The following is a 123,095-nucleotide window of genomic DNA, read 5'->3' on the forward strand; positions in this document are numbered from 1 at the left end:
TGATTTCATCTAGGAGAGGATTCAGGGTCTACTTTTCCACCGGTGATCGTTTTTTTATGTCTCTTCTTTTTCATCCCTAGTAATAATAAATAATGAAGGGTTATATTATTAATTTTAATTAGCAGGATAGTTGAATAACTTTCAAAATTGCTACAATGAATTTTTGTACTTTTTACCAGCCTACAGTACCACAAACGTCACAACCTACATATAAACTACCTACATACAAAATCTGCTGTATCTGCTAAAATGATTATGCCTTAGGCCGTGGGCACATCACAGAAGTTAAACTCCTTAAGTAAGTCAGGATTTTTTTTCCTAGTATCAGTTCATATAAGACAGCAAAGACTTTAAGACTTTAAGAATCAACTTTATCAACAAATTCAAGTAAGTGTGCACATTAATAATTGTATTTTATTTTTTTAAAAAGAAAGAAACAAAGTAAAAAAAATGCTACAAAATGCAGTAATATAATCAAAATATACAATAAAGCAAAAATACATATACACAAACAGTACATCAATATACAAACAATGCAGGATATAAAAGGTTACGAATTTGACCTCTTTTTATTAAAAAAAAAAAAACCTAAGTAAGACAGCAACAACTGTAAAATTTAGGACAGCAGTCTTTAAGAATTAGTAGAAGGAAGGAGTGAAAACGTAGTTCCTAAAAATGTAACTACCACAAAAGCCTAGTAATCTAATCAAAATATATCTACGATATAGAGAAAAATATATATGTATGGCGCCAGAGTTACATCAATGTGAAAGGAATATAGAATATAACTGGTCATGAAATGTAACTGGTTTTATTCCATAACGGCAAAAATGCAAGAATTCAAAAGTAACGTGTCAGCTTGTTACTTAGGACATTTTAACATCTACATGCACAAACGACCTCACGTATGAGTCAGAGATGATAAAAGTTTCCATTTAGACTAGGGTGGAGTTGTCTGACAGTGTGAAGACTGAAAAAGGTGACCCTACAAGAAGTGGAAATAATATAGCTAAAATAAACCCAAAGAAAAACACCCTCTATGTTCTGTCAGATAAACAACATAGTTAATACTTAGCTGATTTAATAGCTGTGTTTGTAGCAAGAAGTAGTAGCACACAAGAAAATGAAAAACAAGAGTGATCTGATCCCCATCTACATATACCGGATGACCAGAAAATTATTTCCATGCTGATGAAAATTCTCTGTATGACTACACAGTCACAGCAAATCGAAAAAGCTCTATGATACCACATGTACTGTATCAGCGATCAAGAGGATTCACTTCATGTAAAAAGAAGAAAAAAACAATTAAAAAATGCTGGAATTTGAAGCATGTTGCCTTTCTTTTTAAATATGAACGAGGCACTGGCACACTGACCTTCACCCAGGATTTTACTGGACCATTCAGTGAACACAGAGGTATCAGCAGCATGCCGTACTCTTCTATTAAATTTAATGTTTCAAATCTCTTTACTTTGTGTCATACTGAACTGAAAAATGTAATAAAAGCAACCAGCAGCTTTTCAGCTGACCAAACTAAAGGCAGGGGGACTTCACAACAAGCAAGTGGCACATGTTACTGCACTAAGGTTTCGTTATTAGGGTAGATACAAGGCTTCAGGCTCTCAGGGATGACACAGCATGGCATTGTATATAAAATTATTTTTTTCTGAACCCCTAAACTTTCCAGGCAATTTTGCTAATACTGACGTAAACTTCTTAAACTGAAAACTCAGAAAAATAACTGAAGAAGAAGAAAAAAACAAAACAAAAAGAATTACGTGGAGCAGACCAAAATTGTCTGACAACTTCTGTTTTTTTTTCTTACCCTCCGAGTTATATTTTTGGGTAGCCAAAAAGCATGATTTTGACATCAACAGGAAGTCACTTATCAAAGGGAAGCAGTGTATGCACGCATGCATAGACACATGCACAGTCTGTGCTTCTTATCGTTAAAGCCCAAAACATAAGCTCTTGTTGTTTTTTTCGCTCCTTTTTTGGGATATGTGTGCAATACTGCTGACTGAAGCAACAATAGTTCACAGATGAAGAAATTGCTATTTTTTGGAAGAACTAGTTCCTTGTCCCATGTGTGCCAACTCATAGTCAGCTGAATTTCTGTCTATACATGAAATAAACATGGTCTAATATTAGATCCAAGAAAAAGGAGAACGGCAGTTATTCATTTAAATACCCCTCTTTTTTCAAGGTCCCAGCCCAAGACGAAATTAGGAAAGGATGAATCAAACTCTGGCTGGTTAAGGTATGTGATGTATGAGTTTATACTAGGACATTTCTTTCACCGTTTTTGCCTTTTGTTTCAGCTTTCACAATTGGTCACACTTAGAATACCCACAAGAGAAGGATAAGCCGAGCTATCGTTGCTCATCTGCCCTATCTGAACTTATATGGGACAGCTAATATCAAGATTTCTCATTGCAAGATGTATTTGTGAACCACAAACTCCGCATACGGCTTGGAGACCTTAACCGCATACAAGCAGAATGATTGCACCATTTGTTTTCAGTTAATGTGTGCAATGTGCAAACTGGAGATGGAGTCAGTAATAACACCTGCACCCACATTAATGCTGCATGTAGGCAAGCATGCATAGCATGAGTCTTATACAGCAAAATGTTCTTACACCAGCAAATATGAGACCACAGCAAGACTAACATTTGTCCTACTCAGCAGAAATCATTTCTCTCATCAAATCTTTCGAAATACTGATTAAACTAAGCTGAACTAAGCAGAAATACATAGAATGCTTCATTTATGTCACAAGAAAGGATAAATGTGAGTGTACCATACAAAGTACCAGTAAGCTCGTGATGAATCATCACCTGTGATTACGAACGTGGAGACGAACGTTGAAAGAATTTCATAACGTTGCTCTATTTTTTATGTGTGTGTTCACGCACACTGCTTTACTACATACTACTTTAGAGAGCACAGCTATGTGTCTGGCAAGAGAGGAAATGGGTGTCTTGACTTATCAAACGTCATCCTGTGTGGGAGAAAAAGGCAAGATGTCTCAGTGGAAAGCGGTTTGGAGAGAGGGGATGAGAAAGAAGAAGGGAGGGATTTGTTAGTCACACGATGTATATATTACTGTGTCACAAAAGACTTCAGGTTTGTCTGAAGTCTTTGTTGGAGGACATGCTTCACTTAAATCCAGAGCTTGTTGGGAATAGTAAGGAAATGAAATGGCAAGATAACGGAGGAGAAAGAAAATGCATCTTGGTTTGATGTTACTTTAGAGAGTCTAGCACTGACGGTTTATGTCAGGCCATACTTGAGGTTTTACGGTGTGAGCAGCAAGTTTACAGAGGAGCACTCGAAGACACGCAACGATGAGAGAGACTATGTGGATTTATGTCGTGATCCTGTTCTTGTCTGAAACACAGAGCGTGGAATCAGGTTTGACATGTTAACTCATTTTTCTTGCATTTGTTTTTCAGCTTTCACTACTTACATTTTCTTAAGAGTGAGCAACCTTCACAAATGTAATACATAATGACAAACTCCATGCGGATTCATGTGGTTTACGACACAAGTGAGACATTTTTAAACCTTGAAAATGTTGTTTTTTTTTTACCTTTTTTGTGTCATTATACTCTGCGAATGTATTTTAGTGTCAAATATGTGTAGCATGCATAATAACAGAGGTAATTAGTGTTAGATTTGTGGCTCATTTCTATGAAGTGGGTGAGTTGTAAACTGTAAGTGGTTGTGGGCCTCCTGAGATTTCAGTGAAATGGTTGTATTCTGATTCACAGCGTAGACAGTGTGTGGAAAGACTATGCATGACAGTGGGCCAGAGCAGAAACTGGCAGGGGGAAAAGGTGTTCCATAACAGAAGTCAGCCCCGTCTTTTCTGAATGATCAAACTGCCTGGTACTACCCTGGAAATCTTGATTTCACATCTGGGTAAAACTATGATGCAGCTCTTTCTGCATTGTAAGGGGGTCTCTGTTTTAGAGTTGTGGTTTTGTTCACTCACTTTCTGCGTGGTCTTGGTTTTACACCTGTCAGATGTAAACAACTCACTGAACACATCCACCTTGAATTTTCCGTTTCACTTATATGAAATACCGACTGTGTCTCTGGCTTCTGGGTAACGTGGAAGATTGTGATTAACCTTTGTCGGCTTTATAAGGAGCTGAACTTTAACTGTGACATTTTATCGCCCCACATTCGGTGACTGTCATGTTTGTTTGTTTTTTTCAAAAGCTTAAAAAAGTGCAGTTTGTCTCACAGCTCTTTGTTGTTTAACTCTCCTGCATGGCCATTCAATTCATGTTACATCTTAACCGATTAAACTTCAACTAACAGACGACCATCGCTGCTGCTCTGCTGACTGAGCACTTCAAAATGAATATTTTGTTGCTACTTTAATTACTGAAACATTCTACTAACTTTTTCCTTAATTCACCTTCGTCTCTCTCAGGAACTACTGAAAGGGCCCCTGTGAACACCACTTTTCCTCCTATCACTGGTAACAGTCTTTCCCCGTGTTTCTATACTGCTACTGTTCACTATGAGTAAAATATGAAGTGAGAAAGTGTGACTAGCAAAATGTGAAAATGTCAGTACATTATGTTTAATTCCTTTTCTACTGCTTATTGTGTTTCAACCATTGCACAACCTTCTTTACTTAAAATGTATTAAAGCGAAAGAAAAAGTGCTTTAAAGCACTTCAATACTTGTTGAATAAGAAAGGTGCTATTTATTAGTCTCTGTCTGATTCATTACCGCTTTTCGTTCTTTTTCCCCTCTTCCTTTTTTATTTTCCTTTTTTTAAAAAAATTTTTTTTTGTAATATATAAAACATTTTTTTGTAGTGCTAATTAGACAAATCTTAAAAATGATTACAAAAAAATAAACAATGTTATGATTTATTTTCTATCTGTGTTTGATGCTGCAGCTTTATTCTTTAAGTAAATATATTTAACATATGCATAACATAAACAAATACTTTCTATTTTTTCTTTGCTTGTCTGCCTTTTTTGTATATACTAGCAAATCTATTATTCACACTTCCTTTTTTTTTTCCAGAACGCAGAAATGAACTTTTCAGTAATGGGAGTGATGCTAATCTGACATGCACCGATAAGATGTGGAATGAGACATTTTATGTTATCTGGAAAATTAAATTGATTAACAAAACCCGTTGTGAGATCAACTTTGACAGTTATGGTCGAAACTCAGACACCTGCAATGATGGAAAGTCACTCCGAAACACATCCAATTCTCAGCCATATCTACACATCCCAAAGTTCTCAGAAGATGATGTGGGAATCTACACGTGTGAGTTTGCTTACAGAGGAGGAGCTACCAATTGTGAAATCCACGTGAATATCACAGGTAGGACTTCTGTTATAACATTAGTCACACACCTTGGTACCTCTATTGATATATAAGAATACAGATAGTTGAAATATCAGCCTTCTACCATTCAGCTTATACCTCATAAAGGAGTAAAATGGATATGCATTTATGTTGCTCTGCAAAGTCTTTTCGGTGGCACATTTTTAAAAAGTGATCTTCAGTTTGCCTTTTTTGGACACAAACACATTGTCCTCTAGAGCTGGGATGTGGAACTCATTTAACATCGCGGGCCACATGCAGCACTTTGATCTGAAGTCCTCTGAATCAGGAAAATGCCTCTCTCTGTGAGCGTAAAGAATTTTAACTGCACATTTAATCTAAGAAACAGAAGTGCGGTTTCAGCAGCATGTCATGAAACATTCAAATGCTGCTGCAGCAGATAAAAGACATCTGAAATTTATATAATAGATCGTGAAAAACAGGCTTTTCCTCCAATTTAATTGTTATTGTTTACCTGTTACTTAATTATGTTGGTGTAGTATGAAATACAATAGGGGAGGTCCCTTATCACTTGGAAAAAATCTAAACCTTGAATGAATATACACTTATTTTCATTCAATTATCCAATGGGAGCGATTGGCCAATTCTGGCTCCCGGGCCTCATTTTTGACAACTCTGCTCTCAATGGATCACTGACTTCATTGTTAACATTCTTCATTTAGCACATTTAGATATTTGATCTGAAAATGAAAAACAAAGAAAAATGAAAATAGAGCACACCATGCCATGCAAATCCTATTTTGTGGTGTGGTTAAACTTCTAATATAGGAAGCTTAAACGATTTGTTTTTGTCGTTGTTTCTTTTTTTTGTCTGTTTTGATTTAGTGACTCCTGAAATAAAAGCCTGGATAGAGTACAAAGACAACACAATGGTAGCAGTATGTAGAGCTGAAAATGGAAATCCTGCAGCCAACATCAGCTGGAATCATGCACGAAATTCTTCTGTGCAACAACTGCCTGGGATAAATGGACTTTTTACAGTAGAAAGTCGTTTGGAGCTTCCTGAAGGCATAGATCCAGAAAACCTGAGCTGCACCATCAGTCACCAGAACCTGAACAAGATTGTATTTTTGGAATATCAAAAAGTTAAAGGTCAGGCTTCTACAAACGGAGGCACAAAAGTTACACAACCATGTGCATTTAAGGTATTAACAAACATTTCATTTGTCTCCCTACAGTTTATTCTCTCTGGCTGTATGCACTCATAGCTGGGATAATAATTGCATTTTTAGCGGGACTCTTATTTTTTTTGGTCATGAAGCTGAGGTAACAGGTTTAATTTAACAGAAATTGAATCAAAATAATAACTTGTGTTCTGAGAGTGTCCAGGTTACTGAACATGTTTGTGTAACTTTTGCCAGGCAACACCAACAGTCAGATACCTCCTCCTCCAAATCCCCACCGGTAGGTAAAACTGCCTGTATTTTATAGTTCTGGTTGTTGACTGCACTTTGTCATGTTTTGTTAAAGACACCTCCCTCTGTTCTATCTCTTTTGTCTTCTCTTTTTTTTCTTTTTTTTGTAGATAGAGGATGTGGAGGAAGTGGAGCCCTATGCTAGCTATGTTCAACGTGTGAACTCTATCTATAACTGATCTGCAGATATGTTCACAATGACAAAAGAAAAAGAAAAAAGAGCGTGCACATGCATCACAGCCTAAATGCAACAAGTCTTTGTGAGAAACTGAGGGCTGTGAAACTGAGAAAGGGTGAAATAGTAAAGAGAGGGAAGGATCAAAGATTTTCTCTGAAAGAGGAAAGTTTCTCGCTTTAAATGTATCCTAATAAACACTTAACTAATGGAACGGGGGATGTACCTGATGTCTGCCCACCACTTTGTGTGGGTCTCAAGGAGAACATTAACTAAAAAATGCACTGAACTGCTGAAATGAGGAGGCTCTTGAGCCACATGCAGCATGTAAGACTACAGAACTACAGACTTTTGATAATGCTGATGAAATATATTAGCTACAATTATGTACAAATACACTTATTTAAACATTAACAGTTAAATAGATGATCATTTCTTACATAGAATCATGCTGGAGTGGCTACAGTAAAAGCACCAAGCAACGAAAACATGCATTTTAATCACATAGCTGTCTCAAGGTAATGTGGACAATGCCATGTGAAGTATTTATGTTATGTATGAATGTGAGATGATATGATTCTTTGTATTAAAGTGCATGTATAAATGCTGACTTCATTTTAGCTACATTCTTCAGACTTAGGAACAACATTAGTAACGCTGCATCAGAGCAACTCAGCAAGATACACCAAAAAGAGTCAAAACAGTTGTTCTCAACATTTTAACAGTGATATCTGCCAAGGTGACTTTTTCATTGTTTGAGGGCATGCACTAAAAATACAATCAATACTAATTGTCACTTTTTTCATAGTGAATGTGTAAAGACTCACCTCAGTACAGTAACAGTGACTAATGCAGTTCCGAGAAAAGAAACTAGAAAAAGGAACTATTCTGCCCTCTACTGGTGAATAATAGAATTTATGTTGCTACAGGATTAAATGATGCAAGGCGTCTGAATAATTTCACTGATAGAAGTCAATCTATTCCTCCGAGTTTGAAAGCCATTATTTGGTCTTTGGGAATAGTTCTCCGGACTTCTTGAAGGACATTGAAAGCCCTTATTTGGATGTTGGCTGCCTGTTCTCTTTCAAGATGATCCCACACTGTATCAATATTGTTGAGGTCCAGGCTCTGGCGAGGCCAAGCCACGACTGTTTTCCATTGGCAGTGTGTTTGGGATCATTGTCATTCTGAAAAATGAAGCTGTTCCAGCTTCAGCTTCATTCCAAATGCTTTTGCATGGCGGTTGAAAAGCTGATGGCACATTTCTGCATTCATTCATCAATTCTGACATGATCACCAACACTATACTCATTAACAATGATCTAAACCAAAAGTCAAAGTCTCTCTCTCTCCATATACATAAATATATATATACACACATGTATGTCAGTGGCTTCACACTTGTTCTTTTCAGTAGCTTTAGTAAGTGATAGAGGGTAGATCAGAGGCAAGAGCTGCAGTGACTATAATTGTATTTCCATTATAATGAGAGAACTAAAAATTTGCCTCACAAATATATCCCTATTTTCACAGCCTGACTATTTGAACTCTTACAGTGACTTAGCACATTAACATGATTTCCTCTTAAAAGCAGAAGCAAATAGCAAAACTGGTTTTCGTCTTAAATTGAAAAGATTTTTTTCTTCTTCTTTCAGTTTTTCAGACATGCAGTTTATTCATACAGCAGAATAAGAACAGATGGGGTAAATAACAGTACTCTGCCATGAAGTTAAATGTATAAATAATTCTGTTGATTAGACAGATTCAAACTAAAAGGCACAAAAAACCATCTCTCAAAGAAAAAACAAACAAACAACTTCTCAACCTTTCAGTGTGTTTGTAGTATATTGGGGCCTGTGGAGTGCTTCTTACATGCTGTGAAATGCTTCTGACTATGTGTGGTCTGGACTATCGTTTTATAATGTGGCAATAGATCAAATTACACAAACTGTTTTCGTATTTGGTTGCACATTTGGATTGCATTTTAGGTTTGGGCAGTATTAAGTTTGAAAACGCTTTCTGAGGGAACTCAATATGGGGCGTTGTGAAACTGATTAATGGTGGAGCAAAGAGTTGGCATTGTTTCAGCACCAACCACCAGCAACAGACTCTAGATAATGATCAAACCTTCCTGAGCAGCACCTTACAGCAGATGCATTCATATCAACAAATTTGTCTCTCAAAAACCCCCAAACAGTTCTGCCATTATTGTTGCACATGCACGCTATGAAACCACAAAATACCAGTTCTAGACTTTCCTATGCAAACAAAATGTTAGGTATGTCTGAGAATGTGGTGGACATTCTCAGACTTTCAGTTGTGGTGTGGCAACAGTCTCAAAAAGGTCAAACAGGTCAAAAAGTCTGAGTTTCTTCAGGGAAACTTCTCTTTAAAGAGGAGCAAGTTTTGAATTTGTGCTGTGATGTTTTAGGAACTTGGGGCCAAAACATAAATCACATAACCTAACCTAAAGCTAAAGAAACACAACAAAATATAACTTCTATTTCGAACATTTTCAAATTCACATTAAAATGTCACACATGGTGGCTTTAAGACTTCATCGATTCACTTGTAAGTAGTAATTGCATGCCACAAACTTCTGTATTTCCTGATTTGGATGCATTGCCCTTCTCAGAGAGGTCCAGAATTGATGAAAGCTTGTTGGCTTTCTTCTGATTTTTCAAATCTTTTAGTAAAGTCCCGATGTCTCGAGAATCGTGTCATCTCTCGCAGGTTCGTCTGCAATGCGAGTTAGTCTTCTTGAGGAAGGAACACCACCACCATGTTCTGGTTAAAACGTTTCTTCAATTGTGGAGAGAAACTTCTTTCTGGTTACTGTACATACTTCCGCAATCAGCTGCTGTTGGCTGTTAATCTTCTCATTTTGGCAGTTTCTTTGATAATCAAGATCTGCTCTTGATTAAGCTAAGAATATAAAAAATAAAGTGACAATTCAAGTGCAAACAAGTTCTTGCATGCCTTTACCTGGCATCAGATATTTTCTGCAACTCACTTGACCGAACAAATGCTTCCACTTCCGTTTGTTTACCCCATAAGTACATAATCATCTGGACATTCGTCTTTAGATGAGCACTCAGATTCAGACTGAGGCTGAAGTGCTGCAGGAATATTAACTGTAGCATAGTCGCAGTCGTCGTCGGTGATCTGGTTTGTTGGTGGTCTGTTATGTCTTGCTCCTTTGGCTTTGTCGTGGTTAATAGAAGCATACGTTACATCTTCGTTGGGTTGCTGGAAGAGAGAGAGTGAGATGGGTGATCATCTACCCGTATTGTGCCCATCAAATAATTTATTCTACTTTTTACACTGTGTTTCTGCAGCTGGCATATTTTGAAATGTGTCTACATGCCGCGGGTTCCTGTGTAGGTTGTTTTACGGCAGAAGCCTCATGTTAATCTTCTCCAAGTATGTAAATCCAAAGTGGAACACACCCATGTCTTATGAAAATCATGAGCTGATAACGGTGAAGATTTATGGTCAACAGAAATAGAACCAAAATTAATGCGGGGATGTCTACCTTGTCATTCGCGGTCTTATCATCTGGTTCAGAATCCCCTGAAAGAGGAAATATGGAAAAATCATAAAATTATAATAGTTTTTTCTTTTGTTTATGATATTTATCACATTTATACTGGGGAAAGTAACACAAAAGCAATAAGAAATTAGTAATACAAAATAGCTTTTACCTTTCTCTTTCTTCTTTCTGAAAATAAAGCAAATTGAAACGATAAGCTACCAAGGACCACAATGTTAGCACACACAGAAGAATAACGCCTTTGGATAATACTGCTTATTGAGTCATATGTCTTTCACCTCAATAAATCATATAAAATATTATCTGTGGCAGCAGGTGTGGGCTTTAGCCAACAGCAGTGTTTCCTTGACAGCTTTAACAATTAAGCGCTTGTGCTGCAACAGGAAACACTTTACATAGACCTACAATCAACACCTGTTTATAACCAACTGAAAATGGCAGTGAATAACCAACGAGGGCATCACGCTTTGCATATTTCTAGACTTGCCATTTTAGACGGTAATATATTGAATATGTAACGCAACAGCAAAATATGTTCTTTGTATTTGACTTAGTTCTTGTAAGAAGACAACCAGAACCCAGGGCTATTTTTATCTCGTAACCACGGTTTCCTTGCTAGAGGAAATGTAGAAACTTCTTGTAAAAAACTGCACAATCATTTCATTTAAACTTTTTTTTTTTTTTATAAATATTTTCGCTGTAGTTAATTCACAAATACCTTAAATATATTTTCTGCATTTACAGCAGTTAAAGGAGTGTTTTAGAATACATCACATTCTGATGAATAACTTTGTAATATATGAAAGTCCCCACTTATAGGAATGTGTGAATGAATGTATGAGCGTGTATGATGACTTACCCTGAAGCACAGTTTCCCATGACGATCCCACAGAGTGCCCGGTTGCTGGAGAAGGGCCCCTCGGCCTGACGCTGTAGTAGATATGAGCTGATCGCTTCCTTGCATCAAACTGCATATAGGCCACAGTAGTGAGGAAGTGGTAGAAAAGAGAGGCAGAGTGAGAATGAGGGAGAGAGAGAGAGAGAGAGCAAGTGAGAGAGAGAGAAGCAAATGTGCTATCACACCAATAGGAAAATAACAGTACTGATGTAGAGGAAAACGGTCAGTACTAACAAACAGCATACAAAATATAATGTGACACATTGATATTAATACGGAAATGCTGTAACACTTTGCTGACACAAAATACTAAATTTTTTGAGCGCTCTATTCATATAAAATTGTGTATATCTATATGGATGTACTTGTATGTATGTGGATATATTGGTTTGTTGGGGGGGTTTTTTATGTCAGAAATAAAAGGTCATCATCATCGTCACCTACTGTATTTGCTGTAGTTTAAAATATTTGCCATTGAGCAAACATGAAATATCTGCATCGTGAGATAACACAGAAGTGAGTAGTTACTGTAATGTATTTTGTTGTCAGTGTATGGTGTCATTTGCATGTCTGTGTAAATATTTTTGATGTGCAACAACAGGAAGTCAGTGATCTTTGCTACATGGAAAGTCCAGGTTTGGTTCACAAACTATTTATTGTCAGCAGGAAAAAGAACCACACCTTCATATTCATTCAGAGAAATGTCTGGATATGCACCACCTAGTAACACTCTGTACAGGAAAGGCTCAAAGAATGAGCTCAGAGTGGACAAACTGAAGACTTATCACATCATTTTCTTTTCTCTAATGATGAAATAAATGATCAGATAATCACACCAGATAATCATCTTTACTGATATGTTTTCAAATATAATAAAAACATTGCAAATTTTGTGTTTGATTGACTTTACTTTTGCTCGAAATATATTTAGTGACAGTACAATAGTTAGAACTGTTGTTATACACTGAAAAGATCCTGGGTTTGAATCCAGTCTGGGGCCTGGATGATGTTTGCATGTTCTGTCTGTGCCTGCATGGATCCACTGCTTCAGCTTTTTCCCACAGTTCAAATATATTTATGGGTTTATCAGGGGTGTCAAACTCAAATACACAGTGGGCCAAAATTCAAAATGGAACAAAGTCGCAGGCTAACATTAATATTTATTGAAAAAAAAATCTTCCTCCAGATATAAGAATGAATCTTTTCTTATGGACTCAAACAAGTTTAGCTAAAAAACTGAATATGGAACAACAAAGCTTAATACTAAACAATATATATATTAGCTGTATAATACCAGTAGGCCAGCTCTAATAGTAATTTGGTATGGCTTCGCGGGCCAAATGTAACTAGGCTGCGGGCCAAATCTGGCCCGCGGGCCAGAGTTTGACACCTATGGTTTAGATTAATTGATTATTCTAAACTGACTTTAACTGTGAATCTGAGTGTGAATGCTCTATGTGTCAGCCTTATAATACACTGGCAACCAGTCCAGGCTGTACCCTTTTGCCCTGTGACAGCTGGAACAGGCTCTAGCCCCCCTCCGTAGATTGTAAACAAGGATAAGAAATCCTTCTTCGTGGCTCAAGAGTTGGGAGTTCACCTTATAATCCGAAGGTTTCTGGTTCGAGTCCTGGCTTGGACAGTCTTGGTTGTTGTGTCCTTGAGCAAGACCCAGTTGCCTACTGGTGGTGGCCAGAGGGCCTGGTGGTGCCAGTGTCCGGCAGCCAGTGTCAGTGCGCCCCAGGGTGGCTGTGGCTACAATTTAGCTTGCCATCACCAGTGTGTGAATGGGTGGATGACTGGATGTGTAAAGCGCTTTGGGGTCCTTAGGGACTAGTAAAGCGCTGTACAAATACAGGCCATTTACCATGCTTATATTAAGAAAATCTCTGGTATACTGACGCATCAATATGTTCTTTTTAGGAACAAATCCTATAGTGAGTATTCTTTATCTTTTGTGGTATGATAATGTATTCAGAATTATTATTGAATTACACAATACTGTTTGCTTAAAAGGGGTCATATACCTTATCCATGGGTCGCACTGAACACTAGTTTCCATCAGGTGTGAGGTGGTTTCTCCCTGAACAGACACAGAGAGAGACAGACAACCATTCACAGCCACACCTAAAACCAATTTAGCAGAAACAGTGAACCTAACATGTCGTTGGGATGAAGCAGGAGTAGCCGGACAGAATCCATACTGATGGGTTTGAACATTAACTTCTTAGTTTGCAACAACGGTACACTTCACAATGCCAGCCTTATGAACGTTTGTGTATTTAACAAAATACAAGCTAGCTAGCTATTGTTAGCGAGATAGCTAGCTTGATAGCTAGCCAACTACATAGATAGGCAAGGTCAAGACACCCTGTTGAATTTCAAACTAACATCAGACTGAGGAAGATGGTGATTTAAACAACTTTGAACGTGGCCTGAGCATTTTAAAAACTGTCTGCCTCCCCCATATTCATCTCCAGGGTTTGCTGAGAATGAACCGAAAAAGGGAAAACAGCCAGTGAGCAGCAGTTCTCTGGTTGAAAATGTCTTGCTAATTCCAGAAGTCAGAAGAGAATGTTCAGTCTTCTTATGATAATAGTAAAAAAACAAATAGTTCAAAAAACCAATTGTTTGCACCAGTGTATGCTGAAGAGCATCTCTGAATGCACAACACATTGAACCTTGAAGCAGATGGGCTACAGCAACAGAAGAGCACACTGGGTGCCACTCCTGTCATCTCGGAACAAAAAACAGAATCTACAGTTCACATTAGGACACTGGAAAATGTTTCCCGGTCTCAACTTCTGCTGCAAGATTCAAATGGCAAATTCAGAATACAGTGTAAACAAAATAAAAGCAAGGCTCCATCCTACTTTGTATCAGTGATTCACACTACTTCTGTCCGTTGAATGGTGTAGGATATATTTTCATGGCACACTTTGGGTCCTTTAGTAGCATATTTTAAATATCACAGCCTACCTGAATTATGTTGCTGACCATGTCCATCCCATTATGATGACATTTTGAAGGCCATTTTGAACACGATAAGAAAATGTTACAAATCTAAAAAGGATCTGCAGCCAGTTTTTGACCATGACAGTGAGTTTGCTGTACTCAAATGGCCTCCACAGCAGATCTCAACCCAGTAGAGGAGCTTTAGGATGTGGTGGAACATGAGATTTGTATCATGGGTAGTGATGGGCAGATGAAGCTTCAAGAAGCACTGAAGCTTTTCATCCAATTGGTTCACCCCAGTGCAAAGCATCTTGAAGCTTCATTTGCTCTAGTAGGACATCTACTGGACGTAAAAATATTAGTTGGCATGAATTTGAAGAATGTGGCCTTTTGCACACAGCCTGTAAATGTCAACAACAAAAGGAGTGTGTAAAACATGTATATTGTAGTGATGGCAGTATACTGTGTATATTTATACTGGCAGTATGGAAAATGATTATTTGGAAATGCTTAAAATGGAAATGATCATTTACTGTGAGGTGAGGTGTGGTTGGGGTATGGACAGTGGTTGTGCTTTTTTAACGTTGAGGTATGGACAGCTACAGACTGAGGCCTCAGTCCTGCCTGTTCACATTTTATTCAGTAAAAACTAAATTTTCACTGCTTTTATGGCCTTTTTAGTGGGGAGAACATAGCTAGGATTTAATGATTTAACAAATCTTTTAAATCCTTTATCCTCCACAATGCTAAATGGCTGGGAGTCCTCAATCACTATGCTAACCAGGTCTTCATCTATTTGAGATTGTTCTCCTGAGGAAAGACAATAAAGACAAAGCACAAATATAAATATCACACACGTAACTTATTGCAGTTGTATAATATTGTTATATCATTTAGTAACATTACAGCAGTGCCTAGATGAGGTGTTGTTGTTATATCCCAGCTCCCTGGCACATAGCAAACACTTCACCTTGTACAAAAGTAAAGACAGCTTAACATAAATTGTATTGCACCATCAGTATTATGAAAATACATCTTCTGTAGAAATTAACATACCTTGTTGGGAGGAATAAGATCAAATTATTTTTTTTTTTAGTTTATAATAGGGTTTATTCGCTCGGTCAGCAGGTGGCGGTATCCTCGTACACTGGGGAGTACACTGCCATTAAATGAACAGAAGAAGAAGAAAACATCTGCACATGCGGGTAGACCCGGCTGCAGCTTTTTTTTAAAATTTTTATTATTAACAATTGAAACAATACAGTCACAAACAACATAACACATTCATTACACATTATAGTGCAAATGAACTGGAATAAGATCAAAATGTTCCCACACAGGGGAGGACATCCTCCTCTTCTTAGCTGGCTCCATTCTCTCCTGACTTTCTCTCCTCACTCTCATAAACCTCCAAACGGTCTCCAAACTCTCACTAACCGCAACTCTCCATCAAACACCCACATTTTGAATAAAGTCTGAGGGGTTTATATCGCTGTCATAGCTCGCGGCGAAGTTCAAACCACTTCCTGAACCAGTCACGTGGTACAGCCGGTCAGCGAGGCTTCGGACGTCATCATTTTCAGCTCCTCCCATAAATGAAGCACGCCTCGTTACGCGCATCGCGGAAACGCCCCCTCCATTACTCGAAGCCTCGATACAGAACGTCACATCACTAATCATGGGTGTGCAACTGACATATCTGGAAGCTGTGTGATACTCTCATGTCACTGTGGTCCAAAATGTTTATCTATAGATAACTACCAAAAGCTAAAAGAGAAATAAATGATTATATTAATTTTGTACAGAGACACACATAATGGCATATCCACATGAAGTAACACACAATTTTCCACCAGATGATGCTGTTGGAAAAGTATGCTCTGATTCACATGACCCTGAAAAGCATTGTCTACAAACTACATAGAAAGGTGAATGTGAACTTACACCACCTGCTGGCTGCACAGACAGAGCAAAAAAGAGTAAAAACAAAAGTCATTCTTGCTGTATACTTCAGATTTCTAACGCACATGTATGTACACAGGTTGCAGCATAATGAAGGCTGAAGCATGATCGGTATTATAAGTTGTTCATATAAGTATACTGGTAACCCGAGTGTGAAGAAAAGATTATTTTTTTGTGTAATAATTGATCCAATTTTCCTGTTTAAGTCTGAAGAAAACTATCAGAAATTCCTCATTTTCTGGGGCAAAGCTAAAGTGTTCTTTTTTAGATAGTGAATTTGTGCATGTTAACACTTTGACCCTCAGTTAATAAAACAAAATAAAACAAAATAACAGCATGTTTAAGTTTTGTTTAAAAAAAACCCTGCTGCATCTTCATTTAAAAAAAAAAAATGCAATGCTCTAGGACTGTATTGTGGAATGTTCTTACAAATTTAATACTACTTTTTAGATCTTTTGGTTTGTTTTTACATACCCATAAAGGAAAACAAATTTTAACATAACTTATTTTCCAAACTGACAAATGACAAAACTACCAAACAAGAAATTAATTAGCAAACAAAAAAAGAATTACACAGAAGTGCTGCTTGCCACGAGGCGTAACAGGCCGCAGGCAAGTGGAGTGCCCTGTGGGCTGAAAAACGTTGAAACTCTTAATCAATGCTTAAAGCTTACCATAATAGTAGAAGACACCTGACCTCCCTAAGGGGGCCCAGCCTTCCTCCTCTAACTCCTGTTTAAACAAAGCTATGGACAACAATGAAAGCTACTTCATGAATATAAAAAGGAGCTATTCTCACATTAAATATAATTCACAGTTAATATAATCTTAACTGTGGAGGAGAGACGCCTAATACAAGTATACCAGTCAGACAAGCAGTTGTTTGACTGGTTCCAGATTAATTATGAGATAATGGTGAAGAACGCTGGTTAGAGGGGCCCCGTTGAATTTCTGCACAGGGCCCTAACAGTCTCTACTCTGCACTGGAAAGCTAGCTTTAGTTAAGTGTACAATTTCAAGCAGGTCCAATAGCCACCTTTAGAAACTCAGGGTCCATATAAAGGTGAATGAAACAACTTCTGTAAAATAACTAAACAACTGTGGATAATGCTTCCAGCACTAAGGATCACGATGGGGGTTTTAAAAATAGGGGTTTAATTATAGTTGAGAAGCAATGACAAAACATTTCCTAGTCCCCTAAAGCCCCGCTGATAAATCTCCAGTCATAAACCAAACAAATTCAAATTCAAATTCAAATTTTATTTGTCACACACACACAACCATACACAGTATGACATGGGGGTGAAATGCTTGTAGCTGTACAATGCCCGACCATTAAATGACAGAAGAAAAGTTTTACAATATTTACAATTTACTACAAAAATTTACAAATTAACTTAGGAGAGCATCCAGCACGGCAGCCGACCTCACCAAGCCAAAAAGTTAATGGAACTACTTGAGTCGAAGTACCGAACTACCAGCGAGATACTGGAAAAGTACTTCTTTGATTACATAAAGTCCACTCCTCCTTAACATTGCTGGAAACTTTGTTAAGTAACAGCATACTGAATTACACAAAATGTGCCGAATGGTCGTGGCATGCGTGTGGGATGTCAGGAAGTGGTGAGCCTGTCACATGTGAAAAAAAGCCCCTGACGTACACTCAAAAAAATAAAACATTAGATTTACTTAAAAAAGTTATGTCAAGTGGTTCCACACAACTGCTTTAAGTAACTTTTAAGAAATGTTGTTACTTAGTTTGAACTCAATACTGTTAAGTTAGATTTACGTAAGTGTATTGGCTAAATGTAACTTAATTGCAATGCTTAGCTGATACTTATCTTTGTTGCTTTAAGCCTACATAACTTGTTTAGGCAATATCTTTGTAATACTGTTACTTAGCTGGTACATAACTTTTCTGCTTTAGAAGGACATAACCTGGTTAGGTAGTATCTTTGTAAAACTGTTATGTAGCTGCTACATAACTTTGTTACTTTTGAATTATATAAAATTGTTAAGTAATTTCTATTCAATACAATTACAAATAAATCATTTACACTGGTTACTTCCATACAAAATAGCAAAGTTTCTTAAAAGTTACTTAAAGCAGTTATGTGGAACCACTTGACATAACATTTTTAAGTAAATCTTAGGGAGATCTTTTAGGAAGAAATGAAGACAGCACCCAAATTATCAAACACAATCCTGCCTTTAATAAGCACATTCAGTGCATATAAAATACTTTTTTCCAAGCACAACAGCTTAACACAAAGTGCAATCAATGCAACTTGTTACAAATTCCAAGTGAATATTTTGTGCAGAAAATGTAGATCAGTATAAAGTGCTAACCAACTTGTCGTCAAACTAAAATGATTAAAAAAAATGATCCAACAAAGTCCTGTCTTTACTAAGCACATTCAGTGCATATTAAATACTTGTTGACAGACCGAAAAGACTGTAGAGCCGTAGCTTAACACAAAGTGCAATCAATGCAGACAACTTGTTACAACTTTAACTAAATACTTTGTGCATAAAACAATATTTTACTTCAAAGATCAGTGAAGTGCTAACCAACTTGTCTTTCAACTGGTCCAGAAAGCATCCAAATTATCAAAAAAAATCCTACATTTTACAGGACGTTTCAGGAATTATTTTCAAACACTGATAAGCATGAAAGAGCAAACTAAACTCATTTAAAACAGTGAAAATTGGCTGTTTTGTTCAAAAACTGTACTGTAAAACAGTGCTACTCAGTTTTTCAAGTTATGGTTACATCCCAAGTTGCAGACAGCTGCCAAATGTCACATTCTTTGAAATATCAAATCACAGCGGCCTAACCGCTAGAACTTTTTAAAATGTCTGTCATTTTCTGTATGTTGTCAAGTAGCAGTAGAAGAAGTGCAACACCAATTTTTTAAGTAACAGTATTTTGCTAAAATGCAAATGAACATTATTGTTCTCTAAAACTGGTGAATGTTCCCAAGAAACAGTACTGACAATGAAAAAAAGTGTTTATGAACAACTTAACTATACCTGAACGTAAAGCATTCAAACTAAGTTAAGCAATAAGGGCCTCCCGCTTCCTCCTCTTTATTCAAGGAGTTTGTTTCTGAGCACTTGAACTTTGTTTGATAGCTTCTTAGCATCAAGTCCCATCAGTACTTTCTGAAAAAACTCAAAAGTGTACCTGAGGTTGGATGGGTAGCTCATGTTTAAAGTGTAGATCAGGCCGAACAACAACACAACAGCAGTGGCAACATCAGGAAGATCTCTGAGCACAGCGACACCCTCAATTATGATACCAATGTCTTCTGCCGGGTCAAGGTCACGCTCTCCTTCTGGTTTGATGACGTAGATGCCAATGAGCGTCTTCTCCATTTCACTTTCGGCCTCATGGAAGTCCACATCCTAAAAAAATTAATAAGTAAATAAACATAATAATACAAGTTGCAGGGTTTCATATCAATTAAAGGGATATTCCACCCAAAGTGGAAATTTGTCTATTACCATAAATTGCCAAGAGTTAGATAAGTGAGAAAAAAGCATTTTGTAACCAGCACAGTACATTTCTGATCTTATACCCATTGTTCCTGGTGAGCTCAATAATCATGTCGACTGCAAATGAAAAGTAAAAAGTAACACGACGGATTTGCAGGAGGAGGCGATTTAGACTTGGGCCTACATTACGGTTACGCCAAAGCACCCTGTAACCCGCCATGGCATAGCACTTGGATACAACAACAGTGGTTGAAAAAGCCTCTGGTTTCCATAAATAAACACATATTCGAATATCCATGCACCATGCAGCGGCGGCTTACAGTGTTGTATGTGGTAACCATAATGTATTCCCAAGTCTAAATCTACTCCTCCAAATCCTTCAAGTTACTTATTACTTTTCATTTAAAGTCGACATGATTATTGAGCTCACCAGGAATAATTCGTACCATTAAAGAGTCATTTGCAACCAAAATGCTTATAGTTCCCATTCACTCCATTTTTTAAATGCTAGGCAAAAGCAAATAGACTGCTGCCGGATCAGGAGAATTATTGCACTGGTTACAAAATTATTTTTTCTCACTTATCTTACTCTGGGTAATATGGTAATAGACCAATTTTCACTTTGGGGTGGAATATCCCTTTAAGCTGCAAAACAGTAGACAGCTCAGAGCGAGATGAGAGGTGTTGGTCCATCATCTGAGTACACGGCAGAACAACAAAGCAGAAAGACAGTACACTCAGCCCACATTACACCCCAACTGTAATGGCAAGGGTCACTCCCGCATAAGCTTGTGCTTTTATATCTCCAATAATGTTCTAATTTTAACTTTTTGTTATAATCTAATGAATGTGTGTGAGGAAAAATTACCGTCAGTTAAATTTTTATTACTGGAAATTGTTTCTATTTGATTACTTGCCTGATATTCTTTGATCAAGCTGTTCGGATCTTCATTGAGGTAGACTGCAAGTCCTTTCAGCGTACACACTCTTCTCATTGCAACTGTGTCGTTCTGTAAAACATAAAAGCAAATTTTACTTAGCTAAACTTTAAAGACATTTTCAGTTAACTTCAGCAAAATAAATGTATATAATGCTTTGAGAAAAAAAGTCCATGACACACTACAGAAGAACAACAAAATTTAAAATAAAAAAAATTAAGGAAAGAAGGAACATTATCATTTGAAAAAATGTGACGAGCAAAAAAAGGTAACCACAGGATCCCAAAAAAAACAGAAACCCGACCAAAAACAGCAGCATGAAGAATCCAGTGAGGAAGAGGATGAACAAGAGGTCACACCAAAGCCAGCCTGAACAGAGGATTTTTTTTTTAAAGTAAACCACTGAGTCCACTGATCTAAGGCTTAGGAGGAGAGTTCCAGAGTTTGGGGGCCACAGCAGCAATGATCTGTCACTTTTGGTCTTTAGACTGTTGTGCACTACCAGGCTTTGATCACTGGACCTCAGGGACCTGCTGGGGGTGTTGGGACTGAGAAGATCTCCATTGTATGATGGTGCTTGTCCATGTAAGGCCCTAAGGACCAGAACCAGGATCTTGAAATGAACCTTGAAGTTGACCAGCAGCCAGTGACGCTGGAAGAGAAGCAGGGTGACGTGGGTGTGTTTGGAGGACTTGAACAGGAGGTTTTGCAAGGACAAATGAAAAAACAGTTGTAGTACTAAGCTCAGAGACCTCCCTTTATCCCGTCTTGGTTTGAAAGGTGCCTGATGGCAGTTTATTCTAGCTTCAGCTTTTCTACTGTAAATGCCAAAATTCTCCCCAGGGAGCCGCGGCAAATCCCGTTTTGGAAACGCTACTGTCCTGTAAAAACAGCTTTTAATTCTGGCAATTTTTTTTATAAAGTATCCAAATCAACTTAAAACTTTATTACTGTGACAACACTATCATGAAAAGGACAAAGAATAAACAATCCCATAATACCAACATTAAACTTTACCTTACAATAGAAGGAGACAACAAAATCATATGTATTAAAAGAGGGAATGAAGCATTGAAAAAAATTAATTCCAAACCTCATCAATTGCAGCCATGATTTCTGTGATCTTGCGTCCAGATGTTCCTCCCTTGTTTCTGAAGACTTTGGTCAGTTTGGTTGTGTTGTTGTCCAGCTGTGCCATAAATGTGGATGTTAGCGGGATCGTAGTGATGCGCTGGAATTCAGCATTTATCTGTAAAATAAACAAATGTTTAGCGTGATGGGTTTAAAATATTGCATGTGGAGTGCATTTGCAGATCAACTGATTCAGTTACCTCACGTGGAGAAAAAAAAAGAGCTGGCCATCGGCTTTTAAAGTCAGCTACGAAGGGCATGTCCTGAAGAATTTCTTGCCTCCGGTGAGGAAAGGTTTGGGCCATTTTTGCTTTGATGGTTTCATTGTTGTTCTTCTTCTTGAACTCTGAAAGCAGCACCAACCTTTCTTCTTCCTGACTCTCTCGGGTTTCTCCAGCTGGATAATCAGGGCAGAAATTCACCTCTGCTCTCCTGGGTTTCTTGACTTGGTTGGGATGCACATTACTGTTCCCTCTTCTTTTGAGAGAATTGATGACCAACTCACTACACCCTAAGTTCTTCAGTTTTCCACGATAGTTTGACATTTTATACTTCAAACTGATCTTCCATGCAGAAAATCCAGTTTCTGAACCCTTCTCTTTCAAGCATGGATGCTTTACAACCAAAGCTTGGCAAACATCACTAAGATTGCTGTCTGAAGGGTAAGCTTTGTACTTCATAATTTCTGAAGACAAGCTCTCTAAAATGTCAGACTTGAGCTTTGGTTTTAGGGTTAAAAGTGTTCCATTGGCTTGGAATTCCTGGTTGCCTTTTGTCAATTGCAGCTCTACATCGAAGCTAAACTCAGGTATGCGAAAGTCCAGTGGCCAGGCTTCTGATCGCAGCGTGGAGTTTGCTGAGCTCGAGGAGCTTGATGACCTGGATTCTGGCGATGACAGTATATCTGTGTCATAATCAGGGTTGTGGCCAGAGCAGGGGCTACCCAAGTTAAATGAGGACACACTGCTTTCATTACTACCAGTGGATGTTTCTGGAACACCTGTTTTAATCACTTTTATTTTGTCCATGTCTTTTAGATCAAATGTGGATGTCATGTTAAGGAACTGATTAAAATCTGTGTCCATGTACTGCAATCTGAACTGTTCAGAAACTCCGCACTGATTTTCAATCTCCGCTTTGAGCTCGTTAACATTCTTTGGTATCCCCAAAGGAAGGGTTAACTTGAGTGCGTTGTTCTCCCCCAGGATTATCAGAAGCTTTGTTGGGGCTGTCATTTCTGATGTCCCAATCTCCAACTGTTACTCTAAAAAATAAGTGCAAGAACATGAGCAGGTGGTTTCCAAACTTCAGTACATGTTACATTTTTTTAGTGGTATTCAGAATTTTGCAGCACAATTTTTTTTCCAGTATTTTTACAAGGCTTGAAACATATCCAAGTAGATTTAAGTTCTGGTCCAACTATTTTTAAGAACCAAACTTTGAGAAGTACTGCTATACAGCACAAAAATTAAATCGGCAACATGGACATTAAAATTACCTGAACAGTGTATGTATCTCTTTAATGTAACCATGCGAGAAGCTCCGACTTGGTAGTCACAAAGTGGATAACAATCCACCAGATCCTCATGTGCAACAAGAGAAATTTCCTTTGGAGATGGGTCAATTTTGAAGGATCCATAGTGTTCAGTGTACCACGAGCTCAGTTTTTTTACTATAAACACCAACGAATCTGCCAAAATACACATCTGCAGGATTTCAGCAAACTCTGGCAGACCCCCCAGTGATCCATGTACTATTAACATGCCCTTCCTGTAGTAGATGCCTGCAACAGACACACTCTGGGCAAGGCTAACTACAGCTGTGTCAGGGTACTTTTCAGCAAGACAATGTGCAATTTCACGTTTGAGAAGTTCTACTGGGACTGCCGAGACTCGTGAAACCTCAAAAGTGGCTTTGCTACAGCCTGATGAATGCATGTAATGGCCAATCATGAGCTGGTGTTTGGTTGACAAAGACAGGGTTATGTTTTTGAAGCAGTTTGTGTGTCTAGCAACTTTTTAAAAAAAATGTGTGCTTTGCCTCGAATCTGATTGTCCATAATAAGGCAAGTGGACCAAAATGGCGAATTATTGAGGGATAATGAGCCAGAAAGTGATGTTTTGGCAATGGTCTTCTATCTGGGCATACTTCTTTGTACCTTTGATGGTGGTCTAAAATCTTACTCTCCAGGTATGCAACTGAGTCACTGTTATGAACAGGACACACAACAAGCTCAACAATATCCTTCAAATCTAGTAGAAGTTCCCAAGCTGGTTCGTTTTCAGGTATGTGTTGTCCAATAATAAGTGGCAGAAGTCTTAGTAAACACCAATTTTCATGTGCATTGCCACCAACAGTTTTTTTACTAAGAAAATTGTGAGGCAATTTCTGAGGGCGATTAGTCTGATCCCCTCCTTTGTAGGGAAATGACTGAACAAGTCTATTTAGATTTTCAAAAGTGATGTACTTCTTGCCTATTAGTATTCGAAGGCACTCAGCTATCTCAAAAGGCACAATACCTTCAAAAAGGTCATGTGCAAGATCAGGGGGGAATCCTGTAGTGACCTTGAAGAAAGACAGACTGTCTGCTAAGACACACGAGCTTTTCACACCACAACAAGCTACCCCTGTCTCACGTGCAGTTGCTATGTGTACACGATGGAGCTCCTCAGTTCTCAGAGAAAAGTCACTATTTGTAGCTTTTGATTCAATTTCTGAGCGTGTAGCAGTACAAAACCTGCAAAAGTAATCTCCAGAAAAACTTTCCACAAAACCGGCCAATCCATGAGCTCCGAGGCTGTCTGCCACTACATATTGGACAGTGCCTTTAAAGTTGACCCCTAAATTGTCAATGAACACTCCCTGCTGCTCTAAAATGACAAGGTCTTGCAAAAGTGGCTCAAATATTTTTGAATAGCCAAAGGTCCTAAGGTCCTCACTTTTGCACAAGAGAGCCAAATAAATAGAAGAGAGGGATGAATGACTACCTGGTGGCAAGTTACCTAAAATCCAGTAAACTGAGCAAAGTTTATGCTTTTTCCGTGATGTCCCCAATGGATTGCAAATTTCGAAATCATCAACATAAAGACAAATAGAGATTCTTAGTTCACCGCCTGAGAAAAACTCATTATTTTGAAAATGTAGACCATCTTTATATGATGTATACTTTTCCTTATTTACAAAAGGATTCTGATTGTGGCTAGTGACAAATTTGTTCAGTATGTTTTCTTGTTTAAATATCTGCTGTAATGATTTTAGAATAGGAATATACTGAAAGGTCCTCTTGCTTTGGGAGTCGAGAATGTATTCAATTGGATCAATTACTTCAAAATGTTTTCTGTAATACTGTCTGCGTTTGAAGGCAGTGGCAAGTGTGCCGTCCTTTTCTATGGCTTTTAACAAAGGGTTAAAAGAAACTGCCTTTGTCAGTTCTTCAATAACAGGCTGGTCTAGACAAAGGTTATGATTCTTGAGTATGTCTACAATTACTTGATTTGTCAAAGGCACTGATGCACAGCTTATCAGGTAGTGCAATTCTGAAAGCAACTCGTCAATTGCTATGCTGGGAACATGAAAATAGTTTTCCAACTTAAGTAAAAGAGATGCAAAATTAAGTTCTATTACATTTGCCAAATCTTCAGTCTCACTTGTAGTTGTATCGTGATCAATATTTGCACTTATGTCCTCTTCTACAATAGTGTCTGTACTGTCATCAGCTGATGTTTGGCCTACAATAGTGTTAGCAATACCGATTTTGAAGTCTTTTAAGGTATAAGGATTGTGTTTCCTATTTCGATGAGACTTGAATGTACCATAGATATTTGTTTTGAAAGAACAACCCTCAAACATGCAATGCACAGTCTCGTTACATTTTAGATGGTTGTTAATGTGAGAAAAATACTCCTGCTCCGAAGCTATGTTGCAGCAGGAACACAAATGGCAGTTAAATGTTGCCAAACTCACAGACTTGTCTAGAGTTCTTTGGGTATGTGATCTGCTTAAGTGGCTATGTAGAGCATTCCATGTTTTGAAAACACAGACACAATCAGAATAGGCACATGGATACTGCTGTCTACTATGAACTAACCTGTAGTGTTTTAATAACAGAGCTCGTGATGACACCACTTTTTTGCACAATTTGCACTGCCACATCAACGTATCTGGGGGAGAAGCACAAAAGACATTTTCATTACACTGTCCCTGAAAAAACTAAATAATTTGCACATTGTTAATGTTTCATATTAATCAGTTTTATTTTTAATATTGTATGCTACAACAATGAATTTATTGATCTACATCATCACCACTGCATATTGTGTAAATGTGTGTGTAATCTGACATTAAAAGTCGAGTGAGAAATCCCATGGACATTGTACAACATTAATGCAGTTCATCTTACACCAGCTTACTAAATGCTTTCTGCAAGCTACATCAAAACGTAAGCTGAAATATTAGACAGAAAATACACCCTAACCTGTCTGCTAGCGAGGAGCGCTTCTCCACTGTTGTTGGCTAAAGTGCAACGCAGTCAGGCGTCCGAGTATAAACTTGGCGCGAAAGTGCGTGCCGGACCGAATGCGCTGCCTGTACCGACGCGTACCGACGCTAGCGCTACACTACATTTGGGCTGAAAACAGAGCTTTGCTATTGCAATGGAGTCCCCTCCAAAATCATTTGGAAACTCACGTGCAGCAAGTCCACGTTAGCAAACCTTTACCGGGCAAAACCCTGCCTGTACTCTTTTCTTAGTAGCACTTGCGACATTAACTGACGTGTGAACATATATATGTAGACGGGCTTTACAAGAAAAATGACTTCTTACCTGATTTTTGGACAAAAATGCGGCTGAACCAGTCCACATGGCGAAGAAATAGCAAGCTTGAGAAAGAGGGTGGTGCGCATGCGCATTGGCCCTTATTTAGGCGGGCTCTGCACGCAGCAGTATGTGCAGAGGGACAAACCTGTGAATTTACTCAACAATGTTACGTTGACACAGTTCAATGACTTTGTGTAACAACAAAAAGTAACAACATTTCATTAAATTTGCACAAACACTTTAAGGATTTTTGCAAAATCGAGTTTATTAAGAACAAACAACAAAATCTACTTTAGTAAAAGCAGAGATAGGCTGAGTTCATTTTTTTGAGTGTACCTACAGTCAACTATTTGAAAACTTTCAGGCTGTGAGCATGTTGAGCCTAAAGGATAAACTGAATTATCTGATAATATTTTGCTGCTGTGTGTTTGTCTCTGTCCATGGAAGCGGCAAAGGTAAACATAGATATTATTTTATTGATGGACTAGCTGTTATAGATGTGCCATGGTTGTTTGAGGGTAGGAACACTTTAGAGCACACTGCTAGAACATAGACTAGAGAGATATAGAGTAATCATTACTGAGGAACAAAGATAGAAGTTTAAAACTATTTATTTAATATTTAACATAATGAGTGTGAAAAAAACACGACAGAGATTAAAATGCTTAATTCAACTTTCTTTAAAGTTGTACCAAAAACAAACAATGTAGCACACTTTATTGTTATTGTTGTATACATGGCGTTGTTGCTGGACTAAATAAAAAGAGTATGTACAGCCATTTAACAATACATACATTTTATAATAGTGACGTACTTCTGGGGCACGCTATGGAGTTAAAAAAAAATAGAGAGATGATATTTTATGTAACGTCAAATCATAAAGGCACACCTAATTAACCAAATAATCAGATGTTGTTCTTGGAAAAATGTGCTGATATGAATTATTTGAACATGGCATGACAAATTTGGGCATATTTATGTGTTACAGCCACTATGATGGAAATTACATGTCAATATTATAGATGATGAGGGAAAATCGTAGAAAATATGTGAATATTTTTATTACCTTTTATTACCAGGGCATATGGGCACTACCTCGAAGTATTATTGGCTTCTTGTCTATCTGTAGATTTGTTACACCTCTCATCATTAATATTAGGTTTCTGAGGTGTCTATTATTTGACTGAGCACTGAATTATGTGTGAGTAAGACTAAAGGGCTTTTGCTTCAGATCAGGAGGTGCATTCTCTCAGTGTAAACCAGAGTAAAGGTAAAATCTGCAACTAGATTTCCCTCTGTGGCATGCAGCCTCACGGCACTAAATCTCAACCATGCCACACAAAAGCCACACAATACAATACAGTTCCTTTATACAATGCATATTATCATAAAGTTTATTGTAAAAACATTAATTAAACATTAATTAAATCATGTAAACATTACATCTGTAGCAGATAAGATAAAACTTAAAACAAATCTTTACAAACATGAATCTTAATCTTATCTTGCGCAAGTAAATGGCCAGTAAGTCCTCCAGTTACTGAGGAAACAATACTGATAGAATGAAATACAAACTGTATAAAATAAATTGTCTTATGTATAAATATACATGTGAATATGAAACATGTTGTTTTTAAATACACAGCATCTAATTACCATTATGTCTATATTCTCTCTGTCTTTGAAATGTTAGCACTCCAGAGAGCTCTGGGACATAATTAGACTAATAAAATGACAGATAGATAAATAATTAAGATGGACGACATGTGTGGGATGGGACAATTTATATAGTATTAAGATAAAAAATGTATTTCATTGTTGTGATCACAAAAGAAGAAAATATGCTTTACGTAAACAGGCGTTAATTCTTTTCTGGTAAGAATTACGCATTAATTAAAAAAAAAAAATATTGCAGGTCTACATGCTTCGTGTGATGTTGCGATTATGGTCCGAAGAAACAGCACTTGGAAGACTCCTCCACGACAAAGTCTGACAGTCAGCTGTCCGGTTATACACTGTGGAGAAACGCTGGAGGTCACCTGGTGTAAACTCTTTGACTCAGTCAACTGTGAACGGATTCATGAAACAAAAAATGTGAAGATAACACAGAATCCTGATAAGGATAAGCTGATCTCATATTTAAATTTCAAGGAGATTTCCATTCATGACGATGGCATGTACAGATGTGGTTTACTAGGATATAATGGCAGCGTAATCAGCCATTCCATCATCATCTCAGTATCAGGTATGCTTTCAGGTATATTTTATTCTTCTTCGGCATTAAAATATAAAATAATAAAATATGAAGTGTTAATTCTGTCTACTATGTATCATTCCCTGAAGACATGTACCAGGGAGTTGAAACCCCCGATAATAATGATAAAAATGCAGGTGAGAAGCTTTATTTGTCAGAAAATCACTGCCAACATTTTCGTGGATGCAGTTTAGCACGACTGATCTGGTGATTCTGCTTTTGTAGGAACAACACTGAGCCCTGATCACAATGAAAACTGGAGACCATACTTCTACATTTGTTTTGGCATAGTGCTTCTTATTCTCATACTGACTGCCCTCATCTTCTTGAGTTCTTGTGACTGGAAACGTAAGAGCACAAATTTTTATTTTGGATGGTTGAAACTGATTTCATTGAATTTACCATCTAAAAATGGGTAATTTATTTATTGGCTTTTCTACAGGAGTGCTGACCTTAAACTACGTAAAGGGAGAGGTAATGTTGGTCATATCAAAATATATTTTTGGGATATTTGGGGGGACAAAAAGTATTATTTATGCACTGTTATTTTGTTGTGAAGCACTTTGTTATCCTTGTCTTGAAAGGTGCTATATAAGTAAAATTTTACTTACTCACTTTTGGAGCCAGCGTCTAATGGCACCTTGAAGTAGTATAATTTTTGACTTTTTTTTCAGGGTACTTTTGGTCTAACAACAGGCTTGAAAATAGGAGAACCCGTAGTTTCACTCACTGATGAACAATTTCTTTCTTTTTGTTTCAGTTTGAATGTTTTTATAGGCCATAAAATAAACAAGTAATACAGTATATAACATTTTGTGAGCCTCTGACAACCTGGCAGGCTGATTTTACTTGTTTTCTAAGCTAATTATCTTCCACCTTGCTTAAGATTTATTGTCATGGGAGTGTCGAGAATTTTTTTTTACTAATATATTCTAATATATGTTTAATATATTCTCATTTTGGTGTTTTGTGCCATAGGAAATGCCGACTCTTATGATACCAGACCTCCCTAAATGGAGCCCTCCTTCCACTCCTGTCCCACTGACCAACTTGTCTGTTTTAAATGACATCTATTCATCATACACTCCAGAAAGATCAGTATCACCAGCTTCCCAGCCCGGTTCGAACCAGATTTCAGCTTCAAATCCAGCACTTAAATATCAAGACTGTGAAGTATATGGTATCATCAAACATAGACACGCTACCAAACAGGGTGGAAAATATCACACCATGACTAACCAAGTTAAAAACCCAGAGTCTTCTTTCACTGCTGAAAGACCAGGATCACCAGCTCACGAGCCGCATGAGTACCAGATTTCAGCTTCAAATCCAGCAGTCAGGAATGAAGACTATGCAACGTATGCTGTCATCAACCACGGCAAACCTGCTGGAAAACGGCACACCGAGACTAACCAAGTTAAAAACCCAGAGTATGCTGTCATCAAATTTTCCTGAGTGTTGTTGATTTTAAATGGACACTTGCAGATGAAAAAACTAAAAAATGTTTTGCAAAATGTGGTGGAGTCATGTGATGAAACGTACAGCTGTACAGCCATACTGCTGAACAGATGAATGGAGGAAGCTTGTGGTTCTGAACTGCATGTCTTCTAGAGTTATCGTGACTAAACCGGAAGCAGCAGTGACTTCATTCTCTAGCCCTCAGGTTTGTTCCCAGCAGCAGCACTTCTTTTTCAACTAATAATTTATTGTACTTTGTATTGTGCTTCTGATGTCATCTGATTCCAGTCCTTGTATTGACTTGACTGCAGTAACTGTCGTACTTTCATAAAAAGGTCATAAACAGATTTCTTCTTGACAGACAAATAACACTTAAATGCAGTTTTCTGACTGATTTGTTATAGAAAGATGGCAGTCATTAAAAAAAGACATGTTAATCAGCACTAGAGAGATTTAAGAGATATGAACAGTTTCTCATACCTGTGCCTCATACAGCGCTTGTTGTTTTTGTCACCACTACTGTCAGAGACAACACCTTGCCTATTGACCACAGAAGTGTGGTTTAGCTCAAATGTGCAGGAAGTTAAAGATGGAAACATTTCTGACAATGACATTTTGTGAACAGGGGACGCTCAGCTTCAACCACATGTACGCATTGTTAATATTGCACTTTGGGCAATGGCCTTATTATTGGTCCTGTTTTTCACATATTCTATACTTAAACTAAAAGAAAAACAAGAAAGAGTAGTATTGGTTAGCTTTTAAAAGGTACCAGAAACTACAAGCAACAGAGAATGGGGGGATTAGAGGAAATATTAAATAAAGACAACACAGTAGTTGTCATAGTAGACTCTATGTTTGTTAACCATTTGAGGTTGGAAACCTTAAAGAAATCTCCCCTTGTAAAATGTTATGGCCTTTTTGTGGACATACACTGTGTGCAATTCTGTTTAAGGGGGATTTTCACCCTTAAAATTTCTCGGAATCATTTTATAAGTGAGTCTGAAGTTAGAGCATTTTCCTGGAAAAAAGAGGCGTTTATCAAAAATATTAAAACAATTATGGTAAAGCTGCAATTTAACTGTTTAGTATAATTTAAAATGTCAGTATAAATGGGTATTTAATCCTGGCTCTCTAATACTTACACTCAGTTTATCTACATTAGTATATATGTATTTGTATATATACATGTTTGATTTTTTGTTTTGTTTTTTAAAATAAAAACATAGACAATAGACTACAGACTCTATAGGTATGATTTTTTTTTTATGTTGCATTCAGTATAAGTTCAAACCATTGATTCTGCCCATTTGTTTTTACTGAGGCATATATGGTGGGGGGACCAGGGAAAGTTTTTTCATATCTATACGACCAAACATTTTTTCTTTTTGAAATCACAGAAGTTGCCCCTCGTTCTTAGAAAGAATTCAGATTTAAGGTACTTGTGAACTGCCTTCGCTTTTAATAATTTCGAGCTGTGGCCATCTTTTACTGTATGTGCAGTGTGTGATATCAGCTAACAGGTCAATAAAGCAGTAATGCATGATCATAATTTTCTTGTCAAGTCTCAAAAACAGAAATTGACAGAAAATAACACTCATTTACTACATTATGCTTGTGGAAAGGTTTGCTGTGATTTATAAGCTGGTGAGCAGTGTGCCCAGGCTCATACCATGGAATAATGAGTGCTTTTAATATGTTTATTATTTAATATTTCAAGTTTTTTTTTAACCTTCATTACTTCTGAAATACAATAGCCACATGAAATCTTAAACACAGAAAAACACATTTAAGCTCTTATAAAAACGGCCAATCAAATCTAATTTTCACCTACTCCAGCCAAGATTCTTTCTTTATTTACAATATGCTTTTTTCCCATAACTTTGAGCATCAATATAATGGGATATACATGTCTTTTAGATAGCTATATGCTGCCTATCTGTGTCTGTTACGACTGTGATCGTAATCATGTGTGAATTTGAGTGTCCAGGTGCTCCTCCGGGATTGGTGGATGGCTCACACCAGTTGGCTGAGGACTGCGAGACAGCGGATAAGAAGAGACCGCCTGGGACTGCCAATTCATTCATCCTCGGCCCAACCCAACCGGCAGACCGTTCACTGTGTCACTATATTATGTTAATGTAAGAGCATGTAGGGGTGGACCGCCTTTTTGTTTGATCAGTTTTCTCCTGTTTTTGTTAGGCAGGGAGGAAAGTGATTGCCGTTTGGTTTAGTTCTTTTGAGCAGGTAAGTTGTGTTTATTCCTGAGATAGGTTACTTTTTGTTTGTTGTTTTGGCCTTGGGTTCACCCTGAAGTTATGATATGCTCCCTTCCTTCGTTTAACTGCACTTATTGTAAATAAATCACTGTCACAAAATATTAAGTGTGTGACGTGCTGCTTGGGGTTGGACGGGGATGGATCACCCTTTATGTTGTGGTCTGGCCGCGCCTAGACGGGCCATAACAGTGTCTATGGAGGTTTTCAGAGGTAAGAAGAGGTGTATTATGTCTGTTTCTTGGGCCTCTTGAATAGACCTGAAACAACCTGGTGCTAGGGTCCCTGGGTCGTTGACCCAGTGTTTTGTGTTTTTGGTTCTTTGATTTTGTTATTTCATTATATTCTAGCTTTGCTTTATGGGTTTTAGGATTATTCTTAGTTTAGGTTCTCTGGGTGGGGTTTGGTTAAAGTTTTAGTGTTCTGGTTTTCTGTCTGTGTTCCATGTTGCTGTCTCCCCTGTCTGCTGTATCCCCACGTCCAGTCAGTGTCTGTGTCTGCCCTGGTCCCACGTCTCTGTTCCCTTTGTTATAGTGCCTGCCTGTGAGTCTGTGTAATGTTTCCTGTTTTACTTTGAAAGTCCATGTCTGATGTTATTGTGTCTGGTTTTGCTTCCCCTTGTCTCGTTAGGCCTGATTTGCCCCAGCTGTGTTTCCCTCCTGTTACCCATTCCCTGATTGCTCCCTCTGTGTATTTAAGCCCTGTGTTTCTTTGTGTCTGTGTTCTGATCTACTCTCATTTAGGCTGTGTGTTCTGTCTGCCTGGTCATGTAAGTTTATTTGGATTTTTGTTACGTTTTGCCATCCAGCAATAAAAGCTGAGTTTTGAGTTATTTTCCGCCTCCGAGTGTCTGCACTTTGGGTCCTTCTACTTCCACTTCTGCCTGCACACAGCCTTAACCTGACACCTGGCTCCTTTCAGTTTGAAAGAGTGACTCTGCTGTGAGCCCATTTCATGTTCCTCACCATATCTCTAAGGGAGAAATCAGACAACCTTTGGATCAAGCACATTTCCAACACCTGCTTGTCTAATTTCAGTCTTTCAGACATTCTCTGCAGATGCTGCACAGCTCCATGTGTCAGTTTCTTGCTTAGTATGTCCCTCAAGCATGAGCAAAGGGCAGCAGCTCATCCCCAACCTGAAATGGGTACTTTTAACTTTTGCGACTGAGAATCATGGTCATAGACTTGGTGCTAATTGTTGTCCATAGTTGTTTCACACTTGGCCAGTACAACCTGGAGATTATCACTCTGATCACCTTAAACTTACACTACATTATGTAAAAAAAATCAGAAATGAGATGGTAAGGCCCACAAATCAACTGATTTTGACCTTACACCACCCACCCATCCATAAAAGTTCTGAACAGAAGCTCAGTACTGGTGGAGTCCAGTCCACTTACAATGTGAACCAATCTCTTTCTATAGTTTTACTGGGACTAAATGGCCTGTAACCTTTGGCCTAATACACCATATTCCTGAGGCAAACCTCCAAAGGACACATCAAGGAAAGCAATGAATGACTCCTTTGTGACTACAGAACATGCTGATTTGTAGGACAGGACAAAAACTATATAGAGCTGGGACAAAGCTTCCCAGAGAGTCCCCTTTTCAAAAACTTACTGAGGACTTTCACCCCAGTTTGCCAATTCAAAATTACTGTTCACTTCCACATGATATTGCAGGTCAACCAAGAAAACCCAGAAGTATCCAGACTTGGAGCAATTCCCATGCCCAAGTGGCCTGGCCATTGGAGAGCATAATTTAAGCTGTTCTAAAAGAGAAGGTTGTGTGAGATTGGACAAAAACTCACACAATCTTTATTATTCTTGAGGCAATAAAGAGTTGATCCACCTGAACCACAACTAGAATGAAAGCTACACTGTTCCTCTTCAATCTGAGGTTTGACTAAAGGGTGGACTGATGACACTAACCTTCCCAGAGAGCTCCCTTGTTAAAGAGGGAAAACACTATCCCAGTTTAATGAACAATAAAGACATGGGGACTTTTCATCCACCTCCCAAGGGTGGAACTTTTTTAACCCTGTGACCTTAGCTACAGTAGTGGATGAATTGTCCTACTTCTTCCCTGATGCTGCTCTTTTATTTATTTGTTTTTAAAGACAGATTTATGGCATTTTACCTTTATTAGATAGTGGAGCAGTAAAGACAGACAGGAAAGTGGAATATGCTCCACGTGGACTCAGTGTCCACAGTGAAGATATCCCAGACAGGGCCCTCCACCAGACATTCCAGCCCAACCTCACTACATGTGGTGATCTATTAACGGTTCAACATCTCTGTTCACCCGAGTGTCCAAGACATAGAGCCATAGGTCTGATGGCCTTATTAGAAAATCAATCCTAGACTTGGCACTTAAGGAGTCCTGGCGCCTAGTGCGCTCATGAACACCCCTATATTTGAACTAGGTGTCCGTTACATAAGCCTTTCAGAGTTCACTGTCATTGTTCACATGTTGCCCAGCAGGAAGAATGGAGTCTCTGAATAGGGCACTATCTAGCATCCCAGCATGGACTCCACGAAGGACAGGGACTCTCACTCTGGAGCAAGTCTACTGGTTCATTCATGGTTTAAAAGTAAATTTTCCAATACCTTATTAATAATGTTAAGTTGTCTTTACTAATGTGTAAAGTGAAAACCGAAAGGAAAATAAACCCAGCTGAACAAAATGAAGATGAAGACAGACAGGAAATAAAAGCAGAGGCATGACACAAGAGAGACATGACAGTAAAACAAAGTAAAACAAGAAATCACAAAAACAGAGATAAGACCCTAACACTATATAACCTAACACAGAGGCACACAGGTAAAGGCTAAGGAAAATAACACAAGGAACTAAACTCTTTAAACCCTAACCAGACTGCTAATGGAAATAAAAAGGAAGTGGAAATAGCTGCAAAAGGCCCTTGATGCTAAGAAGGAATATAAAAATCAAATATAAACAACAAACAAACCGAGGAGGAAATGGAGTAACTTCATTCTTCCTTAATACTGAAACTAAAAAACATGTTACAACATGAAATGCACATGTGTGTGCAGCACACATGCAGGGAGTAAGGAAGTGGTGAGTTTTTCACAAGTACAAGAAGCCTCTGCAGTACCTTCAACAGATAATTTGAAAATTTAAGGTCGTGAGTATGATGAGCCTGATGGACAGATTTAACTCTCTGATGATTTTTTGCTGCTTTGTGTTTGTCTCTGTAGATGGACACGGTAAAGGTAAACCTTTATTAATGCTTTTTCTGAAAGCTCTTCTATTAATGATAAGTTATTTAATATAAACTAATTGTAAAAATGGAAGGATGGATGGAAGAACAACTTAAACAAATGAGATATTTGTTTGCTGAGACTGAAAAGTAAAGACTGAGAGCACAAGACTGGAATGTAGAACATAAGAGACATAGATATAATAATTGGGTACACTGAAACATGACACCGTGTCATGATAGTAAAAGTATTGCAATATATTTTAAAAAGCGAAAGCTCTTAAATAATTTGATTCTTAAGTTTAATCTTTGTATTCCTTCCAAGGAGTGCACAAAATGAGCACTGCCATAGAATGAGTGCTTTCCCATTCCATTTTGGTTCCTATCTTGTTTTGATCTTTATTTTTTCTTTTATTCTATTGTTTTTTCATGTGTGTTGCTGAATCCTGAACTTAAACATAGCATGTAGAATTGATACAAATTTGATGTGTGATACTGATATTAAATCACAAAATGATATTTTAACCACATAAATTAAGATTTAATCTTCAACATACAAAAGTTGACAATTTTAGTATGAAAATGACAATTTGTGTAATTCCAAAAAAGTTGGGATGCTTAGTAAAATGTAAATGAAAACACAATGCAAGAAATCTGCATATATTATAAAATCATATTTTATTCGCAGTAGAACAAAGAAAACATGTAAAATGCTTGAAATTAATAATATAATTTATAAATGGTATTAGCTTATTTTCAATTTGATGCCCATAATATATGTTTTGCTATTAGTAGTTACAACAGTAGTGTAAGACAGGAATAACACTTTGATGCTTAAGCTTGTAAAACAAGCACCATAGTCAAGCTAAGAACTATGAGTAATGTCAAAAAATGCAATAGTTCCTACATACAGTGACTGTTTTAATCAACTCAATAATTTAATTATACAACAATCAGATATAAATAAGATAATGTTCAAAACAATTTAAAAAACAAAGAAAAACAGTTTTAAACTATTATCACCTCTAAATCTCTCTTCTTTACTTATTTTTAGGTTTACATGCATCATGTGAAGTTACGATTATGGTCCGAAGAAACAGCACTTGGAAGACTCCTCCACGACAAAGTCTGACAGTCAGCTGTCCGGTTATACACTGTGGAGAAACGCTGGAGGTCACCTGGTGTAAACTCTTTGACTCAGTCAACTGTGAACGGATTCATGAAACAAAAAATGTGAAGATAACACAGAATCCTGATAAGGATAAGCTGATCTCATATTTAAATTTCAAGGAGATTTCCATTCATGACGATGGCATGTACAGATGTGGTTTACTAGGATATAATGGCAGCATAATCAGCCATTCCATCATCATCTCAGTATCAGGTATGCTTTCAGATATATTTTATTCTTCATCAGCATTAAAATATAAAATAATAAAATATGAAGTGTTAATTCTGTCTACTATGTATCATTCCCTGAAGACATGTACCAGGGGATTGAAACCCCCGATAATAATGATAAAAATGCAGGTGAGAAGCTTTATTTGTCAGAAAATCACTGCCAACATTTTCGTGGATGCAGTTTAGCACGACTGATCTGGTGATTCTGCTTTTGTAGGAACAACACCGAGCCCTGATCACAATGAGGATAAGAACTGGAGGCCATACTTCTACATTTATTTTGGCATAGTGCTTCTGATTCTCATACTGACTGCCCTCATCTTCCAGAGTTTTTATGACTGGAAACGTAAGAGCATTATTTATTTTTTGGGGGATAGTTGAAACTAAATTTATTGAATTTACCATCTAAAAATGGGTAATTTAATTATTGACTTTTTCTACAGGAGCACTGACCTCCCCAGCAGCCCAGCCCTGTTCAAACCAGATTTCAGCTTCAAATCCAGCACTTAAATATCAACAATGTGCACTATATGTTATCATCAAACATAGACACGCTACCAAACAGGGTGGAAAATATCACAACATGAGTAACCAAGTTAAAAACCCAGAGTCTTCTTTCACTGCTGAAAGACCAGGATCACCAACTTGTCAGCCCCATGAGCATCAGATTTCAGCTTCAAATCCAGCACTTAAATATCAACAATGTGCAGTATATGGTATCATCAACCACAGACATACTACTAAACAAGGTTTAGTAGAACAGCACACCATGGCACAATCAAGTTAAAAATCCAGAATATGCTGTCATCAACATTCCCTCACTTTTTTTCATTTGAAATGGCTACTTGTGGATGAAATTGTGTAAAAGTGTAAATCAGTACAGTCATGTAAAGAAAAAAGTTTGACTATATAATTCTGTGAAAAACTAAGTAAATCTAAGTAGATCTTCACCAAGTTGGCTGATCTAAGATAAGATAAGATAACCTTTATTAGTCCCACGCGTGGGAAATTTGTTTTGTTACAGCAGTGGACAGTGCAAAGTTGCATAGAAAAATTAAAGAAAAACACTGGAATAAGATAACAATAAGATACAGTACACAATAGAATAGAATAAAATAAAATACTATATACAATTGAATAAAATAGAATAAAATAGAGTACAAATGCATACAATATGAGTATAATACAATGATGCCAGAGAGAGTATTGCACTTAGTGTTATTGCAATTTCAATCTAGAGCAACAAAACACCATATATTCACTCCAAGGTCTGACAGTGCAATGCTCAGAGGCTAGATTAGGTTATATAGGCCTGTTAAAGTTTGTGACAGAACAATTAAAAAAACATTAGACATTATGGCTTGTTTGGAAGAGTTACCAGGACAAAGACTCCAGGAGAAAAAACCAACAAACAAAGTGTTCTACCATAGTTTAGGTTTGCAAAGTTGCATCTGAAAAAAAACAACAACAAAACTTCTGCAATAATATATTTTAGACAGATGAGATCAAAGTTGAAATGTTCGCAAAAACCAAACAAAGTGTATCAGCACAAACAGCTCAAACCAACTTTCAGTCAAGGTGGTGGAAGGGGGATGCTTTTTGGTTTGTGATGCAGCTGGGGACCTTACAATCATTGAGTCGACCACAAATTCCTCAGTATACCAAAGTATTCTCGAGGTAAAATGTGAGGCCATCTGTCCAATAGCTAAAACTTGGCCAAAACTGGGGCATGCAACACTACAATGATCCCAAGCACAGGTACGATAGCAAATGTATGACAGAATGGCTGAAAGAGAAAAGAATCAGGGTGTTTCCACAACCTAGTCGAAGTACACACTTCAACCCAGATTTGATAAATGCTGAATCTCAAGACAGTTTACAAAAACAAATGCTTCAAAACTCAAAGGACTGAAAAATTATTGCTACTAGATATGATTCCACAGTCTGATGAATTGATGGGTGTGTGTGAAAACTTTATCTTTCACATGACTGTATGAAGTGGCATAATGTGATGAGAAAGACTGCAAACGAGGTGAATGGAGGAAGCTTGTGGTTGTGTAGATGCACTGTGTGTCCTATTAAGCTATCATGAACAGACCAAAAGCAGCAGCAACTTTATTCTCTCACGCTCAGGTTTAATCCAGACAATGCTTTTATTTTATTTTGAATTTCTTTTTATTTTCTGATATGACTTTGTTCCCCCGTTCAAATCCATGTAATTGAGTTGGAATTAAAAAAATATATATATATATATATATATATTCAACTCTGATGGCCAAAACTTTGACAATGTCATAAAATTCATTAATGGAATAGATTTGTTCTGTACAGACTTACTGATATTTCTAATGCAGTCTTCTGATTTGTTACAGGATGCCAAACGTGAAAAAAACATTTTTTAATGTAATCTAATAAGTGACTCATGTACAACTTTTGAAAGATGATTTTGTTTGAAATGTTAATGAATGTACTTACTGAATTACAGATTTTTATTTTTCTCTTGAGCTCGTTATTGTTCATATATTAAGGAGCTTAAACAGATATATAATGATCATGTCCACTCATGGCATGTTGCAAAATACAGTAACAACACCAGAGATGCTTGAAGATATGAACAAATATTTGTAAAAGCCCATGATTTCATCTCATACCTTTTTCTGTCCTACAAACAGGCCTCTGTTTTTTTGTCACCACTAGTGTCAGAAATACAACGCCTTGTCTGTTGACCACAGCAGTGGGGTTTAACTTAAATGTGCAGGAAATTAAAGATGGACAGATTTAAGGTTTCAATGAGATCATGTGGCAAGTGGTGCTCCACCTCAACCACATGTTTATATACTTAGTGTTGCAGTTTGGGTGATGACCTTACTGTTGGTGCCACTTTTCAAGTAAGGGTAGCAATGATTAGCTATTTAAAGGTACCAGAAACTACAAGCAAATGAGAATGGAAGAATTAGAGAACGCCAGCTTATGATACAAACAAATACCATTATTTGCCAGCGTAAACTCCATGTTTTATAACTGCTGGAGGTTGAAGTCCTTAACATCATGGACTTCTTTCCCTTGCATCTCAGATTTCTCTGAGTCATTGTATGTGTGGGTCTGAAGCTGAAGGCATTCACAAAGAAGCAAACAAAGCAAAACAAAGACATTATTTAACCCAATTTTCAGAACAGATACAAGTTAAATTTTTTTAATGGTGCCACATGAAACTTTAAGCAGTGAAAAACACATTTAAGTTCTGTAAACAATTGCAAACAATTGTGTGAAAGTGTCACCCACAGATTAGCCATAATTCAGAGTAGGAACACAGACTGACCAATATCCACCTGCTCTACCAAACAGATGCAGATGCTGCCACTAATCCATCAGCCGCTCTCCTGCTCCACCTTCCCTCACCTTTGAAAAAGAGTTTGAGATAGACAAAAGTATTGGGCCACACCTTTTAATTTTTGAATTCAGGTGTTTTTAGTTCCATTATAGGTCTACAAAATCAAGTACCAACAATGTAGCCTTTAAATAAACATTTATGAAAGAATGGGGCGCTCTAAAGAGCTCACTATAAGCGAAGTCTGTGAAATTTCTTCCCTCCTATTCTCCACAATCAGATATTCCACAGTATTAATGCAAAGTGAAAATGCTTAGAAGCCCCAGCAGTTCAGTCATGAAGTGATAGACCTACCTTTCTATACAGGCAGGAAGTCTGCCTGCATAGAAAGGCAGACAGGAAGTCTGCCTGTCTATACCCTCACTTGAAGTCAGCAGTGCCCCATCCCCAACATATATATTGTGGGCAGGGAAATGCTATCCTCGACTGAGTCTCATGAAAGCTGAACAGAATCCCCTTGAAGCTTCAGCCACAGCCAAAACTGCAATCTGTTTGGCCTGTTGGCCAGTGGTATATCACAAAAACATGATTAATTCCCTTTTCTAAAATACAGGGTGGGTCATTTATATGGATACACTGTAATAAAATGGGAATGGTTGGTGATATTAAAGTCCTGTTTGTGGCACATTAGTATATGTGAGGGGGCAAACTCCTCAAGATGGGTGGTGACCATGGTGGCCATTTAGAAGTCAGTCATCTTGGATACAACTTTTGTTTTTTCAATAGGAAGAGGGCCATGTGACACATCAAACTTATTGATAACTCCCAACCCTTGAGCCACGATCGCCCCAATGAAAACAATACGTTTAAAAATGGCATTTTTCTCAGTATTATACATGTTGTTGTACCTGGAAAACTTACAATGAGATGTAAAGGCTACTAAAAAACCGTACATCTGTTATGAAAGATTGTAAAATATCAGGGCACAGCACATAGTAAAGGAATCTACTGTTAGAAAATGCCTAATGTGAGGATGTGATTATGGTCTGGAGAGGCAAGTCATTGAAAACCACCCAGGCACTATTGAGAATCACTAGATGCCATCTGGTCTAAAATCTTCGACTCAAACAACTGTGAACAGATTAGTAAAACAGAAAATGTGGGTGTGCATTGTGGGTTATTTCAGGCACAAAACAAGGATTCTTAAATATCAAAGAACTCCAAAGCAAAAATTGCCTCTATTGTCACCTGATGCAACCATATTTGGAGGAGAGAGCTCTCAGCCAACATTGGCACTGGATACCAGCTTGGCAATGGCAATCTGTAATTCACTCTGATCATAAATGAGTTGCCAAGTTTTACTAGCAAAAACAAAGAGTATCTTCCCAAGATCACAAAGACACACACAAAAAATTAAATTAAATATTTTAAAATAATTAAGTGGAAAAGAAAAACCCCGGAACGTGCTTTTGTCTCAGAGGTAGAAGAAGCCAGAGAACAAAATCCCATTTGTTGTGTCTGGTTGTATTTATGCTGTAAATCTGGGTATTTTAACACAGGAGCCTGTAGCAGCCATTAAAGAAAGGGAAGCATTTTGCACTTCCATACTGGCTTTATTTTTAGTTGGGTAACAAATATCGTTTAGTATAGAAAAAAGAATTGGAAGGAACTGCATAATCACCAAAGCCACAAGCTTTCCTGCCCTGTGGTAACCAGCCTTCTGCTCCAAACTGAAAAAGAAAGAAACAAACAAAAAAAAAAATCAAGACTGCTGTGAATGACTTCATCAACCATCAAGACTGCAGTAAACCTCCTGGAAAACAGCAGGTTCATTAACCAAGTTAAAAACCCAGCATATGCTGTCAAAATAACATTTCCTAAATGTTTTTAATTTAAAACGCACAAGTTAAATGAAAAAAAGTGCACTGGCGTGTGGCTGTGTTGTGCTGTTGAGCAGATGATAAGCGATCAACCATGCTGCAGAAGAGGTGAACAGAGGAAGCTTGTGGTTGTGTAGGTGTGCTTTCGGACATCTGAAGTTATTCTGAGTAGACCAGAAGCAGCAACTCTCATGCTCAGATTCGTTCCAATGTTGCTTTTTATTATGTTTTAATATTACTTTCTTTATATTCTTCATTTGCAGTGAGCAATACGGAAAACAAACTAAAAACAATGATTTCGCAGAAAATCCAGTGCGTAAATAGATTTGTTCTGCACAGACTCAGTGAAAATGTGTTGTTCAGTCATTGGGTTGATTTGTCAAGGCTAGCAATCATGTGAAAAAGAGAAATCAGCTTTTCACTGTAATCACTGGCTCATCTGTGACTTTGGAACCATTATGTTGTTTGCAACATTAATCAATGCAGTGATTTTATTGCACATTTTTGCATTCCTCTTACTTGAGCTTATCATTTGACTTACTTACCTGTCCATTCATTACTTGTTGTGAAACAGAACTACCAGACAGACATGGTGTGAGTGTGAAGAGAGATATGAGCAAGCACCTTTACCAGGTCATCTCACATCTGTCCCACACACAGGGCTCATTCTTTTTGTCACTGCCACCGTCAGAAACGGGGCACTTTGTCTGCCAACCGCATCAGTGCGGTTTAGTTTAAGTGTGCAGGAAGTCAAAGATAGAAAGATTTCTGACAATGACACCTCGTGGTAAGAGTTGCTCCACCTCAATATTACATTGTTTACGTAATACAGCAGTTTGGGCATTTGCCTTATAAATTGTGAAATAAAAGTTAGCTATTTAGAGCCTCAAAGAGTTCAAAAATTAGAGGAAACCAACTTAAGATTTAAAGAATGTCAATTATATGTAATAGTAGACTCATCTATTGTGACTCATCTCCTCTTGTCACAGGTTTGGCTTTTCTTAAGACATTAACCGGGAGTAATTCCACATAAGAGGGGTTTTGCCACTTGGGATCATTTTATGAGGGTGTGTGAGGTTGAAGCATTTTACTAAAAAAGGAAAATTCTTAAATAAACCCAAAAAACTATATATCAATTTTTACAGAAATATTAAAAAAAAAAAAGCCTGCAATAAAATAGTTTCTTTTTTTCTTTCACAGAGGCCTTGCCTTCATATTTTTATTTTCTTAAGCCTGGTTAGAAGTGTGATATATGAAGCTGTTTTCTTCTATAATTAAAACGTAGGCTATTAACGTGCTAATAAACAAGTCTGCTAAAATTGGTGACATGTGCAGAGACTTCTTCAAAACAAAAACCTACATTTTGGAACACTGATCAAAGTGTGTAACGACACTGTCATTGCTGTCACATTTTACATGGAAAAACAGGTTCTGACCAACAAATCAAGAAGAAAATCCCAATTTGTAGAGCAAGTTTCTCTAAGGTCACCACTTTTCAGTTGAAGGACTGGAAACAGGAAACTGCTTCCCCACCCTTTAAAGCGAATTCACTGCTGTTGCAAAGTGATAACTGTGAAACCTTAAATTACTGATCACTCATGATCTTGCTCAACACACACACATGTCACACGAGAAAAACTCCCAAATTTATGGATTATTATGTTCCTTCTGTTGTAAATCCTGATGCTCTAATCCACCGTTCACTAAAAAATCTCTATTGAAAAATGTGCCCCATTTTTCTTCCATTATTCTCAGTGGAATAACTTGGGGGAGGACCCAGAGAAGTTGAAATATAGCCTACATGTTCTATGCAACTCTTAATCAATATGTGAGATGAGTCAGGAAACTACTTTCTGTCTGTGAATGGAATTTTTCTCTTCTCACCATCGGTGTCTGGCTGTCACAGCCCACACAGGCGCTCTGTGCATGCTCTTTCTCTCTCTCCGTGTATCTCTCTCTCTCTCTCACACACACACACATTGGTAATTGTATTTTCCCTCGGTTAGACAAAGCCCTGATTCACGAAGCCCCTGCAAAATGACAGCGCACACGGAGGCAGTGCGAAGGCAGCGCTTGCAACAAGCCAGATTAGAAGGTGCCTCTGAGGTCACAAAGCGAGTTTGTGGACGCTTCTGCATCAAAGCAGCTTTTAAAAAAACCTCCCACAATGTGTGCAGAAACGCAGAGCGTGTGTCATCTTCCTCCAAAGTGATGAGAGTAACATCTGTGACGTCCGAGCATAACATTTTCTAATACATAATGAATATTAGTGAAGTGAAGAAACACAAGAAGCTTTTACATTATGTTTAAACTTGGAAACTGATCTGGAAAAATGACAAGTGAGACGGGGATTTTCAATTAAAAAAAAAAAAAAAGTATTCTTGAGAGGAATATCACGGCCTTCCCGAGAGGGGGGAGGATACAATAAGTATTTGTTTAATTTTTTTTCAGCAGTATGTGCAGATTTATAATCCTAACCCACTCCATCACCCCACCGTACCACTTCACTACAGCACAACGCGCGTATCACATACTTTACACATACAAACATGCACCTAGACTGCTTAGATTTCACATAAACGAATGACCTGAGAAACACCTTATAAACATTCACATGCAGATTCAAACACATTCTCTCCCACCAAATGCAAATAGACAACTACAGGTTTAGAAACTGTGCGATTTTAATCATTGTCTGGCAGAAGTCTGCAGCTGTGCAACAAACCTTTTGACAGGGTAAAAAAAATGCTAAGAATTGCTAAGGCATGTGGTTTTGCTAAAAATACAGATGTCTCCAAGGGGATTATACGGGAGCAGGGATCAATTAGGAGTGCAAAACTATTACATTTGAATGATTTCACTCTGGTGTTAAGCATTTTTATTCATTATAGCAAAAGAAATAACATAATCTTTTAGCTTGGTTCTATTTTGATATCTGCTTAATTAAAGCACTGTTTTAGTTACACTTCTCACATAAATCCAGATGCAGTCGGATCTGAATTTATGCTGTCTTTATACAGGTGCTGGGTTAAATACACAAACGTATATCTAATAGAAAGCATAAATAGTAAATGTTATCTTTCAGTTGACATGGCTAGCAGACTCCCTGAGTAAAAGTGTGCACAATATGTGTGTGATTATTTGCTTGGCAATGTCCACCACAACTTGGCTTGGGATTAAAAAAAAAAGCATCTGGCCACCAGGTTTGGCACAGCTGAAAGGAATGTGATGCTTTTCTAAAAATAGTCGGAAATGCACAAAGTTGAGATAAAAGGCTGAAAGGATGACAGTGAGAGTCTGAATGCATTTTTAAACACTTTTATTATTCTGTTTGTTGCATTTATTACATTAACTTTACATATGTAAATAGTCATTCGTGCATCCTTTGATTTTTTTTCCTGTTGGACGCTACCTTGCATTCCTATTAAAAAAATCTGAACCCACTTTCAGAATTATGATGTGTTTCTGATCACTGTGTATGCTCAAACTCCACATACAGGTAAGTACTACTTAAATGCTTTTGTAGCTTTTGAATGAAGTGCTGATCTTAAACTCTAATAACTTTCATGCTGCTCATCTGTTTACAAAGAAAATAACTGAGAGATGCAAGTCATATGCTTTGAAATGAAATATTATTTCAACAGAGAAATAACATTTTAAAAGCACCGCTTTGCACATACAAACACAGTAATACCCAGAAGCGCCATTGTAATTCATTGCTGATCATATAAGCACGCAGGTACCACTTTGATCCAGAGCAAAAATATTTAGAGGAGTGGAGTCTCTCTTTGGGTGTTTAACGTGAAGTTCTCAAGCAATTTTTCAAACCACTAACCATGACTGTAGGATGGAGGCATCGAACAAGACACGCATTCCTTTCTGGGGCACCAAAAAAGGTTTTACTGTTGCTCCCTCAGGCAATTGATTCAAGCCATCTGACCGTGGAATTCAACCTCTAACGAACACACATGGACACACACACACATGCACACACACATCAAACACAAACAGACTTTGAAACGTGTAGAAAAGTTTGTAATAGATATTACATAAACAAGGAATCAGTATGCAGCCCTTTTAGTTCATCTAATACTACCGATGGCCCCACCCAACTATCACAATACACTGAAGCGACAGGGTCTTCAGCTGAGGTACCAGAGGAAGAATAAGTATCAGCTCATAGTGACAGTTAGCTGGTTATTTAAGGGATGGCATTTTCTTTCCTACTGTCCAAAAATCACCCAAAATGTTAGTACATCTCTGCAGTGCAGGCGTGGCTGAGCAGCGAAATCTTGGAATATTTAATATAATTTCACTGTTTTAAAATAAAATTATATATATACGTTTTTCAAAACATAAAGCGTTTACTGCCTTTAATTTCAGCATGGATACATACAAATACACATTTGGTTTCTGCTAATGCTGAATATGAAAAATATAAAATAGCAGTGCACTCTTTCTTTAAAGACCAGGTAAAAGACTCAGAGTCTAAAAGAGGAAAGTGTTTTGAGGACAGGCGATGTGCTATCAAACAAGTACTTTAATTTGCCGCACAGAGACGCTGCTGTTGGTTCAGGAATGCATGGGCATCGATTCATTCAATTACAGAGTCACACAGAGAACGACAGCGAGATCTGCTTAAGAGTTTCTCACTGACACCATGTGAGGACAGTCTGGCAGATTATATCAGAAGCAGCAGAGCAGAGTTAAGTGTTGTCCATTTGGTGCTCATAAATAGGATTGTACTGAACATCCTACAGAGGTGTGTCAGAATATCTTCCCTTTGTACCGAGATGATGATGATGATGATGATGATGATGATGATGAAGACGAAGATAATGCAGGGAAATAATTCTGCAAGGCTGGCTCCCAGCATTTCTTCTTGTCAGCCTCTGGTCTCATTTGTTTACGATCAATCAGCTGAAAACAAAAGTACGAGGAGAGAGTAAAGAATATCTAAAAATGCATTATAAAGTATAAAAATAAAGGTTTTTCTAATATTTAACATTTACATTTCAGAAAAAAGTCTGAAACAGTTTAACTGTGGAAAGGTACTACATGCTAAAAAACACAGAGGCACAAAGTCAAAAGACAAAACGTGATTGATCATGCAGGTTTTAAAAAACATGAAATGACTATCACACTGATTTTTTACAGTATATGTAATAATATCTGGATTACAAATTATTAAATTAAATAATATAGTTTTATTGCAATCAGAGTTTTTAAAATCAAGTTCCAGGAAAATTCGTTACCATAAATCATTCCTGTCATAATAAGATGAGGTAAGTGGGAAAACTGCAGAACCTAGTCTCTGTCCAACTCTTCACTTTGTTCAGTGTATGAACTGGTTCCATCAGATCTTTCTTTGTAAAAGTCTTGTCTGTAAAGTTTTCTTTGACTTCTTTGGCTTTGGCTGATTTCCTTATTCAGTCAGAACTGCTATACTCGGACTTCCTTCTTGCACAGACGGAAAACAGCTCTTAAATTTGTCAGTAAAGTGCAGATGGAGTGCAGGTACAGGACAATGAAGCAGGAATATCATACCATCGATGTTCAGTCCTAACTGTAAATATTAACTAAACTTGGAGGATGTTATGAAACCCATTTCCAGATGGAATCAATATAGAAACTTATAAAAAGTGAAATAATACAAAAAACTGAGAGAACCAGAGACTTTTAGAAGTTTCTAGTCTTGAAATTAAAAAAGTCTTTCACTCTCAGTCTTTATAGTGCATGTCATTCATTTTTGTCTACACTCTCATACTCTTTTGTTGGTTTTGTGCTTTGTGCTGCTCCTTTCACTCTTTTTGCCTCTCCACTGATCGACTGAGGCAGATACCTTCTTCTCTCTGAGCCTGGTCCTGCCAGAAGGCACTTCCAGCTACAGGGGAGTTTTTCCTCTCCACCATCACAAAGTGAATCTGCAGTTACCCCTAGGCCATGCGGTTAATGATAATATTAAATACAACTGGAATCTCAAATACTGAGTGCAGCAGCTTCAGCACCCATTTTCCCATTCATATATTCAATATTGTAAATGTAGCATTTATGTCACAAGTTGACTAAAGACAAGTGAGATACTGTTTAGAAGCAAAAGCTAGTTTCAGAGTTTACAGATTAAAAACTAACTGACAAGACAGATCAGGTAATTTTATAGATATGAATAAAACCAGTTTACAACAACATATAATATAAATTCCTGCTCCTCCAGGCTTCTAAATATTAATGTAAGTTGGTGATAACTGAGAGCCTATCGATGGGGATGTTATTATAATTAAAATGCACATGTTTACAACGCATTACAACCTATGGGTGCATAATAAGATTTGCAAAATGTGCAAGAGAATATCGTAAAAAGTCACTTTGACTTGTGAATGTGTGCAGTAATGTGGAGCTGTGTGCGTAGTAATTTTGCAAATGTGTACACATATCTCCAAATCTGTATTCAGACTGAAAGAGATGATTTTTTTTTATTTTCAAAACATTTACTAATATAATTATACACACAGAAACTCAATACATATTTGCAGATTATAACACACTGACAAATCTTATTGGAATCTCACAATTAAGGTAATTACACAACTCTGGGCACAAATTTGGAACTAAATCAGTAAATATACTTGACAGTGTATGCCACAATATGGACGTTAGTGGATACTGGGAGTCATTTCACAATATCTGACCTGTGGGAAATGACTTTCTGACCATTATTTCAATATTATAACACTATTATTGAAGAACACCACATCTGGCAACTGCTTCTTCATTGTTTTTGAAGCACCCAGGCAGTTTGCCTAAACCCACAATAAGAGAAGGAGCCCCAAATATTAGATTTCCTTGACCTTCAAATGATCTCTTGGCTTTAAGAGAATTACGATGGAGTGAGTGGAGAAAGTGTAATAACTTTAAAACAATTCAAGCCAAGAGACTGTCAGTATCAAGAGCACAGTATATTAGTGCACAAGCAGTTCTTTAACGTTGAAATAAAAAAATACTGTTTTACTTCCAATATTAATTTAGTTTGTTCACTGTTTGAGTCACATGTTTACAAAGGGCGGGAACCATGTGTAGCTCTGCATGTTTTATTTGGCAGACACGGAGCCCAGTTCTGACAAAGGCATTTACAGTGGGGCAAAAAAGTATTTAGTCAGCCACCGATTGTGCAAGTTCCCCCACTTAAAATGATGACAGAGGTCAGTAATTTGCACCAGAGGTACACTTCAACTGTGAGAGACAGAATGTGAAAAAAAAATCCGTGAATTCACATGGTAGGATTTGTAAAGAATTTATTCGTAAATCAGGGTGGAAAATAAGTATTTGGTCACCTCAAACAAGGAAAATCTCTGGCTCTCACAGACCTGTAACGTCTTCTGTAAGAAGCTTTTCTGTCCCCCACTCGTTACCTGTATGAATGGCACCTGTTTGAACCCATCATCTGTATAAAAGACACCTGTCCACAGCCTCAAACGGTCAGACTCCAAACTCCGCCATGGCCAAGACCAAAGAGCTTTCGAAGGACACCAGGAAAAGTATTGTAGACCTGCACCAGACTGGGAAGAGTGAATCTACAATAGGCAAGCAGCTTGGTGTGAAAAAATCAACTGTGGGAGCAATCATCAGAAAATGGAAGACATACAAGACCACTGATAATCTCCCTCGATCTGGGGCTCCACGCAAGATCTCATCCCGTGGGGTCAAAATGATCATGAGAACGGTGAGCAAAGATCCCAGAACCACACGGGGGGACCTGGTGAATGACGTGCAGAGAGCTGGGACCAAAGTAACAAAGGTCACCATCAGTAACACACTACAACAGCAGGGAATCAAATCCCGCAGTGCCAGACGTGTTCTGCTGCTGAAGCCAGTGCATGTCCAGGCCCGTCTGAAGTTTGCCAGAGAGCACATGGATGATACAGCAGAGGATTGGGAGAATGTCATGTGGTCAGATGAAACCAAAGTAGAACTTTTTGGTATAAACTCAACTCGTCGTGTTTGGAGGAAGAAGAATACTGAGTTGCATCCCAAGAACACCATACCTACTGTGAAGCATGGGGGTGGAAACATCATGCTATGGGGCTGTTTTTCTGCCAAGGGGACAGGACGACTGATCCGTGTTAAGGACAGAATGAATGGGGCCATGTATCGTGAGATTTTGAGCCAAAACCTCCTTCCATCAGTGAGAACTTTGAAGATGAAACGAGGCTGGGTCTTCCAACATGACAATGATCCAAAACACACCGCCCGGGCAACAAAGGAGTGGCTCCGTAAGAAGCATTTGAAAGTCCTGGAGTGGCCTAGCCAGTCTCCAGACCTCAACCCCATAGAAAATCTGTGGCGGGAGTTGAAAGTCCGTGTTGCTCGGCGACAGCCCCAAAACATCACTGCTCTCGAGAAGATCTGCATGGAGGAATGGGCCAAAATACCAGCTACTGTGTGTGCAAACCTGGTAAAGACCTATAGTAAACGTTTGACCTCTGTTATTGCCAACAAAGGTTATGTTACAAAGTATTGAGTTGTATTTTTGTTATTGACCAAATACTTATTTTCCACCCTGATTTACGAATAAATTCTTTACAAATCCTACCATGTGGATTCATGGATTTTTTTTTCACATTCTGTCTCTCACAGTTGAAGTGTACCTCTGGTGCAAATTACTGACCTCTGTCATCATTTTAAGTGGGGGAACTTGCACAATCGGTGGCTGACTAAATACTTTTTTGCCCCACTGTATGTCTCCTCCCAGAATCAGAAATCAGGGCAAATGTTTTAACAAAAAGTATTTTGAAGCTTTCATTTCTTAATGATACTGCATGTTTTGTAGCATTTATGAACATAAAGCAATCTAGTTAACTTGAGGTGACCAGCTCACACCACTAGTTACATAAAACCTGTGGACAGGTGGCTAAAACGACAGGAGTGTGGACATCAACACGAGATTTTTCATATGTATTCCTGATACAACCCTCAAATAATGACAGTGAGACATTTTTGGAGTTATACAGTGGGCATACTCACCTTCTTTACGCAAAAAACACTTCCAAAGGCAGAAGCAGAGAGACAGAACTAACAGAGCTGCTACTGTAGTGACTGAGATCAGGATGGTGAGCGCCGTCCCGACTGGAAGGGAAAAATACAGAAATCTGATCAGCTGTTTTAATATCTCTATAAATAGATAAACATATAATTCTTCAATTTAATTTTGCTGTTAGTATTTCTGTGACTGTTTGTACCGAAGGGCTGTGCTAAACTGAAAAGTGCCTCTCTGCAGCTATAGACCTGCCCTGATTAAATCTCAGATTTAATTTAGTTACTGTCTGATTCCACTCTTGACCCATTAAACCAAGATAAACCACAGGTCATCAGAAAATGAAATACCTGACAATAGCACACAGTTTACATATGCCAAAGCTTCCAGACCATTAAAAAACACAACAGAGATTTTTTAACCATACTGGTGAAGAATGGGAAAACACTAATTCACTCAGCAACTTTGCTGATTCACTTAAACTGGTGATCACTCCCACTCTCATCCTTATCAGTTAACATGAGGTGCTGAGTAAACTAAGAGGCTCCCTTGACAGCCTGTTAGCTTAGCATAAACACTTGAATAAGGGAGAGTTGCATTGCTGGCATCAACAAATCATCTATGAGCATCTGTAACTTTCTATTTAAGATGCTCTGTCTTCAGTCTGCATGAAAACAGACATGTAGGTAGAGCAAATTATCATTTTATAGGTTGCTTGTGCAATATTGTCTTTAAAAAAAGGCAAAAATCATACCTTAATCCAGCACTTGAAACAGATGGCATGCATTGTGGAGTTTTTGGGGGGTTTGGGGGCTTATACAGCCATTGTTCTACAGTACCCCTGCTCATCATATCTGAGCTTTCACTTCCAAATTTCTTCCTTTGATTGAGACTTTTAAATAGAGAGACAGTAAGGCCATTATGATAATTCTGAACATTTAGTGAATCCTAGATAGGAAGTAAGTTACTGTTTAATGTTATGTATATTTAAATATTTATAGTATCATAATTCAGGCTTCTCTGGAGAAAAATCTATCTCATACTTTACCTCCTTATTTTATGCTTTTCCCTAAATTTAAACCCCCCAACACAGCAGAAGAGATTCAGTAGTCACTGCAAATTTGCACATGGTCAGAACAGGGTGAACAATCCAACCACAGTCCTGGAGGGCTAACAGCACTCCACAATGAGCTATATTTGAATGCATTTTTAATTTTTATGGGCACCTCATATTCATGGCTCTGCTTTAATGAGTTGCAAGGCATCGTGCAGAGACTCCTGTGGTTACTGGAAGCCATGAGAAGGAGACGGTGCTGGCGAGTGGATCAGGAAGCAGGCCAGCTGTGTTATCAATCGTGGTCAAGCGAGAAAGGGCAGTGGTCTGTATGACTATCTACTAACAAGTTCCACCGCATCAGCCAAGGACACTGCCTCTGTGCTCAGCAGAGCATAATATTAATGCACAGGGTCCATGGGTTGAAAATTGAAACACTGCTCAGAAGATCCATGAGGAAGCTTAAAAAAACAATTTTGATTTGACCCTTGAGGTTTCATCTTTTAATGCAGTATCGAATTCTTGGATTTTGTGCTAAAGTATGGTATCCAGCTGACTGTAGTTTCATTTTCATGAAGGTAAGAGTGGTATTGAAATGTTCATTTCACCATGTTATGAAGTGAAGATTGCCTTTATGCAAAAAATTGAAAAGGCTAACAGACCTACATAAGATGAGGATGGGTCTGCAAGTATGGGAACTAGTGCAATGCAGTTTATGGGTGTCTTTTAGAGAACATTTAAAAACTATTTCTACTATCTTTTTCATCCTGGGTTGTAGTATTGCCTGCAGAAAGACATTTTAAGTTTGTAACATAACGTAGCTCAGGGCAAAAAAAGCTCAGCCGCTGAGATCTTCAAAGAAGAAGGATTAGTAACACTAACTTACTCTTAGTGTTCATTGATACAGCAATTGGTGACTCAAGCCCTTTGTGGTGCACCAAGCATTTGACCGACACGTCTTTAAGCAACCCAGACTGGACAGTCAGCGTACTGATCACTAGAGTGGTCCCATCATCTTGCGGTAGCTGCTTTGTCACAGGTGGGTGCATGGTGCGGTTGTCTCTCTCCACATTCCACACAATCTCTGCCGGCGGCCTTGAAACAGAGGTGCAGTTTGCCTCGATCACCCCTGGAGAAGTGGTTTTGTAGCTCACCTGAGGTTTTGGCAGCACTGCGAATAATAAATTTACACAAATCCAAGTTTATTGCAATAAACCTTTCTGTTGCTTCAATAAAAATAAAAGCAGTCAGTGAAATATGAAAAGCATGCTGTGGTAAATCAATCATGTGTCAGATTACTTTAATCTATAAATTGGTCCATTGTTTTAGTTTCCATCATCTAAGTGTGCTAATTTAAATTTCTAAAATCATATCTAATAAAACCCTTAAAGCCTTTCGGTTCGTTCAGCTAAGATATGCGAATTCCTGCACTCCTTAGATCCATAAGTAAATATCTGGCTGTTTTCAATTCTCTGTTCTCTGGGCTGAGAAAGGAATGTGATACACTGGAACTCAGAACATTTCTGTTGGCAAGAAAACATTTAGCCACAAATATCTGGCATTCAGAGTTTCAGCAATTTCTGCAAATTCTACGTGATAAACTTCACCCATCAACAGCCTTAGAGGGTGGTTCAAATCTGAGATCAATCTGACAACAATCCAAACCATAATAATGCCTTCGTGTTGCATAGCTTGGAATGACTGTGGCTTTTATTTAAAATGTAATGCTCGTGTGTCCTAAACAGCAAATGTATTACGAGGAAGTACATTTTTGTCCCCGTTCATTACTATGTAGTTACCTATTACAATGGCACAAATATATATACGTAAAAACAATCAAAGTATTGTAATTGCTTTTTCCCTCATGGTGGCGATTACTTTTGAGATTTGTAGTAAGTTAAGACATTTATATATTACCTAATGTATACTGTGCCAAGCCTGGTGTTACAACTTAAATAAACCACAAACTGTGACATATAAAAGCTGAAAATGTATAATTTCATGCAGAAATTTAATGCAGCCGTGAAGATGTGAACTCAGTGACCGCTTCACTTGTAGTATGAAAAATCTTCTTTAGAGCTTTTAAATCACGTTACACATTTCTCCATTCCATGTTTTTCACACTCTAGTTTAACTAACCCTGCTGGTCTGCTTTCAGGAGGATAACGCACAAAGATTAAATCATTTTTTTAACATGGCAGTGAGTTCGCTGTACTAAAAAGGCCTCCACAGTCACCAGATTTCAATCCAAAAAAGCAGCACTGAGATTTGGTGGAACAGGAGATTCACATCATGGATGTTCAAATGACGAATCTGCAGCAACTGTGTGATACCGCCATGTCAATATGGACCTTAATCTTAGAGAAATGATTACAGCACCTTGTTAAATATATACCAGGAAGAATTACCATGAAGTCAGATCTAAAGGCAAAGGGAGTCTGGCCTAGTACCATGTTTTTTATTAATGTAATTAAGAATACTTGTAATAGCAAAGATAATGTAAATGTGTCTGCATGGGCTATAATTGCTGTTGAACAGTATTTCTGAAAGTGGGAGAAAAGAAGGCCATATTATGTCACACCCAAAGTGGAATGAAGTTAGAAGCCTGTTGGCAACAATAAGCATTAAGAATAAAACATTAATGCTAATCATGCTTCAGCACCCAGAGCGCCTACTGTCCTGTACAGTTCAGTTTCAGACAAAAGCACGTGTGTTTCTTGAGATAATTGTGAGAGCAAGGGAATGGGAGAAAAGTGGAAAAGCAAATGAGCATAAAGAGAGAGAGAGAAACAAAGCACAGAGGGAATCACTGTCTGCCGCAAACACTGACAGAGTCATGCATCAGGACCTCGTTCCCTGCCTCCATCGTTCTTCCGAATGGTCCATTCTTTGCACGGACACACTCCTGTTCTGTTCTGAGTTTGTGTGTTAACAACAGTCTACTCTTGTGATATCATAAAATTGTGCATAGGGCAAAATCTGGGAGAAAAGATGCACATTCCTATCTGAATCCCAGGGGGTACCTGTCTATCCTGCCAAAAATGTCCAAGTTAAATCGTCTCCTAGTTGCACTAAAGCCTGCCTGCTTTATTTTTCTCTCGGCTTTTAGCTCCAACTATTTTCTTCATTCCATGCGAAAGTGACACTATTTTACAAAAACACAGCCTCAAAAAACTGAAGACTTTTGAAGTATCAGCCGCACTAACAACAAATAAAATCATAGCTCTGTGGGAGGTAGGGAACCTTGATTAGGTCCGCTAGCCCAGAGCAAACTATGTCAATTTGATGTACTGCTTTGGAAATTTGGCGTGAAATTCTGGGCGTAATTTGGTTCAGCGTGCCTCGATTAAGACTCCTAATGACTTTATTGGTCGCCTGACATTTCAACTAGTGCCACCAACAAGCCAAATCTTCCACTTGTCCAGGGCTTAATTTAATCTCAGAACAGCTCAATCACTTCCAGTTAAATTCTAGGGCCAAAGGGTAGGTTTAAGCATTTTACAAAGCAAATATGAGACTGTAATAGTCTGAATTAACTAAATCAAGTGAGTATCTTACCAATCACAGTTAAATGATACTTTAGCGGAGCTGTGATGTACAGTGCCGTGCCTGGAGAGAACCAAACACAGCAAAACAGCACAGACGCCTAATGTAACTGCAGAGCACGGTGGTGCAGGGGTGATGATTTGGGCTGAGCACCTTGTAGTCATTAAGTTGACCACAAACTACTCTGTATGCCAAAGTAATCTTCAATCAAATGTGAGACCATCTGTCTAAAAACTAACGCTTGGTAAGGCTGGACAATGATGTGAGAATCTGATAAATTCATATTATTGCTCGTAAAGATGGCGCTACGAGTTCTTATCAATTAGTTTTGCACAGAATCATGTGAAAATTTTCTTTCTTGCATGACAAAACAATAATGCAAATTCACCAGCAGTGTTTATTACCTTTGTGCAGAAACAGGCTAGATGTTTCTGTTTACATTTTATCTGGTGAGCTAGCTACAAAATTAGCATTTAACTAATTTTGTAAGATAACTTTGCAAATATTACACAGACTTGCTTATTTTTTGCATATTGTTAAAAAATTATGTTTTCAACAGTACAGAGACTGTTCTTTTACTCCCTCTGATTTGTGCTAACTAGGCACTTGGTGTGAGCAGATTACACAATTAATGACTATAGCAATTAGCAATTTTATTTTATTTTCAAAACTTTATTTTAAGAAACTTTTAAACTGTGCTTCATTTCTGATTTATGGTAAGTTTATTGTACATAAGATGTCTCAGGGTTTGTACAAATACTGAGTTCTTGTGTGGATTATCCTTTTACAATACTGAACCACAACAGCATCACCAGTAATAGCCCACTGTGAAAACAGGTGTTTACCGTAGGTGGAGAGACAAACTGTGGAGGTCTTCGGCCCATCAGAACGTGTTTCATAGATGCAAGTGTAACAGCCTTCGTCCTGGATGGCAACAGGCTGGATGGTAAGCTGACTGTCAGACAGGGAGGAAGTGAGCCAGACTCTCCCCTGGTAGGGTGGCTCGATCATGGGGTCGCTCCGTTTTGCAAAGGAGGCTACATCCGTGGATTCTCCTTGAGCAGAAATGTGCCTCCACATTATCTGTTGAACTTTTTCTGGCAAACCATAGGAGCATAAAAGGGAAACCTTTTTGCCGCTAACTGCTGTTTTGTTACCATCAACGGTGACTTGAGCTGGAGATTTAAAAAGAGAAAAAAACACTAGTCAGTGAAAGAATGATGGATGAGAAGATAAGATAAAGAAAAGAAAAAGGCAGATAAAGGGTGCAAACAGGACAATGTTAATATTCAGAAATATGAGACGCCCAAACAGAAACCAGTCACTGGAATCCACACCAGCTGTTTTTGGTTAGAGCCCTCCTCCCACTGCTCCACGGCTCTTTATTAACATGACTGGCTGAGTTTCAACATACTCATCAACTCTTGTTCAGAGGTGAGCAGTGGTTAGGGACATCAGTATTCACATATTTTCAGTGTTAACGGTCGGGTGCAAAGGGCAGGCATCCAAAATCAGTTAAGAAATGGTGCACCACTGAGGACAGAAATGATGGAAACTCCATTCAGCTGACTGGCTTTTATGATTCTCGTGTGGCGTCTCAATTTCAATCTTTGTTATTTCTCAAATATACCAGCAGCTATTGTAGCACATCTCACATTTTCTCATTCAAAAACAGACGACACTGATGATACTAATGGTGTATCAACCAGTTGACAGGCCATTTTACTTCCGCTTCAGAACAATTGAGCTCTTCAGTTTGACCCTGTGAATGACATCTGCCTCCTTCCTTGTGTCAAGGGGATCATTACTCAAACTGGCTTCTAGAGCAGGTCTTCCCAACTAGTTCGCAGCCATTCTTACTATGCCATAGAAGATTTTCACTGTGGTTTAAATACAAGAGACCTGCATGTTTAGTGTGCTTTTGTTTGAAAAAAAAAAAAAAGACATTTTGAACTTTCACCCATGCAAAGCCTGTAGGTCAGCTTGCATTACAATTCATTCATTTTTTGTTCAGTTATGGCTGTGCAGACTGATACTCACTTTACATTCAGTGCAATAACAGCATCATATAAACTTTTATTTTTAGCCATTTTATGGAGCAGAAGACATTACGTTGATTACAGGAATCTGAGAAGAATGCACTGAAGTCCACCAGAGGTCTCTGAACTGAGCCAGAAACACTGCTGTAAAGGATCAGTACCTTAATCCATACAGGCAAGCTACTCATTCTGTCCTGTAACAGATTGGTACAGCTTCAGAAATGTGTACAAGCACACAGGATTTACCTAAACTATAACATACTGCTGTTGCACCAAGATCATTAATGTTAATCTGTTATCATTAATGGGCTTACTCACAAGTCACTGTGAGACACGTCGATCCCTGCTTTGAACCAGTAGGGTGCAGGTCAAATATGCAAGTGTAGCAGCCTTCATCACGGAAGCCCACCCTGCGAATGATGATAGACGAGGTGTCCTTCGCAGACGACGGGGCGAGTTCCACATGCTGCTGTCCGCTCACACTCTCCCTGTTGCCAGGCTGGTAGGTCAGCAGGGTCTTGTTCTGGACATCTAGCCAACGCACCTGTCTCAGGGATTCACCTCGCTCCTTTGAAAGACTGCAGGTCAGAGTGAAAGGCTTCTCCACCGGTGCTTCCAGATGCTGGGTTGCTGTTACTCTAGCTGGAACAACCACCAGAGAAAATCATAAGCTGATGTACAGAACATCCTCACTTTAGCTTTTTCCTTATGCTATAAGCGTGGTTTGGCACACTCACCTTGTAGGCGTCCTGCCATAAGCAAGAGTGAACACAGCTGCAGACAGGAGGCCTGGATCATCATCTTCTTCACTGCTCATTCAACAGAGAGAAAACGAGAGTTACTGAGATTTAACAAATGATTATAGTCTGCTCCTGTGTGAATATACCCTCTCTTATAATTAAAAAAAGAAAGAAGATGATCCAGTGATGCAGAATGAAGGCTGAAAAGGCAAACTCACTTTATCTTACTCAGAAAGCCAGTTAAACTGCTGTATTCAACAATGTACATTTTTTTACAGAGATTTTACTCCATAAAGCATTTAGTGCAGTTCAAAATATTTCTATACATCTATAAATTAAGTGCGCAAAGACTTTCAGATGATACCCTGAGTAAGTCGCAAAGTTATCACAGTAGAGATGATTAAACCGATTCAGGGTTGGATTTAAGCCTAACGGCTCAAACTCCAAATTAAATACAACTGTAGATAATTGCACGTCAAAGAAATTAGTGATTATAAGTGTTGTACTACTTTGCTGAAATCAGATCACCTGTTGTTAACCAAGTGAATGAAACAAAATTCCTTTAAAAGATTAATAAATCAAAAGCCCTATCATATACAAATTATAGACCCATGAGACTAAATCACTCACCTTTGTATGCCAAAAAGCCAAGCAGTTTAAAATCTTCTACCTCTGCAACATCTCGCTCATCCTTATGATTTGTCAGTCTCGGGAAACTTCACTCTAGAAAAGGATAGAGACCGTTTTTACTCATCCAACTCTTTTCCACTGTGCGCACATCAAACTCCGCCGTGAACACCAGCCGGCCAACAACGGACTGCGGTGAGGCGCCCACAACAGGCTGAACCACATAGCTCATGTTTTGCGCTCACAACGCCCTCTGGAGGGACTTTGTGTGCATTTCTGGTTTCACAAAGCCTGCAATCAACCATGGACTGCAGGACGCAGCTGACAAGTGTTTCATTTTGATGTCAAGTACACATTATAATAAATTAGAAGTTTGAGTAAAACATATTAATTTAAGGCTTTCATTGGAACTTTGGGTAAAACCTCATAGGATGACATCAGAAAACATAACAATTTTTCAAACTACTCCAAGGCTGAGACGAGTGAATGTAATACAAATACTAAATACATAAATCTTATTCATTAAACTGCTTCCTTTAGGGGCCTCCAGTGTCCTCCATCTCACCCTATCCCGAAGATCCTCCTGTGTCGCATCCCTCTGCATGTCCTCCTTCAAAACTTCTATTGACTTCGCTGAGATCTTCTTCTTCGTCTCCTGCCTGTCAACTCCATCTACAGTTAGCATACTTTTCCCAGTATTTCCACTATCCCTCCACTGCACACGTCCAACCCAAAACCATCCCAGTCTTGCCTCTCTAAATTTGTCCCCAGGTATTAAAAAGTGAATGAATGATTAAATAAATGATATTTATAAATAATTCGCAATTTATTTAAAAACAATGAAAACAATTTAACGCTATGGTTGAGTACATTTTTTATTAACTTTATTGAAGTAAAGAAAAGTAAGAAGTGCGTTTTTGTTGCGCTTATTTTTTTACGTCTACGTTTTTACATATGGAAAAAACAACAATTGTAAAATAAATTACATTTCTGATAAATGTAAATAATATAGCCACGTTCACGGTTTGCTACAAAATGAAAACCATACTTTCTGGCGAAATTTATTTTTTGTTTTTGACGTCATAACTGTGAGACGGAAGTGTATTTGCAGGAGTCATCTCGGTGACGTCCCTTCGCGGGCAGTTGCTTTAAGATAACAGTTTAATAACAGTTGCTCCAAATATGCGCTTCTTAACGACATAACGAATAATTTGCATTCAGATCGGAGAGTTTCTATCATGTCAGCGTGAACGGAAGCTGTGCTCGACCCAGTTACACATGCTCAGTTAGTTTTCGACGCACTAAACTGTCATCATGTCGTTTCTAGTGGACTCAGTCATTATGTTCACCTCACAGGTAATGCTGAGCTGGAAGAGTCGACTGGTAGTAACTCGTGTTTAACTTCGTACACCCGGACATGCAGTGACAGGTCTAAGCTTTGACTCTCAAGTGTATCCTCCCAATATCACACCGAAAACGCATTTTGAAGACTGTTAGCTTGGTGCTAGTTTACAGATGGTACAGACCTTGCTAAATATCGAGTTGTGGTTGTAAATAACTTCATTTAACAGAAGAATAACAACAACTTACAAGTTGTTGTCCTACCTAAGCAAAAGCGCCTTTACTAAAATGTAAGCTTTGAGAGTACAATTTGAGAGAATGTTTACATCCCTTGAGTACTTTAATGTGTACTTTAATACATGGTGATTTTAACAAAAGAACATTCAGGCTGTTTCCTAGTGAATTGCGAGGATAGAAATACAGTAGGTTTGCTGTGCAGGAGAACTTGTGGATTATGTAGTTTCACACTCTACAAGTAGGTTTAGCTGAGTTTCGTCAGCTTCACACTTGTGAATGTTGGATTTGCTTGTTGCAGAATGAATGCTTGTTTTGTAAGGTGGGTGGAAATCCATGACCGATGTTGTGCCAAAAACTGATTTCCAATGTTTCCATGTGTTTTTTAAGTGTAATGTCTTTACTTATATTTGTAAATTGACTTTAGTGAACAGGATTTGTAAAGGGTTTATATAGAAACTTTAAAAATTACCAGTTTTTCAAGTATCTTCATAACTCTGTGTTATTGTACCTACATTATAACCAAGCCAGTCCCTTTTGGACACTTGAAATATGTTTCCTGAACTATTGTTATATATGTTGTAATTTCTGCTGTCCTCTTGGTCAGATTACTCTTTTTTTTAAGTGTTTTTTTTTCTTACTTGATAAATAAAGGATTTATAAAAGTCACTGCCAAAACCTGATTTTGGCTTGTGACAGGAATGTTGAGGCTCAGGATGACTTGGCATATAAAAACAGTTTTTGGCAGACGATCACTTTTTGGCACAACACCTGATTGCAAATAGGTGATAAGCATTTTTGGTGTAGGGCTGCAAATTGGGAAAGAGAACTTGAACTGCCATTGATCCCAGTGATCCTACAGCTTACTGGACATTTTCATAGCCAGTAAGCTGTGATAATGTGAGAATTAGCTAGTGAACGGGCACCTATACCAGAAACCTGAAGCTGAAGACATGCTTTCGTATTTAACTTAAGCACATATTTATTCGAACAAATCCATCAAACTATCTCTAGCTCTGATAAGCTGAAATTTGATGGTATGCACATACCTCCCACTTTATTCCACACAGGTTCTGTTCTTTGGTTTCGGCTGGTTGTTCTTTATGCGGCAGCTGTTCAAAGACTATGAGGTACAGTGTCTTTACTTACAAATTATCACCAGGATGGATAATAATAAATCTAATAAGAAAAATGTAAGCGTTTAGGTTGCGTTGTAATTAATTAAATGTGTTTTTGTTTGTGTGCAGGTGCGGCACTATGTTGTCCAGGTGGTTTTCTCTGTCACCTTTGCTTTTTCATGCACGATGTTTGAGCTCATTATCTTTGAGATTCTGGGTGCCTTAAGCAGCAGGTTGGTGTATTTTCTGTGAGATTTTAGTGTGTTTTGTTGCTTACAGTCAATGAAAGACGTGAGCCTTTATGTGTTTGCAACAGTTCCAGGTATTTCCACTGGAAGCTGAATCTCTACGTGATTCTGCTGGTTCTAATCTTTGTGGTGCCTTTCTACATTGGTTATTTTGTTGTCAGCAACATCCGCCTATGTAAGTTCGCCACTTTTGCCCACTAAAAAAAATCAGATTTTATCACTTAAAGTTTTTTAAACTGTTTGACATCTCTCGGAGCAGTGCAGAGACAGCGGCTTCTTTTTGCCTGTATGGTGTGGTTTACCTTCATGTATTTCTTCTGGAAGTTGGGAGATCCATTCCCCATCTTGAGCCCGAAACATGGTGAGTGCACATAGCTCACTTTATTAACCACCAGTCACTTTTATGTTCTCACACTGCATAGAGTATTTCAAACATTATAATTTTTTTTTTAAAATACAGAGGTCCCATCTCTAATATTGTACTTTGGAAAGAGTGTTGAAGGGCAAGCGAAGAGTTGTGATGCTTCAGTCTGATGCTTTGTGGGGGGGGGTTGTGTTAGGGATTTTATCCATTGAGCAGCTAATCAGTCGTGTTGGTGTGATCGGAGTCACTCTCATGGCTCTGCTGTCTGGGTTTGGTGCCGTCAACTGTCCCTACACCTACATGTCCTACTTCCTCAGGTAAGCTCCACTGTGAGTGTATTCTGACAACACTTTCAGCTATGCTATGTGAAACAGAAAGTATATTTTTAGCAGGGCTTAAAATGAGGTAAATACAACTTCTGTTAAACAACAGCATATGATGCATTACACAGTGTCATGATTTATTTAACAAAGATGGATGAATCCAGAAGCAGCGTTTGAAAAACTAAGCCCACCCTTACTTCTTCCATAGGAATTAAGAGGGAAAGTAACAGCCAGGTGCTGATAATCAAATGCATTTGATTAAGCGATCATTAGCAGATCAGTTTGCCGGTCTGGAGCATTCGGGTGTGTATTAAAACAGTGCCAAGGAGGAAAGATATCTGCAGTGATCTTACAGTAACAATGGTCACTGCCTGTCAATCTGGGAAGGCTTGTATAGCTGTCATTTACAGCAAGAAACATTACTCATAAACGGAAGACATTTAAGACAGCTGCCAATCGTTCCAGAAGTAAACATCCCAACAAAGTCACCTCAAGGTCAGACTGTGCGACGCTCAGAGAAACTAAAAACACCAAGAGCTATATCTCAGATTCTACTGAAGAATTGTGGTTGGTTTGGAGGGTTTTCAGAAAGCCACTTTGCTCTAAAAGGAACGTGGCAGCATGAGTTTGGTTTGTATGTGAAGAAACCACAAGACATCTTTGGAGTGGAGATGTTTGGTCATATTGAACAGTGTCATGTGTAGCAGAAACTAAACAGAGCATATTAGCACAAACGCCTCATACTCATACTCAGCATAGGAGACCCACTCCCCGTCTATCAGTCTCACAAACGTGTGGGATTGATAAACTGGGAAACGGTTAACTGAGGTTATTGCTGTTAAAATGGTTTCACAAGCTGTTGCATCATGGTGTATACTTAGTTTTTCACACTGCTTCTATGTTTTTGTCTTAGTTTTGTGAAATAGTGACACAGTGTAACATGTCACATCATGGTTTGTTCTTAAATAATTTTAGAGCCTGCTAGCCAGATGGCTTTATTATTATAATATCCTGATAATTGAAATAGGCTGTACATTCTTTTTACCATGACTGTAATCATGCATTATATTAATCTGAGTCTCACTGATTATCATACTGACTTTTATCTTTTTTTCATGGCAGAACTCAAACAAAGGATGACACTGCCTTTATGCTTTGTGCTTTTGTTGCGTTCATAGAAATGTAACAGACAGTGACATCCTTGCTCTGGAGAGACGGCTGCTTCAGACTATGGACATGATTGTCAGCAAAAAGAAACGGTAAGAAAAGACTTTTTGTTTTTTCTTAAACTACAAAAACATATTTGTGTCGCATTTCATAGATTTTTTTTTTTTAAACTATTTTTAAAGAATTGCTATGACCCGGAGGCAGATGTACCAGCGTGGGGAAGACCAGAACAAACAGACAGGATTCTGGGGCATGATCAAGAGTGTCACCTCGACACAAACGGGCAGTGAAAGTATCCTTTATGCCTATAATGAATAAAACTTGACACACGGGGTTGCCACAGCAGTTTTACGTGGTGCAACATGACGGGATTTGTAACTTATTTGAAGCCTAATTTCTGTGATTTTTCAGCTGTTACTGAATATCTCCATTTTAAGTGGGCTTAAATATTTGTAGTCATCCTTGACTTCTTTCTCCAGACCTCTCTCTGGTCCAGCAGGAGGTTGACGCTCTTGAGGAGTTGAGTCGGCAGCTTTTTCTTGAGACCGTAGACCTCCAAGCCACTAAGGTAACAAGAGTGCATGTGTGATCACATGCACACTTTGCTGTGGACTTTGGAGACCTTCTCTAATTTATTTTATATATTTTTAAAATTCCTCATCTATAACAAGTTGAACATCCCATCTCAGTTGTGATTTCTGTTCTTTTGATTAGAACCCAACCGATTTATCAGTGGGCCACTAGTATGATCTGATACTAGCTATTTGCTGGTGTATCTGTATTGGCACTTGCAACAGCTGATTGACTGACTATACAAGAGAGGAGAAACACCCTTCAATCTTGCTACAACTGTTGATGCTGCATAGTTTGCCCACCAGAGGGCACTCTCCAACCACTCTGGTGGGAGCATGCATATTGGGAATTGATCTGGGCAGAGTTGGGCAAAACTTGAGCAAGTAAATTAATAACTACCCATAACAAATGGAGTCAGTGAGTCTGCCAATGTATTGGAATATCTTATTTTTTACATCAGCAAATATCTGTCTGAAATATTAGCTGGACTCTTGCTGAAACCAGGTCCAGTATTCAGGTCCCTTTTCACTCTTGCTTATTCTTCAGTAAGTATCAAGTAAAGAATTCAGGTCATGTTATGACTTAATAGCTGTTCAGCTTTCATCATCATTACTCTGTTAAGCTTAGTTATTGATCTGTAACATATCAGGGTCCTTATAACATATGCACTAGCATGAGTCCCTAGCATGATGTGAACCATTTACATTGCCTGTCCACCATATAGAGGATTACACCACTACTCCTTGTAAAATGCTGATTCTAAAATGTTAATAACGTGGCAAGTGTGGTTGTTATTTTTGTGATTTAAGCAGGTAAGGTTTAGTCTGAAGCACAAAGCGACATGCATGCCTGTGTTTTCCATAGAAACCATTGTTTAATTGAATGTTTTGATTAAATCCAAGAGGACTCTGACACCATAACAGCACATCCTGCCTTTATAGACACATTTATTTATACACACTACGCCCTTTTCTTGTATGTAGGGTAAATGATTTGCAAATTTTTTAACACCACCTTTCTTTATCTGCAGGAGCGAATTGAGTACTCAAAGACATTCCAGGGAAAATACTTTAACTTCCTTGGCTACTTCTTTTCCATCTACTGTGTGTGGAAAATCTTCATGGTGAGAATATTCACATAATGTACTCTGGCTTTGTTTTTGTTTTTTCCCATTCATAATGACATACATAGTTTTGGTTACATAGTAAGTGTCACTGTGTATCTTTATTGCACTAGATGTAATAAAATGTTATTCTTCTTGTAATCATAGGCCACTATAAACATAGTGTTTGATAGAGTGGGAAAGACGGATCCAGTGACGAGGGGCATTGAAATTACGGTGAACTACCTGGGCATTCAGTTTGATGTGAGACACACACCCATGCACTCACAAACACAAAGCTGTGTTTCGATTAGTTCATAAGACTCGACCCAAACATAAACAATACTTGTCTTACCTTAATGTTTAAAAATGAATTTTTTTTACTGAAATTTCATGTTATGGGGCCTTTTTTTGTTCTCCAGACACGTCTCCATAATTTAGCTGTGTAAATATGTCCCCATAACATGAGTAATACACAAGACCTGCAGCAATGTCATATGTCATGTAGACTTGTTTTCTGCAAGAACTCTGATCATGCTCATTATTTTTTTGAGTTCTCACAGTTCACAATTAAAGATCCTTGGAGTCACTTTTGAATTTAAATGAATAAATGGCTACAAAATAAAATCTTTTATTGGTTTTTGCCTGCACTATTTCTCACGCCACTGTTTTTCTTATTGATTTTTTGTCTTTCTCACTTTTCAGGTCAAGTTTTGGTCCCAACACATTTCTTTCATCTTGGTGGGAATAATCATCGTCACGTCGATACGTGGCTTACTCATCACCCTCACCAAGGTAAAGCTGTCACTTCATAAGGTCTTTTTAGGCAGTTCATCTTGATCCTCATGATCAGTTTAATGAAACATTTTCTGCTGCTTATTTTTAGTTTTTCTACGCAATATCAAGCAGCAAGTCTTCCAATGTCATTGTGCTTGTCCTCGCTCAGATCATGGTGAGTGTGTCTGCCTTACGCCTATGTTTTTAAGAAAACCTGCAGCCTACAAATGACCGTGAATCTGAATCTTTGTTGTCATCGTAGCAATGAAACTGAGGCGCAATTCTCTCTGTGCAAAAAAGAAAAAAATCCACACAGTTCCTCAATAAAATGTAAAAATTAAATTAAAAATATATAGAAAAATATGTCTATAAACATCAAACACAATTGTTTCCATGTTGCACTAGCCTCCACTTGCCGGTGTTGATTTAAATACCAGCAATAACCTGTGGTTGTAAACATGAGACTGAGTTGTAAGATTGTAAACATTGCATAACAAGTTATACTGAATCAAATTGTCTGTAACTGTAATTTGGCAATCAGACGTTTCTGTGTATCTCAATCCAATAGGGGATGTATTTCGTGTCATCTGTGCTGCTGATGCGTATGAGCATGCCATTGGAGTATCGCTCCATTGTGACAGAGGTTCTGGGAGAGCTGCAGTTCAACTTCTATCACCGCTGGTTTGATGTCATCTTCCTGGTCAGCGCTTTGTCCAGCATCCTCTTCCTTTATCTGGCCCACAAGCAGGCACCAGAAAAACACATGGCACTCTGATCTCCTGAAGTACATCACCTCTCTTTGGACTTGTGATGCATGGGCTAACTTTTAAATTTGGAATTTAGAGATATCCAAAATTACATTATTTTATATGTATATGTTGGACATATTTACCTGGACTGCCTTTTCCTGAATCAGGAATGGTGGATTTTGAGGAATAAGTTTTGGGGACCTTTTGGGGCTAAGAGAACAACTTTGAACTTGGACCCTCTTGAAATTAAAGTATTTACAGAACATTATTATTAGGTTTTTTTGATTTTCTATTTGAAAATACAAATACTGTTTCATTTGTTTACTACATTCTTTTCTTTCTTCATTGTCATGATTGGAGCTGACCTGGGGCCTGTTCACCATATGTCAGTCAACGTTTCAGCTGGATGAAATTGTAAATGGTTTGGTTTAAGGCCACATTTTTCACCATCTTGGATTATTTGCCACAGCAGCATACTAAGACCACACCTACTCCTTTTACTTTATTGTAAATTACCATCCATCGATTATGCATATACCATATTCAGGGTCGCTGCAGGCTATGCCAGCTGTCTTAGGTGAGAGGCAGAGTACATGCTGGACAGGCGGCCAGTCTATCACAGGGCTAACGCATAGTGGCAAACAGCCATTTAGAACTATCAGTTAGCTGTCAGTACCTGGAGAAACCCACGCAACCAGGGAAATCATGCACACTCCACTCAGAAAGGCCTCGGCGACCTGGTGGATTTGACCTCGCTGTAAGGGAAAAGTGCTTACCGTTGCACCACCATGCTTTCTGTTAATTATAAATGACATAAAGATTAAATTTCAAACTGCAGATCACTGCACAACCCTGGCTGCATGGTACACTGATGATACCAGGAGCATTTAAAGTGGGGAGAATGATGCGTGATTGTCACGATCCTCGAGTGTACTGTGAGTCGTTGCTGTTAGGGAGATACCACTTTAGTTGGGAGGGAATAATAAATATAATGTATTACTACCACATATTTGCAAACCAAGGTGTGATTTCTTCTCCTTGCTTTTAAATAATTATGAAGAAAATATTTTTGAATATGCAATAACAAGAATATCCAGTGAGTTAACTTTACCTTTTAAAAATAAAAAACACTGATAGAACGTGCCAGTTTTTCAAAGAAGGAGAAGGCCACCTGCTATACTCTTGAAAATCAGCTGATAAATATTTTGGTGGACAGGCTGACTTTTCCAGCTGGGTTCAAGTCAGACCCAGCTGATCTTCTCTCGGTTGAATATATATATTTTATTAATTTCCCCCTTTTCACATTTGCTTTGAAAGTAGGTTAGCATTTACCCATTTGAATTTATTGTATTTTCCTTTTTTTGTTTCAGCTCCTTGGTGTGCAGCTTGCTTGATCAGAATATTTGAAAAGCTCATTAATCGGACAATGGACACATATATATTTGACATTTAAATATCTTTACCTTTTGGGTTTCTTTTTTCCTCATGTTTTAGTATGAAAGCATATTTGAAGGATTTTTTCATGACATATAATTTTAGATCCCTCACTTGTTTTTGCTGCTTTTATGCTCATCTACCAGAACCTCTTGCTCCAGTGGGGTCAGACTTTGTGGTCTCTCACTCCTCTAAACAGAGTGTGCACAAATCATTTTCTTTTATCGGTATACATCCACATTTAATAATCATGCGAGGCCAAAAGCTTCTCGGATGACACAAGCAGCCTCCGTCCTTGGATCTTTCTTTTTTTCTTCCAATGAAAGATCAAAATGCCGCTTGTGATCCACATCCTGAAGTGGCTGTAAGTTTTGACAAATATGCTGTTTTTAGCTGCCAACAAAAAGATATTCATGAAGTTGATCTTTTTTCAGATCACACCTTTGTTTATTCGTGTTTCAAAAACTTTTCATTTATTTATAAATCAGACAGCAAATTAAATTTTAAATATTTCGAACATTTATTAAAAGCAGGAGAAAAAAAGAATACATTAAAGGTCGCAGTGTTTACTGGCAGTATTAATATTGTGTTCATTCTCGGTGCTGTGCTAGTCATAGTAGGAAGGATATTACTCATCTCCGCAAACACACTCATCAAAAGGCAGTTCAAAGGATCGTTGGGCAAACGTTCCTGAAATTTCTCGATATTCACAAAGATGTTTTTCTCAGCCATGTCATACAGTTGAAGCAGCTACTCTGCGATGATTCAGATTTTGACAGTAAGTTTGAAGTCTTCACTTCATGTCCTATTGTTTCTGTCAACTTACAAAAATCTTTTGATATTAAGTCTTTGTGAGAAGCCAAGCTGACTGGTTAAAATAAACAGAAGAAAAAGAAACAGATCAACATCAAATGAGGCCAAATCAGGAGAGGGGTCCTTCAGGTCGCTCCTCACAATCTCTCATCAATGCTTTCTGTAGACGAAGATGATGACACGGATGAGTTCTAAATAAGAGAAAACACAGACGTTATTAAGGACAATGAGCTTTTTTCCTGTATGTTTTTAGTTCAGAGATGATTGAGAAAAGGTGATGAGAGGTATTTTATCAAGCAAATGAAAATACTATAACCAAGGCCAAAATTCTGCAGTACAAGCAGATTTAATGTTTACTATGCTCCTGATCCTAGTTTGGTGTGTTAGCATGCAAACAGCAGCCACAGAGTACAGCTGACGATGATGGGAATGACGTTTTTTAAAGGCATTTGGTCATCATCAGTGTCAGATAAATGTTACAGTTCATTCTTTGTCTTGTCTTCCTTACAGCAGATGGCTGCCATTCTCCGAGCCTGGTTCTGCTAGATGTTTCTTCCTGTTAAAAGGAAGTTCTTTTTTCTTCACATCTTTGCCAAATGCTTGCTCATAGGGGTTTGTTTGATTGTTGGGCTTTTCTCTGCATTGTAGAGTCTTTACCTTACAGTGCCTCGAGGCAACTGTTGTTTAGTGCTATATAAATAAAACTGAATTGAATTCTGAGGAAAAGATGGATGTCTGAACAAGTTTCCTCTCATCCAGTCATCGAATTATTTACACCAAACCTTGTAAACCTCACCGTGGCACTAAAAGGAAACCCAGGGGCTACTCAGAGCCAGTATTTATTCTCTGGGGACTATGAATGTTTTCGAAACAATTAGAAACTACTTCTCACCCTCTGTCTTTCTGGTTCAGTCGGGGTTGTAGGTCTTGCTTCCTCTTCCTCCAGTCTCTCCTTCCTGCTGGCTTCTGGAGTTTTTGCACTGTGGACTTGAGCGTAAGATGTTTCCCCGAGGAGCTGGCGTGTGATAGGCACTCCTTGAGCTTTGAGCTTTTCATAGACGCTCTTTTTAGCCACCAACATTTCCAGATAATTCCCACTGCCTTGGATAATCTTCACCACGTCATCATGATGGCTCTGCTCTACATTCACCCCGTTCACCTCAACCACAATGTCATCATCCTCCATGCCTACCTTGTCAGCTACTCCACCCTTCACCACCTGGAACACAGTGTGTCTTATCACTTATCAGTTGTGCTTAAAGTGTCAATGGTCAAATTGTGGACATTATTTTAAGCCTTACATTTTGAAGGTAATGGCCGCACACTCCCTGGATGCTATTTAGATGAAAGCCAAAGCCATCTGAGGTCTTCTCCAGTTTACACAGTTTAGGCCTGAGTTCCTCTTTCCTCTCTGCAGCAGGCGTGCTTGATCTTGTAGGAATGGGTAAGTTAACAGTTTCTGTGTAACTGGGTGGTGAGTTGGAATCATTCATCTCCTCCAAGAAAAGCAGAGGAGGAACTTTCCCCTGTGAATGATACAACATGATATAATTTAGACCACCTACAGGGATTACTTAACAGACAAGATGTTGGCGCCCTGGCTCACCAGCTTATACACTTGGTCTGTGTCTTTGTCCACTACTAGGAGGCAACATTTGTTGCCACTCTGCTTGATCCTGTCTACCACCTCCTCATGGCGGCAGCTCTCCACATCTCTGCCATCCACAGCCACCAGCCTGTCCATTTCCTTCAGGCGCGCTTTTTCTGCTGAACTGCCTCTCTCTATGTCCCTGATGAAGTGTCCTGCATGGAGTCATGGAGCACATTATTAAAATGCAGCCTTCTTTGGACAGTATAATCTACAAAACATAGTCATTATAATCATGCCTGCTTGATTGGGCTCCTCTCTAAGGGTGAAGCCGTATCCATCAGATCCTTTGGTTATGTTGATGATGCGTGGTTCTTGAGGGAGGTACTTTGTTGTGGCTAACCACGAGCCAATCTTTGCATGAGTCTTCTGATAGAACTTGTCTGTTTCCTCGTCGACCAGTAGGAACATGATATGGCTGCCTGCCCGTTTAATTTTGTCCACTGCTCCTTCGTGTGTGATGTTTTCTACGTTTTCCCCGTTGATCTCCACCAGACGGTCACTGAGTTTGACCCCTGCCCTTTCAGCTGTGCCTCCTGGGGTCACTTCTGTCATGAAAAGTCCACGCTCACCTGGACATGATGATAAAAAAAGGAATTTTTTTTAAACATAATTGAACAGTTTTCTTGATAGCTCTCTACAGACTAAAAAGAAAAAAGTCATCCCTTTTGAAGTTTAACCAAAATCCTAATTTTAATTTGTGATAGTATTTTTTTTGTATCTATTACTACTGAAATACCTTTCAAAGATAAGTGCACAGAAAACACTGCAACAAGTTAGATATAAAGTCCAGGTCTGAAAAGTGAAATCGTTGCAAAGGTCTTTAAATCTTCATGTGGAAGGTGACTCCCAAAGAAAATCACATAAAAGTCTATAATGAATGAGCATGGTTGTCTAACTATTTCTGTGACTGGACTATAACAGACTGTTGTCCGTACCAGGGTGAATCCTCTTGCCTGAGGACAGCAAGGATAGGGTCATGCACAGCCTGAACTGGATAAGTGGAATAAAATAGATAGCTGGACAGAAGTCTGTAATGATACTTAAGCTCCCTTCAACACTATCATGATTAGTTCTGGTTTTAGCCACTGTTTTCAAGCCTTATTGACTACTATACATATGAGGCATTAGGAAATGCTCTATTAGCAAATAAATACGCTTTTAGATGGAACCACTGTAAGTGTCATATAAATGGGTACTTCCAAAGTTAAGTCATTTGAGTTTAGCAAATCTAAACTTCCACTGTCCAGCGTCAAATGGCTTTTATTACTATAAATTGTCCTCCTATGGCCTTTTTTATTCTAACACTTACTCAGAATTGGGAGTCCCTGCATCCTCTCCTTACCTTCAACTGAGCGAATAGAAAACCCAAAGCTTGAGCTGGACTTAACCAAGTAGCAGAGTTTGGGTTTTAGACGATGTTTTTCCACTCCATTGGCAACTGGCTTGCTTCCAGGGTTGGAAAGGTTTACTCCCTGGGCTTTTGCTTGCTTGTAGGAGGATTCATCGAGAATGTGAAATGTGACAGATGTTCCACTGTTTTTCACCAGGTCCACCACCTGTCCAGGAAAAAAAGATGCTTGTCACAGCAGAACTGGTCTAAGAGTTGTTATTGATTTGATTAATGCACTGCAGTATTTCTGCATCCTGCTCACTTCAGAATGCGAACATTCATCGACAAATGTTCCATTGACCCGGAGGATGCGGTCTCCGTCTTTGATGCCAGCCAGCTCAGCTGGACCTCCCATTTCCAAGCAGCGGATCAGGTGACCCTCCTCGCCATTTTCCACCCTCAGATAGAAGCCAAATGTCTGTTTTGGTTTCTTGGATAGGGTAAACACCCGTGGCTTGTACCCAGCCATGTCCTAACAAAAAAGGTGAAAAGCACACACATGACAATCACAGTGGTAAAGTCATGACATTAAATACACCTGTCACTACTAATGCTTGACTTACAGGCATATCTTCTTTTTTTAACACCTCCCGCCACCCTTTGTATTGTTACTGCCTCTGGTCTTTTAAATATATAAGTAGAGTAGAAACTATTACTGGACCTTAAGGACCAGTAGGAGGGTTGCTTCAGATCAATAATCTTACAGTTAACCTTTCATGCTGGGTTTGCAACAGAGGTTAATGGTTAATAGCAAACATAGCTGACAGTGGTGATGACTCTATAAAAAAGCAGCTTGGACTTTGAATGAACAATAAGAACTTCTGCTGCAATTCTTGCTGGATTGTTATTCCCATACAGGAAGGTCTGTGTGTGCACATGTACTGGCTTATTTATTCAGCCAATAATGTAGCTTAATAAACAAATAATGGCAAAAAAAAACAACGACTTTATTTAAGCAGGCAGGTTAAAATAATTTTTTTGTTTGTATTCCTTATACCTTTACATTTAGTTTTTACCTGTTCTAGATTTAAGTGTGTAGAATTTATGTTTGCACTGAATGCAATCTTAAAGTGTCATCTTAAAGATCACATTGTTTATAGATCCGGTATCTAATTAATAAGAGCCCTGAGATTACAAATTTATGTCTATAATCTCAGTAATATCTTGTGTCAGTTTACTATAACACAAGCAACACAGCTCACCCTCAAGAAACACTCATCAGACAACATTTTCCATTATTCTTAAAATGAATTTATAAGATAGCATAGATCTAGTTTTGAATGTGACATTGAAAAATTTTAACTAACTACACGATCTCTGAAAAATTACATACAGCGTAGTTGAGTGTTTATAATATACTCACCAGCCTGTCTCTCCTGGCGTCTGAATCTCAAAGGAGAGCTCACCTGTTACTGTTTAGCTGTTATATATGTATCTTTAACCTGTCTACCTCCTCCTTCCTGCCCCTTTTCCTTCCCCCTTCAGGGACTTTGACAGGCCAAAGGTTAGCCTAAATGCTGAGTTATTTAACAGTTTCTAGGCTCACAAATATCTGCAGATGCGTTACAAGGTGGGCAGTCAGCTGTTTAGTGGTCAAAGGTACAAAATGCAGGTGGCAAAAAAACAATGTACAATCATTGCAGCACACACAGTTATTACAGCATTGTGGAATTTTAGTTATAATCACTAACACAGTATTGTGAAATGACTACAAAAATGCATAATTTAATTTTTACTTGAAAGAAAAAAAAGGATGGGTTCTTATTAAAACTTGACAAAGAATTACCTAAATTGTGTTATAGCAAAAAGGTCAATAAATTTGCATGAAATAGTACTTAAAAAGCCATTTCATGTAATGTAAATATAATCACTAGAGATGAGGATCAAGAGCTGGTTCTTTTGGAGAACCTGTTCCCAGTTGTTCAGTTACTTTGAGTTTTGAGTTCGCCTGCCTATCGAGCCCACTTATCTGTTTCATTTGCACTTGTGCTAATAAGCTAATTTCAGTTTGTGTCCTGGAGGTAGGGTTGCCAACCGTCCCTTAAAAAACGGAATCGTCCCGTATTTAGAAACAAAAGTACACGTCCCGTATTGAGCTAATAAGGGATGCACTTTGTCCCGTAATACAGTGAGAATCAAAAGTAGTCTATAAATGTTTATGGAATTAACACTTTGTTTGAAAACATAATTCCCAGCCCCTCTCCTGCTTTGTGACCAATGAGCTGACAGCACACTTATGACAATTCGAGTATAACAATTCAGATTACCGCTCATCTCATTGGTCGAGGAAAGGTCGCTTACAGAGAAAATACCGGAAGACAACAGATGACCACAACAAGAAGCATGGCCAACAGGGGAACAAACGCCGACACTGCGGTGCAAGTCTCGGATGACAGTACACCTAAAGCTGGGCAGACACTGTGCGATTTTTTCAGTCGCGTTATTCAGCTCCTGCTCAAACTGCACGATTGACTCGCAGGGTTAGAAGTTGGTAGGTCACGATGCAGGTCTCACACTATACCCGATGCTCTGATGCGACCTGAGTGCGCACACTGTGCGTCCATAAAATGAAGGTTATAACAGAAAATCTGTCGCTCGCTCTCTCTGTCTTTCACTCACACAGACACACCACCACCATCAACTTTGCTAAATTGCTAATGAAAAACATTGATCAGGCAGCTGTGACTGAGCAGCAGTGTCGATCCAACTATTTTCACGGTTGTTGTGGTCGTGATAATTTTGTGATGCCACATCGAAAAGGCTCGGATGAGCTTTTCAAAGTTCTATAAGTTGTGCCTCCATCGCTTGTGTCCAGATCACACGCTGCACAGCCGTGCTGCTCCGTCTTTTTCACCGGCGTTTACGTGTTTGCGCGTGAGCAGTGTGAGCCCCTGTGGTGACACCCTCACGAGCGATTGATGATCGGGAGCTGGTCGTGAGGTGTTAATCACTTCTCGTTACCCCACGTATACTACACGACGCACGATGAAGGCCAAAATCGGTCCGATCACTCAAAAATCGGCTCAAAATGGGCCTGAAACCGCACAGTGTGAGCCCAGCGTTAGAGCAGCAATGTTTGTTCCCCTCAGAGAAAGGGAAGAATGGGAAAAGGAAAACACCTGGCTGGAAAAAGTTAATATGGGCATGTGCAGTGAATATCAGCGCTATGTGGCCAGAAGTGTGATAATATAATTTATTTTGTGTAATAAACAACTGCAAGGATAGATGATTACAACAAATTGATGACTAATACATAAAAGTAATACATAGATGAATAATGATGATGAGTTAAGATGCGTAATCATGTGAACAAGCGGGTTTACAAACAGGAGCAGCTGATTAGCATTAGAAAAGCTGAAATAATACCTCAACTGAAGCCAATTGTACTAAATGCACTAAATGTGCACTGTTACAAGAATATTTTTCTTTCTATTGTTTTCTATTATTTTAAGTTAAGCAGGACAGAGTGCTTTTAAAGAAAGATTTACTTATATTCTCAAAAGTTAAGCATGACAGGCTTCTGTTTAAGAAGGAGACCTGTTTTATTGTGTTAATGTTGTCATTTTGAGCTAAAAATAAATGGCTAAATGATCATTTGTTTCACATGTGTTCATATCACAAAGAATACACATCTACTTAAATCAAATTCAAGTCAAATGGTTAAAAAAATAATTTCACACACAAAAAAAGAGCTAGAAAATTCACCACACTGGGAAGGGTGAAGACAACTGGGTCGCCCGGCCCTGGCCACGAGGTGTCCCTTATTTATTTTTCAGGGAGTTGGCAACCCTACCTGGAGGAGGAAATTTATTTTTACAGTTTCTACAATGTGGATATTAACATTTTGCTTATAGTTTGGACAAAAGGAGGAGAGCCCAGTGTTTAAGTGCAAACTGCATCCAGGACAGAACACAACTTCTGCTCTTTACAAGCACCTGCACAAACAGTATGCTAATGCTAAGTTAGCCAAGAATCCAGAGTGATGTTAAAGCTGAGTTGAGTAACCGGCCCCATTGCAGCAGCTTGACCTTGAAGTTCAACAGGTAACAAAGCCAGTGATGAGCAATCAGGCTGCAGCTTCCCTTGCTGTTCATGTTTCTAACATAGAATCACTATGATGATCGCTTTAAAGTCTTTTTGTTCTGATTTTGATCTTTGCTTTATGCTGTCAGCATTGTGTTCATACCTAAATAAAAGAGAAAGAGAAAGATCACACGTGTGTCCTCATTAGGATAGGTTAGTGTGTGGAAATGCAGCCTACAGGATTATTTTGTTAAATAGTATTTATGAAACAAGGAGTTTCAGGTCATTTTAATGAGTAACATGAAAGTTACTTAATAGTGTAACAAATTACTTTCCCCTGTGAGTAATTAAGTAGCGCACTGCATTACTTTTAATTATTGTGTTCTGTGTAATTTGTGCAATACATTACTTTTTATGAGTAATGCTCCCAGAACTGATCACAACAAATAGGGGAAATGCCTACAACAGACACAAACACTTGTATGCAATTAATTTGCATAAATGTAATGTCTTTGATATGGTGCTTAGGGATGGCAGTGACTCTCAAAGTGGAGCCAATAAGAAGCCAATGAGAATCAATAAAAGACCTGATAAGGAACCGAATCTATAAATATGGACAATGAAATCGGAATCGCTAAGTTCTTATCAATACACGTCCCTGATAATTACCCATGTGGGTGTTTCTCTTACATTTACACAACTCAAAGCTGCAATGTTTGCATTATGGCACATTCAATCCAGTCTCATTCAACAAATGTGTCATAAACTCCACCCTCAAGGTCATAATGTTCAAATCTAATTCTAATGGTTTTATTGTGATGATATGGTGTCTCTTGAGACGTGCAGTACTACACAAATGTCTTGAGCAACACTTCCTTTTTTCTAGGAAAATGTAGACTATATCTAGTAATTTAATGAAATAAAAAAGAAAATGCAGTATATAATGCTAAACAGACAGGGTTTTTCTATCTAGGTATGCTTATACTGCAATGTTAGTGTGTTTGGGGTCATTGTCATACTGAAAAATGTGGCTTTTGTTATGCAAATGGTATTGCATGGTGAATCAAAATCTGAGCGTATTTTTCTGTGTTTGTAATTCCATCAATTTTGACAACATCCCCAACACTATGGGCCTCCAATGTGTTTTACAGATGCTGCAGTCACTCGCCTTTGTTCCTTTCTCCTGACCTCTTCTGTAAATACTGATGGTGATTGAAAAATCAAGAATTTAAAATTTGGAGTCATCACTCCATTAAACCTTATTCCACCTGTTTTTAGTTCATTTCCTATGTAATTTGGCGTACCTGAGCTTTTTCCTCAATAATTCCTTCTTGACAGCCACTGAGATAATTTATGGTGAAGCTTCACTGAACAGTATGTGGATCAACTGAAGGTCCAGAGTCATGTCTCAAGTCCTTTGTTAGGTCTTTGCTTTGATGGTTTTCTGTTTCATAGCCACATGACTTTCAAATATTGTTATCTGCTGCAGATAGTTTTTTAGCCCAGTGTCCAGTTTCCTCAATTTTTTTAAGGACACACTGCACACCATGCTGAAATATACCAAGTTTTTAGGTAATAGCTCTATGGAAATTACCTTGTTGGTGCAAAAATAGTATTTTATGCCTATCAAACAGCTTTCTTTTTCATAGATTCAACGAAAGAAATGGAAAGCAGCCTTCGTCCAAAGAAAAACTTGGACAACTGTTGATCAAGACACTTTAAAATCTTTTTAATACATCCGGCTCACTGGAAGCAAAATATTAAGAAATTGTGGGCCAAGACTGTTGCACAGTACCATAATGAAGAGACAGACCAACACCGGACTAGCTATCCATTCTGTCAACGGTACAGTTGGTCTAACTTAGATACTTGTATAAAGAAATGTGTCCAGGAAGTTTGCTCCCACTGGCATTCATTGGTTACTTAAAAGTCTAAGACCCAGAGGTTAATTGGTCTTGTTTTCCAAGAAACAGCTTCACAAATTCCACCTTAGTGTCACCACTGGTTAAGAATTCCCCTCTATACCGCTTTCCCACGTCAATACTTAAAATGGTAAGGATAAAATGTTGACTTGGCTAGTCTTCTAACAGGTGGATTAAAGGGGGTCATTTATTTTTTTTAGTAAAGATCTTTGTGGTGTAAAAAAATTCAAGATAGGGTTGGTCGCAGTTAAGTTTTAATGTTTGTTGTTAACCTGGTCGTAACTCTGGATGTAAAAAGCAGTTATACGATGGCACAAAGGTGACAACCAAGGCAAAATCTGCAAAAGAAAAGTTTTATTCATTACCGAACTGGTGTTGTTGTCAATATCTTTTTAAACGTTTTATTGTATGCTACTCAGAATTTGGTTCTGGTAGTGTCCTCTCTTTCTCAAGGCCTCTGGGGAGGCCACAAAGTAGATTTGAATTCCTCTCTGTGCCTTTGAACAGAAATTATTTCAGCACTGAGTAGACGGTCAAAATGAATATAAGTGCTGTGGACTGCCAATGATGAGACTGCGTAATATAACAAAGGAACTTTTATAGCTGCGCTTTATGCAAATGATGTCCTGACATGTTCAGATTTTAAGTTATACTTAACAATATATTTATTTTATTTGACTTATTAACTATGTATAATTTTGTTTCTATTTTATTACTATGTGCATACACACTGAGAGTTACCTTGTGTATGTCATGCTGAAAGGAAATAATTACTTTAGAATCCCAAAATTACATTAATTTGTATTTCATCTTCTAAAAAAACCTCTAGATATATTTATTTAATTTGCATAAATGCAGAAAGAAATCCTGAGTCACACTTGGATGGTGATATTAAAACTTCCACGCATGTATAAGATCCAAATATCTCGCCAGGTAATATCCATAAAGGTGTGTATCCCTTAAAAAAAGAAAATACAAGGTCTCATTTCCAGCTTACATCTTTACTATAACATAACCTATGTATCCGACATCTAACAAGCACATCTGGTCGAAAACCCTTTTCGGCAATGCTTTGTACTGGCATCAGTCTCCCTCCCCCCAATATAATTTTCCTCCTTTTTTTGGCACACTGCTACCTGTAATAGCGCATTACCACCAACAACAGTAATGTATATTGACTGATGTGCAGACCTGCTGGTGGAAAGATGTATGGATATCCATTACCATCCTTCACAGTCCACAGAAATGTGAATCACATCACTCCACGCTTTTACTGTATGGATATAATTGTTGGTGCAATGCTAGAGCACTTACCTTTAACAATAAACTGAATTATGTGTATTCAATACCTTCCACCTCTTGTACAGTAAATGGTAACAAAGTAGACACTGCTGCTGTTTTGTTTTCATCTATTGTTGAAAGCTCATTTTACTGGGAATAAACTATTCCAAAGATTCCCCTCATGGCACTAACATTGTTTTAGCTGGTTTGGTCCTAACATCACTCGGGATCAATGTCTCACTGCACCCGTGAGAAGCAAATGAAGGATCATATTAGTGTCATATTAGTGAGGTTTGCATTACTGATCTAATGCTTCTCGTTTGTATGTCTACAATATTTGTGATTTAAGCAAGTTATTTTGAAGAAGCCTCGGTTACACGAGGTCATTGTCCCTGGGGGTTCCTGGAACCAATTTTGAGAGCCAGCACTTTAGTAAATACTATACTGATGTAAAAAGTATGACGAGGTCTGTTTGTGACAACCTGGTGCGACCGACAACAGGAAATGGCAGAATTTGTGCTGGAGACTTCAATCTTTCTGCCTGTGCACCTGAACACTCAGATACCCAGTAGGGGTGTACGTACCTCCTGACCAGGCACTTATCACTGCTGATGGGTTGGCACCGATTATAACTCTCTCTCTCTCTCTCTCTCTCTCTCTCTCTCTCTCTCTCTCTCTCTCTCTCTCTCACACACACACACACACACACACACACACACACACACACACACACACACACTACCAGTTTGGAGTCATATTTGAACAATCAATCTCAAGGGTTTAGGAGCCACAACCTGAGGGGAGATGAGTGGAAAGAGACTGAAATCCATTTCAGCTTGGCTTAGTGCTGATGCGTTCATAATCCATTAGCTCTTGTCATCACCTTGAATTTGCCAGAAAAAAAAAAAAAAAAAACACACAAACTTTGTCTTTTTGTGATGATTGGATTTTCCAAAGAAGCTGTTATTATTGAATATGGAACATAATGGCATTTAAAATATAGCTATACAAGAATATACAAAATATGCATTTATTATTTAAACAAAAGTCATAGATATCAGCCTCAAAGTGCCACCCAAGAAGTGGTTGTCTCCAACCTGTCCTAATCAGCAGGGACGCGTCGGTAATCAACATGTCATGCGATTACGATGCCCAACGGGGAGCACTATTCTCTGTCTTCATTCTGATTGGCATCCTCACATGGCTTGTTTATCTGGGCTAAGTGGCTGTGCACATGACCTGCCCGAGCCAGCTAATTAGACCAGAAGAAAGATTGGAAATGAGCTGCTTGTAATAATATCCCCCTCCATTTTTTCTGGAAATCATTTGAGTGTTCAGGGCGCAAACAGTGGCTTCCCAGTAATAACACCCTTCAGAGAACAGTGACATTTTAACTTAACAAATGTGCAAGTGGCACTGAAGACACAGTGTCTGTTACCTTTTAGGGAAAAAAGTAGACATGTAATGTGTCCAGATTCAAGGCAGATACTACTGTATATCCATATTTCATCCTTAGTTCAGGAAAATATAATGATGAAAGCGAAGAACTTGACTTAAAAATAGCATCTATGATGTATGAGACCCCAATAAAATGACAAGAAAGAGTTCCCTTAATCAGAGCTTTAATGCAGACTATAAAGGATTTGCTAGCACCAAAAACATTCTGTCATTTAACAATATTGTTATTTAAAGACACATGCGCTTTAGATTTTTTTTTTAAGCAAAGGTATGAATCTGCATACAAAAGAATAAAAGAAGAGAGCCAAAAAGAGACCAAAGTAGAATCAAAAGATGGTAAAAATAAGAATGAAAACCACGCACTCTCCCACTCTCCAGTTTGTTCTTTTCAGAAATGATGAAGAGCACTCGATACACGATGTTACTGCAGAAGTACAGCTAGGTATACAGTAGTAATGGGCACAAGCATTTTCAAGCCACGGGAGCTACAAGTACCTCATCAAAAAAAAAAAAAAAAAGAGGGCAAGACCGCCATGTGACAGTGAATTCATGAGCCCAAAGTTCAGTTTTAGGTGTGACATTAGGTCGGTCTGCCAAAACCATTCTCCTGAAGCGTTAGGCAGCTTCCAGTGTGGGTAGGATGAGTGTACAGGCAATAAAAGAGGTAAAGGCCAAGACATTTAAGGCATTTAGTTTTTCCAGAATCCTCTAACGGCGGCAGAGTGTTATGGCGGTCAGCACTGTTGCCTCACAGCAAGAAGATTGTGGGTTCCGGGCCAATGCCTTTCTGTGTGGAGACTGTATGTTCTTCCTGTGTCTGCATGAGTTCTCCCCAGGTAATCTAGTTTCCTCCCACATGTTCATTCTTTCATAAAAGTGGTTATTTGTTACATAACATTTCAACACATGGAAAAATAACCACTCACAGGTGCCATTCAGTTTTACTTTCAGAGGATTAAACTCAGCCAGAGAAAGAATCTAAGTGATGGCGATTCTTGGTGGCAAAAAACTTCCAAAAGAAATGCACATTCATAACAAAAAGGAGTTCTTAAGAGAGCACAGGAAGCATCAACAGACAATGAAACAAATATGGGTGGAATAACACAAGCAGGAACCAGAACACGATCACCCAATACTGAAACAAGAAACCGACAGTGACAGAGATGGTGGGGAAAATGGTTGAAAAAAATAATGGCACAGCAAATTCAACAGAATAACCAGGCTCAGGACCAAACAAAAGCCTTTGCTGAGATTTCAACTGTACTATCAGTTCTGCCAGAATAACCAGTGTGGGTGTTTTGTCACTTCTTTCCACAGATGACTGTTAACAGAATAGATCTCGAGTGTTTCTCAAATGTTCAAGTCAGACGAATAAAACTGCTTCTGCTGGGGGAAGGCTTGAAGCTGAAATGGTTAAAAGAAACTGCTGGTAGCAAATAAATCAAGTCACACACAGAGAGAGTTCTACATCAACCATAAATGCTGATGAGGAGCAATTAAGTGAGTAATCAAATGAGTGCAGATGAAAATATTACAACACACACAGCCAGAGGGCAGGCGGCATGGCAAAAAGTGCAAAATAAGTATGCAGAAAACCTATTAAGCATTTCTTAATAACGTAAGATTAGTCAGTTCAAGTGAAGAGGTTAAAGATGTAATGATGAGGATTTTGATAATCATGCACCAGATATTATACGGAGGAAGTCTATCACACAAGCGTTTAGAAACTGCACTGATATATTCTGCAGCTCAAACCTTTGTTAGTCAAGAGAGATTTGCAACAAGATGACCGAAAATCCGCTCAGACCTGCCACATGGGGGCGGTGGCGTGCATGTAAAAACCACAAAACCGCCTACAGTCCGTCAACACTTAAATAAGGTGAAAACGTCCTCGCTCTTAATTGAATTACCAGCAAGCACCTTCACACTATGGAACAAATAGCCAAATATAAGTGGAAGTGACGGCAGTAAAGTAATAATAATCAAAAACCTGAACACAATGTGTTTCTTTCTTCTCTTCTCTGTAATCACCAAGGTCTCATTCATTTGAATCTCCCCTGCTGCTTCCATATTAAATCCTTGACTATTTTGCAAAGTTCAAGAGGTCTTAAGCGTTTTAGGACTGTCACTATTTAGATATTGAAAGAGAACTGAGTGCTTTTCCCCAACACAATGTTTCAGTACTCATTGCTTCAGGCTCGTGGTGCTGCAAAAAATGATGAATGGTTTTCATTTTATGGCTCACCCCGACTTTTTTTTTTTCTTTTAATCGAGACAAACAATGCTGCCTCTTGAGAAGCTGTGAAGCTATTATAAATATGTTCGTGTATGAGTTACACACGTAAAAAACGAACCAGGCGTTTCTTATTCCCACTGCTCACACACAGACGCACACAAACCACACGCCCTTTATGACAGCAGTCCGCGACTCTGGCAGTTCATTTGGCAAAAGCGCAGGAGCGCACCGCGCTCACCTCTCCTGGTGCGCACCAGCCCTCGATTAACGCGCGACGCTCACTGAGACACATCTACAGTAACCGAGAAGGAGTAAAAAATAAATAAAAGAAAGGACATTAATCTAGTTTTTTTGTTTTTACGTTTTTATTTTCTTTTGAAAATTGGGAAAAAGACAACTTATACCTCATTCAGTCAGTGTGATGGACAGTGGATGCAGAGTAGTGTTATCTGACACTTTAAAGGTTCGAATTCCTTTGAATTTTTTCCTAATATTATACGGCATCAACTTACGCTGCGAAAATTAAATCAGAATCATGGCTGACTACGTGAGAAATGAGACATCCATCAACCCAGAGTGCGTTTTAGCGCAGGTCGACGCGCTGAAGAACGGAGCGGGTAACGGGAGCTTGGAGGCAACAAACATCGCCTGCGGCAACGCGTCCACACTCCTCATACCTCAGCGTGCGAGGCAGAGAGGTGAGCGCGCACACACATAGCTCATCTTTTAATGAAATGTGCCACCATAATGTCTCTTTATTTAATTTTAACGCGCTATTATCTGCACTGAAGCATTGCATACGTCCGCAGACTGTATGCAATGTCCAACTTAAGTTTAATTTGTAGTATTGACTTCATTGGGATGTGATGGGACTGATGAGCTCTGATTTCAGAGAAACTAAAACGGATTGTTTTTGTTTTTCAAGTCCTTAAAACTACAACAGATACAATCTGTGCTTTTAACAACTTAAGGTAAAAGCATTCTGTGCTTAACATTTTACCTGGAGGTGACAAACTTTCTGTCAGTATACTTTTATATAAATGACAGATACCTGTACCCCTTTTATAAGACTTAAAACTGTAGTGCATTGTAGGCGATGATGATTGATTTGCCTCTCCCTCAATCATTCCCATAATTACACACGATCTTTTACACCTCCCAGTGGTAAGTAATTTCAAACTGAGGCTGAATTAGAACACTTCAAATTACAAGCCCACTGAGGGCACATCTAACAAGTACAGATCAATGTAAGGTGGCTTGTGTCTCCCGAGCCTGGCAGCAGATGTGTTTCATATATTATATGCAGCAAACTAAGATATTTTCTTTCCCCCACAACATGTCAATCACTCCTTCAAATCAGGCCGTTCTTTCTCTCTGGTTAATATTCTCACTGTATCTCATAACTGCACTTCATACTGATCTCAGATGATCATATAAATAGATCAAATTAAAGTGTCGGACCCAGTGCAGCTGCTGTCACCGTCATTTCTCACTCCATCACTCCCAAATTGATTGCTTCTCCACCTCTGTCAATCATTCTTCTCATCTCCTCTTTCTGCCCTTCTGTGTTTATCAGGCAGATTGAGTTGCATCACTGTCAGACTTTGAAAGAGTTACGTATGTTTTATGCAGATTGGTGACCTCAAGGAGCGTGCCGTGGACCACATGTAGTCTGCAGGGATTTAGTAAATTTATCCTTCCTCAATGGATGACATTTATTTTGATCAGTGAGATATCTCCAGTCCAGGCTCCGCCTGTTTGCCAAAGAGTGTTTTTTTGTATAAATCATTTGATATGTGTATAAGAGGAGAGGGTACACTAAAAGCCAAGCTATGATACTGCATGATTTACAGTAAGTTGTGAATGAAAGTTGCCATAAAAATGGAAAACACAAAGGGAAAGTGCTGTAAGTATTAAATTTGAGAATTTAATGCACATTTTCTGAAGACAGAAATATGACACAAAATTGTTGGAATAACCTGGTAACAAAAAAAGGGTTGCTCTGCAAAATGTCTATGTACATCCGCTGCTTTGTGAGCATTTCACCATGGATACTGGCATTCACCCCTGAGCGAGGCACAAAGTGGGAGCGAGTGCTTGTCAAAGTAAGGCCAAACCTCTGCAAGCTCCAGGTGGAAACATGTTGCTCGACTGCAGACACCTTTCAAAATGGTTTCACACTCAACACAGTGCAGGTGTTGTTTCAGGTTTGAAAAAGAAAAAGAACAAAACAAAAAGCGAGAAAAAAAAGGTAAAAAAAAAAAAAAAAGACACCTACGTATTCTCTAAGGGCTTCAAGGCACATGGATTTACATCATCGCTGTAGACTTCAGTTACTGTGGCTTCACAGGAAGCTTGTCACACGTTGCTTGGTTTTCATTAATAGAATCAATAAAAATCCTTATACTTTATCTAGGATACTGGAAATCTGGCGCATAATTTGTCACTCGAGCAGCAGGAGGCAATTTCTGGAGGGGATGATGAAAAATAATGAAAGAGGGGTCTGTTGTCAGTGCCAGGAGCAAACCACCATTTCAAATCTGTTTTCAGAAAGCAGTTTATGCAAAACAAAAGGTGTCTAGTAAACAAAAAACCCCAAAGTAAAATGTACAAAAATGTAACCATTTTCCCTTTCATTTCTTCTTTTTCTCCCACCACTTCTCTCAGCGCTCCATCTACTGTCGCTCACACCCTCGCTTCTCACTCTGCCTGTGAGAGCTGAGGTGTTTAATACATGCCTGCGCTGTGCGACAAGCAGCAAACCTAATGTTCTGCATGCTGACCGCTGTGATGGGAGACTCTGTGGATTGCATGCTGTAGTCTGTCAGTCAGCAGTAAATGGGTTTGCTCGTTGCCGCGATCAACTGTTCGGTTGGGGGGTGGGGGTGGGTTGGGGGGGTGTTGACTTAGTGACAAGGCTTAGGTGGCATTTACCCTGCTGGATTAGCCACTAGCTGTGACATTTACCAATACCTAGGTCTAACAGGAGACGAGCCAGCTTTCCTCTCACAGGCGCAGCGACACGAGGGTATACTGGGATTTAAAACGATGGGTGTTGCATATGTTTAAGAGACTGGTGAAATGCAGGGTTAGTAAATTATCTATAATATCCTGTGTAGCTACTGGTTGCAAGAAACATACGAAACCTTTAATATTCATTAATGAAATACAAACTCTTATACTTTTGTTCATAATTGAACATATTAAATAACAGGCTTACTTTACTTGTCAGTTGAATTGTTACAGATGATTTGTTAGCATCTGCTCTGCAGTGTTTAAACAGCACTTTAATGGCTGGTAAGTTGTTATTAATGACATGTTAGATATGCTGTCGCACATTATTTGCAAATTTGTTCTGCATTAAAAAAAAGCGTAACAATCAATGGTGTCCAATACGACCCACATCTTGCATCTCTGTGTGATCTGCCCAAATTCAGAGACGTATCTCTCTATTACATAGTGAAACAACATGTGCTGGCAATGGAGCCGAACAAGAAATAAATGACACATGATCTAAAGCACCATATCTGGCCTCTTTCGGATAATTGCAAGTAGAAAACCCCCAGCAGTTAAAACAAAGTGATTTTTCCTGCAGTCTGTAAACAGAGAGCAGACTGTGTGTCAACGTCAGTGGCCAGACGTGGATGTGCTACAGGCTTCCCTTCTGTCATTTGGCTCTTTAAACTGAAAAGACTTTTGGTTTAGCTGGGTACAAACAAAGCCTTGCCAAATGGTCAGTGTTGGTTTCAGTAATAACTTCCTATCTATAGAGTAATTTCCTGCAACATTAACCATTACATGATATTTCTCTGCCTCACTGGCAGCTCTGGCCTCTGTGTTATGTTTGTGTCTGTCCGTATGTGTCTGATTTGATTTTTTTGTCCCCTATCTGGCCCATTCTGCTGTATAACAAGAAAACCAGATGCAAATTTTCAGGCCAGATTTTCAGGCCAGAATTCAAATATGCTGATAATTACAAACATTCAGACTAATATGTAACTTCCTGAGGTCTAAGTTGTCATTTCTCATTTTATAAAATTGTTTTCTCAAATCTCCCAAGGGAAAAAAGAAAACAATCATTCTAAGAAAAAAAAATTCCACCCCCAATCACCCTATATTTTGCCTTTCTCTACAATATAGCGTAATGGCATGGTAATGTTAGCTTGGCTCAAAGCTCAGTATACAGTGGTGAAGTGATGACATTTTATAGTGTGAAGAAGTATTTGCCCCTTCCTGATTTCTTTCTCTTTTTTGTTTGCATATTTTTCACACTTAGATTTAGATGGTCAAACAATGGCAGTTTTTAATGCATGATTTCATGTATTACGGGAAAAAGCTGTTCATACTTACCTGGCGGGTATGAAGTAAACTAGAAATTCCTGCCTTATTTTTAAGGGTATAGCAGATGTCTTGGTCATGATTGCTAACTTAATGTTATGGAGCAGCTAGTGTATCTAAACTAAAAAAAAAAAAGCGACCAATAAAAAGCAGCATATTATTCCATGATCACGAGAAACTCAAGAACAGCTAAGAAAAAAAACTGTTGACATCTATCTGTGTGGAAAGGATTACAGGGCCATTTCTAAGGCTTTGAAACTCCAGTCAAACACAGTGAGAGACATTGTCCACAAATGGAGAAAACATGGAACAGTAGTGAACCTTCCCAGGAGTTTTCTAACAAACTACTCCAAAACTATATTGATGACTCATCCAGGAGATCACAAAAGAACCCAGAACAACAGGAAAGCTTGCCATGATTGATGTAACCAGGAATTTTACTCTCTACCAGAAAATCTCGTGTGACTGAATTAAAACAATTCGGGGGAAATAAAATGAGCAAAAATTCCTCCACATTGTCGTGAAAGACTCAGTGCCAGTTATTGCACTTTCTCCCAAGAGTGGCACAAGTTATCAAGTTTAGAAGGCAATTACTTTTTCACACAGGGCCAAACAGTTCTGGGTAAATCATCATTTAAACAATGCACTTTTAAATTCTTGTCTAAAGTCAAAATTTGATTGACAAATAAGTGATCAGTGCAATAAAGTAATGAATGAGGAAGCACTGTGTATCCGAAAAGACAGTGGACACATAACTGTAGATGTAAATTGCAACATTAAAGCTTTAGTGCTTTAATCTTTCTTAAGCACCAATTCTTTAGAAATTACTAATTTGTAGTAATTACTAATTCTAGTATAAAATTACATTAAGATGTTAGTTTCATTTTGGATCTGTTTTCTGAAAGAAACAGCGATGAGAAAGAAGGCAAAAGTAACCAGAAGGAAAAGAATGAATAAAATGTGCTTTGGGGGTTACCCTGCTCCCTCTCAACTACAATACAGTAGGTTAAAAAATTGTTTTTCAAAAGTCTGTGCAAAAACAGTTTCACCTTATCTTATCAACTACTATTTTGTTTCTTACCCTTATTTAAGATATTTTACCAACATCAATAACCCTATAGAGTAGATGTGTTAAATCAAGATGTGGGCCCATTTTCACAAGCGAAGATTTCACTGTATGAAAAATGCACAGACCGTACAGCCTGTTGTTGAAGTAAGCACTAGTCATCAAATTCTGAATCATCGTTCCACCCCCCCCCCCCCCCCCTTTTTTTTTATTACAGTCATAAATCACATCTGGCCAAGTATAATATACCTATAGCACCTCTACAGGGAAGGTTTACTGACTTGAGGAGTTCATTATGTGATTTTTCTTTTGTTTTACAAAAGCTCAACAATGCTTATATTTTTTTGTCATTTACTTTCCCTTACATAGTAATCATTGCCAAATAAATAAATGGCAAATAAGTAGCTTTGGTTCAGCATAACATAGCACCACTGAAGGAACGATGGGCTGGGAGGTCAGTTCCCTGATCATTAATGATGATGGTCACAGAATTGATCATCATCAGTTGATGTGAGATCAGGAACTGACCTCCCAGCCCATCGTTCCTTCAGTGGTGCTAGTTTCAGTCATTGTGCAAATGCACTGTTTATAAAATTGAGGAAACCTGCAGTCAGCTGAGACTGAAGAAGTCACTTGGATGAGTGACGAAACGTTTCTCCCACTGAAAACGCTACGACCAGATGAACAGAGTCAACCCTTTGGGCTATATATGAGTCTGTTTTGCAATATGTTCACAACCTTAAAAATAAGTTATTATCAGAAGTTCAAGTAACAATAATATTAATTTTAGCATTTAAACAGACTCATTGAGTACCGCATTTTCATTTTGCGGCACTAATCAGCCCAGCGACGCTGTGAAACAGAAGACTGCAGTATTAGGGTGCTCCCTTTGCAGACATGTTTTGGCCCGTGTGAGAGAAAGGTAAAATATTAAGAATGCCTCCATTCTACACTGATGAGCCAAGTAGCAGCTATTGCGAAGACTGTCCTGAAGGAACTGGTAAATGTGCTCAGGGAGTTATCAGCGAGCACACAGGAAAGCTAATTGGCTTTGATTAGGCAGAAGCCAGTGTAACATATTTCATTAAGCAAGAGAGGGTGAAAGAGAGATAGACAGTAATGAAGAAGAGTGTTGCTTCCTCTTTCTTGCCAATCATGTGTCTCCGTATTTCCATTCTGCTTTTGCGCCCTCAATGCAAATGTAACAATTTCAGTGGCTGCAGTTTGCATGTCTGTTATTAGCACACCAACCATATTAGAGCTTAATGCTTTTTATTTGCATAGGAGGAGTTTGTGAGACAGATGGTGGAGGCACATGTCATTAGATGTGTGTGTGTGTGCGTGTGTGTGTGTGTGTGTGTGTGTGTGTGTGTGTGAAAGGGAGAGACAGAGAGAGAGAGACCATATGACTCACTGGCATACTGTCTTTTTGCTGACCAAGCTAAGTGATACAAGAACATTTGAGTGAATGGGTGGTTTCAAGAGCACCAAATCAATTTGGTAAGACATGATTCTATTTTTATCCATGAACTATAAATATGCTCATATGCATTAGGAGCACCGAAGCAATTCCAATAATGTACCTCTTTAACTTCATGTCCGCTCTTGGGTATCCATGTTCAGATTTTGCAGCACAACCTGAACATTACGTCGCCTTCTGTTAAGCAGGCAGATAAGTGGAGCTCGGATTATCCCAGCCAGCTGTGCACAATACACATGTTTACATCCCAGGTGGATTACTAAAAGTCAATAAGAGTTAGGTTTGGGATTACTTCAAATAAATGTGGTTCTGGGTGTTTTTTTTATGTTGCGTTGTTAATCCTACTTTTTATATTGGAAGTCACTGATGTGATCCTTAAGGAATGTCCTTAAAGCAACGGAAATGTTAATCAATGCTGGCATTAGCTCCTGATTCTTAAATAAAACACTCAGTGCTCAAAACACAAGCACTAGGCTACCTTTTTTTTCTCATGCACTTTGGCAAATTAGGTGGGAGCCACATTGTCGTGTGTCTGGATGCTGATTTTTTAATTTTTTACATTTTTTTAAACAGTAAAAGCTTTCTACTTTAACTGAGAGCAGAGGGGGAAAGAATCAATGGAGTATTAAAGCAGCAAAAGACTTCTGAAACTGAAACATTTAAAAGTCAAGTAGATTTAAATTAAAAACACAATGACCATAGCCTCACTAAAAAAGGGCACTGCAATGAGTGAAAAAAAGAATAATTAAAAACAAATTAAAACACAAAAAAAGAAGAAGACAGAAAGGGATATCAATAAATTTGGTGATTTCAAGGACACAGACACTCTTGATATATATTTGCAGACTTTAGTTAATCTAATTTACCGGTGCCTTTGAGGAACTGCGGTGGTATATTTTCAGGGGATTAAAGGCTTGAGTGTGTTTGACTGCACATGCCTCCACAACTGTGTCAGTGAAGTCCGGGCTTATGTGTGCGATGTGATTTGTGTCCTCAAGATTCAGCACACATGGGTACCTCCAATCCCCAGGATACAGACACAGTAGCTAACCTGTTTAAAAGAGTGTTGTGTCTAAGAAGGGAGGCGAGGTGAAGATAAGAGAGAATGCTGTTAACATGGACTTTACAGGATATGATCCAGTGAAGCTGCCAATGGCTGAGGGCACAGAGAGGCTTTAGGTAATCTTTTACATTTAACAGTATTTTTATGCAAGATTGAGACTGTAACTTTAGGATAGGAAAATAAAAAAACCTTCTAAATTTGTTAGAGGAACTTGGTTGAAATGGCACTGAAGGAATGAAAAGCAAATGATATTAACTGTTTCACACATAAATTGAATATTTTTCAGAGGTTGTTGCTGAGCTCCTGCAGCCTGGAGACTGCTATTCAATTTACAAAAATCATTTGAAAGGATGCGCTCGATAGTTTTAGTGTCGTTGTAATCCTGTAAGTATTATTTCATACTGACTTTTACCTGCTAACTTGAAAAAAAAATGTAACTATCTGCCTGTCAGGGTTTATCATTTAAAAGGATGACATCATTTTAAGGTGTATGAACTTGCCTCGTATCATGGGTTTTATAACATGGGTTTTAGTGCTATCCAGATGTTCTCCAGATAAAGAGGGGAAGAGATTTGTTGGCTATTTGGGATGCAGCTGTTACAGGAAGTAATGAATCAGTGAACGTATTTTAAAAATCCACTTTGGGAATGTTTAAACCTGCCTATAGTAGGTGAGAGACCTGGAAAAACCTAGCGTGTGTTATCTGTTATGACTCTTTGTAGTTTTTTGTATTTGCATTATTTATTTTGTAGGGACCTGTCATTTCGTGGGATCTAAATCCCTCTTTTGGGAATACAAATCAAGTCCCATTCAAATAAACACAATCGAGATTTAAAACATGGTTTAAGTTCCTTGTTAGGATTCCAGCCTCCCCTACCACCACGCCTTGAACCCACTGCGCCACTCCTCTTCTGCAGTGGCACCGCTAACCACACCCCGCCACAATATCATCATCAAAATCGTGGATTAAAAAAAAAGAGGTTCCAATATAAAAGTTGTGTTACACCTCTGACTCCACAGATATTTGCCCCATACAGCCGTCAGGACAACCGGCAGCTGTAATCAAATTACAATAACATCTTCAGAGCTTATGATTTCACTTTCTCTTTTCTAAGCTCTTCCCTTTTTCTCTGTCTCTCTAAAAGCCAAGGTTAACACAGTCAGCTCCTCTCGACTTAAAAAGGGTCATTTATCTTGCCAGTGGTATCAGGAGAGAGTCCACTACCTTATGGGAGGATCCAGCTCACAGGATTTTTCATGAGGCAGCATGAAGTGAATTTTTACAGCAAAGTTTAAATATTTAAACTAATAAGAAGGTGCATCCAACTCTAGTCCTTTTTCCTAGCATAACTTTCTATAATTTTTATGCAGTTGCACCATTCTGACTTTTTCTCAGAATTCAGAAAAAGAAAAAAAAAAAGACGTACCCACTTTTTTTTCCCCCAGTGGCCCTAATCCTCTTCTGTATTATCATCACCATCACTCTGTAGATACACAATTGTCTTCTATTGATTAAAACTTAAGGTTAAATCCATGTAACTTTTTGTTTCATTGCAATAATTTTTACGGTTATGCCAAAAGTGGGCCAAAAGAAACTAGGGAAGACAAGCTAAACAAAACCTAACCTTTGATTAGGTCAGAGTCCACAGTCCACAAAACAAAATGAGCAAAATTCACAAACTCTAGGAACAACAGGAAGCACACAAATGAGGCCAATCAGGCACACTGACAAAGGTAGAACAGGAGCTATACGCTGAGGGCAAATTGGGAAAATGTGAACAAGAGGGGAACAGAAAACAGAAGAACATAACCAAGGCAATAAACAGACACAAAGTAAATCTCAAAACAAAATACAAGAGATGCTGACGAATAGTGTCTCTTATATTTTGTGATCAATGATATGATCAATATTTTACGATTTTTAAGAGACCACTACTGGATGTAAAAACAAGGTCCCCTCTGTTGTTGCTGATGCTCTTGGACCACAACAATTTTTGGCCAACACAGTGTTTATAGACAGGAAACAGAGCAGTGCCACTCTGCAAATTTTCAGCTGGGGATAAATTGAACTGTCAGGACACTTTTCACACCATAACAGTTTGGACACAGTCACCGACACTGTAATGTCCTTCATTGTGGCCATGGCATATTGTCACTTAATAGCATCTAACATTTTACAAACAAACCAGCGCAGTTTAAAGGTAATAAAAACTGTGCAAAGCATTACAATATAATAATAATATTTTAACAGTAACAACTCCCAATTGTACTGCTGTTGGCTGCACAATCAGACGTTCCACCTTTAAGAGACAAATCCTAGCAGATAAGACCCTGCTCACTCATTGACTTTTACAACTTAATAAACACAGCGAGAATTAGACAGCTTTATGAAGCTAAAAAGTGAAGAGTACACCACTGAATGAAAACAGACTAACACTTTAGCACGCTAATATTCCCTGTGTTCTTCTTCTTTTTGTTACCAGATGAAGACCACACACTTCGGATCCTGCTCTATTCGCTGATCTTCTTCCTGAGTGTATTCGGAAACCTGCTGATCATTGTTGTTCTAACGGTCAACAAGCGCATGCGCACCGTGACCAACACCTTCTTGCTGTCTCTTGCCGTCAGTGACCTGATGATGGCCATCTTCTGCATGCCCTTCAACCTCATCCCCAGCATCCTTAAGGACTTTATCTTTGGAGCTGCCATGTGCAAGATAGTCACCTACCTCATGGGTGAGAGAAAGGGGGTGTAGTGATTTCAGATATTTGGAAGCTACCTTTTTACATTTTAGGAACATTTTAGTTTCTTAAATTTTCTTAGCTAAGCTTATTGGAGAGATACAATTTATTTCATTTTAATCTATCTGTACCATAAATTTTAGGTTTCCCTATGGTAAAGACATATATAGACATACATTGTAAATATAGCTGTGTTTTACAGAACGATAATGTACGTACAAATGTCCTTGGTACAATGTTGGTGATAATCTTTTTAGCTGATACAGAAGAACTGCTATGAAGTGCTGTATAAATCTGATTCAGTTGAATTTTAAGCAGCACAGTCGCACATCGGTGGTTTGCAATAAGATGAGAGGTCAGACACCTTCTGATGGAGGTTAAAAGTATCTCTACCAATGGGAATTTCTTCAGGGAGCCTGTATGGGCTTTTCTGTGAACAGTGTTAAAGTTCAAGCTTGTGGTGAGGATAGCAAATCATCAAAAGCCATTTTAATGCCATGAAACTAAAGAATGTGAAGCAACTTTCAGTAACTTTGCTCCAAATTTCTGCAAATATCTGCAAATTTAGAGTTCACTCCAGACTAATGGGAGTCACTTTCCATCTCATATTTACAAGAACAACATTTAAAATCAGTATTAATGATATATGAATTATATAAATGAATACACAATATATATATTAATAATGTATGAAATCTAAATCAGCGACAGTAGGTTACAGATAATTACAAAGCTAAAGATGCTGTCATTTGTTAGCAAGCAGTGTGTAAATATTACATTTTAGTTCAATTCAAATCTATGTTTATGGCACCAAATCACAATACAGTCACCTCAAGGCATTTAATAATGTAAGGTAAAGACCTTATAATAATGAAAAATGAAAAGGAAAACCCCCAAGAATGATGACAGTGGGAAGGAAAAACTCCCTTTTAACAGGAAGAATACTGGAGCAGAACCAGGCTCAAGGAGGGGCGGCTAAAGGATGAGGATGAATAAAAGAACATCATTTTCTCCAATTATGGCATTTACTATAGGCAACATTCATGCTTGCCTGGACACTTTTCTTAATTCTTTCCTCATCAGACATTTGTCTGCAGATTATAAAGAGATACATTTTTCAGTTCACTACGGAATTACTTTTCTGGCTTTTGGTAAATTAGTTGGGCTCTGAGGGGAGTTGTTAATGGTGATCGAGTTATCTGTAAAGGATATTGGGTCAGTCATCATTTACAGTTAAGGGCCCACAGATTTGGAATACTTTGCAACCAGAAATAGAAAAAACAAAAACAAACAAATTAACTGTATTTAAAAAGTTTAACGCAAAGGCAAAAATAATGGCTTAAACAAAAGAAAATCTATAATCATGTATCATGTAATCATTGATTATGTATCATTTTTCAAAAGCAAAAATCTTTTTGTCTGATGCAAGCTGATTTGGCATCATTTGCTATTTTAAATCTAAGCAATTACATTTCGAGTTTGACTGCAAAGCTAAGTCAATTTTACCTGGAAAACAATTAACTTGGCTTATTAGAAAATGGTGGCACGGTGGTTAGCACTGTTGCCGCACAGCAAGAAGGTCCTGAGTTCAATTCCAACATCAGGCCGGGGTCTTTCTGTGTGGAGTTTGCATGTTCTCCCCGTGTTTGCATGGGTTCCCTCCGGGTACTCCGGCTTCCTCCCACCGTCCAAAGACATGCAGCTTGAGGGGATAGGTTAATTGGAAAATCCAAATTGCCATTGTGTGAATGGTGTGAATGTGCGAGTGAATGTGAGTGCGAATGGTTGTCTGTCCCTGTGTGTTGGCCCTGCGACAGACTGGCGACCTGTCCAGGGTGTACCCCGCTTCTCGCCCTATGACAGCTGGGATAGGCTCCAGCGCCCCCCGCGACCCTGAAAAGGATAAGCGGAAGCGAATGGATGGATGGATATTAGAAAATGAAACAATCATCAGTGGCAGCTGGTGGTTTCATACTAAATGAAGACACCATTCAGATGCACTGACTATAGTGTTCCTGTTGCTTTCTAATCCTGTACTTCACTTAACCTTAATAAAATCTGTGAAAACAATGGGGAGCAATAGCAGACAGAGGGTTAGGATCTCTCACCTTTTGACCTTCAGCTTATACAAGTGGCACGTATTCTCACTTGTTTGTAACAAGGATGACGTGCCCCTAACCCGCTCAGTCTGAAGCCTTTTTTTGACATTCCCACCTATGCACCATCCCTCACTTCATAAACAGCTCAACAGCTGTGAGGCTAGAGCTTTCTACAGACAAGAGACACTTGAGAGCTTCTTTAAAAATTCAAAAAACAAGTCTTCATAAACCCAGACTGAAAAAAAAAAAAAAACCTGGAGCACAAACGCGCAATTTTACATCTTTAAAGATAAAATGTGATGATGAAATATCAAGATTAGACTGGGGCTACTGACCCTGAATTCTCAACTGTGTCTCCACCAAATTGGTTGCTACATAGAGTAAATGAAGCACAATTTAATGAGTGAATGTGCCGCCCTTGGCAACCATTGAAAAATTGCGTTTGCACAAATAGCAGAAACATATTTGTCCACGGAGTGGAAAGAGTTGAGCATAATGTTTAAGTATATATTTTCTACAGAATGGCCTCTTAAAATAATTTGAAGGGGGAATGAGATGGAGGTAAGCTTTAGTCTTTAATTCAGTGTGTAATATGGTTGCTTATTTCATTTAAGTAGTTAATTAATGTACTGTAACCCAGATACCTGGAAAAGGAGAGGACATAACATTTTTATGTTAACAACATAAGAAATTCCAATGCAATTATTGATATTCAAATATGTCAAAAAAAATAAAGCAAACAAGAACAGGAGGGCTTTTGTGCCCAGAATTATTTGAGAACTGAAGAGAAAAGAAGGCTCATGTAAAGCTTATGAAGGCAGCCATCATTAAGGTGCACTGAAGAAAAGGACCCTAAGGGGAGACTATTGGTGGATTGTCTCCTGCTTCCTTGGGGGATGCTCTAAAGCTTCCTTCGTATATAACCATAGTGCACCTAAGGGTCTCTTGCTCCCTCTCTCTGACACACACACACACACACACACACACACACACACACACACACACACACACACACACACACACACACACACACACACACACACACTCAGTCTGTATTGTGTATTCTTGCTGAAGACCTGGATAAGAGAGGTGAAGAGTAATTTCCCGTCTTGCCCTGTCACTACAGGGATGGCAGATCAAATCTGTGGCTCAGGCCAGCATGATTTCCTCCACCACATGATTCAGATAACTGTCTCCACCTCACACTATATTCATTTGCAAACACGTCTCCACCGACTGCAGCTTTTTGTTATGATTGCAGATAATAGCCTACTTGCTTTGTGTTATTTTTTTATTATGGGTCCAAACTCTTTTTTGGCACTGAGCAGTAATAAAGGTTTATACAGTACAATAAAAGATGTCATTAGATACAAGATAGCAAGAACACAGTATTTTACCTGCTTACTTTTTTGTTTGTTTTCCAACAGGCATATCCGTGAGCATCTCCACTTTTAGCCTGGTTGCCATAGCAATTGAGCGCTATAGCGCCATCTGTAACCCCCTGAAGTCACGGGTATGGCAGACCCGTTCGCACGCCTATCGGGTGATTGCTGCCACGTGGGTGCTGGCCTTGATCATTATGATCCCCTATCCGATCATCAGTCACCTGGAGTCGTTTCCGCGCCGTGACAACACTACAGCACACCGGTGTCGCCACAAGTGGCCTGTCGCAACTGCGGAGCAGACCTGGTGCGTGTCTTGGTTCACTTTGGTAACATAAATCATGAGTGCTATGTTCAAAATAATACTCTTCACCCATCACCAGGGTCAAGGGTGTAATTTCCAGGGGCATTAGGGGCTTATGACCCCCCCCCCCCCCCCCCCCCAATAGTCAGACCCAACCAATATAACCCCCTCAATAAAATTATGAATAATCTTGCATAAATAGGCTGTTGATTTTCTTTACTCGTTTCAGGTATCACCAGCAAAATAGTTGCATGTTTACTCATCTGGGAATTTACCCAGATTTATTTATTTATTTAGACAGAGATCATGACACCCCCCCCCCCCCCCCCCCCCAATGTTCAGCACAAAGTTACGCCGATGACCAGGGTTATTATAGTTTGCGTTGCAACTTGCCTGGTTAGGCATTGATTGATGTGTTACAACACTGTGAGTCTGTATTTATTAAAATACCTGTACTAATTTTTGCAAATCTTAACACAGAGGCATGTACACTATGCAATACAAAATAGCTAAAATATAATTAAAAAGACTAAAACTAGCACTGGCACTATTAAAAACTAAGCTACAACTAAACATTTTCAAACTAAATGAAGTTACAATGAATTAAAAATAGATTATTAGATACATTACACAAAATAAACAGTTCTCGGAATAATTTGTTTTCTTATTCTAAAATTATGAGAAAAAAAATTGGCAGAAATTTCCTTTAATGGCCCGTAATCTGTAACATGCAATGCCAGTGCAAAGTGAATGAGATCTGAGATAAAGTGCTCTGAACTTCCAGGTAAGCAAATGAGAGAATAAGATCTGATTGACATATGACCTGATCGTAAATACATTAGAGGGGTTACCTTGGCAACAGGAACCTGGAAGCAACCACCTTTAAGCTTCAAAGTGAAACATGACGAATGAATCGCTTCCACTGTGGATGCAGCTTACCCCTTACCCTCAACCCTTATCAACTTGGTAAACTCAGTAAAGAAAGTTTTTCACACAAATCTTCAGTTCTATGAAAAACTTAGCACACACCTTGAAAAACGAGTTTTAATATCAAAAACTTCGTTTCTGCACTTATATTACTTTCGGATAACTCTGTAATGTGACGTAAAAAGCTTCTCTCCCCCCCAGACAGGCTGTTATAGATTTGCTGGTGAGCTTGGGATCACGGTCATGTTGCATGACCCAATTTCAACCAAGCTTTAGCTGTCAGACAGATGGCCTCACATTTGATTCTAGAATACTTTAGTATACAGAGCAGTTCATGGTCAATTCAATGACCGCAAGATACCCAGTTCCCGTGGCTGTGCAGCATGACACTGAGATGTTTGTGCTGATATGTTGCATTTGGTTTTTGCCAAATGTAGCAAAAATCTTCACGTTAGTCTTGTCTGTGCAAAGGGCATTGCTCCGGAAGTCCATGCCACAATATTCTTGATTGTTCTACAGCACGGGTCCCCAACTCCAGGCCTCGAGGGCCGGTGTCCTGCAGTATTTAGATGTGTCCTTGAGCCAACACAGCTCATTCAAATGGCTAAATTACCTCCTCAACATGTCTTGCAGTTCTCCAGAGGTCTGGTAATGAATTAATCATTTGATTCAGGTGTATAGACCCAGGGTGAGATCCAAAACCTGCAGGACACCGGCCCTCGAGGCCTGGAGTTGGGGCCCCTGTTCTACAGTCTAACCTTAGGGGTGGTGGTTTGCTGGGAAGTCCATTGTGGCATTGTGTTAGCACACGTCTGAATGCTCCAGAACAGCAAACTGGCAAATGTTCTGTTTTGTCAGTTTGCAACATTTTTTTTCTGCTGGCGACTTATTTATTTTTCCTCATAACAATAAAGCCTTTGTATCCATGTGTATATATGTGTGTATATGAGCTATGTATCAAGTGCCCATAGTATCCACACATTCTCTTGCCAAGTTTGATTCCAGCTGGAGATACAAATCCCCTTTGGGATTGTGACAGGAGGGACATAAAACTCTGCCAAATCAATTATGTGAAGCAACACCTTGTAATAAGTGAATTACATACCACACCAAGTACACCTGCAGCACCAAGACCCATCATTGCAGTGTTTTATGAAAAGTTCTGATTTACTGATTAATACAAGATTTTATTTGCTATGGCTAGGGTAATTGTAGAAGTTGATGTCTTCTTTTACTACTGTGACATTTGTTTTAAGTTGTATTTATAACAAATTCTAATTCTTACCTAATGAGCTAGTGCGGGAGAAAAATAAGAAGAGACTACAAAGAGATCAAAATCAGTGTCTCTTGTGTAGACCATTTTATTTGTTATACTTTTCATTTCTTTAACATTATGGTGAGGTAATATATTTATTGTATGCATATTTGATAAAAAATATAAGTAAAACAACAACAAAACATATCTGAAAAGTCATTAATGCTCTGAAATTTAGAGAAGGATGTCTCCTGGATTAACGAACATAGACACCATGAGTGGATATGGTACGCAGTCACACAGTGGAAGTTGTTTTAACTCAGGATGGTCTAATATACCATGAAATTTCAGTCATGCTACATAGCCTTAATTTAGTCAGGCATTAAATTAACTCCATGCAACAATATTTTTGGCAACTATAAGACTGAAGATTAAAAGTTCCTATTTCTTCATAGGAAATATGTTTGAACATTTTACTCGTATTATAAACACACATTTCCAGCTATATTTTTACTTCATCATCAAGCCCGCTGTCGGACCATCCTTCCTTCTTTACTTTCACAACACTTGCAATCACAAAGTGATTTTTAATGTAATAAACTTTAGATGAACTGTGTGTGTTTATGAGTGGTGTGTGTGTCTCTGTGTCCTTTCAGTAAGCCACTCTGTGTTGAAATATCTCATTCACTTCCATGTTTGGACCTGGAGCCTGTTTTAACTATGTCTGTTCAATGTTTATGTGGAACCATTAGGACAGGTGAAGACAACAGAGCGTGCTTCAGTGTGTTTTTGTTATGAATTATGATAAAACAGGCTTTGGATGTAATTTCAGGCGACCATGTGATTATCTTTGTGTGCTCATTATTTTTGTTTTTGTATTTGTGTCTGATTTGTCATGTTTGTATTTCATTTTCTCTTCTGGGTATAAATTCTGCTCCCACTGTCTCTGATGTATTATCATAACATTTGACCCACAGAGCGAAGCAGCTGCAGCAGCAGAGCTGGTATTGTTTTCACCTTGTGAATCTTTCACTGAGCGCTAGATCCCATTTCATTTGATTTTCAATTTATGTAGCAAATGGCCTCAAAACATCCAGTCCACATAAAAAGATTATACATTTTAAAGCGTATCTATGTCTTTTCTGTGTGTCTCAATGAAAACTATAATCCTGTCTCACTGTGTGTGTCTACAATGGTGAACGTATTTGTATAAACCTCTGGAATATTAATGTGCAGTCGTCCCTCGGTGGTATGTGTTTCTTCATGAAATGGCTGATTAGATGAGTACCTTGGGAATTGTTAAAAATGGAAAGGTCATTGGTCTAATCTCCACTTGAGACATTATCTCATCAGTCTCCCTGCAAGACTTTTATTATTATTATTATTATTTTATTTAGACACACAATACTGTGTGTCTCAAGCCTGATTTCTTTATATTTTGCTGGGGAAATGAGAAATAGCTGCAGTGATTGATTGAAACATGACCAAACATACATGGGAATACAGCACATAAGGAAAAAACAGAGTTTGCACAATTCTAATGAGCTTAGAAACAAACATTTTACTTTCTTTTCATTTCTATAAGTAGTCTTCAGTCTCCAGGCTTTGTGAGGGACATTCCAAAACTGCGCAAGTTTTCAACTAATATCTTTGGCAATCACCTTGTTGGTGCCAAACTTCTAATTTATGCCTGTCAAACTGTGCTAACGTTGGCATTTTTCATACATTCAACCAAATAAATGGGAACAAATTATATGCTTTTGCAACACGGCTGCTTGTAACAAAGGCCTAAAGATATAATTTAAAATGGGGTTTTTTTTGCTCATGGTCTGTTATGTGTAGCCACAACATTCGTTCATTCTTTGAGTTACATTCCTTTTCATAGGTAGGTATTTGCTGGCTTAACAAAAAGAAAGAACAGAAGAAAGAAAGAGATTCATTAAGTACCAAAGACAAACTCTGAAAGACCTTCAGAAAGCCTGGAGAACTAATCCTCAAGAGACCACTTAAAAAAATCCTTGGAAAGAAGGATTTTTTTCCATCAGTGTTCAGATTTTGCCAACAGGAAAACATCCCTGTTTTGTTAAATTCACTCACTGTAACATTTGCAGGTGTGTAATTGAGAGCCGCCTTCAACCTGAGTGTGGCGCGACCCATTAGCAGACACCGCTCATGTAATAATGCTGTATATGTACAACTGCTATGAATTTTGTTCCAGAACTACTGTCTTTACTTGTTTCCATTTTTATCCAAGTTGTGTTTTTATTTCTGGTCCAGGCAACAAGCTTGTTGGATGTTAAAATGCTCAAATGCAATGCTTTGCTGTGACCCAACAAACCAACAGGCAAACATACAAAGCACGTGATGAATGCGTTACTCATAAGATATATACAGACTGCAACTCAGTACACGGAGTTCACGTGTTATTGGTTTTTTTTGTCCACTGTGGTTGGATTTTTAAACTTCTCGTCTCTCTTTTAGGTACATTCTGCTGTTGCTTGTACTGTTCGCCATTCCAGGCGTGATGATGATCGTGGCCTACGGTTTGATCTCGAGAGAACTTTATCGAGGCATCCAGTTTGAAATGGGCCATAAAAAAGATTCTTCAGGTGAGGCCATTTACACTACAGTACTTATAGAAAACATAAAAGAAAACATAAAGAAAATAGTAAGTTTGAATTAATGTTCCAGAAAGCCATGTGGTTCCAAGAAAACAACAATAAAAAACAGAGAAAACTACAACATTTAAATCGGAATCAGAAACAGAGAAGGTTTATTAATCTCAGTTGTCATAACAGCATGCACACGACATACGGCATAGCTATCATATAAAATGAGGCAAATGTGTATAAATGTAAATACATAAATATAAAAAGGACACGCATATTAACACTTATGTTTTGGAGAAAAAGAGCAGTAATTCAATACATGGACAGGTGAATCAATGTGCCATAACAATAATTTTACTTGTATTCATACTTTTTACACTTTTAAACTGAATCGCAAAAATATTCATCGAAATGATTTGTTAAAGGAAGTAAAAAACGTCTTCATATTAAATGTTTATATAGAACTTTTGTTGGTCCTGTATTTCAGTTCATCTGTGTGTGTAGCTCCAGTATACAGAGAGTATACTTAGTATTTTCACTAAACAGTTAAAAGCACAAAATAGTCGAATAGACGATGGACTCCGAAAACAAACACAAAGTAGATGTTTTTTTTTAGTACATTGACATTTTATGAGTAATTCAATTGAGTTTTTTATATGATATAAATTCAATTCAATTCAATTTTATTTATATAGCGCCAAATCACAACAAAAGTTGCCTCAAGGCGCTTCATAGATACAGAGAAAAACCCAACAATCATATGACCCCCTATGAGCAAGCACTTTGGCAACAGTGGGAAGGAAAAACTCCCTTTTAACAGGAAGAAACCTCCGGCAGAACCAGGCTCAGGGAGGGGCGGCCATCTGCTGCGACCGGTTGGGGTGAGAGAAGGAAGACAGGATAAAAGACATGCTGTGGAAGAGAGACAGAGGTTAATAACAGATATGATTCAGTGCAGAGAGGTCTATTAACACATAGTGAGTGAGAAAGGTGACTGGAAAGGAAAAACTCAATGCATCATGGGAATCCCCCGGCAGCCTAAGTCTATTGCAGCATAACTAAGGGAGGATTCAGGATCACCTGGTCCAGCCCTAACTATATGCTTTAGCAAAAAGGAAAGTTTTAAGCCTAATCTTCAAAGTAGAGATAGTGTCTGTCTCCCGAATCCAAACTGGAAGCTGGTTCCACAGAAGAGGGGCCTGAAAACTGAAGGCTCTGCCTCCCATTCTACTTTTAAATACTCTAGGAACAACAAGTAGGCCTGCAGAGCGAGAGCGAAGTGCTCTAATAGGGTGATATGGTACTACAAGGTCATTAAGATAAGATGGGGCCTGATTATTTAAGACCTTGTATGTGAGGAGCAGGATTTTGAATTCAATTCTGGATTTAACAGGAAGCCAATGAAGGGAAGCCAAAACAGGAGAAATATGCTCTCTCTTTCTAGTCCCTGTCAGGACTCTTGCTGCAGCATTTTGGATTAGTTGAAGGCTTGATGAGTCAGATCAGTCAGTGCTCTCTAATTGACTTTACTCTTGTTTTGATTTCACTGTTGAATGAAACTCTCTGTTACTGAATGCCACAATTCTTATCAGCTCATACCAAACAAGTTCGAACCTTACATTTTTTTTCTACAGGATTTGTGTGAATTATGAGGATTTTTACAAGAATTTCATTAGTGCTACAATTGATATAGTGTGCGCAGGCTAAATGAAACATAACCTTTTATCGGAATACAAACTCGTGTCTGGGGTGATAGCAGCACCGACTGTCCTTGCTGATGCTCCATTAGAGGATGGATTGGCTGGCAGCTGCAGGCATGGACATTACCATCTGTTTGCTCTCAGAGAGAAAGAGATTGTACAAATATAAAAAGAGTTTTTGGAGGAAAACAATATGGATTAAAAACAAACAGGGGAGGAGAAGAGATTGAAAAATTGCATCTTACCTCACAGACTGCAAAACTGCCTCTATGAAATGTGTTTAATAATCCAGCAGGTGCTTTACAATACCAGATCTTGTTTGTATGTGGTACCTTGAGGCTTTTAATTCTGAATCCTCTTTTATTATTTCTTTATAGAGGAAAAGCAAGGTTTTCAAATTGCTTTATTGAATTGTAATACCCCCATAGGCTAGTAAGAATTACTTGCTAATATTCCATCTATGAAGGCAAGAAGTTGCTCTTTAAATGACTCCAAAATAACCTTACACAGGAGTCAGTCAGCTGGCTGCAGGATAAAAGATGATTTCCCAGAATAAACTATTCTTAATGCGATGGCAGAATCACTCTGATATCAAGACCCTTTATGTTTAACAACGCTGACTTGTAGAAAATGTATTCCTTCACAATTAAATTGATTTTCAAATTTTAGTTTTAATGCAGTCGGTGATTGGAATCATTTGGACACACAAAGCCATGGGTTTGTATTCAGAAAAAAACTGTTTGGTTGAGGTTATTAAATGATTTTTAAAAAAATGTAAACAAGCACTTTTTATTTCAGGTATTTGCAAACTCGTTCTTCTCTAAATGGAAACAACATTTTTCCCTAAAATTAATCAAGTGCTGTAAATGTCTGAAAGTTTAATAATGCCGAAGGCATCACAAGTGGATACAGCACTCCATTATAGGATGTTTGTGACTTTATTGCTTTTTTCATTATGTTGATGTAATTTCCTTCCAACGACGTGGCAATTTAGTTTCATAGGATAAAACATTATAAGGTGCAGAGGTGTCGTTAAATGATTTAAAGCATGCCAGAAGAAGGCCCCGACATGAAGTACAGACAGATGGATTCTTAAAGTAATACACAGTTTTATGTCTATATTTTCATTGCTACTGAGTGTGCAATCATTTGGAATAATACCTATATCCAGTATTTTTATTGTTTTAATTATGTTCTGTATTTTTGTTTTGTTCCAGTGGTTTGGCATCAGTTCACTTAAACCTTCAAGTAGTGTCTGTCCTTTATGTCTTTGTGTTTTGAATTTTAATTTGCCTCTGATATAATCCAGACCCATCCCCAAAGGGCACAAAAGGCATAAAGTATCACAAAGCAGGAGCACCGCTCAAACATTAGAGGATGAGGTTTTAAAGAACTTGGCTGAGAATTTGTTTTTATTGCATTTAATTAACACCAAAATACTCTCTCTTTCACCCTGTTTGTCATTTCAGACGTAAATGGCCTGACCTCTACTGTGTCTGCTGGCAGCGATGATGGAGACGGTTGCTATGTGACTGCAGTCCAGCGGCCGCACACGATGGAGATGTCTGCAATGGCTGCATCAGGCAGGGCGATCAAGGCAGAGAGGCCACGCAGCAACACATCAGAAGCCAAGCTAGAGGCCAAAAAACGAGTCATTCGCATGTTGGTGGTGATTGTTGTCCTGTTCTTTGTCTGTTGGATGCCACTGTACTGTGTCAACACCTGGCGGGCTTTTGATGAAAGCTCTGCCACACAGACGCTCTCAGGGGCCCCCATCGCTTTTATCCATTTGTTGTGCTACACCTCCGCCTGCGTCAACCCGATTATTTACTGCTTCATGAACACACGCTTCCGCAAAGCTCTGCTCGCCACGTTCTCATGTTGCATCGCGCCTTGCCATCGGCGTCGTCATCGTGGGCTTCGGGACAATGAGGAGGACGCTATGGCAACAGGTGCGTCCATGTCCAAGTTTAGTTACACTACTGTCAGCACTATGGGAACCTGTTGAGGGAAATGGATTCACAACAATTCAAAAAAGACAGCTACAGAGGCAACACGAGACCCAACATCCCCCCAGCTTTTTGTTTTTAACACGTGCTCATAGGGACATTCATGTGAAGTGAAAAAATATGCCATGTGATGTAGCAGCATAGAAGCTTCATTTATGACTGTGAATAAAATTATATATCGATTATCTTAAGAAACCCAGTCTTAAGTGTGAATACCTCCATGGTTGGCTACATGATATGTGAGACAGTCTTTATAACTAAATAGTAATTATGTAGCTATAACAACAAACCCATGATTTGCTATGTAACTTTAAAACTGTGTTTGATGTTTTGCAGTCAGTTGCTGGTTGTCTGTGTTAATGCTGATAATACATTTGCCTTGTGGACAAAGTGCCTGCTTCTAAACTGAATGGCCTTCATTGTCATTGTAAATATATACAAGGAAACTGAGATGTTACTCTGTGGTGCAACGTAAAAAAACCCCCTAAAATACAGGATTATAACTAAGACGTACAATAAAATCTAGGATAAATAAAGGTCTAAAAACCTGTATAAAATATACAAATCTGTATGTACATTAATAAATGAAGTGCGGGTGCAGAGGAGCCAGATGGGTGGCACACTTTTATTATTTTTTCTCATTTGATTTTTATTGCATGAGAGAAGAAACTGAGCTAAAAGCCTGCGTGAGTGAAGTCCTTGATGATGTTGGCAACTCTGCTCAGGTAGCATGAATGGGCAATGTCCTCCAGACGGGAGAGGGGGCACCCAGTGATTTTCTCTGGAGTACTTTCATATCTGCAGCCTGCATACCACGCCGACATGCAGTATGTTACCAGCCTCTCATTTGTTGCCCAGTAGGCCACCATCAGCATCCTGTCCTTACATTTTACGGTCCTCAGATATGAAGACCTCCAGAAACTTGAATGTTTGTGCCCTTTCCACATGAAGAGAGTTTTATAGTTTGCTGACTAGAATGTCTCTAATTATGATATCAAATGCAGAGCTATAGTCACATAGCTCCCTCGGTGTTCTGGGTGGTTTATTGCTGTGTGGATTGCTATGGCAATTGCCTCTTCTGAGGATCTCTTAGCTTTGTAAGCATGTGGATCAGGTGTGGGAGAGGGGCGGCTTTTAATGTGATGCTTGGCAAGCTTCTTGAAGCATTTCATAATCACAGCCATACAGTAAGTGCAATGGATCTATAATCATTCAAGTCCACAGAGACTGGCTTTTTGGGAAAAGGAATTATAGTGCCTGACTTGACTTTTTCTAATACCCCAGTGAGCTGGTTAGCACATGCTTGGAGTACTCTCCTTAGCACATGTCTGACCTTAGCAAATATCCCACATCCTGTTCCTGCAGTGAGTCTGTTGTGGCCTCAAACTGGATGAAGAAACCATTTAGCTCCTCCACAGTGATTCACATTGATTCACATTCACGGTGATTTTATGCTGTAACCCTTGCCAAACCCTCCAGGAGCCGTTATGTATCAGGTGGTCCTCAGTCCTGCTCTTGAAGGCCCTTTTCATCATCTTTATTCCACTCTTTTAGATTGGCTCTTGCTCTGCTGTAACAGGCTTTGTCACATGTTCTGAAGAAAGTGTTGTGGTTTTTGAAGAGTGTTTGGACATTGCTTGTCATCCACAGTTTGTGATATAAAAAAGCATTCCTCCAGCTTGGTTGAATAAATCCCAGGTTGTGTGATCAAAGCAGTCCTGTAGCTGTGATTGAGCCTCTTCGGGCTGTGATCGTCTTCATTCCTGACTTTGACTACTTCTAGCAGCAAATGTTGCAAATGTCACATGCTGATAGAAGTTGGGGAGTACTGTTTTAAGACACCAGTGGTTAAAGTTGCCCACATGCGGGTGACTGAATGGATGCGCTGCTGTTTGATAATGATGGCATTAGCACCAGGTGGGATGAAGACAACAAAGACTATCACCACTGAAAACTAAATATTATATTTACCAAATATTATTTTTCCTCTGACTATTGAAGTTAGAAGTGTAGTTTAAAAGTTCTGGAATGCTCTTAAGCTGCAAATATTCACCAGATGTTATAAATTGCTACATGGCAGCTGATAAATGTGTGGGTTGTTATGTGATATTCATGTCATGACATAAAAAAAAAATCAAACGAATAAAAAAATTATGTAAGCCCAAGCACATAAAAGATGTTTCTTTTAGAGATGGTGTCAGTGGCTATTGAAGGGACTGGACTTTTTGGAACGTCTGCAATGGCTTAATTTTTTAGCCCTGGAGTTTGCTGCTTGATGTAAATATGGTTTATCAATATCATTGCAACTAATGCTTAAAATGACATTGTAGCTATAGCACCAGATATTGCTCCTATTGCTGAACTGCATTTGTAAACCAGTCTGTTAAGTGCAAGGTACAGGCACTTCCCAGAACCCTCATTATCTATCTATCTATCTATCTATCTATCTATCTATCTATCTATCTATCTATCTATCTATCTATCTATCTATCTATCTATCTATCTATCTATCTATCTATCTATCTATCTATCTATCTATCTATCTATCTATCTATCTATCTATCTATCTATCTATCTATCTATCTATCTATCTATCTATCTATCTATCTATACAGGGAGAGCGAGAGAGAGAGCAACAGCACACTTCCTTTTATGTATGTCCTACAGTGGGAGAGCTACTTTAGGGCACATAATTTTATCAGCTGAAATCTCAGCATGTATAATGGAAAATATAGCAAATGACAATATTGTTGACACACCCAGACTAGCCTAGTAAATCTTACTGAGACAACTCTGATCTCACATGGACAAACTGACAAACTGAACATTACAGAGATCCTCCATGTGTCACTGTGCACGCTCAGGCCCCATCATCATTGAAATTCAAGAGGCAGACATTCATCTACCCCTCTGACAGTGTTTGAGCTTTACTGATTTCCACAGGGACATTTAGCTTTTGTATGTATATCTCTGATCTAAAGTATGCACATGAAAGTGATGTCATGGAAAAAGGAATTATGTTTTTCAGTCTGCTCTGACAAACTCATTGTTAAATCTTTGTAAAGCAGACATTCCTCCCTTGTGAACACAGATCTGCCGCTGCACTGAGCAGCAGACGGGAGATATTTATGCATCTGCTGGTGGTGTTTCCCACATTAGAGGAGCACTTTTGTTCTGGAGAATTATAACAGACTTATTTCCCTGCAGTGTCAAAGAGGTTGTTATGCCTCACTCCCCAGCCCACTGCATCTCATCCATCAGCTACAAACACACACTCCAGCTCAATTATGAATTTGCTCGCAACCAATTACGGACAGATGCCAATAAATACTGCTTTCTCCCTTCACAGCAATTAAAACTGGCCATGAAAATGAATCTCATTCTAAAAATAACTGTGATAACGAATAGTTTGTGCTTGGACCGCTCATTAGTAAATTTCACTTACACACAGTCTAAATGTCAGTGTGAAGAAGAGTAAGTGTGAACAATGTGTTTTTTATGGCCTGTTCATCCAGCCTCAGCACTGTTCATACAGTAGAAATGTTGTTCTTGTTTTATGCACTACCACAGACTTGTATTAGATTGAGTAATCAATCATGTTCAGTCAATGGGTTGGCCTTTATAATGTGACACATTCTTTAATTATCATGCCAGCTACACATCCCCCTCTTCTCCATAAAGGCTATACAAACCTGTAAGTGGTTGCATTGATTGACTTCTCTACCATCCTCGCCTCCTCTTGCTTCAGCTTCTTATTAACATGCATGACGATGGCACATACCCTGCTCCATGCATGACAATAGCTTTTTCTTCAGCCTTACTCACTACATGTCTCTGCAATACATGACATTGGGTAATTCTCCAATGAACTCTAGCTGCTACTTGCATTTTAGAGTGGTTCCCTTATATAAAGGTGTAGCCATTTGTTACAATAAATGTTGGGGTATTGACACTAGTGTAGCTGACGCATGGTGCAGTTGTGCTCAGGGGAAATGCTGCTGAAGAATGATAAGAATACTGTCCACAGGTGTTGCACAGGGACTCTCTGGTGCACGTGGTTGACAGTTTGAACAGTGCTGTAATTGTTTAGTGCAAGCAAAGCTGCCTGAGAAGTAAATTTGCCTGAGTGGGCAGCGGAGGCAGGGGCATTCATGGAAAATCTGCTCTCCAGCCGTAAAATGCTGATAAGAAAATAAATGTCAAAATTCAATCTCGGTTATCTGAATGTTAAATAAACGTCTGTCCAGATTCCCAACTGATATGTAAATCTTGGCTTTCCTATGATTAATATCACATTCAGCATTAAGATAACTAATTATTTTAAAAAAAATAATAATAATGACACAATAAGGCATTTTAACATAGTTTTTGTTTCTATTTTAAATAGCTCAATACATATAAATGACCAGCAGCAGCAGCCATAGTCAGTGATAAATGAATATTTGGATGAATTGAAAATTGGAATTATTGAAATACAAAGTTTCAGTTATAAATTATTTGGCAATTAGACTCAGGTGAAGTTACATAGCAAAGCTGCGTCTGATGATGGATGATGGGAGGAGGTAGAACTCCTTCAGTCTTGGCGCTGGTGGTGGTAGCAAAGATGAAGCAGGTGGGGACTTGGACAAGAAACTCTATCTTGGCAGGATGAGGTGTAGAATGACAGCAGAGCTGTGAGATTTAAGGATAGCGAAATACTGATATTTTGCATACATGTATCTAAGCATGTTTTGTCTGAAGTAACTATAAATGAACTATATTTTCATCATGAAACCAGACAAGCATCTGTCCCCTAACCCTTTCTTAAGTGTCTTGTGCATTGTCTTTACAAAGTTTAGCAAGGTTAAAGTCATTGTGAGGAAATAGAGGTACAATTGAACTACTAGTGTTAAATGAGATTTTAATCATTCATTCAAATAAATGTTTTAACAACAAGCCAGAGAAAATCATTCTTCAAAGGATTTCTTTGAAATTATAATGAGGGTTTGAAATTTACTTCATTTGTGTGTTTGTGTGTAAAGATTATTTATACATTCAATTTTGCCCGAGAAAAATAAGAAATAAAAACAGCAAACTAATGTTGTCGCCCTAATCATGAAGGACATTCCCTGACTAGTTATATTTGATTGTAAATCATAATCAGTTGAATTACAGAATTTATACTGTAAATTTGGGGCCGTTTGGTGCCTCAGAAGGTCTGGAGCGCCAGGAAACATTATCATCTTTGCCAGACTGCAAAACCAGATTTGCCATTTTAATTGCATTATCTTATAAAGCAAGGAGCTCATTTATGACATAACAAACAGTTTAAGATCTTTAAAGGAAAAAAGGAAAAAAGTTGAAACAAAAATAACCACAGAAAAACACACTGCTGCCCTTTTTAAAGCTGTCACAAGCATCTTTGTTGTGGAAAACATCAACATGAACAGACAGTCATCACGTGCACAGCAAGCTGCAAAATGAGTTATGTTTTAATATAGTCTTCACTGTTACAGTGTATTAAATATGTATTAGTGATTTTTGCTATCAGTATGATTTATGTGGAGCACAGAAATCAAGCTGTACAATATGATTAAAGGTTGTGCTGTCTGAAAGTTAAGTATTCTGGGAATAGTTTCATTAGTGTTGATGTTTACTGTCTTGGGGGCAGATTTTGAATTAGTGCAGCTATTTTGACGTGAATGTCAGCGGCAACATGTGAAGGCATAAAAAAAACCCTTTTAGCGTCACGCAAATACAAGCGCAATTAGCAGAGTTAGCTTGTACACTATTCTATGTTGTCAAGTGTTTACATATAACAATGAACTGTTCTTTGTTTTGTGATGTTTTTGTAAGGGAAACTGCTGACCGTGTCTCTTGGTGATAAATAGTCGTGTCCCATGCTTCTCAACAACTCGTTCAGGCTGTAGGCGTCTATGGGGTGAACAGAGATGAAGGGTTAGAGATGCATACGAAGATGCATTTAGATTTACTTGAATAGTCACAGTTGCCAGGCCACCATTGCCTTAAGAGCATTTGGAGAATACAGTAGCTGTGTGTGTGCGCGCGTGCGTGCGTGTGTGTGTATGCGAATGAGTAATTCATACATTTGCTGTGTGTACATGTGAGTCACTATTGTTTGAGGCAAGATGAGAGCTGAAGATGAAAGCATTTGGCAGTGTTGGAAAATAATATGGATAATGGTGAATGTTGTTTATACGGAGAAATGTAGGTGTTGGCTAGAAATCCTTTTCTGTTTGTGGTAAATGGTGATGAAAGATAACTTTTTGTGACTCTTTGTTGCATCAGTGACAACTTTGTGGAAACAGTTATGACGAATATTTAATTTGGGTTTCTTGGCTACTGTTTGTGATGCTGTCTTAACAAATATGTGCTGCTGTGACACTGCAGTTTGCAAATGCGTAATTTTTTCGTTCGTGCTTTTGCTCTAGATGGAGGAGGTTCCCTTGGTACCTCCCTTATGACAGTGCAGAGTCTCTGATTGTCATTGCAGCTGCGGTTCATTGTTTTTGACTTGTCAGACACAACAGATGTTCTCTCTCGGCATGAGGATCATCTGATCGGCATTAGTATATTTTAAATATGTTGAATATGTTTTCAGGCTGCTGCAGCGGCTCAGTAAACTTGTGATCCTCATGTCTGGCAGATCCAAAATACAGCCCTTTTCAGACATGTAATATTACTGCCTTCATTAATCTGCTAAGGTGAGGGCATGCCATCATTCCTCCAATTCAAACATAACATATGACAGCTGGGATAGGCTCCAGCGTCCCCCGCAACCCTGAAAAGGATAAGCGGAAGCGAATGGATGGATGTATTGTACTTTGCTCTGTCCCTAGCTCTGATATTGTTGCCCTAACTTAATGGAAAAAGTAGTTGGGATTCTCATTCACACTTAGATCCTGGCAGGTAAAAAGGAGTGCATGTTTGAAAGGGGTTTTATCTCTCCTGGTTTGTCTCTACAGGGAGTGCAGAATTATTAGGCAAGTTGTATTTTTGAGGAATAATTTTATTATTGAACAACAACCATGTTCTCAATGAACCCAAAAAACTCATTAATATCAAAGCTGAATGTTTTTGGAAGTAGTTTTTAGTTTGTTTTTAGTTTTAGCTATTTTAGGGGGATATCTGTGTGTGCAGGTGACTATTACGGTGCATAATTATTAGGCAACTTAACAAAAAACAAATATATACCCATTTCAATTATTTATTTTTACCAGTGAAACCAATATAACATCTCCACATTCACAAATATACATTTCTGACATTCAAAACAAAACAAAAACAAATCAGCGACCAATATAGCCACCTTTCTTTGCAAGGACACTCAAAAGCCTGCCATCCATGGATTCTGTCAGTGTTTTGATCTGTTCACCATCAACATTGCGTGCAGCAGCAACCACAGCCTCCCAGACACTGTTCAGAGAGGTGTACTGTTTTCCCTCCTTGTAAATCTCACATTTGATGATGGACCACAGGTTCTCAATGGGGTTCAGATCAGGTGAACAAGGAGGCCATGTCATTCGTTTTTCTTCTTTTATACCCTTTCTTGCCAGCCACGCTGTGGAGTACTTGGACGCGTGTGATGGAGCATTGTCCTGCATGAAAATCATGTTTTTCTTGAAGGATGCAGACTTCTTCCTGTACCACTGCTTGAAGAAGGTGTCTTCCAGAAACTGGCAGTAGGACTGGGAGTTGAGCTTGACTCCATCCTCAACCCGGAAAGGCCCCACAAGCTCATCTTTGATGATACCAGCCCAAACCAGTACTCCACCTCCACCTTGCTGGCGTCTGAGTCGGACTGGAGCTCTCTGCCCTTTACCAATCCAGCCACGGGCCCATCCATCTGGCCCATCAAGACTCACTCTCATTTCATCAGTCCATAAAACCTTAGAAAAACCAGTCTTGAGATATTTCTTGGCCCAGTCTTGACATTTCAGCTTGTGTGTCTTGTTCAGTGGTGGTCGTCTTTCAGCCTTTCTTACCTTGGCCATGTCTCTGAGTATTGCACACCTTGTGCTTTTGGGCACTCCAGTGATGTTGCAGCTCTGAAATATGGCCAAACTGGTGGCAAGTGGCATCTTGGCAGCTGCACGCTTGACTTTTCTCAGTTCATGGGCAGTTATTTTGTGCCTTGGTTTTTCCACACGCTTCTTGCGACCCTGTTGACTATTTTGAATGAAACGCTTGATTGTTCGATGATCACGCTTCAGAAGCTTTGCAATTTTGAGACTGCTGCATCCCTCTGCAAGATATCTCACTATTTTTGACTTTTCTGAGCCTGTCAAGTCCTTCTTTTGACCCATTTTGCCAAAGGAAAGGAAGTTGCCTAATAATTATGCACACCTGATATAGGGTGTTGATGTCATTAGACCACACCCCTTCTCATTACAGAGATGCACATCACCTAATATGCTTCATTGGTAGTAGGCTTTCGAGCCTATACAGCTTGGAGTAAGACAACATGCATGAAGAGGATGATGTGGACAAAATACTCATTTGCCTAATAATTCTGCACTCCCTGTATTTCTAATGTACACACAGTGTTAAATATGCATGTACAATTTGGTCATGTTAATGGTTGTAAATTGCTTTAGATTTTTATGTGCAATGTCTACTAATCCAAATAAAGGTTATATGTCAAATAATATCGTCTTGTTCATTCTTGAATGAATTTGGTGTTATATGACAATTGCAAGTGATAGTTTATACACATTAGCAGACATTTTAAAGGAGCATAAGAGGAAGGCTTCATCTGAGTCATTCTAGGCCTCACTGTGCAGGTTTGGTTGGTTTTAACTTTTAGGTCTGAAGTCGCACTGAAATTTGAGAAGGTAAAGTGCACAGACGTTTGCCCACCTCAATTATTTGCCTCCTTGGTAGTTCTGATCAGAGTGGTCTTAATGGAAAGCTTAATGGTGGCTCTTTTACCTACCTGTATAGCCTCTCTCACAACACAGCCAGCACATGGGATATAAATAAATCTTCATGCACTAAAAAACAGTGGTTCCCAAATGGTGTGGTGAGGCCAACGGGTGAGGCACACTGGTGTGGCTGGGTATTTGATGTCAACCATACATTATTACTGCAACTGCATTCAAGAATGACATTTAAACGTACTCATCTGATTAAGAGAAAATGATAATAAAGGTTGTTTTCTTATGTGTCATTAGTGCTTCATCCAGATGCTGCCTTTCTGTGACAATATACGGTTGAAAAGAACAACTGATGATGTGTCAGATGGCATGGAGGTATGCCTTAAAATTGTTGCATGACTTTTGGAGGTGCCTTGGGTACAGAATGGTTGAAATCCACTCCTATTTAAAAAAAAATGGTGTTACAAAAACCTTCTATCACATCTGTATAAAAATAGACTCTGTACATGAAAGCCAAGCAGAGACGTCCTCATTTAGCACCTTTAATAGACAGCACTCTCAGTGATGATCTGCAGCCTCTTGACAGCATTTTAAATAACTGAGTACATGAAGAGGTACTCACTCCAAAATAGTGTCATCCTAAAGTTTAGTGCCCTGGATGCCTATTTATTAAGCAAGTGCTTGTTAGGGATATTGGTGCCCTGACAAGAATAAGCACCTCTGGCTAATTTAGAAATGAATAAGCATTTAGGCCACAAATCATTTGGAGAGATTTCAGCCATCCAGTGTTTTCTCATGTGCTGCAGACTGTGTGAGAGTTTTTGTACAAATATTATTCTAGTGGGATAAGAAAAAGACACAAAAACTGAAAGACATGTCTTTTTTTTAATTGGGATTTAAGGGTTCCTGAGCAGTAGTTGGCTTATTTATGTAAAAGACAAATAAATACACAAATGTGTCCTTGGATAATGAACTAATCCTATTTTCAAAATGATGGAAGATCATTTAGTGGCTTTAAGCAACTACATTACAGGGACATGGTTTCAACAACAGACAGCCTTCTTCTTCCTCCAGTCATCACCTTAATGCAGTTCAGGTATAAAAGGTCGCATTTGTCACAGACTGCCTGACTCCCCCAAGGTGGCTTGCATGAATAACTAACTAAATAAAATGTAAAGACTCCATCTAAACGAGTATGGGCTTGTCCATAGGGAGTCATCAGATGCTTACTCTAAAAGGTCAGCCTCATCCCTTAGGGCAGCTTTAAAGCTGAAACAACACCTCCCAATTTAACCACAAGTAGTGTGACTACTGGGCCTGTATATGTCTTGAGTACTTGGAGCCATGAGACTGGCATAATCCCATGTGTTCGGGCACATTTGTACATTTGGGTGATGTTTTGTCTTTATTCACTTTTTTTCTTACTTTTTTATTCCTCTACAATATTAGATTATCTTGTTGTCCCTTGTGATATAATGTGCCTATGGTATACATATACAGTCAGGTGCTTTTAGATACAAACATATATGTGCACACATACACAACAACATATTGAAGAAAAACCTTTTTTCTACATCTGTATAACACTGGTTTAGCTCAGTTCTACCCATCAATATCTCACAATATTACCAAAAAATCATATCAAAAATATCACTCTAAGGTCATTGTGCCTGCAGACTGCTTGAGAATGAGGACATTTATCAGTATTGAATTGTTTCATCACAGCATCACATATTGTATAAATTATGTCTGACCTGTTGTAACACAACACAGTGCCAAAATAAGACGTCAAAACAAAGCGATAACACAGCTTTGTGTTTCATGCATAAATGATCTCCCAGTAGTGCCGTCTGTTACTACTGTAAGTAAAACACGGACAGATCCATAATGCGGACGCTGTGTTTAGCGGCTTTCTGTGTAGTTGAGAACTGAATTCAAAGACGTGCAGCCAAATAAGGTATGATCAAATGGATACGGTTTTTAATGCTTTGGACACAGAATAATCTAATCATGCAAACAACTGGACTGCCTGTTTGTTCTCTCCACACTGGTCCAAATGTCATAATGATACATTAGTGCTTATTTGCTCAAATCAAAAATTCTAATCAACTATATAGAAACTCCCTCCCTCTTCCCAGAGGACTCATAATGCTACAGGATGATGTTTAGAGTGTTTCGTAGTGCTACAGAACATTGCTTCGTTTGATTTAAGTCCAGATTACATGATATTTAAAAAAAGATTTTAAGAAGTGAGAGTGTAAAGACTCAAAATATGCATTAGGTACTACAAATGATATTTTCTTTTAATATTGGTGATTTCAGTGGATAAAACCTTGCAATGTTTCAACAAAAACACTTGCATGCACAGCTCCATGTGAAGAAAATCACCAAAATGTGGTTAAAGACCTCCACTGACCACCAATGACATCATTAGGTGACTTTATGCTTACATAATCATAGACAGACAGACGAGAAAATACAGTCCTCCCCATTCATTTAAATACCACTCATGTAGCACAGTAATGGTTCTGGCTAACAAGCTGGAAAAGCTTTTAATTTTATTTATTTATTTATTCATCCACACCAGAGTGGAGCTTCTGTCATTCCCACTTGTACCTTCAGGTCTATCACTTCTGAGTACGTATAAATATTAGTCTTGAGCAATTGGGGGGGGGGGGGGGGGGGGGGGGGTGAAGAAAAAAAGACAGAGGACTGATGAAGAGAACCAGGTATTTGATTCCTATTGGGGTTGTCCCTTTGAAGAGATCAAACTGAAGAAACCTCTTGGATGAAAGGTGGAATGTCTTCACGAACCAAAAAGAAGACTGACCGACTGCACCTACCCATCTGCTCAAATACTAGATGAATTTCAACTAAACTGTGTACAGATACTCGTGTTTTACAATTACAATGAATCCTAATGATTTGGGCATTTTCATTAGCAGTCATGTAAGTGCAGAACAAAACTGCCCGCTGAACCAATTCAGAAAGTTATAAAACATGATCTTTCAAAAAGGAAATACATTTATAAGCAGAGGATGAAAATGTGGCAGGTTTGCTTATCTTGCTGTGATGTGACATTTTAGCAGAAAAAATCAGTTGGGATCCTTTGAAAAGTGTTTTGACCACTTGTTGGGACTAACTGTTCTGGGCAGAGTATTTGCTTTGTTGGCTGACAGTACAAAAATCCATTTCGGGCCACTCATTAGTTATTAAGTCTACTACCAGACTTACTTTTCAAACAGTTAATCATCAAATTTATTTTGCAAATAATAAGAAGAAATAAAAATAATAATAAGACTTTATCTACAAATTTTGCATGTCTCAGTTTGTTAACCACTCAAAAACTAGATTTGTATCTATGAAAAAATACAACAAAAGCTTCTTATGAAGGAGCAGATGAAGTAATGTTTCTCACACACTGCTCATGCTGACCCCATTGAATGTGTTTTTGTCTATCCAAATTGAAAAGGTTAGTGTATACACTGCAGTTTATATGTTGTTACTGTTTGAGGTACAAACAGAAAAACTACCATGTGGTTTGACAAACTGACAGAAATCTAAAAATCATAGACTGATGGATACAGGCAGGCAATAAATATATAGAAATGTGACTTGCATCACTTGCAGTGCAGCCTGCAGTTTACAGATGTACAACCCCCCCACCAAAAAAAACACAAAAACAAGACCCTGACACCTCACCCCAGAGAAAAACATAAAAGAAAGAGAAACACATAGCATTTGCGGGAGTCTTTCTTTCAGTAGACTTTCTTTCAATGTAACATTTCATTAGTTTATTTCAGTAACATAGCAACAAACTCTGTGATAAAAAGTGGAAATGACATCCTTTGTTTATGTCACTGTGGTGGGATGCAAGCATCCTGCCAGACATGGAAAATGATTTGGCAGCTTGGACAAATAATAGCGAATGTGTATTATGTCTGCCAGTCATATCAAAGGGATTGTACACTGCACAATATTACTTTTTAACCAACCAATAACCCTAACCAACAATTGCACACACACTATGCTTTAGACAGACAGACAGACAGACAGACAGACAGACAGACAGACAGACAGACAGACAGACAGACAGACAGATAGATAGATAGATAGATAGATAGATAGATAGATAGATAGATAGATAGATAGATAGATAGATAGATAGATAGATAGATAGATAGATAGATAAAATAACAATAAAATAATCTATATTAATATAAAAATTTTTTGAAGTTCGTTTGTTTTGTTTATATCTATATTGTTTTGGCTATCCTCCACAGACATGCAATGACACCATGATTCTATCTGTTCTCGCACACTTGGATTCCACTTGATGATCAGCTGTAATAGATTGTGTCTAGAAAGAGAAGTTTTGCTTTGATCCTTATATTTATTGAAAGGCAAATGGTAGATGCAGGTAGAAAAGGACTCCTTCACACAGGATCTCTCTAAATGTTTTTCAGGATATTTTTTGGAGATGAGATGACTAGCATCATATGAAGCCAACAGAAACATGGACAACTGAACAGACCTCTACTTAGACCCTAGTGTGCTTATGGATGTGGAAATTACATCCATAATTTTAGGCAAAAAAAGTGTTTTTGAGACTTTTATCTGACCACTTTGAGTGCATTAAGATTAGATGACCCTACTGAACAGACAGTATAAACAGAAAGACTGTTGTGCAGTGTTTCTGTGGATGTTTTACTGAAAATTGTCTACAATCTTCGTTGCCTTAGTTCTAGCAGGTTTGTTTCTCCATATTATCTCCATCTGATTTACTTGATATGCTGCTGGTGAATTAAAGAAAACTCAGTTGTCCCTTAAAAAAATAAGGAAAAAAAATGTAATGGATATTACAATCTTAAAATTGCATGTAAATTACATCACTGTCTCTGGAATCTTCAGGATTTAAGAGAGAGGACCCCTGTTAGAAGGAAGAAAGATTCATGCTGTTGGCTAGGGACTCCCATCTCTGCAACATTAAAGGGAGGATGGAAAAATTGACAGAGCACTGAGAGCCACGGAGATAGAGACAAGAGTGAGGTTTAATGTAGAGTACAGCAATTCCATCGACATGATGGAACTCAGTGTAGATAGTATTACCACATAGCTAAAAGCGAGCCGCAGGAGAGAAGGGGCTTATTTTCCTAACCTCTACTTTAAAATCCATTAAGGAGCCTTTGCATGTTGCATCTAGACTATAGATGTGTTCCAGCTACTTTAATTTGTGAAATGAAAGAATTTGACAACTTCTTTTCCAAAATGAACAGTGCTGGGACAAATACAAAGTGACTCAACAGCATAGTACAAAACCAGTGACACAATGACTTTTTCTTAAATTAAGCTTTTAGGTGTCAATCTCCTAAATCACTTTTTTGGAAACTCCCCAAAAAAGAAGAAGAAGAAGAAAAAAAGAAAAAAGCTTACCAAGATAAGATGATTACCAGAACTTATTGGATCTGAATGAAACGGAGACCCGGGAGATTAGATAATAGAACCAAATTCAACTGTATTTACTTCTCCATGTTAGCAAAAGAAAGTTGTTTAGTGGTGCTATAGTTAAACAATTCTCACACACCCACACACCAAAAAACAAACAAAAAACAATTAACTGGCTTAGAAAGTTTGGACACATTCATTTGCTTGTACTCCCTTGTCATATTATAGAATTTGACACCTCAGCCACACTGGACTTGTAGGTTTTGAGTTTAATATTGTTATATATTTGCTGCAATGGCCTAGACGTGTTCCAAATTTCAGTAGCAAGCCTTCAGTCTGAATATAATGCCAGATACTCCAACAATTTGTCTCTCAATACACTCATTCTAGCAGAGCTATTAAGAAGGTAATAGCACCACACAGAAGTACTATTTTTTACTGATGCGGGAGAGAAATTGCCACTGCTGGGAACATATAGTACTGAACATACAAATCACTAGCAGAAGATTGGTTGCTTGCTGTGACTCGGGGCCACATTGTAGATCTTATTACAGTTGCTTACAACTAGACCAAAGCACATATTTATGGAATCATTTATATGCCATATTTTCTGGTCAAATGGAAAATGAAACAGTGTTAGTCTCACTGTGAAACATATTCCATGAGTCATTATTGCCTATTTTTAGCCTTTCAGTTGTCTAATTAAAGAAGGGGTTGGTTGGACGAAGGTTCAGGAATAGCAAGGCTTTAAGCAAATATGCCAATAAGACAGACATGTGACCTTTAGGTTGTTTCATCGTGTTAACAGGATATCTTCAGAGAATGAAGAGTAAAGTGCCTTAGAGTCACAGCTGCCACTATTTCAGACGTGATGTTGTGATAATTGGGACAATAATCTTAGGTCACTTCGATGTCAATAAGTCAATGGATGGGGATGCCGGATGTCACATCATCACAAGGTTACCAGGATATTCAGTGTTGCAAGTTCTTCTCAGAATTTACTTTGCTTGTTTTTATGCCTCAGCATGTAGGCTGAATGCATTTCTTAATGTCATTATCATTTATTTATAGTAGCATTATACACCGAGAAATATTTTTTGGCAACATTTCCACACGCTTTCTGTTTCTGACCTTTTTTAGTAAGAGTACATTTATGCTTGATATGCAAATACATGGCTTGTATGGTGGGCAATCTGCCACAGTTTTCCTCCTCCATGCTTCATAGCTGGGATAAGATTTTGGTGTGATACCTTGTCTTATCTCTCCAAAGAACGCTGTTCCATATAAGTATATATCCAGATGCAACAAAGCCTGTTGTAACCTGGTATTGCATGCCTTTATTTATAAGGAGGCTGCACAGTCTCATCTCCTTAATTGGAATAGCTGAGCCCATTCTCCATTAGAGGCCTCTTGGACACTCATGAAGTAAAACTCTAAAGTTTAATAATGAAAAATGACAAGTGAAAAATGGATTCTTCATCTAGATTATTAAATTATATGAAGGGAATACCAGACAGCTCAAGAGACATTTAATTAATTACTGTCCAGAAACACATGCACGCGTGCCAACATACACATATCAAAAATAATTACACAGTGAAATTATACATTTAAGGATGGAATTAAACTCATCAGAACATTTAAGGGTAATTACTGATATCAGTTTTGATTCATTCCCCAGTAATAATCACTAATGTGGTTTTAAAGGCAGGAAGAAAAGCAAAGAAAGGGTTAAGAATAGTCCAGTGCTGTGCCAGATATCTTCTCTGTCTGCCTGTGGAACATAGAATAAATTGCACTGACAGAGCTGAATTCCAAGACACCAATCAAAGAGTGATATTTTTCTTCTTTACAAAACGGAAATCATAGTTAACATTGGGATGGAGCAAAACATCCTCAGGTTTATTTTTCAAACTGGCACACTCAGAGAACATTTGATAAAACATTTAGACTTGCTTGTATCCGAACTCTGTCTCAACATAAAACCTTTTGTAGTTTCAAGTCCA

General features: G+C 38.4%; 7 protein-coding genes across 16 annotated transcripts; 3 read left to right on the forward strand and 4 right to left on the reverse strand.

The window, feature by feature from the left end:
- The first annotated feature begins 3,158 nt into the window (after positions 1 to 3,158).
- On the forward strand, positions 3,159 to 8,031 carry LOC308410255 (cell surface glycoprotein CD200 receptor 1). Its single transcript, XM_080903491.1, has 6 exons — positions 3,159 to 3,420; positions 5,059 to 5,367; positions 6,217 to 6,483; positions 6,570 to 6,657; positions 6,753 to 6,795; positions 6,917 to 8,031. The coding sequence occupies exons 1-6, from the start codon at positions 3,354 to 3,356 to the stop codon at positions 6,983 to 6,985; spliced, it is 843 nt and encodes a 280-aa protein (XP_080759617.1). The 5' UTR covers positions 3,159 to 3,353; the 3' UTR covers positions 6,986 to 8,031.
- Positions 8,032 to 8,682: 651 nt separating this feature from the next.
- LOC308410194 (uncharacterized protein) lies at positions 8,683 to 11,452 on the reverse strand. Its single transcript, XM_080903366.1, has 4 exons — positions 11,394 to 11,452; positions 10,686 to 10,702; positions 10,517 to 10,554; positions 8,683 to 10,230 (listed from the first exon to the last, which is right to left on the reverse strand). Exons 1-4 carry the CDS (start codon positions 11,411 to 11,413, stop codon positions 10,027 to 10,029), a joined length of 279 nt encoding a protein of 92 aa, XP_080759492.1. The 5' UTR covers positions 11,414 to 11,452; the 3' UTR covers positions 8,683 to 10,026.
- Positions 11,453 to 18,539: 7,087 nt separating this feature from the next.
- LOC308410372 (uncharacterized protein) lies at positions 18,540 to 26,931 on the reverse strand. Of its 8 annotated transcripts, XM_080903664.1 has the most exons (6): positions 26,739 to 26,899; positions 26,004 to 26,076; positions 22,117 to 23,180; positions 21,879 to 22,034; positions 20,765 to 20,857; positions 18,540 to 19,757 (listed from the first exon to the last, which is right to left on the reverse strand). In XM_080903664.1, exons 3-6 carry the CDS (start codon positions 23,149 to 23,151, stop codon positions 19,440 to 19,442), a joined length of 1,602 nt encoding a protein of 533 aa, XP_080759790.1. In that variant the 5' UTR covers positions 23,152 to 23,180; positions 26,004 to 26,076; positions 26,739 to 26,899; the 3' UTR covers positions 18,540 to 19,439. The 8 variants fall into 8 exon arrangements, 6 of the variants coding, with proteins under 6 accessions (XP_080759790.1, XP_080759791.1, XP_080759792.1 ...); XM_080903665.1 differs by lacking the exon at positions 20,765 to 20,857 and having other exon boundaries at positions 26,739 to 26,898; XM_080903661.1 differs by lacking the exons at positions 18,540 to 19,757; positions 20,765 to 20,857 and adding an exon at positions 20,893 to 21,437 and having other exon boundaries at positions 26,739 to 26,910.
- An 18,971-nt stretch (positions 26,932 to 45,902) lies between these two features.
- LOC308410298 (OX-2 membrane glycoprotein) lies at positions 45,903 to 60,172 on the reverse strand. 2 transcript variants are annotated; one of them, XM_080903540.1, is made up of 8 exons: positions 60,157 to 60,172; positions 59,595 to 59,687; positions 58,962 to 59,033; positions 58,543 to 58,866; positions 57,031 to 57,360; positions 53,526 to 53,810; positions 51,576 to 51,677; positions 45,903 to 47,474 (listed from the first exon to the last, which is right to left on the reverse strand). In XM_080903540.1, the coding sequence occupies exons 3-8, from the start codon at positions 59,023 to 59,025 to the stop codon at positions 47,467 to 47,469; spliced, it is 1,113 nt and encodes a 370-aa protein (XP_080759666.1). In that variant the 5' UTR covers positions 59,026 to 59,033; positions 59,595 to 59,687; positions 60,157 to 60,172; the 3' UTR covers positions 45,903 to 47,466. The 2 variants fall into 2 exon arrangements, with proteins under 2 accessions (XP_080759666.1, XP_080759665.1); XM_080903539.1 differs by lacking the exon at positions 60,157 to 60,172 and having other exon boundaries at positions 59,595 to 59,765.
- Positions 60,173 to 60,691: 519 nt separating this feature from the next.
- On the forward strand, positions 60,692 to 68,466 carry LOC308410354 (Golgi pH regulator). Its single transcript, XM_080903631.1, has 14 exons — positions 60,692 to 60,947; positions 62,237 to 62,296; positions 62,414 to 62,517; positions 62,601 to 62,707; positions 62,792 to 62,893; positions 63,093 to 63,213; positions 64,398 to 64,478; positions 64,569 to 64,678; positions 64,866 to 64,954; positions 65,990 to 66,082; positions 66,230 to 66,325; positions 66,767 to 66,856; positions 66,948 to 67,013; positions 67,407 to 68,466. The coding sequence occupies exons 1-14, from the start codon at positions 60,906 to 60,908 to the stop codon at positions 67,611 to 67,613; spliced, it is 1,368 nt and encodes a 455-aa protein (XP_080759757.1). The 5' UTR covers positions 60,692 to 60,905; the 3' UTR covers positions 67,614 to 68,466.
- A 357-nt stretch (positions 68,467 to 68,823) lies between these two features.
- pdzk1 (PDZ domain containing 1) lies at positions 68,824 to 75,334 on the reverse strand. 2 transcript variants are annotated; one of them, XM_080903629.1, is made up of 8 exons: positions 74,239 to 75,334; positions 73,138 to 73,347; positions 72,828 to 73,041; positions 71,722 to 72,054; positions 71,441 to 71,637; positions 71,136 to 71,360; positions 70,727 to 71,053; positions 68,824 to 70,025 (listed from the first exon to the last, which is right to left on the reverse strand). In XM_080903629.1, the coding sequence occupies exons 2-8, from the start codon at positions 73,342 to 73,344 to the stop codon at positions 69,972 to 69,974; spliced, it is 1,557 nt and encodes a 518-aa protein (XP_080759755.1). In that variant the 5' UTR covers positions 73,345 to 73,347; positions 74,239 to 75,334; the 3' UTR covers positions 68,824 to 69,971. The 2 variants fall into 2 exon arrangements, with proteins under 2 accessions (XP_080759755.1, XP_080759756.1); XM_080903630.1 differs by lacking the exon at positions 74,239 to 75,334 and having other exon boundaries at positions 73,138 to 73,681.
- Positions 75,335 to 84,016: 8,682 nt separating this feature from the next.
- Positions 84,017 to 108,923, forward strand: cckbrb (cholecystokinin B receptor b). Its single transcript, XM_080902589.1, has 5 exons — positions 84,017 to 84,493; positions 94,226 to 94,477; positions 98,010 to 98,271; positions 102,932 to 103,059; positions 106,229 to 108,923. The coding sequence occupies exons 1-5, from the start codon at positions 84,331 to 84,333 to the stop codon at positions 106,765 to 106,767; spliced, it is 1,344 nt and encodes a 447-aa protein (XP_080758715.1). The 5' UTR covers positions 84,017 to 84,330; the 3' UTR covers positions 106,768 to 108,923.
- Positions 108,924 to 123,095: the final 14,172 nt, after the last annotated feature.

Source organism: Rhamphochromis sp. 'chilingali' (genome assembly GCF_963969265.1).
Source record: "Rhamphochromis sp. 'chilingali' genome assembly, chromosome: 14".
NCBI lineage: Eukaryota > Metazoa > Chordata > Actinopteri > Cichliformes > Cichlidae > Rhamphochromis > Rhamphochromis sp. 'chilingali'.

Excerpts from the sequence above, each read along its gene's own strand:
- LOC308410255 (XM_080903491.1), top strand. The coding sequence starts at position 3,354 with ATGAGAGAGACTATGTGGATTTATGTCGTGATCCTGTTCTTGTCTGAA. Across the intron at positions 3,421-5,058 it reads AACACAGAGCGTGGAATCAG|AACGCAGAAATGAACTTTTC; the intron begins GTTTGACATGTT and ends TTTTTTTTCCAG. Across the intron at positions 6,796-6,916 it reads CCTCCTCCAAATCCCCACCG|ATAGAGGATGTGGAGGAAGT; the intron begins GTAGGTAAAACT and ends TTTTTTTTGTAG.
- LOC308410194 (XM_080903366.1), bottom strand. The coding sequence starts at position 11,413 with ATGGGAAACTGTGCTTCAGG. Across the intron at positions 10,231-10,516 it reads ATAAGACCGCGAATGACAAG|CAACCCAACGAAGATGTAAC; the intron begins GTAGACATCCCC and ends TCTCTCTTCCAG.
- LOC308410372 (XM_080903663.1), bottom strand. The coding sequence starts at position 23,151 with ATGACAGCCCCAACAAAGCTTCTGATAATCCTGGGGGAGAACAACGCA. Across the intron at positions 22,035-22,116 it reads TTTTTTTTTCTCCACGTGAG|ATAAATGCTGAATTCCAGCG; the intron begins GTAACTGAATCA and ends TTTATTTTACAG. Across the intron at positions 21,438-21,878 it reads TCATGGCTGCAATTGATGAG|CGTCACTGGCTGCTGGTCAA; the intron begins GTTTGGAATTAA and ends CTTCTCTTCCAG.
- LOC308410298 (XM_080903540.1), bottom strand. The coding sequence starts at position 59,025 with ATGATGATCCAGGCCTCCTGTCTGCAGCTGTGTTCACTCTTGCTTATG. Across the intron at positions 57,361-58,542 it reads GACGTGTCTCACAGTGACTT|CTCAAGTCACCGTTGATGGT; the intron begins GTGAGTAAGCCC and ends TTAAATCTCCAG. Across the intron at positions 51,678-53,525 it reads TGTATCAATGAACACTAAGA|TCGGGACGGCGCTCACCATC; the intron begins GTAAGTTAGTGT and ends TTTCCCTTCCAG.
- LOC308410354 (XM_080903631.1), top strand. The coding sequence starts at position 60,906 with ATGTCGTTTCTAGTGGACTCAGTCATTATGTTCACCTCACAG. Across the intron at positions 63,214-64,397 it reads TACATGTCCTACTTCCTCAG|AAATGTAACAGACAGTGACA; the intron begins GTAAGCTCCACT and ends TTGCGTTCATAG. Across the intron at positions 66,326-66,766 it reads ACCTGGGCATTCAGTTTGAT|GTCAAGTTTTGGTCCCAACA; the intron begins GTGAGACACACA and ends CTCACTTTTCAG.
- pdzk1 (XM_080903629.1), bottom strand. The coding sequence starts at position 73,344 with ATGGCTGGGTACAAGCCACGGGTGTTTACCCTATCCAAGAAACCAAAA. Across the intron at positions 73,042-73,137 it reads ATGAATGTTCGCATTCTGAA|GTGGTGGACCTGGTGAAAAA; the intron begins GTGAGCAGGATG and ends TTTCCTGGACAG. Across the intron at positions 71,054-71,135 it reads GCGGCCATTACCTTCAAAAT|GTGGTGAAGGGTGGAGTAGC; the intron begins GTAAGGCTTAAA and ends ACTGTGTTCCAG.
- cckbrb (XM_080902589.1), top strand. The coding sequence starts at position 84,331 with ATGGCTGACTACGTGAGAAATGAGACATCCATCAACCCAGAGTGCGTT. Across the intron at positions 84,494-94,225 it reads TCAGCGTGCGAGGCAGAGAG|ATGAAGACCACACACTTCGG; the intron begins GTGAGCGCGCAC and ends TTTTGTTACCAG. Across the intron at positions 103,060-106,228 it reads CCATAAAAAAGATTCTTCAG|ACGTAAATGGCCTGACCTCT; the intron begins GTGAGGCCATTT and ends TTGTCATTTCAG.